At 47.6% G+C, this 144,179-nt stretch overlaps 1 protein-coding gene and 1 long non-coding RNA gene across 4 annotated transcripts; one reads left to right on the top strand and one right to left on the bottom strand.

Annotated features, from left to right (window-relative positions):
* Window positions 1-21,716: 21,716 nt before the first annotated feature.
* LOC134162783 (uncharacterized) lies at window positions 21,717-57,825 on the bottom strand. 3 transcript variants are annotated; one of them, XR_009964447.1, is made up of 6 exons: window positions 57,625-57,825; window positions 52,789-52,888; window positions 52,112-52,215; window positions 48,428-48,553; window positions 23,709-23,812; window positions 21,717-23,287 (listed from the first exon to the last, which is right to left on the bottom strand). It is a non-coding gene; the product is annotated as an uncharacterized LOC134162783 (long non-coding RNA). The 3 variants fall into 3 exon arrangements; XR_009964446.1 differs by lacking the exons at window positions 48,428-48,553; window positions 52,112-52,215; window positions 52,789-52,888; window positions 57,625-57,825 and adding an exon at window positions 24,419-24,540 and having other exon boundaries at window positions 21,717-22,301; XR_009964445.1 differs by lacking the exons at window positions 48,428-48,553; window positions 52,112-52,215; window positions 52,789-52,888; window positions 57,625-57,825 and adding an exon at window positions 24,419-24,540.
* Window positions 57,826-57,908: 83 nt separating this feature from the next.
* Window positions 57,909-77,741, top strand: LOC134162781 (zinc metalloproteinase-disintegrin-like NaMP). Its single transcript, XM_062617011.1, has 24 exons — window positions 57,909-58,085; window positions 60,593-60,693; window positions 61,068-61,144; window positions 62,615-62,693; window positions 63,667-63,743; window positions 64,731-64,926; window positions 65,203-65,265; window positions 65,484-65,555; window positions 66,057-66,226; window positions 66,873-66,957; window positions 68,180-68,310; window positions 69,106-69,283; window positions 69,915-70,004; window positions 70,422-70,617; window positions 71,311-71,413; window positions 72,086-72,242; window positions 72,887-72,967; window positions 73,522-73,600; window positions 73,723-73,813; window positions 74,150-74,249; window positions 74,904-74,969; window positions 75,285-75,362; window positions 76,312-76,380; window positions 76,472-77,741. Exons 1-24 carry the CDS (start codon window positions 58,034-58,036, stop codon window positions 76,502-76,504), a joined length of 2,424 nt encoding a protein of 807 aa, XP_062472995.1. The 5' UTR covers window positions 57,909-58,033; the 3' UTR covers window positions 76,505-77,741.
* The last annotated feature ends 66,438 nt before the right edge of the window (window positions 77,742-144,179 follow it).

A 144,179-nucleotide genomic window follows, 5' to 3' on the forward strand; every position in this document is an offset into this window, starting at 1 on the left:
TTGGAAAAAGATGGAAAGGGTTGGGAGATGCCTGCGGCTCTGACACCGTTATTTATGGGCCTTCAATGAGGAAACGTAACCAGGAGTGGGAAGTGGGGGGAAGAACAAGACAAGGAAGCTCAATAGGCTTCTTCTTGCTGATAGAGATCCCTACAAAATAAAGGGGGGGGGGTTGAAAACCTGTAGGTGCCCACAGGACTTGCTTGGGAGAGGCTTAAATGAGAACCAAGAGTTTTCTCATGGCTCCATGACCAACTGTCATTATCCACAGCTCATCCCCGGGTGGAGCCGAGGTTTCTCCTCCCCCCCGCAACATGCTGCAAGGAGTGAAAAGGTTGCACATTTGTCTCATTTCCCCGTCTCCCAGGACTTGCCTTCACTTTTCCCCTATTTCCTTAATGCAGGGGGAGAGAGGGAGCAAAAGGAAACACAAACGCTCCCCGTGGGGAACTCAATTCAGCAGGATTACACCGCTCCTACGTCCGCTCCGAGGCTCTCTCCCACGCACAGCCTGTGGCTTCCAGCACAATATCTGCACAGCCCCAGCACTGTGTCAGCTTTGATAAGAGCCCCTGTGTAATCAGTGCAGTACCAGTTATCCGGCTACAATACTGGATGATTTCCTCTTGTGGCTTCTTCATTCCTGTTTATAATTAAAGAAGGACTTCTCGCCATGCCAAAGGCTATATAAAAATAAGTAATAAGTAATAAAGTGATGGCGTCGAGCCAGGAGCTTGCTGCTGCCACTCTCAGTCTTGCAACGCAGTAAATATCCAGCAGTGGTTTAACAGCATTAAGGTTTTGGTGTTTGAGTCAACTCTATGCATTCTGCAGTTGGAGGAGGATGCAGCCAGCCCAGGTGAAGGAAAAGGCTAATGGGGTTTGGGATTAGTGGATGTTGAGCCTTTCTCTTTAGCAAAGCTTTCCATCATCTGCTGGGTTTTCTTCACAGCATTGTGCTCGCTCTGCTGCAATCAAATTGGCCCCAAGTCGTAAGGAGGGCAGGTGGTTTGAAGCTCAACCCTGGAGCCAGAACTTGTTCCATCCATTAATTATTTGTGTTGGATAATTAGCATGAGCACTATGGAAATCATGGCCCCATTGTGTAAATACATATGGTGCCCCCAAGAGCTTCGGATTTAAATAGACGGGAGAGACAATGGGCAAATTAGCCAGTGCTACACAACAGGTCATCAAGAGCCAGCAGTCCCACCCCGACTTCCCATTTTCCAGGACAAACTGTTCTCTTCATTAGCCCATGCAACATCAAAGTGCTCCAAATCGCAGCCCCATGCTTAAAAAGTCTTCCTCTCCTTCCAAGTGCCGTCGGTCCCTGTCCTTCAGTCAAAGGGATGTAGGGATAAGGAGGAGGTCTGTGTCCCTGTCTATTCCCTGCTCATGGAGAAGCTGTGTCATCCAATCTGCTGCACAAACCAACCTCCCTCTGGTGCACGTGGGAGAGAAATTCCCTTCCTAACCACGTACATTTGTGGGGCTTAACTATTGAGCAACGAGCTGTGATTGATTCTTGGCTCTGCAGTAACTTATAAGCACAAGGACTGCAGATACCCCGACAAGTCCCTGCCCTGGGGACACTGCAGGTGTTGCCAGTTGACAAAGGAGGGTCTCAGATGGAAGGACTCGAGTCAAGCAGGATGCCTGAGGAAAAGGCTCCTGGATCAGCCACCATGGTACCACAGAGCCATTTGATTGTGTTGAGCATCCTCTTGCTGGTAAGAGGAGCAAGCTGAGAGCAGACACAGCAGAGGACTAATCCCAGCAGTACTAAAGAAGTGTTTAAAAGCACAAGTGTTAAAAGGTCAGGGTGATTTCTTCACCTGTCTCTGATATGTTTTTATCCACTGACCTCACTGGGATGAACTCACTGAGGGAGTTGCAAAGGTTCCCAAACAAAGGCTCCTACCCATTCCGGATTACACATCAAAACACTGCTCCCTGTCACTCTGAGTCACTCCCCAGCTGCTGAGCCAAGCCTAACCAAACCCAACCGGCCCAGCAGCTTGGGGAGGGGGCTCCCTGCCTTTGATGTCTTTGGCTAGGAACAGTCTTACCCTTCCTTACACCTGAGAAAACATTCTGCTAAGAGCCTCCTTTCCTTTCGCTTTGCTCCTGCCGTTCACTCTCTTTTCTTCCTTCGCCTCATCTCCTTTCCTTAAGGAGGATGTAAATCAGGTAACTGAGGATCCCAGCGCAATTCAGGAGTTAAACGCAATCCTGGGCGAGACAGAGGAGCATGAAGGGCTCCTTGCAGTCACCTCCTATTGCTCTGGAACAGAGCCACTTCTCAGGCGCTGTAGGTTTTATGTGGGTTACAGAGAGCCCATCTCAGGGGTACCTCAGTGCCCTTCTCACATGAGGACTCCTTTTACTTGAGCAGCTCACCTAGAACCTGGGGTACAAGACACTGAGAGAAGTCTCACCGTCCTCCACAAACACTCCACATGGTCACCACATAAAAGGTACTTTCTAGGTACATTCCCTTTTTAAAGGGAACTGCAGTCATTCAGGGTGAAGAGCAGGCAGAGAGGACTGGATGAAACTGGTCACAGCCTGGATCATGCCTTTAGGATGGCTCCTATTTCATTACCATCATTATCCCTCTACTTCTGTGTTTAGGAGGCTCTGGAGTATCAGGTTGCTCAGAAAAGTTTCCATCATTAGGCCTGATTTTGTGCTCATTTAGGAGGACACAATGCTGAAATTGCTGGAGCTGCCCTTCTGCAAACCCCTCTGGAAATGCAGTTCAAAGCCCATTGTGGTCAAGGCCTCATCCACCGAAACCCACAGACTTCAGCTGCTCTTGCATTCGACCAGAGGTGTGAGGAGAACCTGCCCTGGCTTTCCTTTAGAAGACTTTGGAGCCCCATTTGGCACCTTGTTTCCTGTCCTTGATTCATCCTGATGCTCCAGTGCATTAAAGTGCTCAGCACTGGAAACAGCACAGGCTGGTTCCAGTTTCTGCACTCAGAGCAGGACTTTCTACTCCAGCTTGGGCTGGGGAGACCGATGTTAGCTGCAGACCCTCCTTTGTGTGGTTTCCCAGATGCCTTCCTTTCAGACTCTTTTTCCTCCTTCCCGCATCCATGGATGCAATTTTACTCTGGAGATACGGGAATGTGCAGTGCAAGCTTGTTAAAAACCAGATGTTTTCTGCTGGCGGTGGTGGCAGAGCAGAACAGACACTTACAGGCTTGGCTGAAGCCTTCCCATCTAAAGCCTCCTACAAACCTGCAATTGCCTTCCTGTGAGAGCCACCTAAACAAGACTGGACGTGTGGATCCGGCCACTGAGTGCCCTGGTCAGAGGCCTTATTCACTGCTCAGTCACATACTTGGTTGCCCATTGCTCATACGTGTCTGCCCCCCACTTCTCCCCCAGCCATAGGGGATGTCCAGGTCAAAACCTCACCAAAATGAAGAGGAGCTGCTCCCCAGCTCCCACTGGCCTTTGGGGTAGGACACAGCAGGGGTTTAAGCAGCTGCTTCATTCTGTTTCCCACCTGCACCTTAGGAATCCAGTACATCATTGAAAGAGATCTGCACAGGTCCCCATGTCCTGCTTGTGGTGAGGAGTATTTGAAGTGAGCGTGCCACATCTCCTCCTGCAGACGTGCTCAGTTCAGCTCCTCCTAAACGTATAAAGGACACACAGAGACAGAGTTATGGCAAGACACACGGTCAGCAAAGACAGACAACTCCAGCTTTCTGTTGCCATTAACGTCTCAATACAACCAGAGTCTTGGCAGGCAAAGCAGGAGGCCAGTGACACAGCACTGTTGCAATGGGGAGTAGTAACGCTGCGGAACCATGAGAGCATCTCTAACCAGACAAGCTCTGCAAGGCAGCATGATGAAAGCTGTATCAGGTGAAGCTGCAGTCTGGCCTCAGGCACTTTGACTCAGGCAAAGGTGAAGACGTGTACTTGTCTTTTTGACCCGCTTCCTTCAAGTCCCATCCAGCTGTGCAAATAAAGATGATTTATGGAACATTTCATTACTCACATCTCTTACACTCCCAGAGACGATGCCGTGTTATCCTAAGGCTTTTTTCACACCTGATCACTAAATCTTTCAAACAGATGAACTAATGAGGAGGTTGAGCTGATGGATATGGGCAGTGGGTACCGCTGACTCAGGGAAGGATGGAAAAAGCCATAAATACCAGGGCACAGGCTGCAGTTTCATAGTGTGATTCAAAGGGAGATGCATCGTATAAAAACACAGGAATTGCTTGGAACAAGAAGAGCAATGGGTTTGTCACCATTGGAGCTTGGAAAGGTCAGAGGCTTCATTCTCTTTATCACGAAATGCATCCACCTACCTCTGGTTTCAACAGTGTTCTCACAGTGATGAGGAAACCAAGTGTTACCGACCAGAAGCAAACAGTGATTGCGGAGCAGGACCATCTCCTGCGGGGTTTGCACAAGTACCAGTAAGATCTGAACATCTGCTGCGTTCATGCTGACCACTATGTGGGCACTGAGAATGAGACAGACACCAGTGCTCTAGCACTGCAATACCTCTGATAAACTGAGAGCAGCATGGAAGAGAGAAGACAAATCTGGCTCTTCAATGCAAGAAAGGAGCACCAGAAAGGCCTGGTTTAATCCTTCATTATTAAACATGAAGCAAAGTGCCACTTCTCTATCACACTGACAGCAATTAATTACAGCTTCCTCCAGCATGCTCATAAAGCAATCTAAATCACAAGGTCCCGTCTTACAAAGAGACTTTATGCTTCACGTGTGATATCACAAATTACTTCAAGTGATAGGCTGTCAAAGTGGTGATTAACTTCTGCCTTTCAATTACACTTTATAGAGGCAGAACCCATGTTCTTACACATCAGATATTTTTATATACTAGTTCCTATGGGAAAAGGCTGCTATAAAAAGCAACCTACTTGTGTCTGCCTTTCATTATTTATTGAACAATGCTCCATTGATTCACAGACCTTCTCCAGACAGCTCACAGACAAGGCCTGTAGTGCAAAGTTGAGGCAAGGACAAAGACTTCTGAACTCTGATGCATAACCCAAAGCTCTGTGATTGCCCACACCAAAAGGAACGGATGGGGCTGGGCTTTCTAAGAGAGAAACGCAAGAAATGCAGGTACTCTGGTGAAGGAAGAAGTCAGATTTCTATGAAAACTGCCATTTCAGGGCTGTTTCCCCCCATAGTGAGCTTTGGGGTACACTTGTTCCAACAGTGCTTCTACCGAACTCATTCACTACTAGTTCCTCCAGCATCTTTCACCCCAAGGAGCACCCAGCAGGCTCACTTTGGGCAGGCACACATTCTTCTCAGGCCTTTAGTTGAAAGCTCTACCCACTTACAATGCATAATCACAAGGAGGGTTTCATGCAGATGGGGATGTACTAGTTGATATGAAGAAGGCCATGGTTAGGGCAAAAGATGACCCAGATCACTGTCCAGCTTCACTGGGGTGCTACAGGACGTTTTAAACGGAGTTTCTGCCCCAAAAGTCTCCCCAGCAGGTTAAATGAAACCAAAGTGTGACTATGACAAAGCCAGTGCCATTGATGGCAGCTCCAAATGAGCCCCCCACCTCCCATGGTGCACGGTGGGGCTGGCTGGACCTCCCGCTCTCAGGGGGGCCTGGAGAAGGTAACGGTCCCAAAGCGGTGCTCTGGGGTTCCCACAACCACCATAAATCATCCCTTTAATTAGCTCCGTTGCTTGGAAGCCAGGCCAGCCCCTAACCCCAATGGAACAACTTGAGGGGCAGTCTCATCTCCTTCTACCCAGCTGTTAAATCACTTAAAGGCAGCTAAAGCTACACTCCATTCTCTCCCATTACCGTCACTTCCCACGTAAGCAGCGGCTGAAGCTCTCTCTCTTTCCAGTGCAAGGAGAGGTGGGGTCCGTGGGATCATGCTCTCAGCAGAGGATCTCAGCATTAAAACATCATCCACCCAACGCAAAGGGTTGAGAAGCCCTTGGCCTCGGTGACCCCTGAGGGAGCGCTTCCAGCTCTGCCAGAGGGGCTCCCTCTGTTATTGCAGGCAGCCCCGTCCTACCCTGGCTCCCGTTCTTGTTGATGATGGTCGTTTCTAATCTCTTGGCAACACGCACGGGCCAGAAAAGAACAAAAATACCCCCAACAAAAAGAAGTTCCTCGCAGTTGGCTGCATCTCAGCTTCCTGGCTTGAGGGATGAACTGCTCTGCCCCAGATCCAGCCCTCCTTAACATCCAAACTGTGCTGCAGGAAAGGTCATTGGAAGGGAGGGGGCTAATTCAAGGCACAACTGTATCCCGCTTCAAAAACCCTGAGCTCCAGGAACTAATTCTCCACCTGACGGGCAGCACCCTGAGTTTGTGCTGCTCCAGTCCCACTGGGGACTCGTAACGCGTCGCCTTCACAACATGGAATTCACCTCTCAGACCTCATATTGCACTGATCTTCCTGCCTTGTTTTCCAGTCCAGCCTTGGGGTTTCACCCTCTGGTGTCACCCAGCCACGTCCTCACCTGGCGTGAGCCAACACAAACCCGTTGCCTCTCATGGTGTTACCCACCATGAGACCCCGGGTGGTTAAATGGAAGCTGCTGCCATGAGGCGCGCAGGGACTGGTTGGAATTTGGTTTAATTGCTCTGTTGCACAAGTTTCCTGCTTTTGGTCTGGGCTTCTCATTAGAAATAAATACGTTCCCTTTGAAACCCCAGCAGTTTCTGTGGAATCCAGGAGGTCGCTCCTTTGTACAACATGGAGTAGCCTGGTGTCATCTTCATTTTCAGACCCTTATACCCTCACATGCTGGGCTATGAACGATACACTCAGAATCAGCAGGAACTTCATTTCATGCCCTGACAAATCCAGAAGAGACTTCTGTAAAGCCTTCAGGGCCAAAAAGATCTCTTTCACATCAAGTATGTGATGACATTTGAACCCCGAGCATCTATCTTGTTTCCTTCCAAATACAAAATGGACTGCGGTTGCATCTGTAATTGATGCAATTATACAAACTTCCTAGTTACCCACTCCTGCAGCACTATTGTGCCTCCCTTTGGAAATGGTTTCGGTTACATTCCCATCACTGGGCTCAGAACGTTCTGGTTTCTCAGCTAAAATCTGCAATACCGAATCCTAGCAGGGTCTCTAGAATTCACATTCGCATCTGGGTTGTGTTTGGGTTTTGGCGTTCCTTAATAGCAGAGCAAACAGCAGCTGGGAGGAGAAGGAAAACCTTGGGGATTCATCCTTGCTTCCAGACAATGAAGTTACATAATAAACCAGGAGAAACCCGTGTGCTTGAGCAGGCAAGTCGAGAGCAGGAGCTGGTGCAGGGCCTGGAGCACAGGGTGATGGGGAAGGGCTGAGGGACCTGGGGGGTTCAGATGGAGAAGGCTCAGGGGGGACCTGATGGCTGCCTACAACTGCCTGACAGGATGGAGCCAGGAGGGGCTGGGCCCTGCTCCCAAGGGATGGGACAAGAGGAAACGGCCTCAAGCTGCACCAGGGCAGGTTTAGATGGAGCTCAGGAGATTCCTTCCCCAAAGGGTGCTCAGGCATTGGAACAGGCTGCCCAGGGCAGGGCTGCAGTCACTGCCCTCGTTCTTCCTACTCATGACATCCAAGGGGCTGTGTCCAAGCCCCTTTTCCCCTCACTATGGACAGCCTCCCTTCATCTTTCCTGTCCCAGTGAGGCTCAGTGAGAGCCCCAGCAAAGGAATCAACACCAAAGGGAAGAGGAGGGATGTATTTCCCTGCTGTAGCAAGAAGATACTTCCTCGCTTGGGAAACACTCTGTTTTCTGGAGCAAACTCATGGCCAATAGTGCAAAGGCACTTGCAAATCCCAGATTCAACCATGGGGCTATTATGCTTGAGACGCTGTGGATGGTTGCTGCCTAACTCTGATCCCTAGGAGGATCATCTCCCATTGTGCAGGATTAAACCTGGAGCAATAGCCTGTAGCAGAATAAACACCTGGGATGTAACTGGAAAGAGCAAATGTTTTCTATTCTCACATCTATTTGTTTCTCTTAGTAGGAACCAGCTTCCACCGCGAGTGGAAACCCAACGTATGGGTGGTTTAAGATTTGGGTCCTTTTAAAGAGTAAAAGCAGATGACAGAAACCACAGTGTTTAAGAGGCAGGCAGTCAGGTGGACAGTGTGAGCAGCACAATCCTGCCCTGGTAGCCGAGCCAGGCACTCAGCACACTGCATTTCACAGTTCAAACACCAACCCTGGGAGGACAGTTTGTCCCAGCAGCTCCTAACGAGTGCAGAAAGCTGGCAAAGAGCTTTCCTTGGACAATAACCTGAGGAGGGACACGGGGATTCCTGCATTGTCACCACCAGGAGAAATACAAGCCACAATCTGTTACTGGCATAAGACAGTTACTGTAGGTGGGACATGCTGCCTAAACCTATCCTGCTAACCACATGCCTGGGAATAGCTCCTATGAGCATATTCCCATGGGAAGTGTTCAAGGCCAGGTTGGACACAGCGCTTGGAGCAAGCTGCTCCAGTGGGAGGTGTCCCTGCCCGTGGCAGGGGTTGGAGCTGGAGGAGCCTTAAGCTCCCTTCTAACCCAAAGCATTCCAGGATTCTATGACTGGAGCCCGTGTGTCAGTACGAGTGAGTGCGCGTGGTCTCCGCTCCTCATCCGGAGGTGACCACGACACCTCCAAACAGAAACGTTGCTTTCCCAACAAGGGGAATTTGCCAGCTCCCAGCCCTTGTTTTCTGTTCCTCTTCTAAGCATTTGTTGCTGCCTTGCAGAGTTTCAAGCACACAGTTTCTCATTGCCCAGCTCTGCTGATGCCCAGAGGTGTAATCCGGCTCCGCGTGGTACCCGTGGCAGAACTCCAGCTGCATTAGGTGAAATACATCTTTATGCAGGGAGCTTAAATGGCTTGTTTAAAGCTACAAGAAAAGGAGTTAATTAGGACATAGAGGGCTTGTGTTGACTAGCTGCTTTTAATCCCTCCAGTGTAGAAAGGATAATATGTAATGGGAATTTTTCATTTAGCTTTTTAAGGCTTTGAGAACTGTTGGGCTCACGATGCTGTTAATGCTGGTCCCCGGGCCAAGAAAGTGTCATCTCCATTTCTACTGCTAAACTCAGACAATGTGCTGCTGAAACACAGCTATATTTAGGGGCATAATCTGGTCTAAGGACCAAAGCTAGCATCTAACAAGGGAATCTGGGAAGGAAATTCCCTGAAGGTGGGTTATTTCAGAGCTGCTTGCTGCAGAACACACTTTTAGCTGGTACCAGCCATTAGAGGGGAGAGCCCTGGAGAGCAATGGACCACTGAACCCTATCTCTGTTCTATACATCTGCCTTGGATGCATGACTTCTCTCCTGTGTATCACTGTATGATGAAGGTTCTTCTAGCCCCACGTGAACCTGCTCCATGACTTTGCCACTATTCGTTATCAAGCCTCTATCATGCTCCATGTCCTGCAGTAACCAAACTTTCCATGGAACGCCTTTGTTGCCGAACCTTTCTCATGCATGAACCCAACACCCTCCCTAAAAGAATGGCTTTTCTGGGCACTGCTCCTTTCACCTTCAGGAGATAGAGCAAGTTAAGAATTTCCTTATTGCATATTAATGCCCTTAATGTGCCTTGAACCTTTCCATTTTAATTGCCTCAGTTGCCATTCTATTTAAAGTTCCTACAGTCTGGTTACTCTTATTCAAATCAGGTTTCCGATTCTCCACACTTAGCTGCTGTTTTTCCGCTTTGCTAAATGTGGAGCTCTTTTGCCTGCGACCTTAAAATCAGCATTAGCACCTTGCAAAGGGCAAACGGGAAGAGACAACCTCCCTTCCCTGCAGCCATGGCACCTGGGCTTACCCCTACTCGAGCAAAGCAGGTGAGGCAATGGGTTTTGCCTCATGTGTTCCTTAGTTTTCATTTCCTTGCCATAGAACCCCCTTTCTGGATGCTTGACACTGAGGCAAGGAGAAGGCAATGAGCTGCTGGGAGCCTGCACTGTCATCGCTCTTTGCCTCAGCTTCCCAAGGCTGAGATTACAGCTCACCGGAGTTTTATCCTGCTGCTCTGTGACACTGGTAGAAGAAAATACAAAGGCAGAAGATCAGCTGCAATTAAGCAGGATCTAAATAGGTCCCCTCCCATTTAAACAAGCAAATTAAGGCACGGGTTTTTTTTTGCCTGTGCCCATTTATCATCTGTCTCTATGGAAACACTTGTTTTTCTTAATACTGTGCCTCGTTTGTATCATGGTAACACCCTCTAATCCTGGTCCCATTGTCCTGGCTTCAGTGGAAACGTGCAAAGAGACAGTCCTTTAGTCAAGGTCTTGCTGCCTGCTTCAGACTTTCACACTGCTTAACCTAAACCGATAGCACTGGTTGCCTTACACTGATGCTAGCGCGAGGCAGTCACTGTTAGTTTGGTTGCAGAGGTTTATCCCAGCATAGGCTCAATATTCCCCTTCCTGGCTTGAACTGAACTGAAACAAATTTGATTGCAGTTGAGGAATCGATGTTTACTCAGCAATTTGCAACCCTTTAACTTAACTGGTTTCAGATCCCAACTCCAATAAACCACTTGAGCTGCCTTGAGCGAGGCTGCTCCTCACTGCCACAAGCTCTGTGGGGGTTTCTTGGGTCCTTGTGTAAGATTGACTCTCTTGGCTCTCTTGTCTAGTAAGAAACAGAGAAAACAGGGTTTTGCACAAGGAAAAGTTTCTGCTGAGCAGATATTCCTGTTTCTCTCTCAAAGGCAATAGGATCTCAAAGCGCCCCTGCAGAACTCATCTAAACCGGGGTGTCTTTGGAAACACAGATCCTATTGACTTACCCATCCAGCCTATAAATCAAAGCACAACCGCTACCACCAAGAACACCCTTCCTTGGAAACCTCTCACTCTTTGAAACACACAGGGAGCACTGGGTATGTCCTAAGGACACATCTCTAATGCTTAAAGGTGTCTACACTGCTGCATGCTTCCTGAACACTAACGGAGGATTGAAGGCCACGAACACTGATGCTTCCTGTTAGCATCTCTCGGTGAAATTAATACCACAACAAAGATTACACGGATGTTTTCAAATGACAATTAATCATATTCAGAAGCCAGGAATAGCTGCGTGCTGTTCCTATTGTGGCTGCCTTTGATCTGCTCTGGTGAATGCATTAAAGTTTGAGGAGGCTCTGATGAGCAACCTGCACCTACAAACTTCTTCTCACGCGAGGGGTTGAGCATCTCCTATCGAAGGCCAGAGCCCAGGTCTGCAGCCTGAGCCTGCCTGTATTGGGTAAAGACTTGCAGAACCAGGCCCTTGGTGGCCTCTGCTCCCTGCTTAATTTGCTGTTATTTGTTTAGCTCCTTGCAACAGAGGTTTCCTTAGCAACTGCTGTATCCTTTTACAAGTCATTGTTAATGACACACATTGACGTCGGCTGTGGACGAGGATGCTAAAAAGGATGGCACCCAATAAAAATAACCGTGGTGATTACCCCGTTTCCTTAAGTAAACACCACTATTATCCATCAGGAACTTGCTAGAGGGACTTCTCTTTTGAACAATAATGTATGTTGCCTTTAGCATTACCAATGGGAGCCTTTCTAAGGCCTGCAAAGGTCAATAGGAAAAGCTCCTGTCCTTTTCTCTTTGTGCCTAATGCCAACACTTACTGGCATACGTCTGGCCAGGAGAGAGGCAATTGCTCTCTAGACTGTCTTGCTTCTGAAGCCTAAGATCCAATTTCCTGCACAGAGAAAATACCACTTTGTTGTTAAGTGATGGGAGGTGGAGGAGCTCTGGGCCCTGCTCTCAGCTTTCCTCACACACTTCCTGCCCGGTGGTCTCCAAATCAGTGGGGTTCAGGTTCCCCAAAACAGGGGCACTGCTGCTCCTCATTGCAAACCAAGCAAAACCAGTGGCTCCTGCCTCCTGCAGACTCCCTGCACTGAAGAAGCTGCAGAGAAAAGCTCACTGGAAGCAGAATACAGCTTCCCAACAGGGTGAAAGCCATCAGTTTTCTTCACTGGCACCATTCCCCCTCCAGCTCCGTACGACATCTGGTCCTGAAGGCAGAATGGGAGGTGATCAACTGAACTGCTGAGTTCATCAAAGTGTTCCTGCAGATACTGGCCAGAGGCAAAGGAAAAGCTGGCTCAGAGCCACTGTCCAACAGGGTATCAACGGGAGCTTCTGCATGTGCCCGATAGCTGCTGAAGGAGCAGGTAGGGCGGCCTAGGTGGGTTCATACTGCCAGTCCCACACTCTTACTGGTACCAGAGCGAGCTAGTTTAAAGCTCGCCTGTATCTGTTTTATTCATCTAGAATGTTGACATGCCCTGAGATGGAATTTGGAGGTTTTCCCATGGCAAATTATGACTTTCGCATCAAAACCTGATTATTTTCCAGTTTGTGATTATTATTTTTTGACAAAAAGTTGACGCTATTTGTTTGCAGATAAAACTGCATTCGCTCTTTTTTTTTTTTTCTGGTGAAAAGATGAAAAAACATTGAGGCAAACATGCTTTCCATGAGTGTTTTCAATTTAGTTGGAAAACTCAAGTTTACACAAGAAAATGAGAGAAGAAGGTTTCAAAAGCATTCTCTACCAGTCCCAAGGCCTGGACATCTCTGGTTTAGGCCATTCCATGGGTGGGGTACAGCTTGATTCCAAACCAGATCCAGGTCAGGAGACCAGGCTGAGCCTCTCTTCACTTCCCCCTCTACACTTAGGGGTGCACCGATCTGGGGTTTGATGCAGGCTTATCTCAGTAGGGATTCCATCCTAATTGCATTCAATATCCTCTTGCTTTCCCCTCCAAACACAATAGACTTGTGGGTTCAGGGAGAAGAAGGTTTTAGTTGTTCTCTCAATGAATTCCTGAGAAGCTGCACACTAACATCAGGCTTGGATACATAAAGGAGGTAATGGAGCGATGGTCTCTTAAGTTACCTGAGCTGAAGATCTCACCAGCATCCCTGGGATAACCAGCTCAAACCCAGCTCTAAACCGGCAGCATTTGTCTTCATTTCAAGTTCTTCAATACCAAATGATGCTAAAGCTGGAGGACAGTGACTGTAACCTCAAAATGAGAGCCCAAATTTGACCAGAACTTGCCATTGCAGTCTGTTTTCATCTTGGGCTGCAACTCTTTCCGAGTGAGTGGTAACCAAGGACCAATATTCCCTTCTAATTCTTCACAGCTCCGTCTATAGACTTCACATTTTCAATCACTCTCTGTAACTGACCGAGAGAATAAACCAGATTTCATTGGCTTGGCAAAAACTGGGCTCAAAGAATCTCTTAGGTGTAGGCAGCTCCTCTCTGCCATCCCAGTGCAAAGTGCCTCAAGCTGCTGTGGCCTCGTACAGCACAAGTGCTGCACATTCCCCATCAAGCAAGCACAGGTGAAATGGCCCAGAACAAGCATTCCTCTGGGTGTTCTGCCCCACACCAGGAGATTTGGAAGGGCTGGGAAAGCTGGTCTGCTCTTGAACTGAAGATAAAGATCCCTTTTACGTATGGCTGAAGAAACCAGGGAAGCCTGGAAGTGAGAGGCAGGAGAAGCCTGGAGCGAATCCCTTATTCACTTTTCTTGTGGTGTTGTTTTCCCTCTTTTTCACTTGCCCCCACAGAGAAGAGACCGAAGTTCTACTTCCAGTTTTGCTTCATGACGTTGGATATGGCCTTCTGGTCTTCTCTGCCTTCGTTTCCCATGTATAAAGTGGGGATATTGATAGAAGCAGAGTCAGAAGGGGACTCCAGGTCACCACCCAGTACCCTCTTCCAAGATGGGAGCAGTTTCACCCCTGTCATTTCTGAAAGCCTGCTCCTGAGAGCTGGAAATTGCTCTTGAAAAGCAGTAAATTCTGGGTGAACTTGTGCAAAGCTGTTTTGAGAACTTTGTTTCTGTATTGCGGGGATGTTTCTCCTAGGATTCATCCCAGGTCATGCCTCTTCTCGTGTGTGCATCACGGCCCTGAAGAGCAAAGCTCTGTCTACAGCAGGGATTTAGTTAAAGACTTTAACTGTAAAATCAAACACTTGGGAAAGTACCTGTAGGAAACAGTATCTATAATACAGATATTATAGCATTATTTATATGGTATTATCTATATTATAGTATCTATACCTAGTATATCTGTACTATAGTATCTCTAATAGTATTATCATTACTATTACTACTCCTTCATCAAAAGGCAGCTTCCTACACAAGCACTCAGAGGACACACAAACAACGACATCCCTGATCTAAGGGATTTGAGTGCCCAGCTCCCAGAACTGGAAACCAAACCCCGGTTAGTGTCAGAGCAGGATGTGATTAGAGACCGATGGCATCTCTATGACCGCAAATGTAACTGGGCCTCCAGTTCTCACTGTGGAGCACAGCTGCCCCTGAGGATGCATTCTGATTTCTTCCACCTTACACTGTAAGTGCAAGGTTTGAGCAGGTAGGTCAGGGCCTTGCTGTTAACCTCTGGCAGGAAATACGCCTTCAGGCTTGTGAATGCTGAGTGTGGGCAATTTCTGCCCTGATTATGAGGCAGCAGTGTTCACCAGTACTTCACCCTGTCCAGGGTGAAGCAATAGCGAAGCATGTTCCTTTGGAGATAAGTCAGTGCTAAAGCTTCCGTGAGTTACTGCTCTGTATGGTCATGCTTTAAGGCCCCAGATGTTCAGACCTCTTCCCCAAGGCTCTAAAAGCAAACACTTTCCATTGTCTACAAGTTATAAGGCAATAAAAACCAGGGTGCTATTTCAGTCCCGATACATAAACACGCACATAAAGTTGATGGCAACCAAGCTCAGCAGCTGAGTGTCTCGTGAAACCTCTGCTCGTGGCTTTCTAGCCCTGCCTTAGCTGGTGGTGACCATATTCTGCAAAACACAGCAGTGGGAACGTGCCTGCCTAATCTGCCCGAGCAATCTCACCCCTCTCTTGCCAACGGGGAGTTTGTGACAGTTCCCTTTGCATCACTGGAGGAGCCGTTTCAAAGGAGGTCTAAAAAGGCTGTTGGAGAAGTCACCGTGTAGTTGTGACAACAAACACGGCTTTAGGGGTGGGGGGGCACCCATTACAGTGCTGAGCCACAATAATGACTGACAATGTGTGCGCAGGGGGGGAAGCAGGGGTAAACGTCCCCTGTGGGGTTTGCTCTGTGGAGGGATGTCAGCTGGACCAGCTTCAGACTGCAATGCCTGCAAGAGCCAGATTCCTTCGAGGCAGGATGTTTATAACCACTCTGGGGCTGACGCTTGCGTCCACTGCCCGTATACACCCATGCTGTGTTTCTGTCACCACCACTGCGTCATCCTCCTGCTCCTTTGCTGCATCATCCCCTTACTCTTTTTCCTCCCTGTCTTGAGCATTCTCTGCTTAGAATCCTGCTGCTTGCACAGTGCACACAGGGAGAGGGTCCCTCAAGTCCCCGCCACAGCTATTTGTTGGCATGAACCCTGTGCCATTCAGACCTTCCCCAACACCTTGAAGTCTCTCTCTTCTCCTCTTTCTTCCCTTCCTCCTGTTTTAGCTCTTCCATTACCCCATTCATCTCCGACGTCTCTCCACCTCCCCCATCATTTTCTACCCTCTCCTCTTCCAGACTCCTCACGAGCTCCATGCTGCAGCCCCTGCCTGTCCCAGCATCTGCACTCTTCTTCACCTCAGCCCTTTTACCCCTCTGCTTCCCGTTCCACGACTGGATATGAAAACACCGGTGCCTGTATCCAAAGCAGATCAACGCGGAGGGACACAAATCCCACCCGGACGCACTAACCCGAGCGGGCTTCCCGGCTGCCTGCTGAGAGAGCATCCGAGCTCTTGCCTCAGCCCTCACCCCCGCCTTGCTCCTTCCGGGGCGCCTGGGAGCCGGCGCAGGGGTGGCTGCTGGCCCCCGGCCATGCCACCGACTTGTTCGAGTTAAAGCCTCCTGCATTTACTCGGGTCCCTCTGTTCCTGACTCCCAGGGAAGGGGGGGATGCACACAAAAGGGCAGCAGTGCTTTGCTTCCCTTGCCTTTGCTTTCCCAATTTTCCCCCTTTTCTTCTTTCCTTTCTTTGTCCCTTTAAAGTCTTGCCCTACACAAAGGCTTCCCGCTGTCGCTAGGGACCTGGCAGGGCTCCTGAACAGGGGGGCAGGATGGGAAGAAGGCAGCACTGGGAAGGAAGAAAAGGGCTCTGATTCAGCAGAGCAGGTCTGTGACTCAAAGGGCTCCTGCTCTTTCAAAGGGCAAGATCCTACAATGTTATCGTTATTACAAATGAGGCGAGCGGAGGAAATCACTGGTGTGATAAATACGGGAATGCAAACAGAGGGAAGAACACAGGCAGCAGAGAAACCTCCCTGCACCACCTCTAGCAAAAGCCCTTGACCCCCTTCTGCATATGTCTGTGATCCCACAAAGTCAGGATATGAACCACCCCTGTAGTCCCTCCCAGCCTGGCTCCCACTGCTGCCACCATCGGACAAAAGGACCAACCTGGGCCATTTGCTGACCTGACGCAAGGGCACAGAGAGTGTTTTGCCTCTAAGGAATGGCCCAGCAACTCCTTCAGCCCTCTGCCTAGGGACCTGGTGATGTGGGAGCCTGCTAAACCTGAGTGTGTTACCAGGGCATTAAACCAAGCCGCGAGGCTGAATCACGGTGGAGAGGGTGATCTGAACAATGCGCTGGGTGATTAATGCCCTGATGAAGTGGGGAGATGGGAAAGGACTTTCCTGGCATGGACCAAGTGGCAACAAGCAGAAGTTCTATGCACTCTTCAGCCCTCAACAGTGAGGAGAGGCCCAGCAGCACCGTGCTCAGGACAACATCTGTAGACCTTTTGGCTCTTCTCTGTGAGCCTACAGAGATGCAAGTGCAAACCTTTCCCCCTACATGAGTTAATCTCTGCCTCAGTTCTACCTGTTTGATGCTGAAGGGAATAGATTCATCTGCTCAGAGGTTGTAGGCTTCTTTTGTCACTGTCTACATTAGGTCAAGTGTATGCTACCAAGCGCTAGCTTGGCTGTTGGAAACTCAACACTGCATGTAGAAAGAGCCTCCTATCAGGTTGACTTTCACCCCAAGTATTCTTAGCAAAAGCGAATGCAAAGATCATACCCTAAAACTACAAAGTGCTTCACCCAAGGCAGCTTGCGTACAGACCAACAGTCAGTTCAACAAGTTGGTGTATCAGAGTTTGCTTTGAAAACAAGTCCTTGAGATCCATTAGGAACCGGAGTCTGAAAGTACCGTGCAAAGAAACCAGAAGGGTTTTTTCTCCTCTAAACCTGTACCTTGAATTTCCCCTTGTGTAGCTCAGCGATGTTATTTCGTTTACTTCTGTTTAAATGAGCTTTTAATGTATTTCTTCAGGAAGTGCATTATCCTGCTCCGAAAGGTCTGTAATTGGTTTGCAGAAAAATGCTTGAGATTTCTCATCACTTATGCATATAATTACCGGCCTTAGAGCAAATTGGGAGTTTAGTTCCTTTGTAAGACAGTAACATGCGAAAGGGGGGGAAAGAAAGGAAAGCAGGAATCATTTGGAATTCATTAGAGTCTGGCACAAGGCAGAATATTCCATAAAATTAACCTGGGAACTGAAAACAGCAACTACTGATTGGCAATGTTACTGAACCTGAAAATCGAGTTTGCTTGTGAACCACTGTAAAATTCCACTGTCTTCATCATCAGATGTTATTTACATGGAAAAAAGGGATATGATGGTGGGTTGGTCGGCCAGGTCCATGTCAGGAGTTCTGGGCTCTGCCTCTCGAGTCACTTCCAGTTACTTCTCCCCCCTGTTCCCCAACATCCCTCTACAACAAACTGTGTCTACTGCAGTGTTTGCTTGAACTTCCGTATGGAACCTGAAATGCCTCCGTGCAGAGCAATGGCCAACCTGACTTCACCCAGCTCGCCCTCCCGGTGCTGTGCTCAGGCTCTCTCCAGGCTGAATTTAATACAGCTTCTGAGATGCCCAACTGGGCTCATCAAAAGCATAAGGAGAGAAATGTTGAGTGACCGAGGAACTGCACCCATACCTAGCACCACGAGGAGCCGGGATCCTGCTTCTCTCTCCTGATAGCGCCCTTGGGGCATTTTTCCTTTATATTTGTAGAGTATTTAATGAACATCTTTGTGCCCCTTCCAGTGTTCTGTTTCACCTTGCTGGCAGACGGACTGCTCTGAGCTGCACCAGGGAGCTCTTCGTTTCTGGGAGCCACAGGAAGCTTTAGATCAGAGACACTTCTTCCCTGTTGCTTTGCTGACCTTCTGAGCCTCCTTTCCATTGGAAGGAAAGAGAGCTGGCTTTCAAGCCAAGGCAGTGCCTATTGCCCTCTCATTACCTTCCTGAAGATAACAGCTACTAGTAGAAAGACTAATACTGAGAACTTCCAATATTTAACAACTTAACACGGCCTGAGTGTGTCTGAAAGCCTACTGTGTCTCCAAGAAGGTGGTATCAAAATGAGCTCCTCTATAGAGAAGCCTTGAAAGAAACAAGTGTGAGGATTTGCTTGAAGACCACATCCAAGTTTTCTGCCTGAATCTACGGAATTTCACTCTGTTAAAGTGGAGTTTGCCACTCCTGCTGAGGATCTGCAAGAGGACCCGCACTGAGGTCCAACCCAACCTAAACCGTGCTATAAGCATTGCACCCCTCTATTTCTTCGTCAGAGTTATCTAACTGTCTTAATAGGGTTAGGATTCAGGCACAGACCTCTGACTCTGTTTGCCTAGTGCTGTCCCACTGCAGTATCAGCCCTTGCTGGCATCGCTGCAATAAAACTAATTAGTAAAGCCTGCAATAATGGAAAAGCATCATTCAAACCAGCCTCTAAACAAGACAGTGGTTGAACAATTTAGACTCCCCAGTCGCCTTGGATATACCACAGAGTCTGGTGACTGGAGCCAGATTTATTAGTCTCTGAATGACAGTCCGTAAGTGAATGCGGTTGAAAAGCCAGAAACCATCGGGCTCACCCCAGCAGCTCAGGGGGGATGACCTATGAATCACTCTGTAGGAAGTCCATATTGGCTCCCTAATAAAAATGTACATTGAAGCAGCTAAACAGAAGGTTGGTTGTCCAGGCTGGTTGGATTCCAAGGGCTTCCTAATGAATTCAAGGCCGAGGTTCCCCTGTTACGTGTTAACATGAACGATAGCTTTGACGGGAAGGACAGATTGAGGCAGGGAAGCAGGTCGAATGCCGGGCGGCAGCGTGGCTTCCATGGACCACTTTGCAATGGCCTGTGGAGACAGTGGGTTTAGAGTCCTGCGGTCTTCAGTCAGGCAACACTCAACAACGATGCTGCCATTAATAACACCTGGTCATCTTTTATCCAACAGGCCGATAAAACCTGACTGCTTCTACAGCCCTCACATTCTGTTCTCACTCAAATTCCACTGCTCTCCAGGCCCATAACTCCAAACTTGTACTTTATAGAGGTATATGCACCCATTCCCCCTGATCTGTTCTAAAGCACTGGGTTGAGACTCGGCAGATCTGCGGTGTCACCCTGGCTACACATGATTTTTGGCAAGCCACTTCCTCATCCTCTGCCTGGTTTTCTATTTGGGGAAAGGAACTAATAACTCTGCCTCTGTCAAACCTCTTCTCTGGTCTATTTAGGCTCCTTGGAGAAGAGTCAGGCCCCTGCAAATGGTTTATGCAGTGTCTAACGTGAGGGAGCCAAGATCTAGGACCTATAGAACGTACCACAAGTCTATACAACAAGCTTACTCCAACTCTATGGTACATCTGCTCTTTAAGCCTTCCTCTTCAGCACAAGTTTTATTCTGGTAGCCACAAGCACAAAGCAACGTACACAAATAAACTTGTTCTTTCCAATGGAATCTGACATCCTCAAACATCCTACAGCCATCATGTGCACTGTACTGACAGACAGCTGCTATTTGTTCAGCTTCTTTTCCTCATCCTTGAGGAAAAGGCATATTGACTCTATCTATGGCTTCTGAAAAGAATGCTCCCACCAGTTCACAAGCTGCGAGAGAAGAAAAAGGGAGCTTTTACCTAACCAATACTTGAGCTGTGTGGCAGCTCCAGCGGATGAAAATGCAGTCTACAAGCAAATCTACCTACAGGAATAAATACACCTTCAGGTAAAAGGTTTTGATGTCTGATTGTGACACAGATCTACACCTACATCTATAGCAACTCAGACAGACAATCATACGCATGTGGCTGTGGTTGTATCTGTCAAGCCTACATACCTGTAGGTATCCTTATATGAAATGTGCAGCCTCCTTCCAAGCCTTAAGGTATGCACACAGTAGGAAGCGGGTCACTCTTCCGTTTGGGAAGGGGGGGTTAAACACAAAAGGACATGTTTCCTTGCATGTTCCTCACGCCACATGAGTGGCCAACAATGCCAGTGAACAACGTGTCCAAGCTGTTAGCTGAGCTATTTTCTCGACCACAAAATAAGTGGATTACTAACCAGAAAATCACTGCTCCTGCCAAGGCACAGTCTGAAAAAACACAAAATGAAAAAGGAGAAAAAATCAAAGAGATTTAACCCATGGAAAAAAAAAAAACAGGGAAAAATGAGGAGAACCCACACAAGTGTCGAGCAACAGGGGAGGCTCCTCTGGTGGTGAGCTAAGGTGTCAGGAAGAATACGGCTCCTTTCCTGCTCTGCCCGAGAACTCACAAACTGAGTCAATTCAGCTCTCCAGGGCTTCCTCCTTAGCATCTCTGCAACAGGGGCACGAGACCGTCGCAGCCACACAGGGCTGCTTTAGGTCTTGATCTGCTTGAAGCTACTTGAATTTCACAGTCTAGGTTGTACTTGATCGACGCTCAGGAAGATAAAGATATAGATGTATTCTTGGTTTGTAATAGCAAGGAAAGAGGAGTAGCAGTTATTCTGGGTTAGGTATCAGTATTAAAGAAACACTGATTGTATTCTCAGCTGGTAGAAATGGATGTTGTATGGCTGCCAACAGAGCTGTGCTGGTTAGTACCTAACACAGTCCTTTCCTTCCTGAGCAGTAGCATCGATCTTAAAGCTATTTTCAGTGCAGGAACTAACTAGTGTAAGTGAATCAGAGTACAGCTGGTTGTACTACAATAGCTATTGGGAAATATTTTATATCCAGGTTCCGGTTCATTGCCTATACTTGAAATAATTGTGATTAGCTTGGCCTCCAAAGCTCCTTCATGATCATTCCTAACATATTTCATCTTACTTTAACCGTGAAATACAAAGTATGGCCATATGTGTTTTGCAGTCAAATTCTTCAGTGAATACCTCATGCCATGTGCCCCTCCATCACTTGGGTTCGGTTGGGATGTCAGTCAGAAGTGCTAACGCACCGTAACTCCGATGGGATAATGCTGATGCTCACACAATGCTACTCTGGCCCCATGACTTCCATGCTATGATGCAGATTTGATGATCTAAAAGGCCGTTTCTCGTCTCTGACATCCCTGATCCTCTGACATTTAAACAAAAGGCAATCATCCCACGGCTGCAGTTATGAAGAACTGGAAGCTCGCCACTCACAATATTACCCTCATCTTTCCACTGACGCCGTGAAGCTGCCTGCGTGCTTCAAAGGAGCATCCAGGCAGGATAACTCCATAGCGTTGATCAGCAAATACTGAGCTACAGCTTCAGTTTAAGGCTAAAACAAGAATGGCAGTTGCTTAAGCTAAAGCTTGTGGCTGATAATCATTAGAGCTGACTGCAGAGTGTTAGGAAATACTCTCTTCTGCTTTTGCCATTACTGCCCGGATGCCCACTGAGTTCCCAGTGGTACCGAGGGTGAGATGGTGGAGATGGACTCCATAGATCCAGTTCCTCATGCAGTGCATGGGGATTCATGTGCAGAACATCCAGTAATGAGCTCTGAGCCTGTCTGTGCTGCTTAGGGACAGGGTTTAGAGGTGAGGTCGGCAGTGCTGGGTTAATGGTTGGACTCAATGACCTTAAAGGTGTTTTCTAACCAAAACAACCCTATGACTCTGTGATTCCATAACTGTTCTCTCTCCCTGGAGTACTCCCCTCCCTTATCCCAAGAGAGCTGCTATGCCAGTGATGACTTCTGTTCTGGATTTTAACTTGTTAAAAAGGAGAACAAAAGACATCACAGGTCACTTACACAAAGGAAGGAATATATTGTCTTCATCAAGCAATCAAGAACAATGAGAAAGGTCATAAAAACATAGAGAAGGCCAACACTTCAGCTGGTGGAAGTAACCGAGCTCCACTGGTGACACTGCTTCATAAACTTTAACAGCACGATGCAGCTCTACCCCATCTGAAGCTGCAATTTCCCAGTGAACAATTTGTGACTACAAAAAAGACAGAAAACAAATCCCAAAGTCCAGCCAGATCCTGCAGATACATTACTTTCAATGCATGCTTCTCTCTGATTTATTCCCCAGCCTCCAGCTGATGAAATACTCCTTTACAATATGTTCTTATTTTCCCCTTTATTGCACACCGGTTGCAAAGCACTGCAAAGCTCCAAGGACTAATGAGGCTGCCGGCTAGATTTCTGTATTAAACTGTTCCCTGAGTCCTACATCATTAAACTGACAACCCCAGACGGCACAGACCAAATGCCATTCACCTCACCCCCTACAGGGAGGTCCTATACAACCTGCATATGGATTGCAAAAGGCAAATGACTGGTGTTCTGTTGGCACCCGAGCCAGCATGAAGATGTTGATGGCCCCTCTTCCCTGCCCTGATCTTTCTATATGGGATCCCTTGGGCTCAGCACTGGAGCACACAGCAAAGGGTGCCATCAATGTCCTCACTGCTGGTTATCAAGGCTTGGCATGCCTGTTCACTGAAAGCCAGCTCTTGAGGCATTTAGTGCTACAAAGCCTTCCCACTCCCTTTCTCCACCTCCTCTGCTGAGGGCTTTCCATGTGTAAGAGCTAAGATACGAAGACTTGAGAAGTTGGCTCTGGATGCGTGGAGAATTCTTGTCTCCAGGACTGTCAGCAGTAACATGCACTCATTATTATTTTGATGTTGGCTATTTTTCCAAGGCAAATTACTGCTTTCAAAGCTGAACTAAAAGAGTTCTTCCCTGGGATGAATTTGTCCCCTTTTATTTATTGCATAACCAGCCCTCGAAAAAGGCTCAGAAGGGTTGAGTGTGAGGCAGCCTTGTGCCGCTTACACGCATGGGATATTCTCTTTCTATTAGTCACTGAACAGATGTGCCTTGTCATATGATGCATGAAGTAGCACTGGGAAGAAACAATTAACTCATCCTTCTGAACTGAAGAAGTTCCATGAGCAGTTGCTCACCCAGGCATCAGATCTACCTTCAGCATGAAGAACACAAAGGAAAGAGAGAACCAATGAACCCGACGTCCCTCCCAAGCAAGGCACCAGTTGGGTATCACTTGGAAACCCTTGGAAAGCAGGCTAGAGCATTTCTTGTCCTGATAAGGTTATTCTGGTGGTAGTTATTGCAGTCCCTTTTTCCAGTCTTGGCAATCATTTTAGGAGATAAGAAGTTAAATTTAGGTGTTTCTTTCCCCTGGGTGGTGACAACACAGAGGAAAGTTGAAAGAGAAGGAGTAAAAGCAGAGCACTGCAGTTTTACAGCACTTAACTTGCTATTGTCTAGCTTAGTAGAGTGATAGAAGCATCAAACCCCATGTTTTGTAGACCTGATGAAAGCTGTACATTGCAAAAGCCATTTGCTGACAGTGCTTTAAGCTGCATCTTCACATTACCTTTCAGAGCATGCATGATGGATATCGTCCTGGTGGTTTAGTTCACAATGTGGGATCCCTCCAGCTTCCTTCAGGCTGAACGTTCACAGAGATGGTTGTGATTCCTGGCAGAAATGAAAATGAGAAACAGTTCCAGTTTGTCTGGTGAGGCTGTTCAACTCCACAATGCAAACCAAGGCAAAACTGTCTATTCACACATAGCACCATTGAATGGGAACACCAGGGTCTTGCCCTGGTGGAAAAGCATTGGTGCTACTGTTAAAAGCTGAACAGTTGAAAAGCCAAGTCCATCTCCACTGCTGGAAAAACACAGGAGCTTCAGTAAATGCAATACAAGCCTGAAGAGGTCTACAGAGCGCTGGTTCTGACACCAGCATCTAGAGCATTGGTGGAAGCCACAGTTTTAGTTATTACTTAGAATTACAAGGGTGGAGGTGTTTGGGAGCAGCAACAAGCACATGTGGCAACTTATTCACAGCTACCTGGCGCTCGGATAACACTGGCACAGGGTGCCCAGAGAAGCTGTGGCTGCCCCATCCCTGGCAGTGCTCAAGGCCAGGTTGGACACAGGGGCTTGGAGCAAGCTGCTCCAGTGGAAGGGGTTGGGGTTGGAGCTGGAGGAGCTTTAAGCTCCCTTCATCCCAACCCATTCCAGATTCTATTATTTATCAGATGCAGGTTAACTGGAAAACAGGAAGGGAGCAGCACACCTTCCAAGAGGAGCTTGGCGTTGACTCCGCAGGTCACAATGTCCATAAGATTGGAGGAATCCTCTCTCCATGTCTCACTTAAATGTGCCTCCTCACAAACCCAAAGGCCTTTCTCATTAAGCCACAACTTGTTAAAAAACGTGCAATGGTTCCTATTATGTGTAAAATCCTAGTAAGTGTCTTTTGCTGGAGGTCTTTCAGTTATCTGCTTCTCTCCAATGGACAACCATGCCCTGCTTGCGAGGCAGCATCCTTTCCTTTTGCAGAATCCAGGCTACTGTGGATTTCCATTTGATAATTACAGATTCATATAACAGCCTGCCTGGGACAGTCTGCGTTTACCAAGTCCCCTTCAGGTTTAAAACTTAGGCAGTTTGGCTTTCAGCACATATGCAAACCTAATGGAGAACATTTTCAATACATTTCTGGTTTCAAATCTGAATTTTAATTCTTTGTCTGAAAAAAAAACGCAATTTCTGAATTTTCTCTTTTCAGTTTTCCAAACTGAACATAAATTTCCCTTTTTCTCCCTCCCCAGAACTGCAGTACTGAAGAAATGTTAATTTTCACTACATTTCCTTTAAAATCAAAGCAAGATACTTTAAAATGCCCCAAACACAATGTTCCGAGTGCCCCGGTGTCGGTCCTATCACATGTAACTCCAGATTCATGAAAGCTCATCTATTTATTCCAAACAAGCGCTTCAGTCAGGACAATTATAGTCAGAGCAGCCATCTCCTTATCAGCTGGAGGTGAAAATACACCTTTAATAGATTTTAACTTAATAACCCCCAAATCATAGCTGAGCTTTTCTGCTGGCCTAAGTCACCATCACATCATCAGTCCTATGGGGAGAATTCATTCCAGATTCCCTTAATTACCTTTTTCTGCCTTCTTGCTCGTCCAGTAATGATGCCCCAGTCCCATCTGTCTGGTGCAGTAGCACGACAGAACCACGGCTGTTCTGTATCACTGCAGACATTACACTCCATCCTTTGCACAGGACACAGATAACGCACTGGTCTTGTTTCTCATTGGAAGGCGGATGGTTGGTGTAATTTAAGACTGCATTTATACACGAGACATTAAACCCCACTGCAGATAGCCGGATGCTGCTGTTGAGAATTACCAGGTGTATAAGGACTGCAGAGCCACGGAGTTGCCTGGAGCAAGAACCACTGATGAGGAACTCGTGTGGGGACCGTCTGCTCGCAAGAGGCGCAGAGGCGTAAGCCGGGATGCATAAAGCAGTCGGCCCCATTGAAATGACCCTCACAGCACAGTAAACCCGAGGTTATTCAGTGTTCAGAGGCAATGCAACCCCCTCAAAGTTCTGGGAACAGTCCCACCCCTGTCCCTCAAGGGGAGATATCAAAGCACACAGCCTAATTCTTCTCCTTGACCTCTCGAGGACCGCTGGCTCAGCAAAACCATCGCCTTTACTAAGTGATGGAAGCCAAGAGGCTGAAGCTTGAAGGCTGCCCGTGCCTGTAAATGCAGCCACAAGAAGAATTTCTCAATGGCAAGACACTAATGGGAATGAGCTGCGTTAATGAGTCTGCAGCTGATTAAGCGTGTGACTTGGTTTCATACTCTCTCCTCTCCCATGTTATACCTATCTCCCGAAGCAGAGTACTCCCTCTATGTAGTTCCATGATCCCTGCTGGGCTGGGCTTTTCGCTTGCCTGGGAACTCGAGGAGGTATTTATAAACAAGAATAAAGTGGAAGAAATGTGTTTTGAATAGCTTGGTGTTCCCTTCCATCGCCATTCCGGAGGTGGTAAATAATGATGTATATATGTTTGTTTATACAGCCCGACTTCAAAGCAGCTCCCACTGCACTTGGCTAAACGTTCCAACAACTGATTTATACTCCCTGGCTTCCCTTGCATTTCTTTGGGAAAGCTCAACCTATTCCTGTGCTTCAGTGGGCACTGAAGCTTTCTTTCCATTGGCACTAATGAGGACCCTGGTTGGTTGTTGTAGATGAGACCCAGAGCAAAATAGATGAAGCCTGAGGACTTGATTCACCGTTAGCACAGCCCATGTTTGTGGTGTCAGGAGTCTTGCCTCTCTGTCTACCATCTTGTGCAGCTCAGAAATAGGGTTCCACAGCCCTCAAGTGACCGGTTGGTGCAGGATTCCTTGGAAAACGAGACGGGAATTTGGGCTGCATCAGAGCAACGTATGGAGGAATCAGGTTCTAAGTTTCCAAGCCTAAAGGTCACCCCTGGGGTGGGCTGTTAGGCCACGACAGCAAATCATTCCCCTTCTTCTTTGTAGGAGCAGATAACTCTGCTCACATGGCTGCACTCATGACTACAAGAGTTGCCTTCATCTCCTCCTTCATTTCTGTTACTCTCTAACCCATCATAGAAAAGGACTCTTTGCATTTCCTAGCCTTGCCCCTATAACTGAACCCCTCAGGCTTGGGATGATCTAGGACCAGACCGGGAGCTTTAGGCTGAGCTGGTGCAAAGCAATTCCCCACTGGGAAAAAGATGGAGAGCAGCCCAGTCCCTTCCCAGCACAGTCTGGCCGGAGAGGGCAGCACAATGCTGCAAGCCTGGCCAAGCTCTGCACCATTAGTCCCTAGGATCCCAGCTCCAAGGCTATTTTAACTGTACACACAAAACCTGGGAGAGCTAACAGAGGGAACGAGGTGACGTTGGGCTGAGTGAAACCCATCCCGCTCGCTTTGCGGATGCTATTCCTTTTAAAAATAGAAAGAGGTCAGAAAACAACAGTCACAGAAGCCTCTTTTCCTCCCATCCCCACTTCTGGTATGAATAAGCGTGCGGCAAGATAAGTGGGCGAAGTATTACAAGATGACGTTTCTGTCGGCCCTGATTATAAACAACAACAGCCATGGAAGAGCTCTTGGTTAATTCTTCCCATTATAAAACCACTTGGTATTTCAAAGGGTTCTGCCAGGGAAATGATTGGCTTAAAGTTCCACTGATGCAGCTACAAATCATCCCGTCTGGAAGCGCTGGTGGGAAGGGGATGCAGGGGAGGGAGAGGAGGATTGTTTACTGGATGTGCTGCACATCCAGCCTGGCCGAGGGCTCCGGCACAGCCGTTTCCATGCTGACACACTGGCCCCTTACATCAGCTGTGAGACACACACTGGGGCAGGGTCCCAGTGGGAGAGAGGATGCAGAACCCAGGCTGTGTTACACCCCTGATCCTCAAGCACTGGTATGTGCAAGCCTGCAGTGGGATCTGGGTGAGTTTGCCGTTCACTGAGGCTGCTGTTTGAGAGAGGAAAACGTGCATTAGCACCAGTAACACCCTGGGAACAGTGAATCCTAAGAGAGGTGAAGGGGTAGGGCCACGTGTGTATTTGCTTTAGGCTTTTATAAAATGCTTATGGTAAAAACCAGCTGGATTGTTGGCTAGAGAGCGGCAGGGACTGAAATGGGCTGGAGATGCCAGCCATTCTCACAACCCACACAGAAACAGGCAAACGGAAAGCAACAGACAATTAACAAAGGATGTAGGTTAAAATGACCCAGAACTGGCTGACCTGCTTTGGAAGACACATGCCTGGTGCTCCACGGCACTCATCCTACTCTTTAATACACTGGGGCCTGTGGAGTCATTAAAATGGACACCAATTTTCTTATCCTGTATCCAGTAATACAAAAGAAGCTTGGCAGAATTCAGGTAACTCCTTGTATCCCTAAAACTTTGGCCCAACAATTCCTCTGTCTGCAATGGAATAGCCCTTTTGATGTGGCCAAGATGGAATTCTTTGTATATTGAATTCAAACCTGCAATGAAGCATTTCGGGACGGAGAAGAGGATGCTCTGCTTGGGAATGCAGGAACTTGAAGCTCGCCAGAAATAAGCTGCCATTTATTTGCATTGGAGGTTCTGAGTCAAAACGGAGCTTTTCCAAGCTCCATGTTTAAACAACAGACAGGCTCTTTGGTCCAGACAGCACAGTGGTTTCTTTTCCTTCCTCCTATTGATAACATATTCTGCATCAAGACTGGGGAATTTAACCAACACTGTCCCATCATCCTAGATGATGCTGTTCTCTGTTGAGCAAGCAATGGGGAAAGTCAGAAAGAACTTGAAGTCTCAGACCAGACTCAGAGACTGAACAAGGATTAAACCCAAGGCTAGCTATAGAAATGGCCCAAGCCTCATCCATTAACTACCATTAGAGCAAATTATGCTCTATGGATGCAATCATTATCTTTGCAGAGGTCCAGAAATGGCTGAAAACACATCCAACTCCTAACACGCAGCCCTTACATCTCCTTCAGTTGCAGAGGGACGGGTGAAGGGCAGAAGAAGTGTAAATAGAAGTTTCAGAGGATTAAATAGGTTCTGCAGGCTTGGAGCCCTGGGAGCTTTCTGCTGGGGTGTCTGGTTTTCATATTCAGGCCAGCTTGGGTTGCATGCCTATAGCTCATTAGCTGTCTTGTGGATCAAGTTAAAAAGCACATTGCTTTCAGAGCAAACTATAAAGTCAGTGATACTGCATGAAAGGAAATAGCTCAAACCGGACCTCTGTCCACGACGTCCTATCTGTAAAGAGAACGGTGCCTTTTGCAGAGCTGAAGCTGAGCAGGGAGGAAGGTCCCTTTAATCCTCAGGCCAGGCGAGTGGGCAAATCATCCGAGAGCACTGTCTGAAGGATGTGAAGGCTCAGCCCTTTCCTGGCCTCAGTCACTGTCCGTTTGAAGCGGTGAGCTCTGCAGGACTGATGAATGCCACGATGTTCCCCTTGGGCTGACCGTGCTTGTGAAGGGCTCACACACTGTCCCGAGCACAAACCACAGACACACACACACGAGGGACCCTGCTGGCCAGAAAAGCTGGCTTTCGCTTAGAACCCTTCTCTGCACTTCAAAGGGAGCTCAGGCCATGAGGTGAGCAGTCAAGGGTCATTGGTTATCCTGGATGACCTCATGCCCACTACTGCATCCTGCTGCACACTCTTGCCCTGAGCAATAAGGAAGAGTTCACCTATAATCAGACTGGATGGGAAAGCAGAAGTACAAGATTCTGTGCCCAAAGGATACCTGTAAGCTTCCACATTCTTCTCCTGCAGCAGGACCCACTGGTTTGCCTTAGGTACATCCATAACATCCATACTTAGGCAGCCCTAAGCACAGAACAACTCTTCATTTTAAATGGTACTGGATTACAGGAGGTTGGTGGCAGGACATGCGTCAAAGCACAGGACTCAGAGGCAAAGCATGGCCATTGTTTGAACATTCAAGGTGGATGCTCCAGCCGGACATTGGATAATCTCCCCCATTTCAGCAGGAACCTTTCAACTACAGTTAATCCATGGTGACTGCAAAGATCAGCAGCTGACAAGTGACACACTACGGACATTCCTTCATTGCTACAGATCAAGAAGGCTCAAGGCAAGAGGGTGACCGGTGGGTTATGCAGGTGAGGAGTCTGAGTTTTCAACTCACATGCACAGAGTAGGTTCAGGCTCCTCGTGTATCCCAGGCAAAAGCGGGCTGTGGGATTTCTACATCCCAGGTGATCTCGTCCCTGAGCTATTATTTCATCTGGAATCCCTCTCAGTTTTTTCCATGAAATATTTCAAAATGCCTCAGTTTCATCCTGTTGTGAAAGAGAAAAAGGTTGAAATCTCCATTCTGCAGAACAGGAAAGCTATTTCCTCCCCAGCTCTATTTCCTGATGCGCCCTGTCTATGCAGATAAGAATCTGGAAGGAGGATCTCAGCACAACAGCTCCAGGTCTGGTTATATTCAGCCAAGTGGCAGGGTTCAGGGGCATTCATACTTCTTCTTCTTCCGTAATTCCAGCTCTCCTAGGGTTAGTTTACAAATCAGGCAGCAATTTCATCACATCCTCCCCGTCAGAGCAAGCGTTGCCCAAGCAGAGCGGCATCTTTCCATCTCTATTGTTACTAAATGAGAGCCTGCGATGGTGGAACTTTGCTGACGCTCTTTGTCAGGGAGGCATGGACCAGAACGGCCTTGAGGGGTCCTCTCTCAAGTGGAGTTGGCTTTGCAGGGCTGGTGGGAGTGAAAGCTTCCCTTGAGAAGGCAGCCCTTGATCTTGCGGGTACAGAAGCACGCAAGTAGCTCTTCCCCTAGAGCCAGCCAGGCAGCGGTTGGGCTGAGACCACTGGCCATGAGACCGAGCACCATGCACAATTGTTTCCTTGTGGTTTTCTGTCTGCTTGCATCCATCTGCCACCCATTGTTGCAGTTAATCTCCCTGGCGTGGAGGCCGCTGCCTTGATTTATGCTCATGAAGTACACAGCGCATTGAATTCACGCTCTGCACTGGAAGCCTGGTCCCAAGGACGATCCCGAACACTTACAGGCCTTACATGACTGAGCCCAAGGTACCCCCAAAAAAGATGCTCAGGGAAAGGCAGGGAGGTATTTGCCACCTATGAGATCCCAAGCCTCCGCTGTTACCATCAGTGTATGTTAGGAATCGCCCCGTTGCTCCGTGTTAATGTCACACAAGTGGTGTGTGCACTTTTGGTTTGGGAGTATTTTTAGCCCCTTGGGCTTTTTTTAGGTCTCAATTAAATGTCACTAAGTAATTAGCTAAGAGATAGAGTCAGCTGTTGGGGCCAGCAAATGAAAAAGCATATGCTGAAGCCTGCACGAATGGAAAGCTTTTTCCTTGGCAGATGCTTTTGAGGGGCCTTTTGTTAACACTCCACTTTTCATTACAGGAGAAGAGCTTTGAAAACATGAATTCATTTTATGATGGATCTTCGCCACCCCTCATTCCACCCTCCTAAGGAAGAAGCACCCGAGTGCATGCAAAAGCAATCACAATAGCGCTCCACTGGAACTGAGATTAACCTTAAGGAAAGGTTTAAAAAGCTCCCGAGCTGAACAACTCCAAACTCGTATTTACAACTTCCCCTCCTCAAAGCCAAAGGAAGTGGGGAATTCTTTAAAAGCCCTCTGACGGAGCAGGGTATTTCAGCTCGCCCTAGGACACACTGCAGGAGGTGATGCTGACCGCGCACTCTTTCAGCCGTGTTTTAATAGCACAGTTGCGTGCAGAAGTGCTTTGCAAAAGGACAACGACTGAAGATGAACCCACTAAAGACAGCGACGTGCATCACACGCTAAGAACACGTCCCTTGAAGATGTTATTAATGACACACACACATTGCTGCAGGTCTCGCCAGTAGGCTGAGGTGATTAATTGCCTTCCAGCACTAACAGTAGTTGGTCAGCTGTTAGCGTGCCTTTAAATCTGTAAGCCCTGTGTAGGTATAACCTCAATATTCAGCTTTACCAAGATGATGATGAATATGCACTGTAAGCATCCAGACTACAGAGGTACCACATGGATTATTGCTTTTTGGTAACTCTGAATAGCATAGCTGTGATACCACCGCTAATGACTGTGGCTGGGGAAGACACAAAGGAGATGCAGCACAGGGGATGCAATCAGGTACCATCAGAGTACCCAATGGTACCACCATCAAGCACCACCCTAAAGCAACAAGTGCCACTGGTCAGTCAGAGCAGACAAAGGACACACCACCAGCCAACCCAGGACCAATTACAGAAGGAAGGAGAAGCCACCGATCCCCAGAGAAGGTCAGGCAGTTCTGGAGAGATTAGGATAGGGATTTAAGATACTGCAGTCTGTGGCGCATTCAGGATTAAGAAATCAGTTCACAGATATACACATGGCCCCATTACAGTGGGAAAAATCTAAATACTCGCATCCTTTTGCAAGTGGGAGTAAATATACTCCACCACCTACAGTGAAGAAAGCAAAGACTGCTAAAATAAACAAGGCAGAGAACATCTCCCAGACTGTCTGCTCCAGCTACATGTCTCTATCCGAAATATCCGCTGTTATTAGCCAAAGCCATTGCAAGCAAGATTGATGTTTTATAGCCACAGTAATAAATGATGACCAAATTTTACTGTCTTTAAGGTCTGTGGTAACTTTTAGTGAGTAGAGGCTACAACTGGGAGTGAGAACAGTGATTTTTCTCAGGTACATGGTGACTCACCCATCTGTACCAGTAGCTGCAGCAACACTGCATTCTCATAGCTTGGGAAGAACATACCTGATGTATCTTCAGTTGCTGCATCCATTAATGATGGAGAAGACGTGGACTGACACTCAGGTAGTAATCCAGCCACAGGAGCAGTGATGGTCAAACGGTGGTGCTTCCTTCACATGGCTCCAATTAAAGAACTGCTCGAGCTGAAGGCTGGTTACAGATGTGCTTCCAGTACAGCTCGGGTGCTCAGCTGGTTTATGAGCAAGGAGCAAAGGGGGGGAGAAGGAGCACTGCCCTTGTGCCAAGCTGGCCATTCAGTAGCAGCAATGCAGGGAGTTGACACATCCATATGTGAAGTAGGAATACTCATGGACAGGCAGAGGAAAGACCCACACCACTGCTCCAAGGCAAGCTGTTGCTGCTCATAAATCACAGCCTCGAGCTACTGCTTGGAGCAAGCAGGACTTCTGAATCTTGGACCATGAAAAACTCTTTTAATTTAAGATACTAAGCCAAAACACTCCAGCATCAATGATGCTCTATCCCACTCAAGCCTGAAGAGTCAACATCTGTTCACAGGCTGATTTATCCCCTGAGTATACTGCTAGTTTTAGGGAAATCAATGCTGTGGCTGTCTGGAGAGCAGAACATACACAGTGTGTCACGGGAATATTGCTTAATTCAAGCTAATGCATGGAGCTGGTGGTTTTGAGTGTTAACACGGTGTTAAACGGTGGGGTCATGCTGCCCAAAATACATCTCAGTAGAGCACCAAGATCCTACATAGATCCACTTCACTCTATGCCATTACAACAGAAGGAGTGTGTTCAAGTTACAGCTATCAAGACGACCACAACGTGGTCAGTGGATAAACTGAGGAGGAAAAGGCAATTCTGACTTCATTGTGATCTCACTCAACCCTTTCAAATGACAGGGAAAGCAAGGCACGGATTTGATCTCGGCCACAGCGATCAAAACTGATCTCACACTTTGGACCTTGAGCCCTTTTGAAGGCACAACAGAAACAGATTACTTCCCACAGACTTCAGCCTTCCGGGGCAATAGGGCTTTGAAGGAGAATCCGATTCCATCATTAGAGCTGGTTCTAATGACAGCGTGGGACCACGCATTGTAACACCTTCCTTGAAACCTCTGCTTTTTGGAAGAGGGAGGACGAACACTTCCTTACATGGCCTCCTGTGCAAACACATCAGCCAGGCTTTTAACCCCCCAGATCTGGCATAACTGTAAGACTGCGTTAGGTAACTGCTGTTCACAGCCAGAGACAGACACCTTGTGAGCACAAAGCGGTTTGGTAAGTGCTGATTTGAAGGGTGCTGGGATTCAGCTGCTTTCCCCAGAATACTTCCAACGGGAACGGTGCAAGCTTCCACACCCCCTCCGTTTCAGGAGAGGAAATCTATGTATCCTCATCTCGCATGAAGGAAGGTGGATGCACACAGATATTAACAGCAGTTACCACTTGGCCATCAACACGAACTTCAGTTTATGTTAAGGAACATTAATCTATTTCCTCAGATGCCTGCATGTAGTGATTTCCTGGCACCTTACATACACATTTACCGTAAATCTGTGCCTGCTCTAGCCCTAATCTAAACCTGATGGGCAGCGTTATTTTGAGTTTAACCTTGGTATTTTGCTAACAGGAATCCAAATGAAAGGGGGAAAAGAGGGAGAGGCCAAAAGAACAGCCTGGTGGCAAATCAAAGCACAGAGCTCACTATGACCCCTGCAATGGGACATACACACAGGTAATGGATCTTTAGTTGCCTGGGTTCTAATGCCAGAGCAGTGACGTTTTTTGACCCTCCCACATGGCAGATAGGGATCACCAAGGTAGGTATTTAAAGCTAACTGCATTTGCTTTATCTAGATGTTAAATCTGCTTCTAGAGTACTATTATTCCATGTATTTCCTTCCACCCAGACACTTCATTTGCTGCTTTGCTTCCAGTTCCAGCACAGCAGTGTCCGAGTTCATCGTGCTTCCACGGGAGAAGCCGCCAGCAGCAAATCCATACCCTAGGAATAACAACACTAATTCCAGTATCAGGCCAGGATATACATGCAGTCATAACCTCATGGGATCATTACTCTTTTTCCCCTTGTCTTGCTCCGCATGGGACTAATGGATTTCCACCCCCCTATTGCTTTCTGTCTTCTGGGCTCATTCACCCCAGTGTAACAGGATTCAAATGCACTTCCCCATTATTCACTTGGTGCTGGTTTATAGAGCCAGGCACATCCTTGCACATTCTCTCCTAGCCTCCCTTTTTAAACACCTGCAAACAACCACAAGAATGCTCTGCTGTGCAATAGGGCTTTAAACAGACATGGGTACGTTAACTAGGTGATAGTGACCCCGCTATGAGTCAAAGCTACAGCACAAATCACACCAGTCACACCCAAACCCAAGGGAAATGCAAAGTTTGAACCTCCACCTGCCTAACTGCAGCTGGTCCTTCTCTGTGCACAGTGTGGGACTAGAGACCTGCCCGGGGCCCTTCTCACCTGAGCTACTCGGTGATGCTCAGCTGAGGATGCCCTGGACCACTTGATAACCTGTGAATGGTAAAATAACTCAGTTTGGTCTCGCATGAGCATCCCCTGCTCACCAGCATCCCACCCCCAAACTTCACCAAAAACCCCAAAACAAACATTTTTTCCCTTCATTTAAAATGTCTCTCTTTTTTTTTTCCAAGGGAAATCTAATAAAAACCATGTTTTGTTGACTGATCTGAGTAAACAATGGAGATTCTTGTGTGAAAGTCAATTTTGTCTGGCTTCTAGGAATTCCACAGGGATAAAATTAGAAAGACCTATATGCAGCCTAGGACTCGTACATAGTGAAGCCGGTAACAGCCTTCATAGAACTGGAACCACAGCAATCCCCTAGGGCTTTTCTTCCTCCAGGACCCACAGGTTGCATCACAGATCTCATTTCTGAAGCTGGAAACACTTAGATGGTTGTAAGAGCAATACCTGAGTGGCAGCCCCAGTGCTGATGGAGCCTGCGTGGCCACGGCTGTGTGCATAATTCACTCCGCTGTAAGAACAGCTTTGGCTGTACAAACACAGTGAACAGCTTACCCAGCCACTGCTCCTGATTGTGACTGACATTAACACTGTGCAGTCAGAAGCTGGGCAAACTACTTTACTCTGCTTTTTCAGGGCATCAGCTCCACTGAAAGAGTGGAGGACTGCTGCAATGAAGGACAGTTATAACACTATGAAGCCAGAGTCATACTCTGAGCATTTCCCAGCCTTTTCCCCCTTTTACTTTGGATTCTGCCTGTTTCCTTTGTTCTTTTTCCCCCTTTCCTACTGTCTGTACAGGATATCCCTTTCCATCTTCCTCTCTGTCACTTCCTTAACAAACCTCCATCACCTGCATTTTCCAGACTGTTGGTTTACATGAGACCCAATGGCCTGGTTTTCAGCTGGTGTAAATCTGGCTTTGCTGGTTTTGCTGCAGTGAGGATGACTTACACGAGCTGATGACCTGTCTGTATATATTTAAATGTATATTTATCCAGCCAACCTGGCCAGGGTGCTTTCAACCTTCCTTATTCATTTGAACCCAGCTGGCTCCTTCAGGTTGGGAATAGCGCTCGTCTCCCTTCTGTGCTGTGCCTCTTGCAGATGAGCCAGTTGGAAAGTGCATCATCCTCTGGGCAGAGAGATTACACTCCAAGGTTATATACTGCAGGATGGGTGAGTTGCTGAAGGCTTCAGAGTGCAGGATCGGACCAGTTAACAACATAAAGTATCACAGAGGCTTGGTTGTTAAAGCACAGCAAGAATATCTGCCTGTGAGAGCAGTGCTGGACAGAGACACAGGAATAAGCTTTTGCATCTGTTTCAGCTCCACAGATAGGGGCAGGGATGAGGTAGCCACATGCAGAAGTTTCTAACGAATGCTTTGAAGCTCCAGCTCTGAATTCTCTTCTCCTTCCTTAATTCTCCACCTGGGAAATCACTGCAGCTCACTGCAAATCTCGGCAAAGGATTTGTCCCGGATCTAGATCTGATGGTTTTGGCCCTTCTTTGACAAGTAGGAAGAGGGCCCCCTTCCCAGACACGGGACCGCCGCATCCACAAGCCATCAACTCTCTCTTCCCCCGTTAATGTACATCCTCCATCCGCATGCAGGAAGTTTACTGAACACATTCGACCAAAGGAATAACCACAGGAGGTCCCACAACCATCTCCACTCCACTTGTGCCCACTCCCACCTTCAGCAGGACATCTTCCCAGCTCATGGAGTCAGGATTGCCTCTTAACCTCTAAACTGTGTGAATCTAATTAGCCAAGGGATTGCTCCCTCGAATCCCGGAGTCCAGACCACCTCTTTCCAGTCCTTTCCTATCTGATGGAAGTGAATACCACATTACCCTCTGGAGCTCCACAAGTACTCTTCCTTCATGCATTCTGACTGACAGCTCCCTGTGTAACCTACGTTTGAGCTACATCCACATTTTGTTTCCCTATGCCATTTTGCTCCCCCGGTCCATTTCTTCATGCTGAATCCCAATCCCTCCCCATCCTCTGGGAAGAATGCATTTTTTGCAATACCTATGTTGTAACCTTCTAGAGCACATGCTTCCAATTTGAGCATTATTTTCCACAGCTCCTAGCACTTAACCACAGAAGTTCTTCATTTATTTCCCTTTTTTTTCGTCCATTTAATCCATCCTCTTATTTTATGCTCTGGATCATCTCTGTATCTTACATTATGGCCTCTAGTATAAAAGCTTTTTGTTTAACTACGCACTTCAAACCCATAGAGGAGTATAAAAACTATAGTGGGGGATTTAGATTCCTCTCCTCATTTACTTCCCATTTTTCACTCCTTCCCAATCCCAACTTCTAAAGCAGAAGAGAAACTTCTTAAGAGCTCTACCAGTTTCAAACCAGCATCTGAAGGGGAAAAAACATCCCAGTGACTTTGGCTAATCTTCCCTGCGCTCCAAGGCGTTGGGAATGGGAACGCTTTGTCCTTGTCAGTCGCCTCTATTAGCAGGTGTAGCTTAGGAGTGGGCAGCATATGATGGGATGCATTACCCTGACCCTAGCAAATGACAGCGCATCTTGAGACACAAGAGAGAGAACCCGTGAACAGCTGAGCTTCCCAAGAGCATCCTACCCCTCTCCACACATGAAAGCATCCCCAGGTCTGAAGCGTGTTTGCAGCAGCTCTGCCAGCCCCATGAATGCTGCCACTGAGATTCAGCCACTTGCTTTCCTGTTGCAACTGAAACCCAAATCTCTTCTTCAGCTGCGACCGGTTTAGGGCCAATTCTTGAGCTAGTGAAGACTACGGGCAGTCTGCCATTGAGCAAAAGTTGGCTTCAACGTTCTCTACCATCCATACAGCTTCCACTGGGGATATTAAATGAGGAATTAGCAGTTTATGTGAAAGGTGAGCCAGGTGCTCTCCCTGTGCGGCATTAAAGGGGATGGGGCAGCTTAGAAGCAAGCACAGGGTTTTACTTCAGCTGTCCCAAAGCTATCTCTACCTGTAGCAAACAATGGAGCAATTCCTACCCCCTTCGTGCAAGGGTTTACGATGAGGGCCAAAGCAGGGAAGCAGCTTTGGCTGGGGAATGCTTCACGTGGTGCTGTGTGGTGCCCGGGAAGCACAGAGCAGCCGTATGAGAGCGCACAAGACCCCAGTTCACTGCACTAAAGTACCTAAAGGAAGCTGGGGCTGCCCCATCCCTGGCAGCGTTCAAGGCCAGGCTGGACACAGGGGCTTGGAGCTGGATGAGCTTTAAGCTCCCTTCCAACACAACCCAGTCTGTGACTGTATGATCCTATGATCCGTGCCTGGACCACTCCTACAGCTCATCCACTGGGAGAGTACCCAGTCCCAAAGCAAAGAGGGGACTGAGCCCATGCACTGCTCCAGCCCATGGAAGATTGCAGTTTCAGAGCTGCAACAGAGCAGTTATTTCAGGCTGGGCCACACCTTGGCTAAACAGCCTGTGTGTCTACAGCGTGCCTCCCAACCCGACATGTCTTGTGGGACCGTGGCTCTACAGAGTTAGAACACAATGAATCTTGGTCATATTTATGCCTGCGGGGGACAGGACGTTCTCGTTTCCATACCCAGCAGTGCAAGTGTTGGCTTTTTCTTGGGGAGGGGTAACAAAAATAAGGCAAAGCAACCCCAGAACAATAAAGCAAATGAACTGGAGCATACTTCAGCCAGCTTCAAACAACAAACATGACCCCATTCGGATGAACACGATTCCCTCTCCAAGTTTGCAAGTATTTCCCTGCTATGTAAATCATAACAAGATGGAGACTCCTGGACCTGTAGACGTGCAATGAGACCCGCATCCAGCTACGCCATCACTGAAGATAAGAGCTCGGCACTGGCCCTTGCTGAGGGAGCTGTACATAACCAGCCTGCTATAAGGGGCATGGGCCTGAAGGCACCATTTGCCTGCTACAAAAGAGCTGCCTGGACAAATCAATGAGCAGCCTGGCCAAAAGGTTCCCAGATCCCTCCTCCTCTTACACAAGCTCTTTCTTTTCAAGCTTGTCCCTTTATCTGTTGTCATAGTAAAGACCCAAAGTTACCAGCTGAGTCAGACAGCTTATTAATAACAAGTGAAGGACAGCACAGCACAGATTTCATTAGGCAGACTCCACTGAGCAAACAGGGGAAAATGCCAGCGTCCCCGAGGGCTTATTCAGACCATGCTGGAGAATGCAGCATCCCCCTCCACCGCCACAGGCAAGCTCGGCTCAAACCAGAGCAACGTTTGCCTGCAGTGAGCACCGGAATGGACCCTGGTGTAGATGTCCCCAGGCTAGAAAGTACCTGGGGACCAACCCTAACCGGTCCTTTTGTGGCATCAAACACAGCACAGAAGAGCTTTGTATAGGGAGATGCTACCTGAGAGCAAAATAAATGCTTACACTGACTTAGGATAAGAAAGATGTCCAACCAAACCATGCAGAAGTCTTCCTCACAGGCAGAGGGGAGGGTGTCAAGTCAGCCACAAGAGATTTACTAAACAGTTACTCCAGGTTAAGGTTGCAAACAGTATAAAGTGTACCCAGTGGGACCTGAGCATGTTGGAATGTCAGTCCCTCCTTGAGATGCTCCAAAGGACCTGCATTATATCCTAAACCCCACTGTCTTAACCCCAGAGGGACTGTTACAAAGACCAGTGGAAGAGTGCTGGTGTCAGACTGGCATATGAACAGTGGAGAAGCAGCTCCAAGGCAAAGCCACCACTGACATGACCCTGACAAGAGCTCCTGGCTGATGATGCTCTGTGGGGTTGCGATGGCTGCGGACAGGACGGGGCCTTGCAGACTGAAGGTACATCATCTACAGCAGGTCAGCACGGGGAAAGAGAGCCAGCATGGGCCACCACTGAAGTGGTACCACGTAGTTCATGGCCTTTCCTATGAAGCCACCTACTGCCACCAGAGAGAACTGTGGTTGAGGCAGCTGCAGCTACAGGGTCCTGCTTGGAAGCTTCAGCTTCCAGCTTGGGGCTGCTGTGCGGGTCTCTGCTATCTTGTCAAAGATGGCCCATCGGCAACCAAGAGCTAAGCCAACACTTCTGTGCCCTGCAGCTCTCACAATCAACCACTGTGAACAGTGAAGTGACTTCATCCCGTCTTGGCCCTGTTGCCACCAGAATCCATCCTGCCACTGGCACAGAACTTGGGGGTGGAGGAGAATCGTGCCCTGTCCAACCTGGCCTTGAACACTGCCAGGGATGGGGCAGCCCCAGCTCCCCATGGCACCCTGTGCAGTGTCTCCAGGACTGATCTGGCACTGTTCTGTCAGGGATTTGATCTTTGGATACAGTGCATTAGATGGATTAGAGCAACGACGCAAGCCATCCATATTTTGAAAGTCCAATGACCTTTAACAATGAGAAATAAGAGGAAAAACGTGAACCCTGACAAATTCATAACTACAGCACAGGGGAAAGGAATGTATTCTTTTAACATATGAAAAAACATTGCTCATGACATGTCTATTTTCCCTTCAGTCCCGGAGCTGTTATGAATTACATACAGCCGATTTAGCCATTGTTTGTTCTGGTGCCTTTTTGTGTGTGGGTATATTCGGCTGCTCTGAATTCTTCCCTTATCGCTGATCATGTAACTGTATGAACCACCATTTGTTTTGTCTCTCCAGGATCCCATGGTAGCGTTGTGTTCCTGTCCTACTGCTACCCCATCAGCGAGAGCTCAGCGATAGGGTTCTGCTGTTAACCAGCATCATCCACCCAATAGCCACAGACACATTTCTCATTCAACTGAAGGGGAAATGGCACGTTGCATTAGCTCCTACCAGCGTGGCACAGGCAGCAGAGACATTATAAACCCTCATCGCCCTCCAGATGACTCCGGAAGGGAAGAACCAGGTTTGCCAACATCCAGTGCCCAACTCCAACCACCTCTGTTAGGGTGACAACAAACAGCAACAGCTCGGTGCTTGTATGCCTGTTGTGGGTTGGCTTCTCCGTTGGTGTTAGCCTTTCGGGATGCAGATGAAAGGAAGCAGGCTGCAGCCCTCAGTGAGCTGCAGAAGGTCACTCCATCCCAAAGCAAAAGCAAATGTGTGTGCTACCTCATCTCCAAGAGCAATCACAAAACAATGTCAGATGTCAGCAAAGAGCTCAAACACTCCCGGAATCCAGCAAATCCCCTCCCAAAACCCAATAACAATTTATTCCTTTTAATATGGAAAAGTTACCCCCAGTGTCTCTAACGCAGCTGAAGATTAAGAAATCCCATCCTTCAGAGAAATTGGCCAGCAGAGCCATAAAAACACTGTCTATTTTTAGGAAGCCCAAAGCTTTTCCCTCTATTTTCCTCATTCAGCAGCAGGTCACATACCGAGGCTGAAGTTTTGTTTAGAGGAAAACCAAAACCATGCCACAGGATGCTCATGGATCTCAGGCCAAGGGCACTGCCTCCAGCACAGCCACCCTTAAGGAGGGTTTTCTTTGCTCCTCAGCATCCCAGCTGCCTCCCCAGTGCCCAGGCTCTGGGATAAGGGGTGCAGGGAACAGGCCCACCCCAGCTGCACACAGGCACAGGGGCTCAGCCCTTCCCACCACAGTGAGAGCACAGCAGATGTGCAGTGGAGGTTTCTTTCCATCCTGATACTGCTGCTTAGGGCAGAGAGAAGCCTTCTCCTGGGCGCGCTCCACCACGAGGAGTGGGTACCACAGCTTTGGGCTGTACCCCAGCACGATGCTTTTACCCCTGAACACCTTCAGCACCCTCCCAGAGAAGCCTGAGCTCCCTTTTAGGTGGTTTATGAAGCTGCACTGGTGCATTTGGGGGTGGCCGTTGCCCTTTCTGCCTTTTCCCATCTGATGAGCACAAAGACAAAGGTGCGGTTTGTCTTCCCCGAGAGCAATGTATTTGGCTCCCTCCTGTGGGCACCGGCGTTGCTCATCTCCCAGAGCATCCGATCGCAGCAAGGCGATCTCAGCAGCTCATGCTCTGCTCAATCCCCTCGCACAGCCCTGGGCTGACCTGGCCAACAGCAATTTTCCTAAGCTTGAGCATTCCCAGCAATGCCACAGGGATGCGCAAAATGGATCAGGGCGCTTCCAAACCAAGAGAACTGTGCAGGGGTGAACCCAAGCACGTAGATCCCTCTGGTCTCAATAGCAGTGTATGCCACGTTGCCTGCGTGGAAGCAGCTCACTGGTGTCCAGTGTTACCATGTCCTTTTCTATCCCCTCTCCGTGGGAGTTCAACCTGGTACCTTCCAGGATTATTTCCTGTTCAGGATCCAACCACCAAGTGGAATCAGCTGGGGAAGTTCTACCTCTCTTTGGTTGCTGCCCTTACTAAATCCTCAAACCCCAGGAATATCTGCAAGTTCTTCAGCTCTCAGCCTGGATATTCCCAGTGTGGGTCCAAACCAACCCCAGCTCCTCTCCCCACACCTAGAAACTGCTGTTTCCTGTTCTGCCTCCAACATCATCCCACAAAGCAGAAGCTCCAGGCCACTGCAAGGCTGAACCCTCATTCAGACCATCAAAACCACCACCTTAATACAGTCTCTGTACTGCTTAATCCTCAAAAACGTTCATTTTCCCCAGGATTAGCTGCTTGAGCCGGTTCAGCTGCCAGCCAGCACAGAACTGATGAGTGTGCAGGTGAGCAGCACTCTCCATAGCTCTCCCTCAGGCTTCTCTGGAGAGTTTCCTCCAACCCTCATCCCTTTTCTTCTGTCAGTAAGTTTTTATAGGAGAACAAGTGTGTCCAGCTCCGGATTCATGGATGCATCTCCGAGATGTGGGGAAAGACCAAGTGCAGGTGAACAGCACGGCTGAGGGGTCCTGGTACCCCGCAAGCTGGGCAGGCTGGGGATGGGGACCTCGGTCCAGGATACTGATATTGCTGCTGCCCTCTCCCATTCCTTCACTGCAAAACAAGCCCGAGTGCATCTGGTTCAGCCTCTGGGGTTATCAATGCCATCACCCACACCTGCATCACCCCAGTTCTAACACAACAGCCTTGTCTGATCCCTGTCACTTTATGAGGGTGGAAGGGTGACCTGCTTCTGCCTTACACCTTCACAGATGGGAAGGAAGCAGGTCCTTTGAACCTCTGATCTTGCCTAACAGTAAAGCTTTGTGTCTCCATGGCTGACCTACCACATTGAAGTGTCCATGTGCTGCTCCACACAGCTCTACATCCCTCTTTGAACTCATGGGCAACTCAGGGAGTAAGATGTGGAGTGAACCCGAATCTCCCAGACAAGGTGGGATCTGCCTGCTCCTTATGACACCCAGTCAGTTCCTCCTATTGCATCCCCTCGAACTGAAATGGAAATGAGATGAGACAGTCCTGATCCGTACAGAAGTGCAAGTGAAGCAGAAAACCAGATCACCTCCAGTTACATCACCTCAGTTGGCAAAGCTCTGCCGATTCATCAGCCCCTTGAGCTGTGAGTGATGGACCTGTCCGTCCAAAGGCACCTCCTGCACAGCTACAACACAGCCAGCGACCTTCTGGCTCTTCCCAGACTACCTGAAGGCCAAGGCTTCCCACACAGTTCCCTTGTGTCCAAGTGGAGTCCGGCTCCAGCCTGGGCGAGGGGGTTAACAAACACTTCAGACAAGGGAGCCTGGCACGACTTGGCCGGACACATGACGGGTGAGTAATGCACGAGTTCACACAGGTAGTGATCTGCAGTCTGGATGTGAGCTGGAACATCGCTCCAGGGGCAGCGTGGAGCTTTCAAGTAAAGAGCCATGACTCACTGGCTTGGTATTTGTTTGCCTCTGCTCCCCATTCCCCACGCACGCTCTCACCACCCAGTCCTGCTCTCTGCTAATGCAGCTGAGCTTTCTCTTGCTCTGAAGCAGGAGCTTTAAGATTAACCAGCAAGTGGGCCACAAGTGCCTCTTTGTGCGGGTAGAACCTGGTAATGCCACAGCAAACACTCCAGGCAATACCCTTGGGTCACTGGCACTGATTTCAACAGACTTGTGCTGCCCGATGCCAGCCAAGGATGTGCCCCTTCTCCCATGGGGATGGGGTGGGGAGGAGCAGCAGAGCAGAACATGACTGGTCAGGGCACGGCCTCCCCTCGCTTGACTTAAAACCAGCACTTGAAATATAAGCAGGAAAGAAAACACCTCCTGAGCACCCACTGCTGACAAGAAGCTGGTTCATTCCAAAGCTGGAGCTCACAAAGATGCCCCACGGCACAAGCAGTTCACCTACCCCAAACCTTCCTGGGATGCTTTCCCTTGGCCTCTTTCCTTGCTGTGTCTTGACAACACAGCCGTGTCTCAGATAACTGCTGATGTCTGAAATGAGGGCCACAGTGCTACACCCTTAGTTCCAAGCACCCATGTCTAACCCCACAGCAATCCCCAGGGATATAGCTCCAATCATCTCAGTCCTCCTCGAAACAAGGCTTCATGTAATAATGGCAGACCTGTGCTTGTCCTCACGTGTGAGGTAGATCACTGTAACAGCCAGAGCCAGAATGACACCTCCTTTTACAGAACTATCAAGAGTCATTTAAGACTAACTGAATGAGCTTACAGAAACGCTGACCTATGAACAACAGTGTCCTGCAGGTTCTTTTGAAGAGACCCTGCTCTCGTTGAAGCCCATGTCTAGGGAAGAGTGAACGTGAAATGAAAACAGGTTTGTTCCAGATGTAGCTTGCGGTTCTCGCTGGAAACTGAAGCTATTTTGGAGCATCATTCTTAATTCATGGCATTTATTATTTATTGCCTTCACCTTCCGTGTGTGGAAGCATCTTCTTCAAATGCACCTCACCCCAGTGGGCTCTGGATGGCAGCAGCACACAACACAGAAGCATTGGACCCAGTGCTGAGGAGGACCAAGGAGGACCAAGACAGGACCCCAGCATGAGCCCAACTGAAGGCAACAGCTTCACCTTGCCTCTGCAATCCCTGATGGGCTTGAAACTTCCTGAACCACCCTGCTAGCATCGGGCTGGTCCAGCCTGGAGAAAAGAAGGCCCCTTAAGGGGAGACCTTAGAGCAGCTCCAGTGCCTGAAGGGGCTGCAGGAAACCTGGAGAGGGGCTTGGGACAAGGGATGTAGGGACAAGGGATGTAGGGACAGGACACTCTAACAGCACAAGCTCCAAGTTCCATCTTCCAACCACATCGCCTGTCCTCAACCTACCAAACAGAACTAACGTGCTTGCACTACAATCACACAGCTACTTGCTCTGCTTTACTGCCCTCTGGTCCTCAAGGCAGTTGAGCCAAGTGTGACTAATCTATAATTTGACTTTTAAATGTGCTTTCCACACACGGTTTTCAAGCACAGTTCAACAGCTGGTTCTGGGACGGCTCCTATGAGCCATCAGCAGATTTCCATCTAGCTCTGGTCACCACCGCCAGCCAATAAAGCCTGAGTAAGGAATGGAACAACAGGAACGGCTCCAATAAGGATAAACTCTGTTACCCTGGGATAAAGTTTATATCAAATCGCTCTGATACGCCCAGGCTGCTTGAAGGCGAAACTCACGCTCCACAAAGCTATTTCAGTTCTGCTTTTATGCAGTGGTCAAAGGTTTGCCCTTAGCAAATGACTCCAGCTCTCCTTGCCTGAACTATCTGAATGAGAACTGACCTTTTAGGAGCGCTTTAAATCTTCCTCAGTAACGTGAAACCCAGAAGCACTCCGAGAAGTTGAGAAGAAACTTATCTAACATCAGTTGGACTTGCTGGGTTCCCAAAGGCAGCTGGTTCCAAGCTGTCGCACTGAGTAGGGCCCAGGGTATTTGTGTTGTGGGGTTTTTTAGCAGCACTGATTCACTTGTCCCTAAAGCTGAGGGCACAGAGTGACTCACACTGGAACACACGGAAATGATGCTGCAGACCTGAGTAGGTGCTCTCATCTCTTGCTTTTAATGCTCATAAGTCCAACAAAAAGCTCCAAGAGGCTCTCTTGCATCTTCCCTCTCCTCCCACATCCTTCCTCTCTTCCGACTAGTCTATTTTTAGGAGTTCCAAAGCATTTCCTGGTGCTCCCTTTTCACCCTTGCAGCCTTGCAATAGGTACCACGCCGCAGGTGACAGAGAGGTGGGAATGTAGATGTGGTTCTGTGAAAGCACCACAAGAAGCCATAAGCAACCGTTTAACAACTGGCACCCAAGGATAGAGCTGAGTGCAGTTACGCTGGCCAACACCAAGGACAGTATTCGCTGCATCAATGGCACAGCACAGATGAAGACCTGTGCTTCAGGAGGATGGGCAAAGAGAACTGTATAAATCACACCTCGTTTCTCCTATCTCTTTCCTAGCAGGAAAACAGGCGGCTGCTGTAAGATAGCCAAAATGAGCAAATAAATGCCTATGATGGAGGGAAGGTGAAGTAAACAAGCTTCTCCTTGCCATAATAACTGCTGGCTTCAAAAGGGTAATAAAAGACCTATTAAAACCCCAGTTCCCTGTCACCATTCAAGAGGAACACAGCAGACGTAATGGGAATGCAGTAGATGGCATCTCTTTTTCTCCGTGTCAGTGCAAGTAATCCTGCCCAGACTACTTGGATATTGGTGGGTTTGCCTCTGCAGGTAAGAGAATGGGAATAGCCAGATTCCACTTGGAAAAGTTAAGGAAAAGGAAAGGCTTTCCCTTCCATAAGCCTTCCTGCTGAATCCTTCACACCTGAATTCCTACACACTGCTTCGGGCTTTGATGACGCAAATCTGCAGTCACTGGCTTGTTCAGTCAGTGATGTGAAACCTGGCAAGGCACAGCCGAGAGGCTGTTCAGCAATAAATCCTTATCTTAAGTACTTCTTTACAACGTTTAATGCTTTGGAGAGCAGGGACTGCCTTTGTTCACACTCCTTAATCACTTCTGCATCTTACCCTCCGCTTCCCCTGCTTTACTCTGTCATGGGATATACTGAACAAAACCCTGTCTATAAAGGGAAATCGCAGCCTGGAGCACCTTTGGAAAGGCTCCCAGTGTTTGAGAGGGTAAACTTCAGTTTTGCACAGCTGGTCTTCTCTGACCTGCTCAAGTATCACTGACATTCCCGAATAACAGCAGTTTCTGAGGGTAACGTTTCTAATAGTGCGCTATGATGAGAAGCCTAAAATCCTACTTTCACTATGGGGAAAGAGAAGGATGAGGTGGCCTCTAAATCACTCCTAACTGTCCCTCCTCTCTTCTCCCCAGTCATTACAGCTTAGCTTGCACTTCCTTGGCATTCAGGCATTGTATTCGCATGGACTCTTTGAAAAGCCTGAGCCTAAAAGCCTTACTGAGGTGGTTGAGCAGTTAAAAGACCTCAATGCTACCTGGTCCCATGAGTGAGAAGTTCAGAAAATTATCATAGGACAAGGGATAAAACATACATTCCTAAAGGTAAGAAAAGCCCTATTCAGTCTTTTTTGTCCCAGAAATCAGAACTTCCTCTGTCAAGATACTGAACACCTCCTCTGTGTATACATGCAGCCCAGAAACCACCCATGCCCTTGGGCTGCATCACCAGCAGCGTGAGCAGGGGGCTGGAACTAGAAGAGCTTGAAGGTCCCTTCCAACCCATGATTCTATGCACAGAAACCTCCTTGTCTCTGGGTACCTACATGTGGCTTTCCCCGCTGGCTCCTCAGCTCACTTACACTGCATCTCCTACAACCCAGGCGAGCAGTGCCTGTTTGCAATGCAGAGCTAAGGAAGAGGTGACTCCAATCCATGGCCACTTACAGAGCGGTGCAGAAAGGCTCAGCCTGCCCAAGAAGTGGAGCACTGCAGGGATGGGTGAGGGACCATGTGCTCATGTATGCCTGCGCTGTGTCGGAGCAAGAAGCTGGAAGAAAACGCTCAGGAAATGCATCCCAGCCCAAAATGGATTCCAAAGGGCAAAGGTGCCTTGTTTGCAGAGGAGCTGCTGCTGCCATACAGGCAGGTGGGTCTCTGGGCAGTATTTAGGAAGGCAAGTCAGCAAGACCAGGCTACCAAGCTCTAACAAAAAGCTCTTCTATGGCTTCACCCTGTACCCTTATTCCCCCTGTTATCCAAGTTTGGGACTATCCGAAGCTTTGGAAGTATAAAGTGACCGGGTTCGCTTTAAACAGGGCACAGCACTGGGGATTCAAGTTTAAGAGTTTAATAGAAAGAATGACAGATTCATTGTGTTGACCTCTATGGCAAGACTTCAGTTCATACCAGAACCTTTTGAAGACTATGTGAATCTAATGAGATGCTAATGAATGCAAATAGCAGTGATGCAGCAGAGATTTCCTGGCCTAAATCTTTGGCAAATGCTGATATTATAGAAATTTGCTTTCGTGGCATTGATCAATAAGGCAGATTTCAACAATAATACCTTCTAAGGATGAGGTTTGCTCTCATTCAAATAGGGAGATGCATGGAAGCTGCGCACATACTGTAAACTATGTTCAGTGCCCGGAATAACTTCCCATCAAATTCCATTTAGACAGGGCCATTTACTGAACAAATTGCAGGATAAACAGACCTGTTTGGATAAGCTGTTATCTTGGCAGATGTCTTTGGGACCTGGCTCTCGCCTTCTTCCTCCCATCAGAAGCTGGCTGCTGGTCCAAGGGCTTTGTCTCAATGAGAATTGACAGCAAAACCTACCCTGCATGGAAAGAGAGGTCCCCAGAAGAGCTTCAGGCCTGGGGAGCTCCATGTCCACTGCCCACTGCCACCTTCAGACAGCTCCTGAGGGATGTGTAACTGTGCCTGCCGACACACGGCGTGCCCGGGGGCCTTGCGGGTCAGAGAGGCTGTGCTGCAGCATCCCCTGGGATGCCAGTTCCAGCTCCACAGATGGAAAACGGGTGATAACCCACTAGTCTGCCATGGGATATACTGAACAAAACGTAATGGGGACGGGAGTGAAAACCAAGCCATGATCTGCAGGTATTTCTGCCCTAACCAACGTAAAAAGTACAAGGAGCAGAGAACCTCACTGCAGGGATGTTCCTGCTTCATTTAGGGGGTAAACTGCCATATGTTTCTTATCCAAAAGTCACCACAAGCACCACGTTTTCTCACACACATCACAGAAAAGCTTTTGTTTCACAGCTTGCAGCTATCAATGGGTGTATTTAACACAGGCAGCGTTTTGCTTTGTTCATTACTACCCATTCTTCTCAGAAGAGCACTATCCTTTCCTCAGGATAAAGGTGGGCTGCCAGAGTACAAGATTATATAGAATTAGACAGTGGCACCAACAAAAAGCATATTATGTGAGCTTAGAAGTAGGCGCCTAGCCTTAGGCTCTTCCCCTCTGCCCTGTATGCTCTTGCATGGTCAAAGAACAAAGGCATAGAACAACTCTTAATTCAACCTGGAAAGACTGCCATGGAGCAGCAATGAGCTGTGAGCTCCGGTCTGAACCAGACAGACATTGGGTGCTGCAGGAGCTGTCAACCACACCGCACTGCTCTTAGCAACAAGCAGAAAACCTCCATGAGGTACAAACCAGAGACCTACAGAGAGCCACATGGGAACTGCGTACCTGGCTTTCACATAAAGAAGTAGGAGGTTGGGGACTTTAAAAAGTATGGATATAAACTACCTGGGGAAGACCCTGTCCCTTCCATGAGCCCCTCCAGCTCCTCTGGATCCAGTGGTAACTGGACTGCAATGGGGCTAAGAGCTCTTGAAACAGCCCCGACACAAGAGGCATGCTGCTAGAGCAAGTCCCGAGGAGGCCATGAGGATGATCACAGGGATGGAGCAGCTTTCCTATGGAGCCAGGCTGAGAGAGCTGGGCTTGTTCAGCCTGGAGCAGACACGGTTCCAGGAAGACCTTAGAGCAGCTTTGTTTCCACTTTTACTCATCTCCCTGTAGGGCTCATCCTAAAATCTCCCATCAATTTTGTGACTTTAGCATGACTATAAAGGGTTTTTATTCAGTTATGTGCTCTGTTCTATAGCTGACAACCCCCCTTAAACATGACAGAGTTCATTTAGTAGAATACTGGGCAATTGTAGCCCCAAACATATTATTCCTCCAGTCTTGTAACATTTCTCTCTCTGTTTTACTACGCATGGCACCGGTGAGCTTGGAAATGCTGCAAAATCCACCTTTCCTGGGGCATTCTGGCACTTTTTGCACTGAGCTCACCCAGGCCAGGATGCTCAGAAGAAACCACTTTATTTTTGGTCAATATTTCCCCAAAGTTGAATGAAACTTCAAAAACACACCCCAAAACCCTGGCTCCCCATTATTATTTTAGCCGGAATCCAAGGTTATCCTGGCCCTTCCCAAGCTTTCATGATTGAAAACAAAAAGAGAGAGGAGGGAAAAAGCCACCTTCGTTTTCCCAAGCATCAGATCAGGACTCAAAAATCCACAGCAGACTTATGTGAAGGAAGGAGCTTGGGAACGTCCAACTAAACCCACTGGAGACATTGCCCCCCACACAAAAGCACTGATTTCATGGGGTATTTACCCAAAGGCTTTGTAATCTCAGTGCCCATGCGTGTTCTCCTCCTCCCTTACCTACAGGCAGACCACAAACCAAGCCTCTAAATGCCGAATAAATGAAGACCCAGGTGAGGGGCCACACGTTCAAATCCACAGCAGAATTTGGGGTTGGTTTAATGTTTCTTCCTGTACATGAGCTACAAGAAACCTGGAGAGGGGCTTTGGAACGGGGTAACTTTAAGGTCCCTTCACCCAAACCACTCTGTGATTCCACGACACAGCTCAGTTTAGGGACACAGGGAACAGGTAAAACTGTACAAAATGCACGAGTCGCTCTGCCATGGCTTGTTTAAAGTGGCACAGATTTAAAGCCATCACCCACCACCCTACGGAACGGAGTTGAGGCAGTAGCAAAGGAGTCACTGAGGTCTTACCTCTCATTTATACTAATGCTTTTCTGCCTGTGTTTGAACGGTATTAGCAAGCACTTCAGTATCTCCGCCACTATTTACTAAGCTAAGTAATTGCTCCCAGCACATTAATACAGCGCAGGGATCCAGGGAATCTTTACTGATACTATCAGGGCTGTCAGGACCTCAACTAAATGAGGTGAGCAGGAGTGGTGGCTTGGAAAAGTCACCCGAAGCCAAGAGCTGCAATACTACAAGGGAAGATCACAACGACCAGAGTCACTCCACGAGGAGCTGCCTGTCAGCATCAACCTTGGGACTCCTGCCATTGTGCAGACCTAAGCTGGAGTGCTGAACTGGAGTGCCATCTTCTTTGCTATCTAAGATATAGATCTTAGAATATATCTATATATATTTCATATAGAATATATATATTAAAATCCATATCTTAGAATTATCTAAGATAATTCTTTGCTATCTAAGTGTTGCTCTTTGCTGTCTTCTCTATGGCATATGCTACTAAGCCTACTCTTTAAAACAGGTTTTCATTGCTTTCTCAGGATCAAACCAGCAATAATAGAGGAAAGTGTGGATTAGCAGCTCGGGTAATAAACACAGAGTATTCTGTAATGCTGATTTTCAATTAAATGCCTTTGGAATTTTGTGTTTTATGTGACTTCCTTTTACGTTCTGCAGGTAATCGTTTGAAAGGGCCTTTTCTATGGACCGGCCCTGTGTGCGTTTGGCTTGGCACTCAGCAGATGTGCTCTTCAAACAGGACGGTTCCAAACATCCCCCATACAAGTGTAATTTCGAAGCACGTCTTTACTTTGCCTCCAATTAAAATACCCCAGCAGGCCAAAAGTCACAGGGCAAGCAGGAAGAGGTGGTAAATCAGTTTTGGCTGGGTTACATCAATTAAAGCCTGGCTTCGCTCCAGCTTAGAAAGGCAAATAAATGCAAGTCGGTACATTCCGAATCAGCTGAGGTTTACACACTGAGCGAGGACAGGGCAGGCCGATGGACTAAGCTGGTGCTCCTGTCTGAAGATGCAGTTATGGGGAGCGAACACAAGGGTTTGCCAACCTGCCCGTCCCCATGTCATCCACATGGTTGGTTCCTGTCTCTTACAGCCCTCCTGTGTCTTATGTCTTAAGCAACAACCTACCTACTATACACCACTTACTCCTGACAGCAGATCCCTTCATTCCCCCGATGTCCTTACTCAGTGGGTAAAAGCCACCTGCAGCACGAGGCACGCCTTGGAGCAGGATGGAACTAGAAGGCTCTCTCTGCATGGGAATCCCAGCCAGCTCCCTATCATATGACTCGAGGGGCAGGTACGTACCTGGGGCAGATGAAACCCAAGCAGTTGGAGTTTGTCCCACAGCCTCGCATTGCTTCTGCCTGGCTTGGATCTGGGAATATTCCACCTCGCGGCCACAGCCTTATCTGATGAAAGACAACAGCGCATGGCGTGAGCAAACAGCCCCGCTGGGCCTTGCCTTTGTTCCTTCTCTCCTAGGCTCAGCGCCTGTCCTCCTCCCAGGGCATGTGCAGGGTGGCAGGAGGAGCACGCTCCACACCACATGAGCTCCTGATCCCAGGAGGAGCGGGCACTTCTCAAACAAAGGTATTTTGGGTCCAGGAATGATGCTTTTAGAACTGACACCTCCATGAACAAATCACTGCAGCTCTCATTTATACCCATATGTCTACTATATATATCCATTATACACCTTATAGTCCTTCAAATATAGATATAAAATATATATATAATATACATCTAACCCTAATATACATATTTCTGTGTTTTATATATATATATATATAAACATTAGAAATAGCTTTCTCTGAGCTGCTCAGAAGCAACGCAGCATCATCAGTGGAGGCTCTAGGTTACTTTGCTTAGAGGATCTGAAATTTTTTCTTTATGTCACCAGAGACCTCCTGTGAGACCTTGAATCCTTAATCCCAAACTCTCCCCCATCTGCAAAGCAGGATTAAATCGATGCTTTAATTCACCTTTTGTCTTGGGGCAGCTTGCAGCTTCTTGGTGAAAGGGAAAGGCTCAGGTGAGGACTCACGACTGCCAACCCCAAGCATTCAAAACCATCAGCCAGGCCTAAACAAATAGCAAAGAGAGCAGGAGATTAACAGCAATAAATGATGCGTTTGAGTCCTTTTTATTTGCTCTCTCAGTCTGCAGTGCTCAGGTTTGGATTTTCAAGATCCCCAAGACCTAGGAAACTGCTTTTTTTTGCAGTACAATAACAAGAATAACGACTGAAAGCTGAGACTGCCAACTGCTCACATGATTCCCGGGGTCAAGGCTGCAGGGAAGGCAATAAAGGGACTGAGACTCCTCATAAAACCATGTGAGTTGGCAAGCCCTCTGTGCCTCCTGTCTACCAGGACGAGGTCCCAGTAAACAGAGCTGTTTAGAAGTTCCTTGGAATCATCCCATCAGGAACGGCATTGAAAGACACACTGGACCCTTCAGTACCAGCACTGGAAGCAACACCCTCCAGGCAGCCCACTAGGAAAGCAAAAGAACCCCAAATCCTTACCTCAGCCCAGCATTTCGAATACATCACGTACATGTTGGCACCCAAGAAAAGGCTCAGGGACTGCCTGAGAGCAGCTGGAGCATGCACAGCAGCTTGGACAAGTAAAATGAGATGATTCCAATCAGAGATGCCCATCTTTCAGGAAACAGTGCAGTTCAACCCCTTGATCCATCCTATTACACTGACCAGGGGTTGCCTGTTGTCAAACAAGCACTTTCAAGGCCTATTTAATGAAGATAACACTAGAGGCAATGAAACACATTCAAGTGCTGCAATCCCCTATAGCCAAAGGATCCACAAATGCTCCAGCTCATCAGTGGTTGTTGGGTTTTTTCCCTTTTCCACTTTCATTACACTTGCTCACATCACAACAGCATGAAAAACCACCCTTTACAGGCTTGGGCAACAGACAGAGAAGCTGCATTTGATGTAAAAGCCCAGCATATTTACAGTGTGTGCTGGGTACCACATAAGGATGTGGTAGACATGGCATCCTGACACAGGCACAACCACACCTGGACCCATCGGGCTTGTTTAGGGGAGGAAGGCGACTTCACCCCGCTGGTCCAAAGCACAGCTTGGCTGGTGGGTAGCCCTGTCCACACTGGGAGCTCTTTGTCAGTAACCACATCAAGTTCCCTCTGCCAGGAAAAACCTCCTGCTGCAGAGGGAGCTCAGGCTGGACAGTTGCTCCTTTGTTCGTGTTCCTGCCTCAAGCACAGAGCAAGATGACTCAATGAAACGTTCTCTCTGTGTGCGGGGAGCAGCCGGAGTCCCTCAGACTGGAGGCACTAGGACAGGTCATCCAGGTTAAACAGTCCTGCTTCTCGCCTGGATGCTGGAGGCCTCGCCAGCTCTCTCCAAAGGGAAAGGATTTGAGCTGAAGGCCGGGCAGCAGCAGAGCAGGCAGTGCAGGGCCTTCCATGGACAATGCAGGGGTGAAGGAGGGAGAGGATGGGCAGAGCCGGGGTTCAGTTCAGGGAGGTCTGAGGTGTGGATCCACTGCGCACACACTGCCTTGCACAGCTCTAAGTGGGTGTCCCCACAGCCTTCTCCCTCCCAGAGCCCTGCTTTAAGAACTGAGCCACTCTTTGCCCTCATCCACAGCAAGCAGAGCCCCGGATGGATGCCAGCCAGCAGAGAATCGTGCCAGACACCACGCCACAGCACTCAGGATGCCCTGGTCCCTTGGGAAAAGCAAGCCAGACCTCACATGCCACAAGTGCAAACAATACACGAAGCAACACTTCGAAAGGGGAACTAAGCCCACGGTCCTCAATTCACAATGATGTGCATTGTCAGCCCTGCTGTGCAGATGGAGAACATCAAACAGCCCCTACGTGTGCACACAATTGCACAACGCATGGCACAGCCAGAAACGTGGTTTCCGAGAAGCGTGAACCCTCAAAAATCCACCTTCATCACGTTGGGAAATGATGAGAAGTTGTTAAGAAATATGTCAAAGGTCTGTGCCTTCAGTACCTACAAGCACCCACAGGACCTTCCAGCACCTGCAGCCTGCATGGCATTGCTACTCTATGTACTGCAGGACATTGGTGCAGGAGAACGGAGCAAAATGCAGCTAACAAAGGCTGATACAGAAAGAGGATGAAGCAACCATTTCTTGTGTTACATTTGGAAGAAAAGGGAAGGAAGAACACGCTTGTAACAACCCATACATGTCTACAATGCTCTCGGAGGCCAGAAAGGGCGACAGACATGCGAAGTTTGTGATGATTTCATTAGTCAAACTCAGATGACTGTCGGTGAGCTGCCTAGAACCACACCAAAAATAACTTGGCTGGTGCTTGCTGAGTGAGTTTCAACCACAGCTGAGGTGAAAGCATTTCACTTTGCATCAAACCCTGTATTAAGTGTAGCCAAGGGCTGCTGAGGAGCAGGCAAGTAATAGGTAGAAGGGAAATAACTTTTCCAAGTGCTCCAAATAGGTCTAAAGCAGTGATCTGATGATAGCCTTCAACAGGAACCCAGAAAATAAGGACAAACCACAGGAGATTGGTAGCTGAGGAAAAGCAGGAGCATTAACTTTGGGAATGGGTGAGACAACAGAGGCAAGCACAAGAAAAAGCTTTATGCAAGGAGGAGGTTTTAAAGAGGAATTGCAGAGCTGGTCCAAGGGCCCTGGAAGGCAATAGAAGGTCTTCTGTTGACTTCAATGGGGCTTGGATCAGCAATGGAGATGGAGGGGAAGGGCTGGGGCTGGCACGGAGGGGCAGGTTGTGGGGAGACTGGAACGCAGCCGCGAAGAGATGGAGGAAGCAAGGAGGAGCACAGGGCTGGAGGTGCCAAAGCCCCATGGTTCTGTTTGTGCATCAGAGAAAAACAACCTGGAGGTTGGCTTGGGTGGAAGCTTGGGAGAAGCAAACGAAGGAGGGCGGAGGGCAGGTTACTGTGGGAGCTGAACCAAGAGCCCCACGCTTGGCCTGGTGGGAGCCCCTGAGCCTGCTCCCAGGAGGAAGAGGATGTGGATGCTGAGCTAAGAGGCAGAGCTGCTGAGCTGTTTGTCCCAGGGTCAGATGGGGGGAATGCAGCAGGGAACAAGCAGAGATAGACGGAAGGACTGAGTTATCTCTCTCAGCTGCTTATCTCTGTCTGTAATGGTTCTATGGGTGTCCTTGCATGTACCTAATGAAGCAGGAGGGGAAACCCATGTGGTGTTTACCACTCCCGAAAATCCCTCTTGAGTGCACTAATACCTTTGTAAACCCGGTTCAAAGTGAACCTTAGGACAAGGCAGAAGCAGAGAAGGGCTTCAAATCCTGAGCTCAGCCTACTGCCTAGCACACAACTACCGTTTCACTTCTAACACTCAGCTTAACCTAAGCGTTTGGTCAGAACCTCAGTGTAGGGGTGAATTCCACCCCTTACTGCTTCCTCCTTTCCATTGAGCAGACCCCACTCGAGTCAAACCCGCTGATATCCCAGTTACTGAATGCTGAGGCAATCTTGCCACCCAGTTTTACCCTGCAGCGAGCATCCAAACTGCTCAGGTGAGACAAGGCACAATGGTAAAGGGGTTTCAAGGAGCCAGAAGCAGTTTTCCTGTCAGGTACCCCCCTCTCCACCTCTGCGGGAAGAAGCCACCATTGGATTGTTATGGAATCAAGGGCAGGAACACCAAACACCGCTCAAGTCTCAGATGGGAATTACACCCAATTCCCTTCTGGGTCTACCCAAGACCTTCACCACATCCCATCCTCTTCTTACTGCCAGCTCTCTGTTGGCACGCGGTATCTATTCATAAAGTAACTCTCCTTTCTACACCGTATGAAAGCACAGCTTCATAAGAACATTAGTTTAGGAGATTGGTAGGGTCGGCACACGGCTTTCCAGTGCATCATGCAGAGAGAATGAGCTGAGCTGGATGCCTGGGGAGCAGCCACTCATTTCCAAAGATCAGTTATCTTAATTATCTTTCTCAGATTTAGTCCAAGGCTGCACTGCTCATTTCCATCCATGGAATGTTTCTAATACCAAATCGTCGACCTTTAGACTCAGCTTCATCACATCAGAACTAAAAAGACACAGACAGAGATGACCCAGCTCCTCTCTGATGAAACAAACACCTTGGCGGGGCGATGTCCAACCTCTTCACAAGGATGCTTCATGAGTTCTGTGCCTGAAGTGCTCTTTCCTAACCCGGGATGCATCACGGGTTCCTATGGTATGTGACTTTTCTTACAGAATGCAAGCTCGCTCTGTCTCCAAGCTAAAGTGTCCCAATGGAGCTGCTACCAAAGCCACATTCCAGTCCCAGGAGGGTTAGGCTGCAGCTCTGTCCCGGGAAGGCTCACTTCAAGAGTTACTTATTTAGACATGACTATAATAAATGAATATATAAAGCTGGCATGTGTGTTGCCAAAACAGATTTATATTCACATACTGAAGTATACAGCATGATCCGTTCTAGTGCCATGTACTCTGTAATACCTGCTCTAACATCTAAGAAGTTAAACTATAAAACGGCTCTGCACTGAAAGCTGTGCCCTAAGAAGCACACTGCTATTTCATTACAACAGGCTACGTCCATGAGGTAAGTTTCTAACACAGATTTTCAGAGCATTATTTGACAGATACCACCTTGATTGCTCACTTGTCTGCATCCCCTTTTAGTGAGATGTTATCACATGGACCTCGAGCAAACATTACTAATATAGAAAAGGCAGAGAAGCACCTACTCAGTGTTTACACTGCAAGTATGACTCACAGACACAGATTAAAGGGTCAACAGCAAGAACTGAAACACATCTTGAACACAAACCCTAGGTACCTGTTTTACCCCGAACCTCTTGAAAACCTTCCCATTCCTCGCTTGGCACCCACTGTTTCCACCATAGCTTTTTACCAGGCAGGGTAGAAAAAGGGAACTTTAGGACCCCTCCAACTCCCTCTTTATTTATTGTGCTGGAGACTTTCAGGGAACCTATTTGAAAGGAGTAATCAATCCATCACCACTCGTGTGACATGCACTAACCAGCAGGAACTTCCGCTTGCTGTAACAGTCTGTGACTTGAAAGTTGTGCAACACCTTCAGTAAACACTTCCTCATATAGGAACAAGAATCAAGCTGAACAACTCGCTCCCTCTGCTCTCATTCAGGGCACAAGGGAGGACTGCTCACAGCCTGGGGACCCGGCGCTGCCCTCCACCGCGACCATCGCTGGCCAAGCACACCTGAGATGACTCTCACACCATTTCTTGCTGCTCTTTTGCTACCTTTGCTCCAACAAGGTATGGATTCGATGGTTTGAAACCCTTTACCGGTGGTTGCTATGGATCTTTGCACAGCTTTTATGAATTCATAATGATTAACACATAGATAACGCAGAACAACAGTGGATTAAAGCCATGGGAAGAGCGGTCTGGTCCTGCTGCAGGTCGGGATGGTTGCTTTTTTCTCTCTTTCTATTCAAAGCAATTACCTAGAATTCTTTAGTTAGGGAAGTATTTACTAGGGGAAAAACTGGCCACGGGTTGCCTAAAGACCCAGAACCGGTTAGTTTTGTGAGCCAGTTAGGAAATAACCTCCTCTGTGAGCGAGTGGACAATTTATCCAATTGGAACAACTTACTACACTGGCAGCACTTAGTATTTGTATAGACATTTGCATTGTATATACATTACAGAGGCAAAAGACTTCTGTTTGAATTTGGTTAATGACATTCCCTGAATCCAAACACTTAGTACCCTTATCAGCTCTGTGGTACTTCAGGTTGTGTGTATTCACCTGCCTTACCCTTAACAGCCCGCGCTGTTGTTTCCACGTGCATTGTTCCTTCCAGCTCCTGTCAACAGGGAACAGAGCTTTGCAGAGCCTGGCACGCACGGGTTCCATAGCTATAGGGAGCCCTGGCATTCCTGTACCTTTAGGATCTCATTAGATGCACAGAACATCTGAAGATGGGCACAGGAGGAAAGCTTGGGGTGTTACAGAGCTTGTTTCTTGACAAAACCAAACCTTCATTATCAGGGAAATCCTCACTGATTTTTCTTCCCGGTTGAGGCTCTTGGAAAAGGCCAAACTGATTTGTTCCTTGTGAGCATTTTCCCACCTGTTGTACAAAGCCCAAGGGATTTCTCTCCTCTTTAAAGCCACTGACTCAAGACAATGCCTGAAGCTGGACAAAGACAATAAAGAGTTGGGATCGCTACATAAGGATGTGCTTTAAGCTCATGGAAAGGCTAAGTCTGCAAAGCAAAAGAGGCTTTTATAAGTAAAAATAAATGCTTAAATTATAAAATATACCATTGTAAATCACAGTAACAAACTTGCACTTGGGGCTTGCTAACACTGTTAACAGCAGTGCACTGAGCACTGTACATGTATAGTCATCACTAAGTACTGTGTACTGTACATGTATAGCCACTGTGCACTGAGCACTGTACATGTATAGTCATCACTAAGCACTGTGTACTGTACATGTATAGTCACTGTGCACTGAGCACTGCACATGTATAGTCATCACTAAGCACTGTGTACTGTACATGTATAGTTACTGTGTACTGAGCACTGTACATGTATAGTCATCACTAAGCACTGTGTACTGTACATGTATAGCCACTGTGCACTGAGCACTGTACATGTATAGTCATCACTAAGTACTGTGTACTGTACATGTATAGCCACTGTGCACTGAGCACTGTACATGTATAGTCATCACTAAGCACTGAGCACTGTACGTGTATAGCCACTGTGCACTGAGCACTGTACATGTATAGTTACTGTGTACTGAGCACTGCACATGTATAGTCATCACTAAGCACTGTACATGTATAGTCACTGTGCACTGAGCACTGCACATGTATAGTCACTGTGCACTGAGCACTGTACATGTATAGTCACTGTGCACTGAGCACTGTACATGTATAGTCATCACTAAGCACTGAGCACTGTACATGTATAGTCATCACTAAGCACTGAGTACTGTACATGTATAGCCACTGTGCACTGTGCTCAGCTGATACAAGACAACTTCTTGGGACTTACTCCCATTATACTATCACGCCAACTATCATACTCCAGCACTCAGCTCTGTCAGCATGCAACCAACTTAATTCTGCAATTACTTTTGGAAAGGGCTTAGCAAATAAACCAGTTTGAAGAATTAATCTGTTCATTTCCATGGCACAATTTGCATGAGGATGTGCCCTATTGTTCCAGATACAGGAAATCACAGCAATTGGATGCCCCAGCCCTGTGAAAACCTGACCTTGAGGCAGACAATTAAAACAGGAGGTGCACTCTCCCGTTGTCCTTAGTGCTTTCTTTGGGGTTTTTATAACTACCGGCTCTTGTGCTTAGTGCCAAGTGCTCCAGAATTTGCTAGCTCAGATGAAATGCCCTTTTGTAGGACATTAAAGAGCTTAGGAGGCAGATAGAACTGCTGCTGCCTTGTCAGAGACTAACACATCCCTGTTTTCCCAACTGCTGTACACCAGCTATTACTGATGCTGGGGAAAGAAACCCAAGTGCATTGCATAAAGTGCTTTGAAGCATGGAAACAGCCGGGTATGTCAACATCTGAAACCCACACTGCAACAAACCTCCTTAAGGCCATGTCATTACATGGTGACTGCTCAGCAGAGCAGGCGAGCACGTGCAGAGGACGCATGAGAAACAAGTGGTGCAACAGATGAATGACCATAGAGCCCAAAAGGATCAGTGCTGGCAGACATGGGACACAGTGTTTAAGAAGTTAATCCTGTGCTTGCCTAAATATGCATTTCTTTCTCCCTAGGGAGCACGAGCAAGAAGCTACCTGAAGTTGAGCAATATGAAATAGTTTATCCACGGAAACTGCATACAGTGCACAGAAGAGACGTAGAGAGGAACAAAGAGGTATTCAAAGAGACATCATTTTTCTTGCTGGGAGATGGGGAAGGTTTTCTGCAGTCACAGTGCCCTTGGTTTTCAAGGGTAAGAGGATTTGGAGCCGGACACTTGGTCTTGCAAAAGGAAACGAAAGGGAAGAGCTGGAAGAGTGATCTCATGTTGGGTAAAGCTGGGTCTGTGCTCATGACGTAGAAATGCATTTGCAAAGCTGAGTTTGTTCCTCTAATTAAAGAACACGAAGCCCAGTGACCTCCTGCTTGCTCTGGAACTGCCAGAATACTTATTTTTGGTGGGAAGAGGAGGGAAAGGAGGCAGTTGGCGACTCGGTAACAGCCAGAACTCATAGCAGCCCATATTCTAACCCTTCAATCTGTTTACAGACCAAGTACGATGACACAGTGGAGTATGGAATCAAAGCCAATGGAGAGGAAGTCATACTGCATCTACAAAAGAACAAGTAGGTTCAGTTCAGTGTTTTCCCCAAGCATTATTCCTCACTATCAATGGCTCTGTAGGGCACTGGGGACATAAAGAAACAGCACTTTGGCTCCTGTAAGGCAGAGCTATTTTGGTCAAGGCACCTTTTCAACCCCAAAGTAAGAAGCAGGGGGAGAAAGCATCACATCACTGCTTCGATAACGTGAACAACTACACATGCACGTGATGTTAACCATGATGGAATGACCTGTCTGTATTGCTAACTGTGCTCTCTCATTTATTTCCTAAGTGGCTAAATCCACTGAATGTTTAATGCTCCAATACTATTTCACATGTTTTCCTTGTCTATGGGTTATATTTATTTGCTCTCTGCTGGGAGAAGCTCCAGAGAAGCACAAGATATCCATGCCATGGGGCTGTGCTGGCTCTGTATGCTCAGCAAAAATGGGAAATAGTAATAATAAATTAAAATCCTTAATAGCTCAGCTTCCAGCACTGCCTACATTAACACTAATGATGCTGCTGCTGGAGTAGCCAGATGTACACTGGCATTGACAGAATGCACAGCCATGATTTTCTGCTTGCTGGCTCCACCGTAATACTTAACATGGGATCAAACAAACCTGCTCTAATAGGTGCTTTTCAAATGGCTGTGTAAATACAATAGGACTATAATCAGTTCGTGTTAAATAGACTATAATTAACTGTTTAGCCCTGGTTTAATCTAATCTAAATATTTGGGGTGGGGAGGGAGGGGAATTATATTGTGCTAAATCCCACTCTAAAAAGAAACAGGACTGGGGCAATGTGTGGTAGGTGCCCAAACCAAAGTGAATGGAGACTTGCTTAGCTGGTAGGTTTAGTAGGACTACAGACCTGGCTTAAAGTTAAGCATCTGCTTAGTGCTGTCCTGCACAGGAGCCTGAAAGCCATGGCAAATCACAAAGGGGTCTGCTAACAAGAACCCCAAAGCACCTCTCCCAGTAGAAATAGAGTCATTTATTCTGCAGTCACGTTTCAATTTGATGGTTCAGCAGCACGTATGGGTACAAACAGAGCTTTCTTCAGACAGAGCATCCTTCACTTGGACCTTTGCTATCTGAAATCAGTAGGGGTGAACTGAGCAGCACCACTTCACACGTGGAGCGCTGGAAAAGCCTACAGAAATCCGAGGCCAAAAAAGGATCAATACTGCCTATGTAATTATACATTTACTTTCAGATCTACAAGGAGATAAGTTTATAGCAATGGAGTAAGTAGGCTTTAATTACCTTCTTATTTTAGAGCAGTCCCTTTGTTTGAGTAGGGATCAGGAGCCAGCAGAATTCCCCACCCAGCAGCTTTGCTTCCCTAGTTTTCAATCTAATACTATTAATAATACTCTGAGTAATCATTTGCATTCCCTCCATACTTTGTGTGCTATGTAATTGCCTCATTTCTAGACGACTCCAATTCCTCTTGGGTAATAATGGCACTTGACTCTTTGCAGGCACCTATTGGCTAGAGACTATACTGAAACAGTTTATTCTGATGACGGGCGACAAATAACCACAAGCCCTCAGATGAAGGTAATAATAAAGGTTTCCTTCCCTCATATTTGCAAGTCTTGAGGAGGTCAAGGTGAGATCCATGGGTCCACAATAACGGGTCAGTAACAGCAGATACGAGACAAGATTTTAAAGCAAGGTTTAAGCACTGCAGTTCAGGCTGCCTCTGAAGGGACAGGGGAGAGGCAGCGTGTGACCGGCAGAGCTACACTGACTTATACCTGTTGCCAACCAGACACGCAGTCTGCCTTTCGAAAGTGAACCACCGTTTACTTAACGGCCGATGAACACGTTTGTTGAGCCAAATCTCTCTCTTTTGTCTGAAAAGGGAGTGGAGCCAAGGTCATTCCACTGCTTCCCACCTCCTGCCTGCTTACTCTGCACAGCTCCGTGACTTGCTTCCCCCCCCAACCTCAGTGAGAGCATCGATCCCGATTAAGACATCTCCTCATGGTTCCTGTTGGCACCCACGCTCCCCACAAACGCGCTGCAGGTCACCCCAGGTGCTTTCTCTGAGCCATGACAAATGAGGCATTCAGATGCAGACACAAAGGAAGCCACTGTACTCGTTCTGTCTCAACCTACCGTGCACTCGTGGGGCTGATCTTCAACAAAGCTCTCACCCGAAGCTCTTTGTCCAATGATGTCCAACGTGTTTCAACACATGATTTGGAATACAAAGCCCACTATTCTTTGTCACGGAGTGATCAGCAGGAACAGGAGGATCCTGAGTGAAATAAATGTGCATAAAGAACGGTGGTCGGGGGGGGTTTGGTGGGAAAAAGATGCCATATCTGATCGCTCCAATTACTTTCACCCCCCGAATGGATCCTGTGAAAAGCAAACAGCACCTATTCTGCATGGACCTCAATTCATAGTTGTTGTAGCTTGTAGCTAGTGTGGTTTGGCATCTGTCAAAGTGGGCTGTGTCTCATTGACTGCAATGAACTGGCCCAAAACAAATCACTTCAATCTATCTTTTCCTTCTAAACAGGATCACTGTTATTATGAAGGTTACATTCAGAATGATGCTGAGTCCATAGCGAGCATCAGTGCTTGCAAGGGCCTAAGGTAAGACGGAGGTTTAATTCCCAATAATGGCAGAACGTGCATTCTCTAGGAAGATAATTTTCCAATATAAAAAGGATGAGGATGTCTGGAAGAAAAGGGTGCCTATAAGGAGAAAAGGGTGAAAAATTTGCCTTTCTCAACTTCCAGAGTTTCTAGATTTGAAGCTGAAGAAACATCTATAACAATACATTTAGATAACAAATTCCACATTAGATCAGGATGCACAGCACTCGGTGATGCTCACGCTTAACACTTGGGTTGATGCTTCTGAGCTGTAGACGCTCCACTGACACCTCAAGAGAAGGCTACATCATTTTCAGTGCCACAGCAGTTACAGGGTGAGGAAGCTCAGGCTTTTGTATGAAAAGCTCAGTTAGAAGAATCCGCTCCGTTCTAATCCCTGAAGACGCAGCCGTGCAATACAAAAAGGGAAGAGGAAGGCTCTCGAGTCTGAGAAGCCGCAGCAGAACGTTTCCCCCGTGGTTAGTGGCACGTGGCCAAACCCCAGACTGTCTCTGACCAATTCTTGCCTATCTTGTGGCATTTACGTGTGAACACAGAGCACTCATTTTGACATCTGTTCCTCAAAATGATTCAGAACTCTTAATACCTTTCAATACTGCAGCTTTTCCTTTTGGTTTGAGATTGAAATTCACCTTTGAATGCCCCACTCAAGTGAAATTCACTTGTCGGTCACATCTGCTAAGCACAAAAGCCCCAGACATAATGGAATTAATTGCTAAACCGGTTTATTTTTGACTGATGGTCTCAGAGATTCACTGAGCAGCCAAATCTTCCAATTGACTCAGCAGCTTTGATTTCTGCTTTTAAACTGCTGTACGCTCTGTCTGCACGCTGCCAAACCATTCCAGTGTGGCAGTGTGGGCAGTGGTGCCTATGCCTGGGCTAAATGCTGCTAGGGATAACGTTGCTGTCTTGATTCAGCCCTATGGATTCAAAAGGTGACGCTTTAACTCCTTTTCTTAGTGGCTATTTTGAGACCCGCGGTCAGAAGTACCTCATTGAACCCTTGGGAGCCTCAGACAGCGATGAACACGCAGTCTACAAGTATGAGAAACTCAAACAGGAGTCCATCAAAACCTGTGGTCTGGTCAATAATACCTGGGAAGAAGACTCAAATGACCCCACTGGTGACATCTTCAAATCCAGCAACAGCCCAGAAGTAAGTCCTTAGAGTCGAGCAACAGTCCCATAAGTACAGGCCTATCTTTTTAGCCTATCTTTCCTAATCTCAAACATTTTAATACCCAGCCTACCTTTCATCATTTCCAAACAAAGCAGTCCCATTCTAAATGGCCTGGCTAAAGAAATACCCTCATAACGAGGTGATGTGTAAGGTCCCTTCCAACCCAGACCGTTCTATGATTCAAGGCTTGAAATGGCAAAGGTTGAGACTGCAACAGGTCTCAGAAGCCATCAAAATGTCTCTTTTCCCTAGATGAAAGCATACCTGAAAGCAAAAAAGTATCTGGAAGTCTACATAGTTGCAGACAACAGTTTGGTGAGTACTGAAACAAGTTGTCCTCTTCTGCATCCTACTCATAGGCACACATTCGAAAAGGGCCTGATCTCAAACCACGTTGCCTGATAGAACCCTGCATTGGAAAGATGGCAGCAAGCAGAGCAGCCATGGGGGGGTTGCAAGGCAATCTTCAGTGGGCTATTCTGAGTCATCATTTTTTACCTCTCCTTTCCTAACACACTCCCATTTCTTTTCAGTATGAGAAGTATGAGAAAAACGTGAAAACTATAAGGCAAAGGATCTTTGGAATGGTCAATTACATCAACACGGTAAGAGCAAGATGAGACTAAAACCCAAGTCACTGAAGAGCTCCTTTGCTTTTGCCTCCTGAATTTCCATTGTTACAAGAAAGAAAACTGAACTGAAAATTATCATTTCTGAAACAAATTTAAAACACATTCACATCATCCTGCCCTTTGCCTTCACATACGAGATTTTGATAGAGATTTATACCGTATTTTCTTTACCCTTGTGTAGAAGGATTGAAATCCATCAAGAATTAAGTGATTCCTGATTTCTTCCAAAATATTGCTGGAATTCCCAAGTATTTTAAAGCCACTTTTGTAGTTGCTTTAAAGGGGGGGGGGAGGGAATAAGTTTTCATGCTCTGTTTCTTGAGGGTTTTTTTGCAACTTTAAAGCATGGAAAAGCTGAAACCGGGCCTGGAGTGGACTCTGTTTCAAGTGAGAAATGGAACCAACTACCAGGGTCAGTGTTTGTTTCAGAGGTCTTTGTAACATCCTTCATCCTTCGCTGTTCCTTGGCGGCAGGTTTATAAGGCCATTAACATCTACGTGGCTTTAATCGGCCTGGAAATCTGGACAGACGCTGACAAATGCCTCCTGAGCCACGCTGCAGGGTTCACCCTGGACAGTTTCTCCAAGTGGAGGCTCTCAGACTTGCTGAAGAGGAAAAGGAACGACAACGCTCAGCTGATCACGTGCGTTTCGGTCCGCTTCCCATTCGCATTCCCAATCCATAGAGTACCAGGCTGTACTAATCCCAAGGCAAAAGAAAGAAATGCACGCTCCCTTTCCTTACCTTTATTTACCTCCCGGAGCACAGTCACCAGCTAGGACACAGAATCCCCCTTTTCTATGTGAATCCCTTGTGCTCCACCTCAGTCTCTCCTTCTCCCTGCTCTGGCACAGCCAAGTGCCCTGAAGACTGCAGCGTGGTCTAACACCTCCAGAGCTATGACATGGAGTTTAGCAGTGGGGAAACGCACATGGGCAAACTAAACCAGCACTCACTTGGCTCTCCTGGCTCACGTTCAGTGGCCCTGCTTCATCCGAGCACTTTGCTGCATCTAGAGCACTTCATCAAGCTCTTTACACTCAAAGAGATGCCTGAAGTCCGATAACTGTGACATACTTCAAGAACTAAAATGAAAGGAGTATTCCATTCTGTTCGATTTGCAGTGATTTTAAACACATCCTCAACTATTGTGTTAAATCAGGACGCAAACCAGAGCTGGAAATGAGAGTATGCTTAAAGCCTTCAGCCTGGTTGCAGTAAAGCCAGCTTGACTTCAGAGCTGCTCCCTGCTCACAGCGTTGCATTTCACTCTTTCTTCTTCCTTACAGAGGCTATGACTTTGAGGGGACAACGATTGGATTAGCCTTTCTCAAATCCATCTGCAGTGATACATATTCTGCAGGTATTATTCAGGTCTGATTTCTTTTTGTTTATATTATCCTTAAAGGTTTTCCTGCTCAACCAGCAAAGAATGCTCACGGGCAGCGGGGTGCGCAGCACCTCCAGCCTGTGCCATCGTTTTAGTAGACTGTAGAAATTCACAGTCAGATTTGAGCTGAAATTAGGTGGATTTTGGAGGAAATCGTTTATCCAAAAGAGGATAAAGGAAGCACACACAAAGCACAGCGTGGGTGTGTTATCTAAATGCCAACATCTATCTTACACACTTGTATTTGGAGTACCCGGCTCCATTAGAGTTAGAAGACAGAAATAAGCGGATTTGTGACTCTACCTTAAGGTTCCCTGTTTCAAATGGGAAATCAGTTCTGTCGTATTTAATACCATCAGTTTAGCCACTGAATTTCAGCTGATGGAACTGCTGCATGTGAACTTCAGCCTGAACAGGAACACAGATCCCAGACTTTACCAACAGCACTGGGAGCTCAACTGCTGTACCCAGCTTCAGAGGCTGGGCCTGGTGCTAAGAGGAATTACCCACAAGAAATCCCAGCTTTCCCTCACCATTAGGAAACCATAGGATGAACATAAAACCAGAACACTTCTCAGGGTGCAGGGATGCATCTGAGAGCAGAATGATTTGCAGTGCTACGCTGGAAAGGTATGGCCAGGATAACGTCATGTGCTTTATGCATTTCCACCGTCACCTGGGTTTATATGCCTGGATTTCACTCAAAAGAGGAGGACTTTTCCTTTCCTCCTTCCAAGTGGCACAAAATGCCAAGCTAAGAGCAAAGATGAAGCATGGCATCTGCCTTTCCTTACCTTGCATGCACAGCACTGTACACCATAGTTACCTTGGTGTAATGAGTAATAATTATATCGCACCCACATAATTACCCTAAGCACAGGGGCATCTATCCAGAAAGATGAAGGGTTTCAGATGTTCACTTCCCCTTAACACTGTTACTTGGCAGCTTAACTTCCTCCTGTTAATTTAAACACTAATTACACCAATTTACTCATGCTTGTTAGTGGTATCATCTCAGTGCTATTACAACATAGTAGAGCATAAAGCGTGGAGTAGAGGCATTCACGGGTTGAACACATCAATCCTTACGTAGCAGCGAGTATAGCCGCACTCGAATTGCCCTCTTTCTTAGCCACACGGCTGCTCAGATGCTCCTACTTGCTCTACAACGCCCACAGAAACAATGCTTTGCTCTTTTCCCTCCAGGACCACAACAGAAATGAAATCGCAGTTGCAGCTACCATGGCCCACGAGATGGGCCACAACCTCGGCATGAGCCACGACACCAAAGCCTGCACGTGCAGCGCCGAAGTTTGCATCATGACAGACACTGTCAGGTAGGAGGCAGGATGGAAAGGTGAAGGGGCCAACACATGGGGCGGTCCATGGCGGGCTCTGGACAAGCTGCCAGGTTCCAAATGGACTGGTAATTATTGATTGTTAATGGATGATTCCATTCAAATTATACGGAGAGAAAAATGAAGACATTCCAGGCCCTTGTAAGGTATTGCAGGCAGATACAGGCCCTCCAAAAAACCCCAAACCCAACCCAAACCCAACTTCAGTCACTTTTGGGTGACATTAGCTTTGCACATGAGGTGGAGGCCTTCACCTCAAACCATACACCCTTCCTCCCTTACAATGAGGGCAGCACATACCAACAGTGGGATCTCGGGACAGAGCTTCCCCAGGATTAACCTACAGTATGTTTTACATTCTCAACCCTGATGACTCTTAGGAAAACCACATCAGGTGTTTGTACCTGCAATAAACACCCATTAGAGAGGAATTCAGCTCAATTTTCACCTCTGGTTGAACATCCCGAGCCGCTGCTGGGTGTCCGAATGGAAAACTCCTAATGCACGAAGCATCCACGCACAGTCTGTATAGACCAGGCTTAAATCTTTACACTTATAACATGCAGTCTTTACATGCAGTACATTAACTACTTCTGATCTGCTTGTTCCCACTTTTCTTTCCGCATAGAAGGTAGCCATTGTACTTATCAATATATATATATAAATGGTTGCACTCAAAGGGGATGGTCACTTGTTGAACTTCTCTTGTAAGGAGTATTGCTTGCCCTTGCCTACAGCCACCCTAACATAAACCCTTCTGCCTTCTCAATACAGTTCCATCATCCCCAAGAAATTCAGCTCTTGCAGCCTCCAAAGTTTTGAGAAATACATGCTGAGTGACATGCCCAAATGCTTAACTGACATCCCGGATAAAAACAGCATCATAGCACCTCCATCCTGTGGGAATGGCTTTGTGGAGAAGGGAGAGGAATGCGACTGTGGCACTCCTGAGGTATCTGCCTAAACGGGAACAAAACAATACTTGGAAGGGGCAAAGAGCTTTATTCAGGCTGTTTAGGAGCTGGTTTCTGGTACTCTCTTGCTAGGCGAGAGCATAGTTTGTTGTGCTGCATTGGGTAAATGGCCTCAAGTTGCACCATGGGAAGTTTAGCATGGATATTAGAGAAAGCTTCTTCACCCAAAGGGGTCAGGCATTGGAACAGGCTGCCCAGGGCAGTGATGGAGTCACCATCCCTAAGACCTGGGGATGTGGTGCCTGGCAGTGCTGGGTTAACGGTTGGACTCGAGGATCTTAAAGGTCTTTTCCAACCTACATGATTCTATAAGAGAGGAACTGAGAGTGAGGAAAAGCCACACATACGAAACTGTCTGGGTGGAAATAAGCAAGTTCCCTGCACGGCTTCCATCTGCACTTGCACAACCCAGCGCACTCGGTATCCTTTATGTGCTCGCCCACAGCGACTGGCTTGGCTTCCAGTGAACATGGTTCCCAGGAAAGCCAAGGGCAAGCCCAATGCATCCCTCCCTCCCTCCCTCAGTAACCAAGCACAGGGTGGGCCATTGGGAAAGCAGTGTGGAGAGAACCCAGAAGCGCAGAGCTCTGACTGCTGATTCTGCCGCAGGAGTGCACCAATGAGTGCTGCGAGCCCGAGTCATGCAAACTGACTGCAGGTTCCACGTGTGCACATGGAGAGTGCTGTGAAAACTGCCAGGTAAGGCTCCTCCCCAGCTCCACCTTCCCACGGTTTCAAGGGTACAGCGCTTTTCCCCCCTGGGAAAGCAGTAATGCACCTCTTAAAAGAGCCAATCCCCTTTAATTGTGATTACTGACCCAGCCCTGTAATCAAAGAGCACTTTGTCCATCCCACACCACACCACAGCTACCAACTCACCCCATCTCCCGGCACCCTGGAGAAAGGAGCGGTTTCATTACCCAATTACTCCTGGAAAGAAAAGCCGGGGCACAACCAGGCAAAAACCTTGTCTTTAAATTAGACCCAGCTCCTCATGCACCTTGCGCAGCGAGGCTGAGCTTTGTCTCCCCTAATTTAACCTCTGGTTCAGTGGGCTCTTTAAACAGCACACAGGAGCATGTGTTCAAGTGAGGCACTGCTTCCCCCTCCTTGCAGTACAAGCAGTCGGGAGCTGTGTGCAGAGCAGTTAAGCACGACTGTGACCTGGCCGAGATGTGCACTGGCTTCTCTGAGCACTGCCCAGCGGATCGATTCCGCGTGAACGGGCATCCCTGCAACTACGGCGAGGGCTACTGCTACATGGGACACTGTCCCACCCGGGAGAACCAGTGCAAAGCTGCTTTTGGAGCACGTGAGTACAACCCGGGACTGGGAAAATCCGTCTGCATCGGTCAAAGGAGGGATAAAGGGAAAGGCTTTGTCTGCAGGCAAACCAAAGGCCTTTTGCAAAGCATCTTTATGCTTTAGATAGAGCATATACGTTACTTATGCTTTATATTGTGTGTATGATTTCTAGGTTGTAGCATCTACTCAGTTGTTATTTTTATATGCAATCCTAAGTGGTTATAACCACTGAGCAGGAGCGCAGAGCATACAATGCCAACTGTTTCTAGAGAAATGGGAAGTGGGAAGTGTATTCCTCTTTCACACAATGCTTTTAAGGGAACTTCGGAGTGGAGCTGGCTCTTGCTTGTTAGGAAGAGGAAACGCCTGTATTTTAAAGTCCAAATTCGGCATGCCTTGATGCTTCTGAAGGTGTGTGGTGGCTTATCCCCTTCCCAGTCCTAAACCGCCTCCAGTCCTCGCTACGTCCCCTCTCTTAGGAGAGGTCTGTTGGTCCATAGGGAGAACACACAGGGCAGGTTCTGCTTGGTGCATACAGCAACACTGCAGAATTAATGCATGAAGGGCCAGAGGGTCATTAGGCCCATGGGTACCGTCACTGGGAAAGGCTATTTCCTACCCAGGTAAAGGAAGCTGACTGCTGTGAGGTCTCACAGGCAGAGAACCCAAACTAACCCCACTGAACTCTCCTCTATCACAGAGGCCACGGAAGGCGCAGCCTCCTGTTACCGGATGAACGAGAAAGGGGTATATTATGGATACTGCAGGAAAGAAAAAGGCAGTCACGTCCCGTGTGAAAAAAGGTAAGCACTGTGTTATGGAATCTGCTGGGATCCGGGAGGAGACCGTTCCCATTGCGGTTAAGAGACGGAAGCAGAGCGCGCTGCTTTAGGCAGCACCGATGTGTCCCCTCTGGGTCAGTCTGAATGACGTGGTAAAGCCAGTCCTATGAAAATTGGTTTCCAAATCATGAGATCAGCCTGAGAAAGAGCTAGAGCTCTTATGTATGTGTATCCTATAGCAATATATCTCATATGTATGTGTATCCTCTAGGGATGTATCCTACATGTATGTGTATCCTATAGGGATGTATCCTACATGTACGTGTATCCTATAGGGATGTATCCTACATGTATGAGTACATACAGATGTGCAAGCCTGCGTGCGTGTGCATGCATGTGCAGTTAAGTACAGGGAAGGGATTTCTGGACAGGGAACCTGGACCTCAGGTGAACCTCTGAAGTTGAGGACCGTTAAATACTCATTTCTGCAACCCATTTGGGCTCCCTCATAAGCTCCAGAGGAAGCAGGAACCTGCCACCTTCTGCTCACAAACCAACCTGGGAACACCCGAAACCAAAACCCCTTTCTCAGGAGTTCCAGCACACAACAAATTCCGGCTGGGGGAGAGCCCAGCTCCAATAGTCCTGCGGTGCCGTGCCGCTGTTCCATAGCAGCTCTTGATCTCCTTCCAGAGATATAATGTGTGGGAAGCTGTTCTGCACTGGGGGGAACGAGATGCCCCAGGATGGGAGCCTGGTGACTTTTGAGTCCTGCAAAGCAAGTTTCCCTCGAAATGGAGGAGCAGACCCAGGGATGGTTCTCAATGGAACCAAGTGCGGGAACGGGATGGTCAGTAGAAACCAGCTTTCCTCCTTACTGTGTCCCCTCTTTCAATGCTGCTTACATCCTCAGCCCTCTTAGCAGACAAGGGAGATTTTAACCTGGGAAGACTGAAGTGGACCCTAAAGTTCTGCTGATCCGATTTGCCAGATCTTCTGCCTTACATCTCTCACAAACCAGCAGCAAAGCAAACAGCCTCTTCCCCATTGCCTTACGCTTGACTGCCGTCTTACCTTATTACTGACAAAAACACACATGGCAACAGGAACAAACCCTTTTACGAAGGTTAAAAGATCATACTTGTATTATGCTTTTCATTCTTTCCATAATAGATGTCCTAGGCATCACCGAGGGCTATTCTAATTTCCTTTGCTATATATTTCTACTGGGAGGGGAGGGCAGGGTGAAGGATGGAAGAGGAGTGGAAAGCAGCGATATCTGGACATCTTTGTCACTCCCCTTTGCTATAAAAGGCCCAAAGGTCAAGTGAAAAATCACATCCACGTCTCAAACTCCTAATGTAGGTTTTAGTGACTCGCAGACCTGCTTCTATGCTTCCTTTTACTCCCCATCACTCTACGCAATGAAGTGCAAGCCCTGCCTGTTCTGAAAGCCATAAATCACTTTGTTACCATTTGCTCTGTGCATTTCAGGTGTGCAGCAATGGAGAATGTGTCTACATTGAAGATGTCTTTAGATCAACCAACTGCTCTGCCAAGTGTACCGGACATGCTGTAAGATACCAGTGTTTGTTGCTATTAACTTAGAATACCCAAGAAAATCAAGCATATCAGCTACAGAACTTACTGATGACTGTATTTAGATCACTGGGATAGGGATTTGCAAAGGTTGTGGAGTCAGAAGCTTTCTGTATCCTTATGAAAGCAAATCTAATCCGATAGAGCATCAATGCTTTTGCTAAGTTGATAACAAGAGATGGACACAGATTCTGTGCCTGGCCCTCCCTCTGAGCCACAGAATCACAGCTATTCTCTTGCAGGTCATCTTCTGGTTTAGGAAGAAAACTGTGCTCATCCCATTTGAACATACAGAGACCTACAGGTGCAACTGCTGCTTTGTGCCTTGCACTGCAGCTTTTACTGCAGAAACACCTGCAAAAGGCACAAGGTAGCAGACAGCCAGGCCTGCCCTTTACTGCACAAACCCACTGTTCTCTATGCTAAATCTTAGTGCAAGTAAAACGAGAGAGTTGCCAGACTTAGCTTCAACAACCCTACCAGGAGCCACTGAGAGCTTCACTCATATGAAGTGATCTGTGCTCCCCCAGGTGTGTGACCACGAGCTGCAATGCCAGTGCGAGGAGGGATGGGCACCACCAACCTGCGGCAGCTCCTCAGCTGTTACCAGTAAGTGAAGTGGGACCCAGACCTGGTGACGAACATCACTCTGCCACCCAATGCGATGGGAAAACTCTTAGCAATAGCGGATCCTTTAAGGAACAGCAACCTGTGTTTTCTCTCCCTGGCAGGCTTCGCTATAGTCGCTGGTGTGCTGGCTGTCCTCGCTGTCACAGCAGCAGCGGCAGTGCTCCTTATCCGCTCCCGAGTGCTCAAGAAGAGGTAAAAAGCTAACCCCTATTGAGTCAAACCCCCCCACACACACAGCCAAAACCTAAAGCCAAGCAACTCCTGGACAGGTTTTAAGCAAAGCTTTCCAAAGGGAGTAGAGGGAATTGGGCACTGGAAAGCCAAGGAAGTTGGTCCATGACAGAAATCCCATTGCTGGGAGAGAACTGAAGCCTTGAAACTGTAGCTCTCAAGATTAATCCTAAATAATCAAAGTAAGGGGAAGAAAGGACGTGGCTCCATAACACACCACTGGGAATAAGGCAGGCATTCAAGTTCTTTTCGCTTCAGTCAGGTGAAGATTCACAGTTATATGGAATCTTTGTCTAGCTGCCAGACCAGAAGGGGACCTGGAGCCACGAACCAAGTCTTTGTGGATCAAGAACAAAGACACAGAGAACACCCTGTCCTGCCAGTACCTGCCCAGAAGGTAAGGGCTGGGTCAGCTCTGGTCCCTATGGATTGTAATGGAGGGGTTGGAACATCAGAAATCATCGATCAAAGCGTGCTACACTTCAAGCAGGGTTTCAAACCCCTTGTCTGGGGCTGAGAGGGCAGTGCTGTGAATCCCAGCATGGGGAAAGCACATGGCCCTAGGTCCCAGAGTAATCTGTGTGCAGTAAAGCAAAGATAATCATAGAATCACAGAATAGTTCGGGTTGGAAGGGACCTGAAGATCATCCAGTTCCAACCCCCTGCCATGGGCACGGACACCTCACACTGAACCATCTCACCCAAGGCTTCGTCCAACCTGGCCTTGAACACTGCCAGGGATGGAGCATTCACAACCTCCCTGGGCAACCCATTCCAGTGCCTCACCACCCTAACAGGAAAGAATTTCCTCCTTATATCCAATCTAAACTTCCCCTGTTTCAGTTTGAACCCGTTACCCCTTGTCCTATCACTGCAGTCCCCAATGAAGAGTCCCTCCCCAGCATCCCTATAGGCCCCCTTCAGATACTGGAAGCTGCTCTGAGGTCTCCACGCAGCTTCTCTTCTCCAGGCTGAACAGCCCCAACTTTCTCAGCCTGTCTTCTTGAACCAGACAAAGGCTCCATCAGGTGTAACTGTTCCCTGTTTTCAGATGAACGACAAGAAACTTCTCCTCCCTGTACCTCCGCTGCAGGAGAACAAACCACAGCTCCACAGTGTAAGTCCTTCCCAGCCATGCCTTTGCTTCCACACCGTGGTTGGGGAAGGCAGCACCCACCGGGTCGTGCCATGGTGGAGAACCCCAGCCTCAAAGGCTAAAGAAATCCCTGCACTGCCAGTAAGGCCCTGAGTGCTTTCCCAGGGCCAGATAGCAGAAAGTATCCCTGCTTCCGAAAAGAATGCATCCTTTTATCCCTATTAATGCTCTTTTCACACAGAACACAAGCCTGCACGTTCCCATGGGAACATGCAGATGCATACCTTCACAGTATGTATATAGGGTCAATATATCCTGTATTCTCTGTCTTCACAGCCTGCCATAAGGCCAAGAGGGCCCCCACCTCCTGTTCCTTCTACCAAGCCAGCCCCTTCTCACACAGAAGCGACCTTTGTGAGTATAACCCTGTAACTTCACACACCTTCCACCAAGCTGCAAAGGGCCATCAGGTGTCAATTGGGATTTTCAGTTTCTGACTCTCATTAAACCCCCATAACTCACAGACATCCAAACCACACAGCCTTTAGGGTAGGAGCCCCCTTTTGTGCCACGTAATCCTAAACTGCACAAGAGGCTCTTAATCCGTGCCAGGGGGTCCTGTAACCCAGCCCCAGAACATCTCACAAGCAATAGTGCATGGAGTCCAAACCAACAGGGATCTCAGGTGGAAACACGATGCAAATGATGAGCATCTTTGCTACTGCAGATGTCTGCAACGGCCCCTGTCTTGCAGTTGTTCTCTAAAGGTGCCACCTGTGAGGGGATCTCCATCAATGTACATATATATATATTGAATTCTCACAAATACTTGGAATACAAACATTTGCCATTAATAAACCCAAAGCATCCTATTTAAATGAAAACTCCTCCCTCGAATATCTACCATCTTGTAATTTAAGCCCCATGCCCATCTGACACAAGGGTACAGAAACCATCTTCAGACCAGAAATGTAACTGCAGGCTGCTGCCTGCCTAAAGAACGATGGATCAGGACTAAACATCACATATCAGCTGCATTCTGAAGACATTTCAATCCCCCTGTCTTCGGAGATGCTCTCCCCAGCACGCACCTTGACCACGTAACCAGCTTTAACTTCCCATGCAGATGACTCTAAACACTGAGAACAGCTCCGTGGTCTTCTGAAACAGGAGCCCCATACCCATTGTGCATTATGGGTGACATCTTGCACGTGGACGGATTAACCTAATCCACCCATAGCTTTTCCACTAGGAAAATGCTGTAGGAAATACATGAGAAGAGTAGGAGCAGCTGAAGTCTGGGGAGGTTCTGCAGCTGCTCAGGCAGGGAGCCTAATGACATTAAAACTTCATTTCTGTTCAGGCACCAGAGAGAAAGCCAGCTCATCTTCCAGTCCCCAAAGGCAAACCTCCACCTCCACCTCCACCAAAGGTAACCTGAGCTCAAATGCGACCATTCGGGATGTAATTCATTGAAAGAGCACCAAGCACGCTGTGATTTAACTCCTTCCTTTCCCATGTAGGCTTTAAAACCTCCAATGAACCCCAGGGTATGAAGCTTCTGAAGCTGGGCTGATCGAGATACCTGAAATCCTCAGGGACAAGTTGTTTGCCCCTTGATTCCTCCACTTCTGCAAAGACAACCAAGAATGCCTTCCTGTGCTCTTTAACACAAGAACAGCTTGGAAAGAACAGGCCTGGTGTGCAAAGGGCAAGGAACTCTTTGGTGATGACACCAAACTACTGTCCAAAAGCAAACAGAAGCAGAATCGCTGCTTGCACTGAGGGGTAGACTGGGAGTAAGCTGTGAAAGCTGCTCAGCACATCCTAACTCCTAGGCCACCGCTGCAAGAGGTGGCTGCACTGGGATGCTCTGCAGCCACACAGCTTTCCTGGGTACAGACCTGAGATCCTCAGGGAAGCAGAGATTCAGGCTTGTGAACTCCATTTCTGGATCTCTGCAGCCCCCTCTTCAACATCAGCCAGGCCTTGTCCTTCGAGTGCAAGTTCTGGGAACAGGAAAATCCTTCTTGCTCTCACTGGAGAACAGTTTGTGTCCTCAAACCTGAACCTGCCTCGCAATAATGAGATTATGCACTGGAAACGCACTGAGTCTGGAAAGATCCTTTTGGACAGAATTCTCTCACTAATCCCATAGGTTTCCTGTGACAGAAGACTCCCCTGTGGAGCAGGGAGAGCCGGAGACGTGCTCCAAAGCAAAGCATGCAGGAGCCAAACCACTTGTTGCTTGCAAGTGCTCCCAGCTGTGCTGGGTGAAGAAGAGCTCCAGCTGCCACCACCACACTTGGACAGGAGGGTTTAGAAAGGCAGAGTCAACAAACTCCATCACGGAGTTCATTTGCCCCATGGCTCCAGAGACATCCAAGTATTTCTCCCTTCCAGGATACACACACCTTGGTGTTCTCATCTAACTGCTCTTGCGCCAGCAGGTGTTATTGTAAAGACACTAATGAGAACCAGGCTGGGCACGGGGGGTGTTATTATGGGACAGCATCACAGCATGAGGCGTTGCGTGATGGTTTATGTCTGAGGGGTTCTTCACTCCTTCACGCCTCTTGGCATCAGCACTGTTGACACTATTGGTCTGCTGGCGTAGATGTGCATGATACTGTTGGCATTGATGCTAATGATGCTGCGAGGGTGCTGGCACTGATGCTGTTGTTACCCTTGGCACTGATGATATTCATCAGTGGTTGGCATCAAGAGTTTCAAGTTTAAGCACACAGAAGTGTGTTTCAAGGAATAAAAATTTTACCAGAAAATAAAGAAAAAGAAATAAAAGAGGGAAACAAAACTGCCCTGGACCAAAAGCACTCCAGATTTTACAGACAGTCCAGTTTGAACTGGATTTGAGTTTGGATCAGGATCAAAATCCAAACACGGATCCAAACCAATTACAGGGTGGCTCAGGAAGGCAGTTTCCAGCCCTTGGGCACAGGGGCTTTGCTGGAGAAGATCACTTTGGCTTCCAAACCAGCGCTGGGGCCCTGGGCCAGCACTGTGCACACCAACCCCAACCTCTGCCTGGTTCTCACCAGGGTCTACCAGAGCCCAGTCCATGGAGGACCTGACACCTTCTACAGGTTCACAACCCAGCTCTCACCTGCTGAAACCCTGATCCACATCACCTTGCACAGTTACGTGTCCAATGCAGAGCCCTGCCCTGTACAGTGACCCTCCTGCAGCCACACGCTGCAGATCCATCGTCTCCGATACCAAAATGCATATTAAAACCCCCAATTTCTTCTTCTGGGCTTGCTTTGGGGTTGCCAATCAAGTACTTTATGTGCTGCAAAACACTGATGCGATGAAATTACAGCTTGAAGAGTGAGGTGGGTCTCTGTGGTTTAGGATAGATTGCATTGGAAGAGTATAGCTTTCTTCCCCATTAGAGAAACGCTTCTTTACTTGAGTCAGAAATGGATTTTAGTCTATCGGTATGGGTGTGAAGATTCAGGACTTGTTGTTTATGGACTGTAATGAATGTATTTACAAAGATTTCCATATTAAAAGTACTGTATCTACACTGGAGGTAGGTGGCTTGGTTTCTCCGAGATCATCATTTTGCACATGGAACACATGAGAACAGTGTAAAGTGGGATCATTCAGAATGTTGCCAAATCCCTACAACACCAAATTCGGACCGAAAGGGTTATTCACAGGTATCGACAATCCCTGCCATGTTAGCCAGGAAACCTGACTTACATTTATAAGGGTCACAGAACCATGGAATGGTTCGGGCTGGAAAGAACCTTAAGATCATCCAGCTCCTGAACACTTCCAGCAGGCAAAACCTGCACCCCAGCACCCAAGCAGAGCGGGAGTGCTGCTCTGAGCAGTGACCTGCGGTACCAACCTCGGAGAAATACACAGGAACACGCACCTATAGTTTACGATTTACAGCTTCTCTTGGCTCCAGCATCCCTAGGGCAGGCGACAGCATGCTCTGGAGCAGGTCCTGCGGCTGCCAGGCCACAGGAGGGGGGACAATCTCTTGTTCCCTTGTGCAAACGTGACATCTACTGTTAAAAAGCCTCTACTGCAAGAGAAACGTGAACCCAGGAACACTGGAACCAGGCTGAGCGCTCCAACTGCCAGGAGCCGGCAGCGCACAGCCCCAGAGGGTGAGTACATCACCACATGCATCTCCCTCTGTAGTCTCACACAACGGCAACCGTTTGATGTGGGGCCAGCTACTCCCTTATTCCTGGTTCAGGTTTCCTTGCTCAGCAGGGTTTGCCAGGCACATGGTGCAGCAGAGCAGCGAACCCCCTCTCAGCATCCCATAGTAAGAATCAGAAGGGACCAAATTTGGATCTGCTATACAGGAGCGACACGGACCCTTCTGTAGCTCCCAACCCAAAAGCAAAGCAGTTTACCACTGCTGGTGGGGTGCTTGTTTTAGGATGAGTGAGCACTGCTCCATCTCCCCTTACTCACAGGAACCCAAAAATGCCTTTTTTTCCTGTTTCTTTCCAACCTCTGAATTTACCACCCTCTTTCATCCCTCTTTTCCCTCCCTCCATCTCCAAGGGATGGTGCTACCAAGAAGGAGCAAACCTTTTGCCCTTTGCACCCCAAACCAGTCTTTGCTGGTAACAGTTTCAGGGGGGTTATTGGAAATAAGGCACCACCAGTACACACCAGTTTCCCCAGTCGTTCCCTATCTGGCGCTCCGAATCGTCCACTTCGCTGTGCAAATTCAACACTGGCCATTAGAGGGCAATGGGGTATGGGAAAGAAATTCCTCTTGCTTGCTATGGGATGCCTGCTATCGCCTCAAACGAATCAATTCTGCATTTACTGCATCCTCTGACCTTGGGCTATAGATCCAGAAGACATTAACAAGGATGCCATCAGCCAGGAAGAGTGGGGACATGAGAGCACACTCAGCTTCTCAGACACAAAGGCACCAGACAACTAATAAAGAGGCTAAATCCAACCCTTCAAACGTGACACCAGCAGGCAGGGCACGCTTGAAGTCCTGCAGCAAGAAGCAGCCCTCCTTGATCCAGGTTTTAGTGAGCACAAAACAAACTCTTGTCCCACCAGCCCTTAGCAAAAGGAGTATTTATCACTTGTAAATTGATATTAAGAGTTTTCTTCCCTCTTTGCTTCCTTCCTGGACCTAGACGATCCTGAATTCCAACCCTAACTATTCTATGATTCTAGGATCTCTACAGCCTCCTCCTACTACACAAGTCATCACTGTCTTAAATAAGTGAATAAAAGGCTGCAGGCTGAATCCACTTCTATGCAAACCAGTGAAATCTCATGGCAATGCTGCAGATTTCCTGGCTGACAGGCACTAAGGGTTTAGACACGTCTGTCTATCGCCCGACTGGGCCTAATGGCTCTCCAGTGTCAGGAGACAAATGGCTCTTCCTTTGCCACCGTCTGATAGCATCAGGAAATGCGAACCCAGCCATCAGCTACTCCCTGGTTTGCACTGAGAAGTGCCAGGCTTTAGCCACCAGTTCATTTATAACCTATGGAGCACAGCATTGCTGGAGCCCTGGGAAAGGGACAGGGGCGGTGCGCAGGGTGCCAGCATCTACCCTGGGTCTCTCATCACTTGAAAGCAGTCTTCAGAGAGGTGGCACAGACATTAAGAGGCTGTTAGTGACATTAGAGCCACAAATAACCCCACCTAATGCGGGGCTCCGGCCTTCAGAAGGTCCAGGGGAAAAAAAGAGGCTGAAATATTGATAGATGTGTCTGCAAGAGCTATCAGAAAAGGGAAGGCAATGCCCATGGGATTGGCCTAAGCCACTGCACCCAGGACCAGAGCATCACAAGCCCGACAAAGCAGATGTGAGCGCGCAGCACCAGGCAACAGGATGAATGCAAAGAATAGCACAACTGAGGCAGGACTTTGGAAGGGGAGGCATCCCCCTTCTGAAGTCAAAATCCATTGTGAAAGGCTGGATGGCTTCCCCAGCGAGCCTCAGTACAGGTAAGGACAGACCTCAAGCGCACTCTGCGCTGCAGATACAGATCTCTCATCATCTGTTCATGCATGGACAATGAGATGAGCAGCTCTCTGCCATACACTAAACCTACTTCTCCATGCCCTGAAGCGCACTGGAGTAATGTATTTTCCATGTTACTTACTGCAGCTATCACTGAGAGACACGGCCCTGAGTCCCATCAGTGGCTGCCTCCCGTCAAAGTGCTGCAGTGAATTTCTAGGCATGTTTTATAAATAAGCTCATCCACAAACCCCTGCTCCCCAGCCCCAGCCTGTGAGGAGGCTTCGTAACAGGAGAAAACCCACGAGAGGAGCTGAACAGAGGAGAAAACAAAGAAAATGCAGCCTAGCCTCCTAGTCAAGGGACAGGACTCCCACAGCAGTGGTCAGGTCCCATAACACACAGCAACCAAGGGCTGGCTTTTCAGGAGAGTTTAGCATCTTCCACACCCCCAGCACATTGAGCTCACTCAATGGAAACTCAATTCCAGCCTTAAGTTCCTTGTGCTACAGCTTTGTATGCTCAAAACAAGGACACCGGCTCCTTTTGCCTCTCCCCATCTCCCCAAAACCCATAGGCTCTCAGTCACCTCCACTGCAGAGGGGATGCTCAACCACAGTTTGGGGCTGAGCCCATTGGGACCAGTTATCCAGCCTCCACACTGCAGGTACCTCTCTGGGTCCCCACTCTTGTGCAGTGATGGTAGCCCACACAAAGGGGCCTGTGTTGGCCTTTTTTAGGCTATAACAGCAAGAATGACTCGCAGTAACAACACTAAAGCCAGTACTAAGAACCTTGGATGCCACCACCAGTGTGGCACACTGTTACTGGCACACCGCTCTGCTGGGATTGATCTCTACATGACAAGCCCTGTGCTGAAAGCAGACCCTGCCCAGGTCCAAGTACCCAGCACCCAAACAAGGGGAGAAGAAGAGGCAGAAGCAGCAGTGGGAGCCGGGCCCTGTAACTCGCTGGGAATTTTTCATGCTGGAATGGGCTGCAGGCACGGAGCGGGATGGGAAAAATCAACCTGAAATATTCATGAGGCACTGCAGGAAGGGTCTGCCAATGAGGGCAGGGAACCTCAGCCCCACGGAGCTGCTCCCTCTTTGTCCAGCACCCAGGCGAGTTACCTGGAGCCATGGCTTGGCCTGGATGAGCACCCCAAGGAGTCTCCTTCCCAACCATGGGGCTGAGCAGTGCAAGCCACAAAGCCCACAGAGTAGGGGAAGGAGCTCTCATTGTGTGCTGATGGAGATAACTCAGCGGCTGTCTAGACATTATAAACAGCAGGCAGACTTCCCTCTCCCAGTGATAAAACCCGACCCAAAACTCTGCACATTTACCCAGAGTGGAAACACAAAACCTCCATCCGAAAGGAGAGCTCCAATTCATGCCAGCAGCACAGGTTTTGTTTCCCTGGAAGGATCACCTTACTGATTTCACACCTATTCCTTAGTCATGGCACCATTTCCTTGCCTTAAAAGCCATCCTGACATGGGGTTAGAGACATTTACTTCATCACTGCCATCATTAGGAATGCTGCAATCAGAAGAATGGTGGCATCTCATTACTTATTTAAAACGTGCCAAGCAGCACAGATGTGTGTGAAATATATGTCTGTTTAATATACAGATATATATGTTTGTGAAATAAATATATTATGCCTAAAGGAAAGGGGAGAAAAAAACCCATATGCATCTCCTGAGCATCTGCAGAGCACCCCACAGCATGTGGGAGTAGCACAGAAGCTTCAATATTAGCTTAAATAATTCATGGGCCAGCAGTTGCTTCTCTACACCAGAAATAAACCTGTTAGTAAGCGTTACTCAGAATGCAGAGAGGTGCTAATATTTGGCCTGCTGAGCTTGTGCATCATGCCTTGCTAGGCAAGGCACATCACCCTGGGCAGAGGGAACTGTCTCCAAGCTGCACGGCACTGTTCATTCGGAGGGATTCTGACGGGCTCAGCAAACTGTATTTATGCAAAGTGCATCTCAGGAGCTGCAGTAGAAGGCAGGGAGTGGGAGGCTTCGCAAAAGCTGGGGATCTGGACCACCCCGGCTCCATAAAGTGAGAGCTGCTGGTGCCTGACCCTGCTGGGAGCTGTGGGTGGTGCAGTCCTGCCACCGCCAGGCTCAGCAGAAACCAGCCCAGGCGGCAGCGCTGCCATTGCTCATTTTCCAGCGAGCTGGGGCTGGCACTAAGGGCACATCCCGTCCCATCCCATCCCATCCCGTCCCGTCCCGTCCCCTCCAGCCAGGCTTTGCATTGCAAATCCACCCAGTTTTGGAGCAGGTCTAATCCAAGACGTTGGTTTGACTCATCTTCCTGCCACGAAGCCATAAAAGCATCTCCTCGCCCTCCCGGGTACCACCAGGGACTCTCATCCCTCCCGCAGCCAGTGGTACCCGAGCCAGACACCAGCTCAGCTCACCCAAGGGCAAGAACGCACTGAGAGGTGCTCGCTGCTACCTCTGCTCATGGAATAAAGCAAGAAGCACTGCTCTTCTTATTTATAAGCATTACTCTGTTCTGCAAAAGTGCTGTGTATCCCCAGGGCGTGAAAGATTCAAAGGTGCTTTGTGCATTCATGGGAAATACGCGTTCAGATTTATGTATGAGTATGTGTAGACCACGCTGTGCTCACTCCTAGAATATTTTGGCACATGAAGGTAAAGGCTGCTGCACGTGGTAACTATAACATACTCATCTATAGCTGCTGCATCCAATATAAACCATGTGGAAGGTACAGCCCACTGGGTATTTAATGCCACCTCTACATATAGAAGATGATAATTTAGAAAACACTTAATTTAACATGGAAATCTTCAGTACAGAATGTGTTTATAGTGCTACAGTTTTGGGTCAACCTCATTTCTTTCTATCCCATGTATTATTCAAGCTGTTAATTCCTCCTTTATGGCCAGCTACTATTTCTTCCAGCCAGCTCTTTGAAATCTGACCAGTGGGACCGGGGTTGGTAAATGACATTTACAAAAAGCCTTCCACAGGGTTTATTTTAAATGACTCTGTATTTGATTCCTCTGCAAACCAGAAGCTCTCATCACTTCTGAACCCGAGGAGCTGAGTAATTGCTACACTTCAAAGAGAACCTCCTGACCATTTTTCTTGTCTCATTTTCCCCATGCAGATGCTTTGGCTCCCTATGCTCAGCTGGACAAAACTTACTTCATCTTGTGGTAGTTTTGAAATACTCCTTTTTAGCAGTGGAACAAACGGTCCCCTTTTATAACATGATTGTTGAGGCGTTTTCAAACTGCTGCAGACTTTCTCTAGTTTGAAGGGAAAAAGCAGAGCAGTTCAATTCCCCATCTCCCAGGCTCCTCCATTTCCCTTCCCTTGGTGTGCACCTATAGTGCCCTTTCATTACTTTGGTTACACAAAGAAGAAAAGGAGGAGGAAGGACAAAGAGCACATACACAAAGAAGAAAAGGAGGAGGAAGGACAAAGAGCACATCAGACCTGTTCCCTCCTCCCCAAAATGATCCAGCTCCAATCCCCTGCCACAGGAAGGGACACCTTCCACTAGACCAAGCTGCTCCAAGCCCCTGTGTCCAACCTGGCCTTGGTTTAAGCACATGCTTCGAACCTACAAGTCCTTCTCATTCTCTGTAGCACCATTGCTTGCACTTCTCTGCCTTTATTTGCTTGTCTTACACCAGTATATCCAGAACTAGCCACCAGAAAAGGTAATGACCACAAGGGAAAACATAAGGCTCTGGTTACACAGCAAACACACGACTTCAACCAGGACCAACAATACTGCAGGGTTACCCTTGTTTAGAACCAGCAATACTGCAGGGTTATCCCTGTTTAGAACCAGCAATACTGCAGGGTTATCCCTGTTTAGAACCAGCAATACTGCAGGGTTATCCCTGTTTAGAACCAGCAATACTGCAGGGTTATCCCTGTTTAGAACCAGCAATACTGCAGGGTTACCCTTGTTTAGAACCAGCAATACTGCAGGGTTATCCCTGTTTAGAGGGTTATCCCTGTTTAGAACCAGCAATACTGCAGGGTTATCCTTGTTTAGAACCAGCAATACTGCAGGGTTATCCTTGTTTAGAACCAGCAATACTGCAGGGTTATCCCTGTTTAGAACCAGCAACACTGCAGGGTTACCCTTGTTTAGGACCAGCAATACTGCAGGGTTATCCTTGTTTAGAACCAGCAATACTGCAGGGTTATCCCTGTTTAGAACCAGCAATACTGCAGGGTTATCCCTGTTTAGAACCAGCAATACTGCAGGGTTATCCTTGTTTAGAACCAGCAACACTGCAGGGTTACCCTTGTTTAGAACCAGCAACACTGCAGGGTTATCCCTGTTTAGAACCAGCAACACTGCAGGGTTACTCATGTTTAGAACCAGCAATACTGCAGGGTTATCCCTGTTTAGAACCAGCAACACTGCAGGGTTACTCATGTTTAGAACCAGCAATACTGCAGGGTTATCCTTGTTTAGAACCAGCAATACTGCAGGGTTATCCCTGTTTAGAACCAGCAATACTGCAGGGTTATCCCTGTTTAGAACCAGCAATACTGCAGGGTTATCCCTGTTTAGAACCAGCAACACTGCAGGGTTATCCTTGTTTAGAACCAGCAACACTGCAGGGTTACCCTTGTTTAGAACCAGCAACACTGCAGGGTTATCCCTGTTTAGAACCAGCAACACTGCAGGGTTATCCTTGTTTAGAACCAGCAACACTGCAGGGTTACCCTTGTTTAGAACCAGCAACACTGCAGGGTTATCCCTGTTTAGAACCAGCAACACTGCAGGGTTACCCTTGTTTAGAACCAGCAACACTGCAGGGTTATCCCTGTTTAGAACCAGCAACACTGCAGGGTTATCCTTGTTTAGAACCAGCAACACTGCAGGGTTATCCCTGTTTAGAACCAGCAACACTGCAGGGTTACTCTTGTTTAGAACCAGCAATACTGCAGGGTTATCCTTGTTTAGAACCAGCAACACTGCAGGGTTACTCTTGTTTAGAACCAGCAACACTGCAGGGTTATCCTTGTTTAGAACCAGCAACACTGCAGGGTTACCCTTGTTTAGAACCAGCAATACTGCAGGGTTATCCTTGTTTAGAACCAGCAACACTGCAGGGTTATCCTTGTTTAGAACCAGCAATACTGCAGGGTTATCCTTGTTTAGAACCAGCAACACTGCAGGGTTACCCTTGTTTAGAACCAGCAATACTGCAGGGTTACCCTTGTTTAGGACCAGCAATACTGCAGGGTTATCCTTGTTTAGGACCAGCAATACTGCAGGGTTATCCCTGTTTAGAACCAGCAATACTGCAGGGTTATCCTTGTTTCTTCTCTAGTAATATTTACAACCCAGTGCGATCCCTGCTGAAATCAGTGGCAGCATCCCTATGGATCTAATGTGACTTTCACACCCCCCCAGCCAGCGCATGGATCCCGTTTCCATTTTTACTGCATCACTAAGATTCCATTTGGTGACTGAGCTCGTGTCGGAGCTGCCCGACGCACAATAAATATAATCACACTTACGCTAATGGGCAGGACACCAAACCCCAAAAGCTTTTATTTTCATTAAACATCATTAGATGTGGCATGTCTTTTATCAAATCTGCCTCCCATACTCGCTTTATTAAGAAGTCCATCAACCCCAGACTGCATAACGTAATCTGCAAGGGCACACACAGGGAATTTGGATTCAACATGCTAGAAGGTAGGGGCACAGACTCCTGAAAACAAGGAATACATTCCAAAACCCTCTTCAGAAGGGGTCTCAAAAGGACGGTCAAAATGAAGACACATTGGTTTAGGCTGTATTCATGTTGGGAGCATCTAATTTCAGGCCATACAGGGGGACAATTGTAAAGGCTGCAGGGATGCTGCTGATGTGAAACCCTCTGGCTGGGGTTAAGGCCGTTCAGGCAATAGGAACTCCTCCCCACATTGTGAAGCTCATTTTCTACACCCCTTGGTGACTCCAAAAGCTGACTTCTTGCAGCTTCAAATGGCCCGGGTCTGCATAACTGCTAATGTGTGCACAGGGGGAAAGACAGGAGAGAGCTCAGGAGAAATGTGACCCCCTCCCAACTGCCCTAGGCACGGGCTGACTCTCAGCTCTAAGATGTTACGTTTAGATGCTCAGTTTTCCCTGTGCAGCTTTAAACCCTGCGCCTTCTGTTCAGTTGTGAAGCCACGGGTACAGACAAGGTAACAGCTCTTTGAAAGCACCCGATCTAACCCCAGCCTGGAAGAAAACACAAGCTCCAAGATCCCCAGGACAGCTTCTTGCTCTGCACAAGTCCGCTTGTCACGCTGATGGGACCACGGGCCAGGAGGCAGCACTGCCTCACACGGGAGCCTCGGGAGACCTCAGTCCATCATGCTGGTGCCATGAATCAGTGGAGTGCATCATTCCCATAGCCAGGGAAATGAGGCTGAACTGCAGAGAGCCCTTGAGGCATCAGCACGCAGGAAGCACTCATGTGGATGGTGCCTAAGTAAGACTGAACATTAAGCAAGCCACCATTCCAAATAGCCTTCCACTGGAGCAGCTTGCTCCAAGCCCCTGTGTCCAACCTGGCCTTGAGCACTGCCAGGAATGGGGCAGCCACAGCTTCTCTGGGCACCCTGTGCCAGCGCCTCAGCACCCTCCCAGAGAAGAGCTTCTGCCTCAGAGCTCATCACAGTCTCCCTTCTGGCAGGTTAAAGCCATTCCCCTTGGCCTGTCCCTACAGGCCCTTGGCCAAAGCCCCTCTCCAGGTTTCTTGTAGGCCCCCTTCACTGGAAGATGCTCTCAAAGATCAGCAGCAGCTCACGCGGATGCAGCCGGCATCCTTCCTGAATGCTGCCGACCAAATACAATTCCTGGTGTTATTCAAACCCAGGGCTGCACACGCCAACTTTATTTAGCATAACAGGACTCACTTGACTACAGAATCTATTTCCCAGCTGGCATAACCTTACTGCATAATTTGCTATAACTTCCTTCCACCTTTTCACTGATGATATTGTCAGAAAGAGTTTGAGCAGCTGAACAAGCCTGCGATAAGTGGGCTGCTCCAGCAAAAAGCACTTAGACACTTATTATGAGGGACACCTGAAAATAGAGGTTTCACAGGCAGCCTCACACCTCTCTCTTGGCAGATGTTTCCACTTGGACAGAAATAACACATCAGTCACAGCAGGAAGGAAAAGGCTCCAACCAGATGCTGTAGAAATAGAAGGTCAGTGTAGACCGAGGCTCAGTCCTCGAAGGAGGCTGTAGCCAAAAATACTCCAAAGATCAGGTCATGCAGAGAGAAAGACTAAACCCAGTAAATTAGAAACCTGTGCGGAGCTGTGCATGGGGACAGCGAGGGACCACTTCACTGCAGAGAATTCCTTAACTTCCTGAAGCGGTCCGTTATCACACATAGCATGATGGGTCACACTGGGAAAACACATTCCACTTCATAAGGCACTGAATCCCACAGCTTCCCTCCCCAGAACCTAATGCACAGAGCTTTGTCCGACACCGTGTTCGGTGGGAGCCGCTATCTCCATCACCTTATCCAGCCTGGATTTGCCACGTGCAGTGGGCACATCCTGCGTCTCCTGGGGCAGGAAGGAATCCAAGGCAGCAGCACGACAGTGACAAGGGAAAAACCAATTCCCAGCCAACACACACGGGTTGGAACCCCAAGCAGCATTCCAGATCTTCCTCGCTTTAATTCCAGGCACGTTCACTATTCAGAATAAACGGCCATTCTCCAAGCAGCGCTTGCGCTCCGCAACACCTTGCTGCAAATCTCAGTGGAAGGAAAAGTGATGTCTAAATAAATCCTGCACACCAAGTTTAGCTTAGGCAAAGCAGGCGATGCTGAAGGGGACAGAGAACGGAGCTAATCCTCAGTTCTTCAGTGGAAAGAGGAGAAGGAATAATTGCTGTTATCTTACAAGTCACAAATGGGCTGTGTTCTATATTATAATCTCAATCAGGTTTGCCTTTAATGAGATCCCTGCTGCAGCAGGGGCAAGCGTACCCCTCAGACTGCTCCAGGCTGAGATGAAACGTCCCCTGCTTCAATCCAATACCTTAAACCTCTTTATTAATGTCTCAAACTACCGTGATGGATGAGATCCCTTCCACAGGAGGTGCTGGAAACCACTGACAACGGCAGCTGCCTCATTCCACAGAATTAATCTTCCTGCCATTTACCACGTAACGTGTCGGAGCTGAAGAGGTTTGTGCTGCTGAGGGGTTACGTGATTCACCCTCCAACTCCCTCTTAAACACAGTTTCACCTTTTGGACAGGATTAAAGAGGGACAGGCCACAAATATGACAGGAGTGTTTCTTCTTGTCATATAACTGAGGATTGAGGGTGAAATCTGGGATTATTTCACATAAATGTTATAACTCAAGACACAAAGCAGGTGCCAGGTACCCAAGCAGCCCTTTAACACCATCCAAGATCATTTTCTTTTCAAGGCACCCAGGGAGAGACAAGATTTCAAGGCAATCTCGTCCTTCCCATACGCAGCAAAACCCAACAAGGTGACAATGTGACCTCCTCTGCTGTGAGCCTCGGGATCTGCTTTGTCTGCAGAAAGGCTGACTCAGCAGAAACCGTTGTTGAACCATTCCCAGCGGGATTGGGACTGACACCGGGACGGCTGAAATGTGCTGCTGCCAAGACAAGCAATTAAGAAAAGCTAACAGAGGAAGGGGGGAAAAGCAGCAGCAAGGAACTTTGTGTCAAGGGTAAAAGTGATGGATGGCTTAAACGGAACCACCCTCGCGCAGCTTCATCCAGAGCACTCGTGGTACTTGATCCCACAGCGACAGGGGCAGAATCGCACAGACAAAAACATGAGGATGATTTCCCAATAGGATTTGCTGTGTTTTCTGCACTGTGGGCACTCAGCTGACAAAGGGAAACGTGACCCAGCATTCCCAGTTTAAAGACCCGCTTCACTGGAAGCGATTTTCCTGCCAAGCTCTTTCAACCGAGCCACAGTTTAAAAGCCAATTACTACATAAAGACAACCTGTAGCATATGACTGGTCAGGAATTGCTCCCTCCACCCTGTAACTGCCTCCTGGCATCTTGTTAGATAGCAGGATCTTCTTTCCCCACTAAATGGGTACCTGTGTGCCACGAGCAGTGCATCCAAGCAGAGAACACACAGGCTCATCATTCAGCCTGGGTCCTGAAACAACAGAGCCTGGATGCAGGAACTCGTGTTACTCTACCACAAACAGCGTGTGTGACTGGAAACAAGCCACTCTCTGAATTATATGTGCTTTTCCTTGCCTAAGAGTTGGGAAATACCCGCCTATCCTCACCCTCTGACACAGCTGGTAAGGGCATTATGTAGGTCGAGCTGTAAATCAAGGCACATTGCAAATGTTGTCCCAGTTCTCTGACCTGCTGGACAGTACAATTCGGTTTTCATCCTTTCCCATGGACCCTTTTCCTTGGGCTCACTGGTTCTCTCTGTCCCACCATGTCCTAACCTTGAAAGCAGATTGAGGTCACTTCAATTCTAAATGGAATCTCCTCAAGTCACTGCAGTATCTTCACATGGATTCAGCTTTTAATTAAGCCATATCTTATCTCGCTCTTCCTCAGACACTCCTCATCTTAGCGCACTTCTCCCAGCCCATCTCAGCAATGCACCAGCTAAACGATGGCATCAGCCTTTGTCCCTCACAACAAGAGGACAAATGACATCATGTTGTCACAGTCTGACCTTCCTAAACTACTTGCTATTCTCAAACCCCTAGAACAGCAGCTCCTCCTCCCAGAAGAGGGGGGAATAAGAAACCCACCAGTGCTAAACCATCAATTGACGTCAAATACTCTGCTCTATAGACAAAGGCAGATACAGATGTAAATTAACTCTGAATGATATCTCCTAAATCCTGGATTTCACACACACACTGCATGTTCTTTCTCCTACATTGCAGTTGAATCTCTGCTGTAACTCATTGCATTGCTGTCTGCAACCCCAGGCAGCTGCTCATTTAATTAATAATATTCTTAATGGGATTTACAAGCCATATTTTAATTAGAGCTTAATTATGAACAACCATTAGCTCTGCAAACACACAAAAACCCTGATGTCCATGTACTAGATACACTCCAGAAAGCTTAAGAGCAGACAGTGAGGTCTACAAGACAGAAATCAACGTTTACCATCTAAATACTTCCCTCTGAGCAGGGACTGAGCATCATTATCCCTCTGTGCAAGGCCTGGGGTCCTACCAAAGTGCTCTACATCACCCATACAGTCTGATCCCACTCACTGTGAAAGGCACAATCCCAAAGTGAGTCTCTGTGTGTTCATTAAACCTTTACACATTGACTCTCTTCCTCCTAGATTAACTTCTTTCCCGTCTCCTCTGTCATGTGCCCATCATAGTTACATCAATAGTTACTACCCTGAAAATAAACACTTGTAAGGATTATATTAAAAGCTGTAATAGTGAAGACACTGAAAGGCATGGAAATATATGGGGGAGAAGACCTAACATGGGATGCCCCTTCTGACAATAGCCAAGACTGTATATGAAGTGGTACTGATTTAAAATATATAGTTTGAAATTTATTTTGAAGACAATTTCACTATTCATTTTCACTGTGGATCTGCATATATTATGAAAGTATTCTTTCATATATACACACACAATCCTCTCATTACTATAAAGATACTATATACAATTATCACTATCACCTATTCTCCCAGTGAAGCAGGAAATCAGTGACTCCCCATTACACATCTGCCCCTGCCTTTTACCAGCTCCATGTGGCCCAGCTCTCAGCACCCTTGGCACCCAAAGAGGATGGCCACCTTCACCTTCTCTGCAACACACTGGGTGAGAAATGCTATGGACAGTTTAACCTCCCTCTCAGGCACTTCCAGACAGGAGAAACACAAAGCGGGGTGAAGCGCTGGTACCGGACCCTGCCGCATCTTCCCTGCATGCACATGAGATGTGGAGCCAAGGAGCCCTCGGGTGCCAAGTTCCTGACCAGGGTAAAGTGAACAGAGAAGCCTCTGCCTTCTGTCTCCTTCACCATTTACACTGGCTTCGTGCCTAGAGGCAACCTGGCACGGGACTGCTGCACAAAGCAGTTCTGTGGATGGCTGCTGCCATACGCAAGTCACAAGCTGATGAGAGAGCTGGGAAATGACCTTTCTGCTCCCCATTCAAGGGGCAAAAAGCTGAGATGAACTTCAATTAGCCCAGAGCAATACCTGTGCTGCTGACAAGAGCAATGCAGCTGTACACTGAGCTTAGCAAGAGCAAGAACACACCGGTCCCCTTCTTCCCTGGGTCACAGATCTGCTCTGGCAGCCAGGAAACGTTCAAGACTGAGACATGCGGATATCAAGATCCCAACTGCCTGTCTCCTGCAGCCACTTGCAGCTGCCCTTTGCCTTCCTCTGCTTTAAAAGGATGTTTGCTATCAGGCAAGCTGATGGTTAATGCTGGGGTCACACACTGCTGCCTCCCTGTCAAGCTGCTTATGAGCCATGTCACCACCACCTCAAGCGGATACATGGGAGCAGTGCTGTGTTCAGTGTTACATCAACAGCCATTGATCCTCTGGGTGAGTTCCTGATTTTCCTCTTGATACCTGCCAAAAGGGGCTGTCACAGATGCTGGTATCTTCAGCATGAACACCTGCAGTAAAGGACGAGGGCACTGAGCTAGGGCTTGGGTTACCAATTGAGCCCTGGGGTTTCAGTCCATGCATATGCATTACCAGGCACTTTGACCTGCACTAATACAGATAAAGGACAGACTCCCATTAAGGTTAATGAGAAGAGTCCAGTGTCATGGTTTAACCAGCACAGAATTAAGGGGACAACTTATCCCCTTTCAAAGCAGATTTTGGCAAGCAGCTCTCAGGAGCAGAGCTTTACAAGGCAAAGCAGACTGGAAGCCAGTAAGCCTCATTTTGCCTTACTGATTTTCTGCTATAGGGAGATACAGGTGGGGAAGGACAAGATGTACTTGTCTCCTTCACAAAGCATAATCACAAATTACCCTTCTAATGTTGTGTCTGAGACTGAGATAGTAATTTACTGCTATATTGGGAGACTTAAAAACCCTGTTCTGAAGAGCTAGAACCACTTCCACCAATTCATTAGGCTGTGTCTGAACTGGGATCCAGCTTTGGAAATCCTACCTGGGTCTCAGGTTTCCTTTCAGGACAATGGACTGAAATAACTGACATACCAGGTTCTGATTTCCATGGTGATTTGCTTTAACCAATTCCAGATCATGTTCTATGAGCAAGGCAAGAGAACTGGTTTTTCCTATGTGATTAAATGGCTCTAAATGTATTAATGCTGTCAAACTCTATCACACCAGACGCATCTGTGAAGTAGGGGAACATCACCCGCAGGGCAACTGCAGTCAATGTGCTCTATGGGCCACATCGAGCAACTTCCAATTTGCCATTTCCCAAACAAAGACCAGCAGGATTCACAAGTAATAAACTTCCCTGATTGAGCTAGAACTATCTGAGCTTACGAAGACATCTCACTCTATAAATGACAAGCCAGCAAGGTCGAAGCCACATACAGCCCAAGTGACATCTATTTTCTCTCTGGGACACAGGAACTTTAAGTCTTTAAGCCAAAACAAAGAGAGATACGACTCAGCAATGAGTTGTACTCCAAAGTCTCTTGTCGCTGCCTACTCTATGTGCAGGAAGTTAAAGGATGGCTCTCTGCTACTATGACTGCAGAGATGTTTATGCATTGAGCTACGATTTCGACTGGCAGGCGACCGAAACCAAATGTTGCCGCGCATTAGTAGGACAGCACACAGCTTTGTCCTACTTTGGTGTACTCTTGACGAGCTCTTGAAGGTTGAAGAGATCTGCGTTAGACAGAAGGTCCAGCCTTATGTACATGAAGAGCTGGATAATGAGTATTGGCACCGTGGCAAGAGAAGATCTCAGTTGCAGGGACGAAACAGTTGCGTGTCTCAATGTTGTCAAATACATTTCAGTCATTCTGTAGAAGTTCTCTCACTCACAAGCAATCTGGAGACTGGTTACAGCTCCCACACAAAGCTGACCCGACACGTGTTCAGAGTGTGAAATCACATATACTCCCCCTCTCATTAAATCCTTATAAACCCATTTCTCTAGACATTCATTTAAACTCATTGACTGTGCTTCAATCTGCAGGTCCCCATGGCACAAACACAGGAGTATTTCACCAGGCAAGATGTTCAGGTGGTAATAGTTCTGAGAACATCTTCATTACAGTGCTAAGTAGAAAGAACCAATCAATATCTAACACAGTTACAGCGGATACCACAAAGCATTATCATGGAATCCTGGAATGGTTTGGATTGAGAAAGCACCTTAAAGCTCATCCGGTCCCAACCCCTTGCCATGGGCACAGATATCTTCCACTAGAGCAGGATGCTCCAAGCCCCCTCTCCCTATAGCACAGCAGAGGGGGAGAATCCCCTCCCTCAACCTGCTCTGGGGATGCAGCCCAGCACACGGCAGGGGGGTTCTGGGTTGCATTATCCTCTGGAGAAGCTACATGCACCTAACAAGTGAGGTTTTCAGTGCTAGCTCCCCTGTCCTTCCTTGGCATTCCGTTGTGCTGCATAGACAATACCCCTTGGTCTGCAGAGCAGCAGGAAGAACAATCACCCCTGCTAGGAAGGGAAACAGAGCCTGAGCCTCAGAGATGAACTGAGCCGCTGGGATAAAGAGATGGGACTCTGCTGAAGACAACGGCAGCGAGCCCACAAATATCAATGGTGGATTTTGTGCTCTGTTGGCTGTTTTCTTCCTTTCTTTTTGAGTTTTAAGGGATTGAGCAGCTTCCCTGCTAAGGGCAAAAGTACATCAGAAACAGGCCGTCTCTGCAGCAACTAACAGCGCATCTTGAAGATGTGGATGGAGTCAACGAGTTCCCTGAGCATTTTTCATTACAGAAGCGCTTGAAAGACGCAACAAATTCTCTGCAGTGGAGAATACTGAAACCGAGTGGGTGATGAGACACCCACTGCTGCAACCGAGCCACCCGAACGAAGGTTACTCAGCTAAAACATCAGTTGAATTCAGGGCTATGGCTTGCAGTGGCTACACACAGCTCTACTTTGTGGAGTCAGCGCAGCAAAACACCAGGTATAGACATCAATAGATGAATGCTCTGCTTCTAAAGCTAGTTTTAGCACCTGGTAAATGGTGGTAAATGCATCAGGGATATGAATGAAACAGCACATTACAAACAAAGGCTCTGTGTAGGTACAGGGTAAACAGGCCGTGGTATGGGGAAGCCAACGAGAGGCAATTAAGAGCAAAGAAGTTGCTCAACAGCAATGCTGAAAATCAAGTTACAGCCAGAAACTGAAGCAAATCACCCTCCCAGCTGAACCTGCAGCATCCCTGTGCTCCGGTATTTACATCTGAAACCCGCTTTCTTTACGTTTCATTCCAGTATCCCCTTGGCCACCCCAAAAGCCATCTCCCATTCTCACCCAGCCCAGGAGCTGCTCGGCTCATGACTTCAAGACCACAGGTCTGGGTACTTGTGTTATTAGAAAGCGCTGTCTTGAGTTCAAACTCTTCTCCCCGATGCTTGCTCCTAATGCTTGGATTTCATTACACACACATCAAACACTAACCCTAAAGTGTATTTCCTGTTTCCCAGCAGTTCTGGGATAACGAACTCACACAGGATCATTTTTCCCCTCTACCCTTTTCAATTTGCACACATTTAATAACAGGATAACAATCCATTAGGGATGGAGTTAAAACGATTGCCATTAGTTATTTATTGATTTACTATACAGAGTAGCAGGGTATGAGAAATAGACTTTTTGCTTCTCAGTGGCCCATAAAATTGCTGTAATAATCTAACCCAACGTGGCTTGAAGCTTTTACATGTTCCTCAGCTATTCTCAAGCAAGGAATCTTCCCCATCTCATTTTGTCAATGAGCAGTTTAAAAGATGTTGTATCTATTTGTCACTCGCTTAGCAGCTGCCAATGGTAAGTAAGCATATACATGAATATATATATCCTAAAATGACCAGAGCAATCATTCCTGGCACAACTGAAGAGAGAACCAGGACCACTTGCTCCGATTGAATTAGGTTTTCCATTACTCACAACTAAATCACTCTTCACTTTTTAATTTAACATTAACACAAGGAAACCCAGTCACTACCTGGACTTCGATGCTGGTTCAAGGCAGTGCCACTGACACTAAACAGAAGTTCAATACCATCCACCTTTATTGCACCAAGATCTGTCTTGAAGCTCTGTTTCCTCACCTATCCTGTCAAGGAAAGTTTATTCACTGCTGGTTTTCATCTGTTTTAACCCCAGGGAGTTTCACAATCACGCCCTAGTGAAAGCATCATTCTTAACCATCCCCAGTACTTAACATGCATTTTATGGGGCATGAAAGTTGCATAAAGCACTACAAGCAAAATTAATGCTGAACATGTTGATAACTTGGCTATGAAGAACATCAAACACTTAATCATGCGACTAATAATTACACCAAGGTAGCACAGCATTTATAATAGCTCCCTGAACTGAAGGCAGATCTCCCCTGTGCTTGCCCCTTTTATCTTCCAAAGCTTTTGGGGAAAACCCTTCCACGTTCAGAGGGTTCATGCAATGCCTGCGGGCCCCTTACCCTCCCTTTTTCATCTGCATTCATGGGGGTCCTCATTCTAGGAGCTGGTTTTAGCACCAGTTCCTCCCCTTCCCAACCCCACGGAAGTCAAAGCTTTGCAGGCAGACCAAGGAGCTGGTCCAGCTGAGCCAGCTGCAGTCACCAAGTGCCATCTCATGGCCTTCCACACGGCTTACCCCAAAGTAATCCAATAGAGGTAAGGATACAAGATCATGTCTCAGTGGAAGTGCCATGCTTTTAAGCCTCCTCTGCATGAGAAGCCCATCCAGACGTGCAGCACCACCTCCTCCCCAGGGTTAGAGCCTAAACTGATGCTGTCGACCAGAACAGCTCCATGGGTTTACAAAACACCCATCACTGCCTTGCACCACGAGTTGCCTACACTGCCTTTGTGTCCTGAACAGCTTCTGCTGGCAGACCCCATTTGGAAGCACAGAGTTAACCGGACAGAAGCAGCAGGTCACCCACGCTCATGCAGTCACTGGAGCAAGGCAATGTTCATTCAGTACATTAGCACAGCGCTCCAAAGATAAACTTGCTCAGGACACGAAGGAATTGGACAGATTCAGAGGAAGCCAATTAATTAAGGATTTCTGGAGGTTTTCCAAGCTTAGCAGGCTAAAAAAGAGTCAGGACTGAAAACCTCCTTCAAAGACAAACCCCAGCTGAAGCTTTAAGATGTTATCCTCATTTACTTCCCTAATGAGACAATATTTGTCTGGAAAGAACACAAAGTTCCAGCCTGAATTGCTCTGTGAGTGGCTTTTAAATCAGGCCCTGTGACAAGAGGCTGAATGTCAGCACTGAGCAACCCCTCTGCTAATAAATGCAGATTTATACCCCTGGAATATCAGTTCCATGGCCTCGGCTCTCCACTACATCCAAGTCCTGCCTGCTAAGCCCAACTGATGTGAGAGCAGCTAAACCCATCCTCACTAACAGAAGTCTGGAGGGGAAAAAAGCAGGAGAGGGAGGGGGGAATCCTAATCCTGAAGTACCCATATCCCTTTACATCACCTTTTTCTGAACTACTTCTTTTTGACACACCAGGTTTCCTATCCATGTCTGATTTTGACTGGATTCAATTTAAGCCCTCAGGCTGCAAGCTAAAAGACAGCACTAAGACAAAGGTATTTGTGTGCAGAGGCTGAGCTCAGGGATGGGGAACCATGTAATCTTGTTTCACTAACTTTATGATAGCAAGGGCTGATGAGCATTAAACAAAGGACCAGAGCAGACAACCCCAGATCTATCCCCACCCATGTCTCAGACTTCAGCTCGGGCTTTTAAGCAGAAAATACATCAGGTTTAGTGCTGAATAAGGCTCGCATCAGTTTGCCTTCAACGCGACAACCAAAGCAACTGAAGCAGCAGTGCTGTTTTAAGATGATTTGCTATTGCCCTTGAACCTACACTGCAGAGGCCAAGCTCTCCACCAGCCCTTCCAGGGGAACGCGCCGCTTGCAGACACTGCGGCGATGAAACCGGTGCGATGGCTTGGAAGTGACGTTAATTTATGGTTACAGGCTGCCACCCCGAGACACAGCTGTCGTGTGGCCAAGACTGGCCCAGGGGAAGGGGATGCTGCCCATGGCAGTGGGTTGGAACTGGATGAGCTTTAAGGTCCTTTCCAACCCAAACCAGGCTGAGGTTCTATGACTGTACGACTTTAGAACTGAAGGAACAGGGCCTGGCCTCCCTCCCTGCATGCTCAGGGCTTGAACCTTTCCCTTTCAACCCTCCATCTGCTCAGCTCAGGAGCTGTCTGGGGCAGTCACCGTGTTTGCTCAGTAGCTGGGTGTTTATCATTGTACGAGCATCAGCTCTGCTAGAGTTAACGGAGTCCAGAGGGAAAAGCTTGCTTCCAAATGGAGTTATTCTCAGCTCTAAAAGTGCAAATAAAGCACGTGCTTGAAGTCTTCTAGCTTGCAATAAGATACCTAAAAAACCCCAAGCTCTTCTAGTGAGTGACTGAAGCAATAGCAGCCCCAGCTGGATGCTGTCATTCAGCATCAGTCCCCTCTTCCCACTGCAGAGCATCACCAGTGGGAGGGATATGGCAGGGATGGCCACATCACCTCCTGGGCTGCTGCTCCGCACCACCTTCCAGGCTCCCATCCTCAGCATCCAGGGCACCTTCTTGTCCTTCAGATTGGATCCCAGCACATCCCAGCTGCCTCCTGTGGTGCTGTGAGGAGGATGGGAGGGTCAACTGCATTCTGTCAGCAGCAGTGACCTCTGAGCCAAACAAAGAGCAGTCTCCTGGATTCCTGGCTCACTCGCTGATATGAAACCGTTCTTGTTGCTATTAAACAGCTCCTGAAGCAAAGGGGTTAAACCCCAGAGCACAGCACTGAGGGAGGGCACCAAACTCACACAGAAGCTGGGAATCGGGTGGCATAACCTGCAGTGCTGTGCTCTGTGGTCCCCTTCACACACACACGGTGAACAGGACTGGGGGTCAGCCCCACTGCACCTCTGGGTCCAAGCTGTGCTCTTCTCTCTGCCAGCTCACTCCGCTCTAGGTTTAGTTATAATCCTGATAGGAACTTAAGAGGGATGCTGCACATAAAGCCCCTCAGGATCCCAGGGTGAGACAGGATTTAATGCCCCTCTGTACCGTGAATGCTCAGAACACACCTGCAGACCAAGGGCACCGCTTTCAAACCATTTGGAAACGTCAGCCTTCAGCTCCTGCTGTGCCTCGGCTTTGTCCAGTGCAACCCACAGGGGCCAAAGGGACCAAACTGATGTGTTATTGTCAGGAGAGCATCGACCGACCTGCCAGCGCTTGGAAAGGGCTGGCAGGAGCAGTCCTCTGCCTTGGAACACCGGAGCCCCTTCCTGAAGGGTGTAACTGCAGCTGCAGCACAGTAATTGGGAGAAAATAACTCATTACCTGTTAATAACCTAATCAGGTCCTTGCTGCTGCATCTATCACTATAGGATGTTCTTGAGGCTTATTCAACCCAATGGCCTTTAATACAGCATTGCCTCCATAAGAGAAAGGTGCTTTAATTAATGACATTTCAGATTATGAAATGAAAAAGGAATTAATAGTCATGCAGCAATAAATGCCAACCCAAACATTTCCCAGCATGGCCCAGAGCTCCAGGTGAGCCCCAGCACTTCAATCTAATTGCATCTATTAAACAGATGCTGCAAAATTAGATCATCTGTATTCACTGTAGGTCAAATTCACCCAAAGCCTGCCAGCCCCAGGACTCCTATTTAAGTCTCAGTGTGAAGCCCTGAAGGAGAAAATGGAAGGTACAGACTGGGGCCAAGTTTACCTCCTTTTCCCAGCAGAAGAACTCACTCCCCTGTGCATGGATTTAGTGGCCCTACACAGCTCTTTGTGCTTCTCACACCCAGGATTAGTCAGGGGGCACAGAACCACAACGTTGGTGGTGCTCTACAGTTGTCCTGTGACTGACGCAGCCTTCTCCGGCTGCTCACTCACATTCCTCTCTCATCTTCATCCCAAAACTCTTTCACCCTTCCATTACCCAGATCCAAACCAGCAACACTTCCATTCGGAAGGCAACCTTACGTTGAAGTCCTTGCTCTTGCGCCAGCTTTTTGGACCACTTATTGCTATAAAATCATGGAGCTAACCCTTACGTGTAGGAACCCAAGAGTTGTGCTGAAGGACTCACAGTCATTAAAGACAGATGTCCTGTTTGGTCTAGGCATACAGAAGCTACATCAAGGTACCAACTTTTGCCCTCCTGCATTTCCATTACTGGTATGTAACACCTAAAGCATTGCAAGCAAAATATGCCAGGGAAAGCCTTTTACAATCACACTCAAAGCTTTTACTTCCCCTCCCCAAACCATAATCAGAAGGAAAAGGGTAGCAGTACCACCATAATTTGCTGTCTGGTCTTTAGCTGCCATCTTTTTGATGTCCTACTTTCCAGAAGAGGAGAAACAGCAAGAATAGAGTTAGTGAATTGCATTTGTAAAAGCAGAGGAACTTAAAAATATTTGTCTTCTCACAGGACAGAAAGGTTATTGCATTTAGAGGGAGAATAATAATGTCTTACTCTGTCCTTCCATGGAGCTTTCTATTCCAATATACTTTAGAACTCAGAATTATGTCACAATTTGCTCTCTAAATGTCATTTCTGCTGCATTCCAGCACTGGAAGGTGTTCAAGTCAGGAAAATAATAAGACAAAGTACTTATAGCCATGTCAAGCAGAAGACAGAGTCTGCAACCGAGTCCTCAAAGACAGACCCGCTTGCCTACGGGAAGTTAATGGGGCTCTGCAGGGGAACAAAGGGGCTCCTCAGGACAGTAATCCAAGCATGTCACCACTCCAGAGACACAAAGGCACCGTCCAGTCCTGCCCTTTGCTTAAGAAACAGCCATCCCACCTGGCTTGCATTTATTACTTCTCCCACTACCAGCATAGCGGCATCAATCTCTGCAGCTTCAATCTGGTGCTGCTATTCTGCATCCAGAATAGGAGGAAAAGACACCAGGATTCCTCACTAGCTCATCAGCACTGCAGCAATGAGCCATATGAAGCCAGGCTTGTTTCAAACCTGACACGAAGTCACCCAGGTTTTCCTGGGCTGTCTCTGCACGGGCATGGTTAAGTTCATTGTGCAGATTTATTGGCCCATCACCAGACTGAAGGGCACTGGAAGCGCTGACATCTCTTGCAGCTTGCTGAAAGGACCCAGACATGGATATTCACCGGGTGAGAGGGGTGGCGAGACACAATCCAGACCTTGTGAACTGGAAACGACTGGGTTGTGATTAGAAGGGAAGTGCTGCCTACACTGTGCAAAACCTCCCGGTGGATAAACGGGGTTTATTCTAACAGGGAGTGTGAGCTGATGTGAGCTCCAGTTCCAGACCCTATTCCGTTTTCAGACGGCCCATAGCGAAGATATAACACACGTTCACATTCTATAGGAAATAAGGAAATCTTTAAGGTTTCTACCTCACTTCAAAGCCAAGTTGTGAGAGGACGTGACGATTCCCAGCCGCTTTAACAACATCTGGAGGGATAAATTTGGTCCCAAGGCACAACGTGGTAAAATTAAGGTTAATTCCAGCGATTTACACCAACGTATAATTGGGCTTAGAGGTGGGGAGCTCGAGTTTAGTTTTACCCTAGGACACATCAGGCTTAATTCCACCGAGGCCAGCATAATTAGAATAGTGTAAAAATAGGATGCAAGAGACAGCCCCTGAGGCTGGGAAAAGCACAGGGAAGTGGAGAGTTCAGAACTGTATCTTAATGTATGGATCTGAGGGGGGAATTAGAACACAGGCAGGGCCTATGTTTTGGTGTAGATTTGCCAGTTCAGGGCAAATTCACTTGCAGAGCAGCCAGAGCAGTTCTGTGGAGCTGGTGGAGCAGCTCTGGTTCGACACAGTGCAGCTGAGCTCTGAACCTGGCCACTGCTCCTGCTGCTGAAAGCTTTGCTTAGCACGTAACACAGGTTCACTTCTCCTCCCTGCAGCATCAGCAGCTCTCAGTTTTGGCCCTCTGACATCTGCTGGGCTTCCGAATTCCAGTCAGCGCTGCATTAGCAGATATACATTATTGGGTTATATACATTATTGGGCTATATACATTATCAGGTTATATAAATTATCAGATTATATGCATTATTGGGCTATATAAGTTATCAGGTTATATGCATTATTTGGCTATATAAATTATCAGGTTATATGCATTATTGGGCTATATAAATTATCAGGTTATATACATTATTGGGCTATATAAATTATCAGGTTATATGCATTATTTGGCTATATAAATTATCAGGTTATATGCATTATCAGGTTATATGCATTGTTAGGGTTATATGCATTATTGGGTTATATCCATTACTGGGCTACATACATTATTAGGGTTATACACATTATTGGGTTATATCCATTCTCCACACAGGAGGCAACGGGAGGTTTTCCTGATGAGAGGATGGCACTTTGGCAGGGCTGCCCGTGAAGGCATTTTAGCATTTCTCAGCATTGCCATTGGAGACTCATTTTCCCCTAGTACAAAGAAGGGAGGGGGAAGAGGAACAACTGCAGCACTGTTGATCGTGGGCATAATCTGCAGGCTGATGTCAGATCTGCTCATGCTGACCTAGATGTCCCAGTGGACTTCCTAATGCCTGCTGCAGATACTGCAGAGATATGGGTGGGGTTTTCTACATGGGGGAAAAAAAACACCCTTCTACTGGAGAAGAAGGAGATTTAAAGATGTAACCACACGGCACCCATGGGTCTGCTGTGCCTTTGGAGAAACCTGCTTAAATCCTGCCTGCATTGTGCAGATTCGGCTTTAAACTCCTTCTAGAGGCTTTTTTTACTTCTGTTTTGTAGGGTTCAAACTAAATGGGGAGCATCCAGCAACATGATGGAGCTGCAACAGAGCATGCAAACATGGGATAAGCACCCCACACACTGACCTCCTGCTGCAAGCAGAAGGAACAGAATCCAAACCTTTCCATTTTGATGCATTTTTAGCAGGGTTGCTTTAAAACAAATGAGGTTTATGCAGCCATGCTGTGTGTGAGCATAACCCTACAGCAGGAAGCTCTGCCTGCCACACACTGGAGTATAGGCTCTAAAACAGCCTCACCCAGGGCTGGCAACTTCAGAGAAGGATAAACTTGCTTATTTTGCCATATTATTGGCTTAAAAACTGTGCTCTGGGGTATGGAAAAGCCCGGAACACTCCATGTCCTGGGTGCAAAGCATCCCTGCTTCCTCCAGCTTGTGCGAGCATCGCTCTTTGGCCACCTCAGCTGGGTTCTCAGCTGCCACACTTCAAACCCACACCGTCCACGTCAAACCTACTCGAGTCCATTACATCTATGGGCCTGTTGGCAGATGGCACTGATCTGCACCAGAGGAATACAGCTCTGCCTTTGGAACAGCAGCATCCAGCAATGAGCTTGGCTTTCCTTTTAGCAGACAGACAGAAAACCACTCACTGATGCTCAGGACTGATCCGAGCCCAAGAAAACCTCTTGGCAGGACTATGCAATGTTAATAACTGTACAGGGCTAATTATAACAACTAATAAGCTGCCTTTGTGTTCCAGTTAAATTCCACCACCACTTTGGGGTTTAGCACCTAGAAACACACGCTGCATTTTGGGGTTTGAGAAGGAAACGCAAGCAGAGAAACAGGTCCACACTAAGATACAGGGAGGGAAAGAACAGTGGAAATACCACTAGTAAATCCCTGGTATCATCAAATGGAAACATTAAAGTGACAGAATAACCTCACAAGCAATGCAGAAGCACTGCTGCTTGTTGTCATTTATTGCAATAGAAGCTGTCCCTTGTTCCACTGCAGGAAAAGAGATCTTCCTGGAGCGATGCAGCAGGTACAGAACATGGTCGGAACCAACCAAGCTGCCTCTCAGATAAGGCATTTAAAGAAGTAGAGCCTAATGATTACTGCAATTAAGGCAGCTGCAGTGATTGCTCACTACCTCCAGGACTGAAGTGGGTTGTGTGCGATGTCTGCATACCCAGAGCCTTATGGAGTGTTGTTTTCATCCTTCATAGCTAAGGAGGGGTAATTAAAACCTGCCTCCTGTTGATTTTAACGTAGCTGATCACTGATTTTGTGTGTGTGAACACATAGATAGAGGAAAACCAGCACGTCTGGGGTTTGGGTTGGGCTCTTTTTTAGGTGCAGCTGAATCCCACTCTGCAATGCGATGTCCCAGTCGTCCCCATGTTCTAATCCAGGGGGCAAATTGCCACCAGAAACATATGGCAGGAACAGATGGGAGGGAACCTCCCATAAGCCACAGGGGAGAAGGAAGAGGGGGAAAAAACCCTGAAGATAGAAAACTAAACACTTATTGACAATTTACACGTGTGAACCGGCTCCAGAAATAGATGGATAACAGCAAGGAGGTGAGAAGACATCCGCACAGGGATGCGCAAGTAGAAAATACAGCTGTGCACAGCAGGACAGGGGGGACATATCGAGTGAACAGGGCAGTGAAACCCAGTCAGGCAGCCTGGAGTTTGCCTGCACAATGCAGAACACTTCTGGCTTTCCCCATGCTCACTATAGGCAGAGAGCTCTCAGACCTGCAGCATTAACCTCTGCTAAAGCACCCGACACACTGCTGGCACTGACATCACCAGCTGCCTCCCACCTTTGTATTTTCCACCTTAGGTTGCTTTTTCTGGTCCTAAACTTGAGTTGCATAAAAGATTTAAGGCAGAAGCATCATCCTTTCCATGGGCTAATACTGTAAAACCTAAAGCTTCAGCCTGCAGATGCACTGGTCCAATGCTGGTCACAGACCAAACTACACTGTACAAGACCTCAGGCATGGCCCTCCACACCCTGGGTAAGCACCAGATCCCAAGGACACAGTTTAGGACCCACTGCTACAATGATCTCAGTGAGAGGCAAAGCGAACACTGATGCAGTGAGAAAGAAGGCGACTTACCCAAGGGCTAGAGCTGGGAATGGACACAAGATTTCCCCATGTCTGAAGCCACTGCTCTGATCTGCCTTTGATTCATTTACTCATGCAATCAAATTAGCAAATATGGGTGTATGACTGGATCCAATACAATAAGCACATCTTCCTGTAGGTATTATAGAGATAGGGACATGACAGACTTCCTCCATCAATCTTACCACAAAAGAAACTAAGGTTTAAGATCTACCCAGGAGGCTTTCCATGCATTGCCTCTTCATTTTGGCAACTCAGACAGCATTACATCACCTATGATGGGGCCAGATCCTTTAGCCATCAGTATGGGAACAAGCACCCCACAGACCCGAAAGCCTGCAATACCCCTTCAGAGTGCCTCTGAATATGCAGCCTGTTCCCTCAGACTAAAATTAATAGCCTTATTGGCAGGATGACTCAGGGAGCTGTAGGCTTGTCTCCTCTCCCTGCATTTGCAATGAGATTTCCCTGATTTATTTTATCTGCAGTAATTAAGGCAGCTTCTCCCTCACTACCACTACGCTGGCAAGACCGAAGAATAACACAAGGAACAGCAGCAGGCCAGACAAAAGGATCAGCAAGAAAATTGCTCTGGGCAGTTAAAGTTTCACCTTAATATACATAGAGCACTTTGTGCTGCTCCTCACCTGCAAGTCAGCTGGAGCAAAGAGCCCAGCCCTGCAAGTGGAACTGGTCTGGAGCATCACTGCTGGTATTCTGGGGTACCAGTCCTCAGCATCCTATTAGACAAAGCTGCCTGTGCCCGGTAACACCAGACCAAGGCCTCTATGCAACAATTGCAGCATCAAGAAGAAAACTTCAAGGTGTCTCCTAAAAAGAGACACTCCTGGGTTGTGGTTTCTGCAGTGCTACGAGGGGTTTGTCCTTGTAAAGAGTCACTCCCTCCCTCCGAGGCAGCTCGATGCTGGGAAACCAGAGCTGCTGCTGCAGCAGCCACGGATCTGCTTTGTGCCTTAGGGAAAATCCCTTTCTCATCTTTGCAGCCCTTTTGGGAGCACCAAAGGCAGCAGGAACAGGACCAAGCTGCCTGCCCCGTGCAGAACAAAGGTGGTCCTGGCAGGAGCATCCTTAGCACAAACCTGCTTCAGCTTCCACCAGCCCTGGGCGCTGAGCTCCCTTCTGCAGGCTTCTCAGAAGCAATGCAAGACCCCCAACCACAGAGTACTGCAGTGACACCCTGCTTAGGCCCAGCAGTAATTTTAACCCTTCACATGCTTCCTGGGCCACGGAGCCATACGGATTCAGTGATGGGCTCAGAGCCCCAAAGCTGCCCGTTACAGACACTCCTATAGCACCAAAGCCTTGCTAAAGCTCTGCAGGGCTGGATCCCACAGGGATGAACAGGCACGTTCCTACCTATTTTGCCTTGGAGCTCAGGATTTGTTTCTCCCATAGCCCTTTTTCCCCATTAGTTCTTGCTTTCTGCCACTCTCTTCACTCCATAAAAGCTATTTCAGGCACTTAACAACTCAGCTAATTATGGGAAGGAACCACACTGCAAGCTCCTGGGCTAATGAAGGGTACTGTGATTTTCTGGAGCTCTGTGTGAATGCTGCAGTACCCGCTCCCTGTCTGATATAATAGATATCCATATTCCTGTATCAGTACTGACTGAAGCACACACTGACTTCGTGCTGCTAGTCAAGGTCAGGAAGCTGAAATGCAAACATTATCACCAGGCACAGAACAATAAGTACAAAGTGGAACGCTGCAGCCTCGCAAATAACATCGCCTCTCTACACGCTGCCCCGGCTGACTGACATTTCACATCCCAGAATAAACCTCATTCAGTTCCCCAAGGGAAAACGGCACTTAGAGACTGCCTGCCTTCATTTCCACACTGACTCCACAGATAAATCCAAAGTGTCTCCAGGAAAGAAGCGATTTAAGGTTCACTACAAACCCCTGCACTTTGGGGAGCTGATTCTTCCCTGCTCCGCAGCTTGTTGGCATTTACACCCAAGCAACGCCTTCAGTTCCGCTTTACTCCCTCCCTACACAGGCTGAGCAACCCTGTGGAGTGGAAGCACAGCAGCAGTGATGCCTCCAGCCTCAGCTTCACCTGTGCAGCCAATGATTTCTACCACCTTTTGACTCCCCATGGTCCCTCACAAGATGCGCATCCTATTTATGTGACAGATGTGGCTGGAAGCCTGCATGCAGCAACGCACAGGGAAGGAGACAACCTCGCACCATTCCAGCTTGTACTGACTCAGCACCAAGCACTTTTTGCTCCATTTATTGTCCATTGCACTGAAGTGCAAATTTAAGCCATGTATCAGCTGCATGGGCCATCAATCAGTTCTCTTGCTTCAAGGCAGAGCTGTCAGGAAGGAAATGCCCACCTTAATAGAATAACATACAAAATTACCTTCAATGCCTGAAGGTCTGTTTGTCTCCAAACCAGAAGCAGTAAATCCAGTGCACAAGGGGAGTTTGACCCCGGCTCCATCACTGCTCCAGGGCCAGAATGGTGATTTCTGTTTGTTTGTGAAGCCCCATCACAAGTCAGAGCCCTTGCTTTCACTCGAAACACTCGGTGCAGCCATACCCCAGAAAGCAATTGGGAACTAAAATAGGAACTGGATAATAAATAGCTCCCTAAGTTATCTCAATAAAAGGGCTCATAACAAAGAGCTCTGGGTTGTATTTCATTAGTCATCAACTAAATATGGATTAAAGTAGTGGCAAACTAAACGATGTTCAATATGTCATCAAGCGATCTCAGGGGCTGCTAGAGGATTATTATTATACTTTCATTACTGTAATTAGATTGATACATAGAATCATTCAATATCTGCATGAGCATCACAATTGTGGAGGCTAAGTGCCTGCCTTTCCCCTTTCCCGTCTTCCCCCCATCCCTCAGGTACTTTTGCTTGTTAATGTATAGATTAAAAAGTCCAAACTCATCATGATGCACGGAAGCGTTTTGTTCAGGGGACTGTTGGATGTGCATGTCTCAGATTTGCCAGCTTTCAGAACCCAGCTACAACATTCCCTGCCCATTAAAGCTGCTGCCTCTGGCAGTTTCCCCATCACTACCACATCTGCAGAGCCCAGATAGCACCAAGAATTCGGTACCCAGGGCCACGGGAACTGATGCCAGCAGAGATGGAGAAGGGAAGCAGGGGATGCAGGTGCTTGAAGACCCAGACTGCATGTTTTCAGTGAGACAACACAAAGATACCTTGGTCATTTCTAGTTTATTACTTTCCATCACAAATAACCCTGTGCCGGTACAAACTGATGAAGGCCCCTTGTGCTCAGCAGAGCTGTACTATCGACGCCAGTCAAAGAAACACTTGTCTATATTTAGCCACTACACGATGCAAAAGCAATAGGTGGGCAGCTCGGAGATTTATACCCAGCCATCTGCAAAGCATCATACAACTTTAATAGCATCGATCCAAGGCTCCGAGTCCCCTTTTCATTCCCTTCCCCCGAGCTCACCGAACTCATTCGGGCTTTCCAGTGCTTTTACTTTGTACACTACAAAAGCACAAAGGCTTTCCATGAAAGCTGTAGCACGGGGATTAACATTTCCCCACTAATGAGGAAGTGAAGCGTGGCCCCAGCCTCAAGGGAGCAGCAGCCTGGAGTCTTGACTTCCAATTCCCATTGCAAACCTTCAATTAGCTTCCTGGAATCTTTCTCTTCCTCCCAACCCTGATGAATAGCAGGAGTTAGCCCACTTACTGCAGCATATGTCACTGGGGCTTATGCAAGTCTCAAGCCTCTGATGGCACCATTAATCATTGTGTGCACAGCAGACCGAGATCTAACGATGAACTAACCTGCTGCAGAGGGAAGTGGACCCACTGGGCTGCAAAAAGGTCCCCTAAATCAAAGGAATCATGGGGCCAGACCTTGAGATCTAGGGATACCTTTTGAATGCCACTGACTTACAGGGCATTTGAAGGCACTCTGCACTAAGAATAGCTTTATGAAAGGTTGGTGGGTAATAAACAGGTAACTCCCTACTGCTGCTGTTGTGTTCACATACAAACTAAGCAGTAGCCAGAAGTTAATGGGTGGTGTGAGGAGCTTAGGACCATGCCTGCATTATTCTATCCAAATAAAATGTTAGTGCATCCACGCTGACTTTAATTGCTCAGTGCCTATTAATTCTAGCCTGATGTTCTGGCACCCGCATGCTGGGATCCAAGCAGATGAAAGAAATAAGAATGAGGGCTGTTTGATCTGCACTTGAAAATACACCTTTTGGATTAAGGCTTTAGGCATAGAAAACGGAGGCTCATGGGACAAAGTGGCACTGAAGTCATTAAAAGGCAAGATTTGCATCTCCAATTTAGACTCAAAGCCAGCCGCATTCATACTTGGGACTAAAGTAAATCAAGGGATATGGGTATCCATGGCACTTTGGTGTGTTTCTTTTCCCCAGCCAAAGGAAATTAAAAGTCACATTTATTTACAGTATACACTTATCTGCAACATCTATTTATTATAACAATTACATCGGGGCTTACAGCGCAACAAACCCAGTGCATCATTAAAGCAGGTTTGCAGTTTCCCTAAGTGAATACCATACCAACACCTCCTGCAGGGACATTGGTTTGGGTTGGCATTAGACTTTGAAGCCTCAAACCATCAACCATAGATTAAAACCCTATTTGGCAGTACACGCTTACATCCAAAAACAACCAGAGGGAAGAGAAGGTATCGCTATGCTGGGGATACAGAGGAGGAAACGGAACGCATGAGGCAAAGAGGTAAGAAAGGATTTAAATACTGAAAGCTCACTGAATTTCCTTTGGGATACTTTGGAAAACTCTATACTAGTGATTTATAGTCCAGCAAGAATCCTTCCAGCAGCCCTTTGCTTGCTCTGCTCCACAGCACCCCCAAGAACCCACGATTCTAATCCCCTAATGTAACTGCCTGACACATCTTACCAGTGGATTTGATTGATTGCGTTTGCTTTGTTCCATGAGCTCTCAGATGTGATAAAGGGATCTTAAACCAGGTGAACATTTACAATCCATTCCTAGCATACACACACCCCCAGGACCCGCAGAGCTATGCGGGTTCATAAATGCAGGGAGACGAACAGCATTAAGATCCACAACACACGGAGCCCTTCACATCTGCTCACAATGCATCAATAATACATCCCAGCACCGAGCGGGCATCAAACGCAGCGGCTTCTCGAGTGGCCGGGCTGCCCATCCACACACAGATTTGCTGCCTAAAGGGAAGAGAAGCCCAGAGGAGCATGTGCTACCTGAGCAATTCCCCTCCATCCCTGCAAACACGCCCTGCTGCTCTACAGCATAAATGTTTTACTGCATCAGTGAATTGGAGCTCTAGAAAGAGGCAGTCACGCAACATGTCGGAGCCACTCAATCCAGACGGGCCTGCCTTGACCCCAGGAAACTGCTTGCTTTTGAAGTGTCAGAGTTTGGGTTTTCAAGGCATCTGCATCTTTGCCCAAGTTTGATTCGTGTAACCTGAGAGTTTAAAGCAAACCTTAAGGGACAAACCCCATCAGGTTGTACCCATCTACAGCCCTCATTGCCAGCCAACTGGGATACCTGAAAGCAGCAAGAGGCTATCATGGAATGGTTTGGGCTGAAGGGACCTTAAAGCTCATCCAGTTCCAAGCCCCTGCCATGGGCAGGGACACCTTCCACTAGAGCAGGGTGCTCCAAGCCCCATTCAAGTGGCCTTGAACACTGCCAGGGGCATCACATTCTGAGTTTAGGGAAGAGCTACTTGGCTTCTACAGACAAGCAACTGGCACAAGGAAATGATGTAGGGAAAAGCAAGGCCCAGAACAAGCCAAAGTCATCACTGATTCAGCAACAGCGCCAAGAACATAGACTTGGCAAGAAGAACCAGATCTATATGAGGAGGAGACCTTCCAAGTCAGATTGCCATTTGCGTTATTAATAAAAAACCTCTTAGCAAACAACTTAGAAGAAAATTGATCCCATCCTCAAGCAGAGTAAAATCTAATCAAGTTACACAAGGTGACATCTCCAAAAGCCAAGGATTTGATTATGAGGATGGGTGTTTAATTAAGAGGGCTGTGTGCTGCATCTCTAGGAAGATCTCCTTCTGATTACATCCCAGTGGTCAGAATAACCTCTGCTGACACCTCTTCCAGGACAAGCACAAACTGGTTCATCATGGAAATGATGGGAAAGAATAAACGGTGCGTTTTAGTAAACTCTTGACTTTGGTTCCCCTTTTAAAGCCTTGGAGATCTCCTCTCATCAACCAAGTTAAGGGGCATTATCTGGGTTTGATTCTGGTTTAAGTCAGAGCAACAGACTGTCCTACAGCTATGCCAGTAATGAAAACAGCCAGCCTTCAAACGAGATTAACTGCTTTACTGCACCCTGAGCAAGTGCGCATCTTCCAGTGCTCCTTCCCAAAGGACTATCCCTTGAGCACTGTGCTGATCCCACACCCGTTAGGCAAATGACCACTGTGCTGTTACACCAGCAGTTACAAGCCCAGCCCAGCTGGGTCTTCTGAACAGGCCTGGGTACCACAGCGATGCATCAGAAGCTTGTACTCAGAGCTCCCCAGATAGTGTGATGTTTAGAAAGCTCGACCAAGCTTATTGCAAAGGCAAGAGTTTTAGTGTCACTGCCCTTGGGAATGATCCAGTGGAGTAACAGCCACAGGTCAGGGGATGACATGATGGAGGGAAGCAAACACTAAACTAAACAGCAGCAAGCAATGAAGCCATTAGAAAGCACAAGTTGATGCTGCTGCTTCTCACCACCCCGCATCCAATGCTCTGAGCAAAAAATCACTGCGGTTTTATAACATAAAGAGCAATTATGGCAAAGGCATCTTACCGTTTCCAACTTGGAAGAAGAACCAGACCTATTTTATACTCCCACCCACAGCAAGCTCCTTGTCTGAGCAGTGGAAGATGACAAATTCAGCAGGATTCTGAGTTAGCCCCCACTTGGGACGCAAAGTACTTTTGCCATGGCCCCTGCAGTGCCTTCCAGTATAAAAGGAGGCAGAAAAGATGATAAAGCAAAGGATGGGAGGCATCTCACAGCACCAAGAGCAGCATTAGGATAAGGTCTGCTCTCTGCCTGCTGAGAATGGGTATTTGATCCCTCAGGATAAGAAATCAAAGGCAGCCAAACATGGCACCAACCATAACCCTGTCAGCTATAGCGAGTCTTACGCTCTAATGAGACTTCCCACAAGATTACTTTCCCATTGGAAAACTGCAAACCTTTTGATCAAGAAAAGCAGAAAGAGTCCTAAGGAAAAAGCCAGGAGCTAACTCAGCTGTGCATCAGCTCTGACATCCAGACCGAAATAAGCCATCCCCTGCGGACCTAACAAGGATATCATTTTATCATGGCTAGAGACACAAAAGGGAGCCTTTTAGAGATCCAGTGATGCCTGGCCCCAGGCTAGGGCGATGCTAATGCAGGAAGCATTCCTTATTGTGTGGCTTAATTTAGATAACACCGAGTTCCTCCCATGATCACCCCCAAATGTTAAGGCCACAGGCAGCATTTCCTCTGGAACTGGAGCACCAGAACAGCTTTCAATTAGAAAGAGTTAACCAGGACAGCAGAATGCATCCTTCATCCCTAGCCACATCCATCCTTTAGGGATGGACAAAGAGGTGGTTTCTGCCTGCCCTGAAGGGCATCCTTTTGTTGGTGCTACAGCACAGCCCTGACACCGAGTTGGCACCCAAAGGTGCATGAGACATTCAGCAAGCTCCCAGCTTCGCCATACACACTCCTCTGATCTCAGCCAAGCGCTAGACCTATGAAGTGGAAGTAATAATCCTGCCTTGGTAAGCAATTTAGAACCTTCTCATCTTGGCTGAGGCAGCAGTCCCTCTGGTTCAATGCGAGAACTACTTTCTTCTTGTGCTTTTATTCCAAATAACAAAGAGGCACTATTTTCTTCAAAATGTTCCCATTCTAAACCATCCTGCTCCTTAACACACGATGTTCTGTGGTACTTCAAAAGAGAAACTGAAACAAAATGAGACATTATGAGAAATGAGTGATGGAAGAAACTTTGATTTAAAAACCCCTTTGAAATGAACTTTGTATTCAACTCCAGCTTTCATATTCTAAAGCTACTGAAGCAACAAACCCCAAAGCAGTGATGACAGGGGCAGCAAAGCAGACAACTCCCAGAGCAGTTCCTATTCTCCATTTCATGATCTCCACTGAAGGTCTTGCCCCAGGACATCAGGAGCTGGTACTTCCACATCACATTTTACAGGATTAAACAATAAGATTAACAGGCATCTCTTTGTCTAGGAGGATGCAATCTGCAGCCCTCGCTGAAACAAGCAGTAACAGCCCTTCTGCAACCATGCAAAGGAAAATGAAATGAGAAAGTAATAGGCTGCAGTTCTAAATGAATACTTGTTTGAATGAACACAATGTAAATATAATGCATAATCAAAACCAAACAATGTTATTTAGCATGGAAAGGAACTACAGAAGCATCTGAAAGCATTAATCTTTTGCAGCAGCCTGACTCAGGCGATGACGCTAATCTTCCTCTCTAAATCCTCTATCTGATTTGATTACAATGGGGGGGTATGGAGGGTTTAGTGGGGGTTTAAGATAATTAAATTGCTTTGGGCTCCTCATTTCCACCCAAGTGGAAATCATCGGAATTTTGATAACAACCATTCTAAACCAACATTTTCTTCCATTACAGCTCAGGATCAGAACATTTACAAAGGTATAAGCATCCACATGGAGTTACCGAGCTAGGAGTATGCTATGTATTAGCGTAGAGGAGGTAGAGTTGTACAACACAACCTAGCTTAAGGCACAGTGAACTCGAGTTGAAGCCTCACCGGATGTCACCAAACCTTTAGAGTAGGTTTTTGTCATGGTTTAAACCCAGGCCGTAAATCAGAATCGTGCAGTCTACTCCCCCCCTCTTCTTGCCCCCGCTCCCGGAAGGATGGGAAGGAGAATGGAAAGAATGCAACTCCCACGGGCTGAGATAAGAACAGTTCAGTAACTAAGGTATAACCCAAACCAGTACTGCCACCACCAATAACAATAATGATAAGGGAAATAACAAGGGAAGAGAACACAATACCACCCGCCGATACCCAGCCCGACCGAGCAGTGATCTAGCCCTTCTGGGTTACATCCCAGGCATGACATGCTGTGCTATGGAATACCTCTTTGGTCAGTCTGGGTCAGGTGTCCTGTCTCTGCTTCCTCCCGGCTTCCCCTCCTCCCTGGCAGAGCATGAGGCTCCCAAAGTCCTTGGTCAGACCAAGGACTTTGAGCAGTAACTAAAACCACCGGTGTTATCAGCACTGTTCCCAGGCTGCAAGTCAAAACCACAGCACTGCGCCAGCCACTAAGAAGGAGGAAAATGACTGCTACTGCTGAACCCAGGGCAGCTGTCAAAGATGAAAGAGAGAGCTTAAACATTTCCTGCTGCAAGCCAGTGAAGTCAGGGACAGAGAGGGGGGAGAAAGGAAAGTGGAGTTCTTACAGGTACAAACACCTACCAAGGGAGAACAGAGCACCAAAACGTTACCCGAGGCAAACGTGCCTTTGAAAACTCCCTTTTGTACCTCCAAGACGTGGGGAACTTGAAAGTGAAACAACTCATGAAAACTTCATCCCTCGGCTGATGCAAAGGCCTGTTCTTATTGAAGAGAACAGAACACTTACAAGGAAAGCAAGAGGCAGCCTTATCTGTAACCCTGCTTTTCATGTCAGGCTGCTTGCCTTGGCTACGGGGATACTCAGCACAATGCAAAGAGCCCATATGCAGCAGAGGCACTGGAATGCATTCGATCACAATGCTCAAGCCAAAGCAGCTATTGTACATTTTTAAGCCATTTGGTTGCATCAGGTTTTGCTCGCAGTGCAGCACTGAATCAGCAAGAAGAGGTTTGCATTATATCTCCGAGCACCACAGAACCTGGGTGCTCTCCCTCACTGCTCCCCCCCCATCCCACACAGGACAGGGTCTGGACAGGAGTTTTACAGAACCCACTTTGTTTTGCAGAAAACAAGGCTGTTTGTGAGAGTTCACAGCTATTGTTGTGTCAGCTGTCAAACGCATGCGAGGCTTAGCTAGGCAAAACGCCAAGCACCGATGCTTCCAGGCACAGCCAGCTCTTAGCACAGTGGTGGAGAACTTACTGATGCTCCCCAACTTAGCATCATCTCCTTTTCATTATTACATTTGCATGGGGGGTTTAAACATCCATCTCTCGAGCCTGTCTCTCTGTGTTCTTCCTCCAGATTCACGGCAGAGAACTGAACTCTCTTCTCGCTGTCTAAAACTAGTCTGACAGATTGGAGGAGCAGAACAGTGGAATTGCCATTTGGAGCTGTAAAGTCACATTTATTTTCAGCTGCCTCCGACCTTTCTGCAATCAAGCCTCCCTTCTCCTGTTTGCAATACGCAGAGCTGAGCTTTTCTTAATCAGTAATGCAAAAGGTACGAGTAAAGCAGATGCTGGCCAAGAATGGCCAGAAGCTGCTTAAGTAAATCTGCAGATACCCTACACCTCTGGTGCTCACACATCCCCTTTTACAACCATTTCAGGGTAGTAGGCTAAAAATACATACTATCAAGTACAGTTCAGTGAGATGATGCACAGAAGGTGGACAAAGCAAGCCCTAGTTGAGAGTCATTAATATAAGCAGAAAAGAGGAAGGGGAGAGCATTGGAGTTTCACTCAAGATCATTTCCAAATCTGTTCCTTAAGATGATGGAAATGATTTGGAGGAGCAGTTTGCATCTCCCATATGTCCTTGTCAGCATTCAACAGCGATGCTGTTACAAGAGCAAGAGCTTACATTCATTAATACCACCACTAAGAGGGATTATTATGAGCATCTAGTTATTAAGACCCCATCTTTCAACCTGCATAGAGACCAAAGCTTCCATTCCAGTTCAGAAATAACCCTTTTGTTGGGCTCACATCTTAGCTAGCCCCAGGTTAACTTCTTTACAAGCTCTTGGAACATCTAATCAGCAAAAAAGCATGTGCTTTTCATGCAAATATGGTGAATCAGGGTTTATTCTTACAACACAAGTAAAATCCTCCCCCCATATGAAGAGGATTCAAGATGTGTGGGATGCACAGGATGACAGCGCTGGGCAGTGGGTACACAAAGCAGTTTTTAATCAGGGCTATGTATATGCAGCAGCCCCTCCTCTTCTAAAGCTCCAGAAGTCCCCCATTTCCCCATCAGGAGGCAGCTGAACCTTCATTAAGGCAGAACTGTGCTGTCTCGTGTCCCCTGAGGCACACAATGAACAACAAATGTGGATGATGGGGAAGAAGGTTAAAATATTGCAATTAACTACATTATTTCACAAAAAACTCTTGCCTGAATGAAGAAACCTGAGCCCTGGCCCAATGCTGCCAGCACAGCAGATTCCTGCAGCCCTCACCCCTACAATCCATTACCCTATTGCAATGCCCTTGGCTTGACCACTGCTTACTCTCGGACACTCACTGAGCTCCTCAGCCAGTGCTAAGCAGCCCCTCATTGATGATGTGCATATTACTATTCCCTGCGGCCATGGCCTGATGTACAGTCACCACAGAGCCTGGATGCTCGCCCTAGAGACTCGAACAGCCATCCTCAAACAAGACAATAGCAAAGGTGAAACTGATAAAAAGAACAACTGTGATAAGTCAGCAGGATCCTGAAGATGTAGCTGTGTATATATATAGCAAGGCCACTCAGATTTATATCAGTTACACATGTTTTAGAGGGGATATAACCCCTACCTGCCTTCCAAATAGAATAGATAAGTGTAAGGGAGCAGCTTTTCCTGAGAGAAGTCATTGTACAGCTATGTCTCAAAGGACTTGCTCCACTTCTTGCTGAAGCAGCAGAGAGTGACCACAGTCAGAGCAAGGGTATTGGGCTAACTGAAGCACCGCTTGGATCAATATGGTAATTCCTATCTGGCTCCTCACTTTACCCAAGGTGAGTGCTAATGGGCCCACACAGCAGTTTTTGATATCCTGAAGTGACAGATATTGTGGCTCATCAAATCCGTAACTGCACCGGGAGCGCCAGTGAAACAAATGCTTTCAGGAATAAGCAGCCATCTGCTGTCTGTCAAGAAGTGATCTACATGTAAGACAGGAATCCAACTAAATACTCAAAGAAACCCTCCCTTAAATTCATCCTTCTCTCTCTTTGCATCATGCCCTAAATATGCAGCATAAAGATTTAGAAAGATGCATAAGCATCACACGAATTGCCCTATATATCCAGTGTTTATATATAGCGAGATATATCCTATATATCCTAGTATATCCGGTGAGTTATTACTAATGCAAAATGGGGGTTGTAGTTGGACACTGTATGACATTTACATACAGCAGATGCAGGCCTTGATCCTGAATCAGGACACAAAAAACCCTAATTGACACAGGATTTCGGTGGAACCAGAAGGTTTTAAGGAATATTCATAGCATTAAGGAGCTGCTGGTTTTGGCTCAGAGTGTAAAGCACTGATTGACAGCTGATGAAAGTCAATAGACATATTTCATATGGCTTCGGTGGAGTTCAAATGGATGGTCAAAGCAGCCTCCTTGACTGATAGCTCATATTCCCCCTAATTTTGTCATTTCAATAGACTAGCGAGGGATGATGCTGAAAAGGAACCAATATTCCTCTTGCCACTTTGAACCCCAGCTACTGAGAGTCAAATGAACAGGTTTCTGCAGGGTTTATACCTGGGTGCAGAGCAGGAAAAGGAACAATGCAGTACATGCATCTTTGTTAAAAATGGTCCTGACTTCAGCAGTTTTGCATTGAAGTTGTTCATCCATGTCTATGGAATGTTAACAGTATATATGTATATGAAAGGATACCAGATCATTAGAACTATTAGTACTGAGTAATCATCTTTACACATGCATATTTTGTATGTGCACACATACTGACATGCTATACTGAAGCTGCAGCACCAGAGTCAGCACACTATACAACATAAAAAGCATATCTGGACACTACTGGAAAACACTTAAGGGATGGGAGGTGATGGAACATGATGTGGGAATAAGGACTTGGGAAGCCTGCATTGATTTAGCTTGGCTATCTCAGGAAGCTATCCACATAATCTTATTATTGCATTAAGGGCTACATGATTTTCTGCAGTGGGATTAAGTCTACATTCACTATGGAAGTCATGTGAGACACAGAGAAAGTCTATGGCCCATTACGATGTGCTCAGACCATAATGCTCCAGAAGATTATTAGCTGCAGCCACTCATTAACAAGGAAACTCAGGACAGCATCATCTTTGAATCATGCCGCACTTCCCTCATCTCCCTCAGCTGTGCCATTATCATTTTATGGCCCTTCCCATGGCATTTTAGATTTCAATTGATGAAGCAGAACAGAAAGGAGCTTAAGATCATGCTTTACTGGAGCAGAGGAAATGACAACAGAGGAAAGTCACACAACAGGAAGGAAAAGGGTTATACAGAGTGAAAAACAAGTGCATTTTTGGGGCTGCTACCTAAAACCAAATGGGAAATCATTAACAATGGGCTGAAAGGGCAGGATCCATTGCACAGAGGATGAAGGTGGATTGCATTCTGTGAGCACAACATAAAGAACATATGGTTCGGTTTGAAAGGCTTGATTTATTCTTGGGGAAGGAAAAAGAGAAGAAAACAACAAAAACAAGGAGCCAGAGCCAGACTCCTCTTGAAAGAGCACACCATAAATCTTGGGATGTGCTGCATCACTTCTGCCTCGCGCCAGCTCCTCCATTCCTGGAGGAATGAGCTTGTTTGGAAGTGCTGTGGAAAGCCACAGCACCTGGTAATACAAAGCACACCCAGCTAACATGAGCTGACCACGCTGCTGAGGGCTTTTAAACTCCCTGCCCTGCCCAGACGAGCAGGCAGAGCACAAAGATGCACTACCCTGAAAGCAGAGGGCTATTTTGAGCATGAGGGTATTGATCCCTACTACTGGTACGCTTCCAAAGCGGACCTAGCTCGTCATCCCGGTGATGACAGAGACAGCAGAGCCCCACAGCCTCCTAGCACCCCTTTCCTAGCATCTAAAAACCACATTTCTACTTCGAGCCCTTTCTACGATGTGCTGTGAGAAGGATTGATAGAGTGCCATCTACTGATACAGCTTAAACTTGTCCTTAGGTTATAGGCATCAAACTGAGAAATACAACTGCAATCAGGAAGAGTCCCCCAAAGCAAGAGTCAGCTTGGGGCAGCTCCAGGATGCAGGAAACCGGCTACTGCATCCTTTAATGAACTCCAGTGCAGACGAGCTAACAGTGCAGTAAGGCTATTATATGTGGCAGGGACTAAGAAACAGAAATACCTGGTGTGCTGGTCTGTGGTAGGAGAAGGAATCTCCCAAATGCAGCCTATTTAGGCTTCAGCTTGAAGTGTCCCAGGCCTGGGACTGGCCCATCTGATAAATACTTTCCTTACCCAGGTAAAGGACAAAGCTTGTGTTAGGTGGGACTAGCACAGATGGCTCAAAATCAGAGACACATTCAGAAGCCAGACCAGGAAGGGGTCTCAGGGCTGCCCAAATCACTTCAACTACACAACTCGGTCCATCGCTTCACTGCACATGATCCTTCAGCAAGAACAGACCCATTCTCTAATGTATATCAAGGCATCAGTACATCCCCAAACCCCTAAGTATGATGCAGATGGTTGATGTGGTTTTCATACACACAGGGACAAATTTCCAGTGGCTTAAACAGTGCATTATTCTAGAGGGATGCTACATCACAAAGAACAGCAGTCCCTAACCAGATATCATGCAAACAGCCCAAGACAGAGCACTTGTACCCCAGCTGCGCATGGCATCGCGGCGCATTGAGGCTAGGCAAAGCTTGCATAACTGCCATCCAGTCTGGTTGCTCGCTTTACCTCCTTTGCTCCCACTTAGGGACAAGACAGAGGAGCAGTTTAGTCATAAACAGTTAAGAACTTAGAGCAATGACGAGCTCTCATGGCCAAAAATGGACATGCTGGCCCAACATGAACTGCTTTCAGCAGAAGAGGGGATTAGAAGCCACGCGTGAAGATGCTGCTCTCCACCATTATTAAAGCTGCTCCACATCTTGCTCGGATGTGCTCCAGTCAATCAGATGAGAGCTAAAGGATATCAATGTGAATATTGTTTGCCCAGCAAGACACAGAGTTAAGGCCCTGAATACAGGAGTACCACTTCCACTGCCATGATGTGTGCTGACACAATGCTTGCTTCCTCACTGATTTGCTTGCAATGACAGAATCCACACCAGCAGGACATTCAACAGCCTCCTTCCACCAGGCCTTACTCTTTCTCCGAAGAGAGAAAGAACAGGGTTAAGGTTCCCAGAGCTTTGAGAAGCCTGACTGGGGGTTTGGCTTTAAGTCTGGATATTGATTTGCGCATTAATATGCCATTATCTCACAATATATGAGAGCTGAAACCCAGACAACGTTCAGATTTATTGCTGCCACCTCTTTGTTTTTAATCTTGTTAAATCACTCTTGCTCTCTCTTCCATCTCCAGAGATACCCAATGAACAACCTTCAAATCAGTCGTTCAGTCTTCCAGACAGAAAAAAAAACATTAACTCTGCAAAAAGCACCCTTTTTTCCATCTCATAACGCTACAAATCTTAATAGCCTCAAACGCTTTTGATCTTCAGGGTCCTTGGCCCTTCGTTTCAGCCTGGCTTTGAAATGCTGAAGATCAACGAGCTGGAGTTGTAAGGAAACAATGGGATGCTGTCATGGGAGGGCTGGAAGTGGATGGACTGCCAACTCTTAAAGTCCCATTTTGGACATGCCACCATCACGAGTGACCAGCAACGCATATTCAGCCTTAAAATCCCAAAAGGAAGTTTCAAAGGCTTCATGGTATGAAGCAGAGAAGTATCTACATCAGGCATGACTCACACCATCTTGGGATATGCCACCTAGTATGTTAGGTATGGATCATACTGATTGTTTCCAAGTCACCCTAGACACTGGACAGAGCACTTAGATGCTGTACTTCCTGCAGGTTCATTAAAGGAGGCTAATGCATTACACATCCATCTGACTGCAAATAACTCAGCCTTCAGCAGAAGGAACCAGCACTGGTTAGGGCCCTTCTTTGGTATGAGTCTTTCCCACCTCTGCAGCCCCCTGGGTGACTGTGTTGTTTCCAAGCATCTCAGGGATGCCAGGCCACGGCTTTAGGAACTGCTGTGACTTCCTCACATCGCACCCAGCGCTGCTCTGAAACTCTCGGCTTTCTGTCTCCTCATTAAACACCTTGCTGGGGTGGGAAGCAGCAGGTCGGCTGCTCAAACACACTCCAACACCTTCCAGGCTCTTCACAGCACTAAAGGCGCTCGGACCAAGCAGAGAGAGCCACATTGTTTGGTGTTACAGTGACTGAAAGCCCAGAGTTCAGCTCCTTTTCTACTTCCTCCTCAGTGGGGAGCAGCTGAACACACTCTTGCTTTCTGGTTTGTGCAAAACGCTGTCATTAGACATTAATATCTATTACCTGATGGGCAAAAAGCCTTCCTGATTTTACCTCAGCTTCAGCATCAAGTTCTCTAATCTGTTTTTCCTTATCACTGTAACTGAAATAAAGCTTAGGCCTCTTGTATCTGATGGACACCCGAAAACAGTCTCCATGAAGCCCCTGGCATCTGCACTGAGCTCTGCCTGGTCCCCACCACAAGCTATGGAGACCTATACACAGAGCCTTTTTCTTTATTGCCCCTTTATTTATCACACAGTTTTAGTATCAGTGCAATAGAACACAGCCAGGTCTGTGTCTGCAGCAGCATGAATATAAACCAAGACACAGTATACCAGACAAGCCTGCCTCATCAGCTTCATCAATCCCCAGAGCCAGCCTCCCCTAAAATCCCTGGCTCCACACACTGCTGCAGCCCCCCCTCTCAGCAGCAATGCAGATGTGTATAATGCAAAAGAGATGAGAGCAAAGCAGTCAAAGAGCAGCACACTTGGGTGCACACAGGTTTACATTTATCCCTGCAAACACCACCACTGCTCTGAGGGAGCAATGGAACTTCTCAATGCATTGCCATTCATTTTCCCCTTTCTGTGCTGTATCTTACACACACTTTCACAGAGGAACAGGCTCCTCAGAGCTATTGTAATCTGCAGATAACCTCAACATGAAAAGCTTTCCGTCAGGTCAAGATGCCTCTGCTGTCTCTAGAACAAGCCATTTCAGCGCAGGAAAGCATCAGTTGGGTACCAGGAACCCAAGAGTTACAGATGAATGCAGCATCCTGTTGGGGCGGGCTGGGGAGGCTGCATCTCTGCACAGGCGACCAGAAGAGTGCCAAACAGAAAGGGCTGCAAGAACTATTGATGCATTGCAGATAAAATGTGGATCAGCCGAGCTGCTTTGGCAGCAAGCCTGTTGGAGCCGAGAGCAGGAATTCTGTCTCTGGGCTGGAAACACATATGTTCCTGCTTCTCCTCCCTTCCTTGGCCAGGGAGGGGGCCAATATCTTTTTAATACCAAAGATTGGCTTTAGGAAGTACAAATGCACTATAGTCATTTTACAGAGCTTAGGCTTTTTGGGTATTCAATCCAGCTTTCCTTTCATATTAATGTAAATACTGGCTTTTGAAGAGACATAATCATTTAATTAGGCAACACTCCTATATAATTATATTAATTGTCCATTTTACCATTTATATAGCAGCTAATTGTATATTTCAGGAGATGGCATAAAAGTAGCTTTAGCCCTATTGCACACACAGGGAAAGCCAAAGGAATACAACTGACACTACAATTCCCTCCAGGGTCCCAGGTCAAATACAGCCTGATCCTGCTGCCACTGAATCCAGAGGCAAAACGTACTGGTATTAATAGGAAGAAGCTCACAGGAAACAGGCAAAGAGAACATGACTCACACCAGCTTCTCCATACAGCCTCTGGATCATGTTGCCTCCCTAGCTAAGGCAATGCTCTTTCAGTAAGAAAGAGGATATAAGATTTAGCTTCTCCAGTGATGCTTGACTTGAGATGAAGACAACTTCTAGCATCTCTTCTAGCCCTGTTGGCCCTGGAGAATATGGCTGCAGCTCCACAGCCAAGAAGTCAGGTTCCACATATGCTGTTACAAACCCCACTGACGCTCACTCACACTTCCTTGGATCAGGGTAATTTCTTCCCCAACACACTTTGCTTTCCTAACACGTAGGCCTTTGAAAATTTAATTTCAAGGGCTACTCTGCATCATTTACACTCCATTTCTGCAACCCTCAAAGGATCCAAACCTTCAAAACACAAAGGAGAGGGATGGACATCACGCCTCTGGATTCAGATCTGAGTGCAGAGAAGAGATTTTAGGGCTGCTGAAAGGCTTCATAGGTCTATTTTACTCTCAGCTTTGGGGGTTTTATTGACTACTTATGCTTCCCATGCGACTTTTACTACTTTTCTGGATCAGGAAACCACCTGAAGCCTCCATAGTCCTGCAAGACTTCCAGAAAACTGCTTTTCCCTGGAAAACATCAGTGTTCCCTACTGCTCCTGCGACTTCAGCGAACCCAGACCCACTCCGAATCATCACAGAATCGTTACGAAACAAACCGGGCAATCTAGAAAGAATGCCTTTAATTTCATGAAACAAAATGCGTTCTCAGAGAGAAAACTTATCCTTCATTTCCCTCCCTGCCTCAACCTCCCGAGTCCGGGTTTGGGGTGGTTTTTGCCTAGCGCTTCGATCTGCAGCACGCGTTAACAACGGCAGCAGCCCCAGCACCTCTCCTGCCTCCATTGGTTCAAGTCCTGAGCTCATTTTGCACGCAGAGGGTTTCTGGCAACCGACCCCTCCTGCCATCGCACCCGCAGGAGCCCAGCGGGGGCCTGGACTCCTTGGAAGCTTCAGGATTCAGCTCCTGCTCCGCTCCATGCACTGGATTCCCTTCGTGTGATGCTCCAACCCAAGCTCGCTTTGAAAGCGTCAGAACTGCAATGTCAGCCCTTCTGGCTGCCTTTTCCAGCAGTCTATGCACTACCTTGGGCCAGATTGCTTTCTCAAGTGTCAGAAAGAAAGTTCCTAGCGTTATTTATGCGATTCCTTGACACCAGCCAACTCGGTAGGGAGGTTTCTTGCAGCATTCAAGCTCTGCATGGAGCGCACCAGACCCAGACCAGACTGAAGGCAACAGAAAAACCCCACTCATCAGCAAAACGAGCTCTCTTTGAAATCGCTTTCAAGTGGCTGAGCATCAGCTTGCTGGAAGAGCGATCAATAAAACCCTGGATAATAAACGTTGTACCCAGCAGAGAGATGCAACAGAACTGTAAAGTCACGGCGCTGCAACACAAAGTTGCCTAATACCCACAGAGCACAGCCCCGCACTTAAAAATCCCTTTTCCCCACAGATTGCTTCTACCCACGGCACGGAAAACTCACCTCCTGTTTGCAGTGCTCTGAGAAGCTTTTCCCCGTGGGGACAGTGATTCGCCAAGCCTCCGGATGCCCCCGTTACACCACCAGGCCAGGCAGCATCTGCACCGCGTGGCAGCGGGAGGAACTAAAGACCCAATTCCGGCCACAATGGCGCCTTTTTCACTCCTAAAGTGCTGAGAAAGGGCCCTCCCATCAACAGGAACAATTGCCCTCCCAACGGAAGGCCGGGCTAACCAGGCCTGGGGATTGCAGGTGTGATGGGTGGGAGATAACGAGGTCCGCTTTACAGACAAAGGGAGCAGCGGGAGGCTGAAGCCTGCAGCTATAGCATCACTCGGGCTCTGAACGGCCATTGATCTCCTGGGTTTGGTAACCCAAGAGTTCACCCTCCAGGGTGCAGAGCCCTGTAGGCTCCAGGATATCACTGAAAGCCGTGGAAGACCGAACTCTCTCTGGGGCAGTTTTATAAGCGTGGGTTTAAATGGCTCAGGATCATAAGGGAAGCTTCCAGCAGAGCTGATACCGGATGCTCAATCCCAGTGCTGCCTGTCTGGGAGATTTGATGTGCCCCAACCATTTGTACCATTTATCCCTTGTGGAACAGTGACATGAACACCTCCGAATGCTCAAATGAACCTCCTGCCCGGAGGTGATGAGCAGGGTGAAGGGCAGTGCAGCTCCGAACCGAATGCCTGTGCTGAGGGCTGGTTTGTGACAAGGAGTAGGTGCAAAAGGGGCGAGGCACAGAGACCTTTGTATCTCGACCAGTATTTGCTGGCCAGTGTGAAACTCAGCATATACAAGAGAGCAGCGGTCTATTGCTGGTGTTAATCAGTATTGGATTTCTACTGTGCTGCAGGAGCAGGGACAAGCTGAGAGGACACTGATTACAGCAGACAGATACACCCCATGCTTGAGGATGGTGCAGAAACAGCTTCCTCCCCTATAAGCTATGGAAAACCAGCACTGGTTCCTTGGGGGTTACTTTGCATCAGCTGTGATTGGATTTTCCCCAAAGACACACACTGGCTGGCAGCAGCTGTTTTATACCTGTGCCCATTAACTCTGCTGGAAATCAGTCTTTAAGCTGTGCCTGATCAATAGCACTGGGTTTGGTTTGAGTCAGACTCTTCCTTCTGAACAAAGCCCTGATTCTGTGTTATAAGTACACTGCTTCCAGCTCTGAAAGAACGTCTTTCCTCCTCAGATTCTCCCCCACCACACCAAAACTCACACCCTTTCTGTAACCTTGTTTGAGACTTTCTTAGTCTCAAACTCTTGAGCCTTCTGGTTGCATCTGATGAGACATTGAGTCAAGCAGCTCTGGAAGGAAGTCCTGTGCTCAGCAGGGACCAGTGAGTCACAAGTGTAGGCTGTGCTGCAGCAGCAAACCCGAGCTCTAAGCAGAACAACAATGGGCTTTCACTCATCTTCCTTCCTGCACCTAATGACAGCACCAGAGCAAACCTCCTGTGCCCGCATCCCTGCCCTTCTCCCGGTACCCCTCAGGCCAGACACTGCTCAGCGCTGCTCTGCGCAAGATGCCACCTGCAGAACTGTGTCATTACTTTCTTAGACAACCCATACACATCCCTGCAGGAACAGAGACTCCTAACAAGTGAATACCTCAAAAGCCCCCTCCAGGGGTTAGCTGTAGCAGTGAGAGTAAATAAACGCTATAGACAAAGAGAAATAGTGCCTTTGTAGCGCAAGGGCTCCGAAGACATCACTGTGTTGCAGCTCCCAACAGGCAGGGAAGGAGCAGACACATTCCAGCTGCAGGCAGGCAGTGGGAAGGCTGGAAGTGTTTTTCCCCATTTCACCTTTATCTGCTCACAGGTCAGCACTGGCCCTGGGGAACAAAAGGAAACCCAATGAGGTTGGAGTTATGCTGGGCCCTTGAGGAGATTAAGCTTATTCTGCCTCTAGGCAACCAGTAATGTAATGAAAGTAATTACATCAAAGCAGCGAGGAGAGGGGCTGCTATTCATCTTCAAGCCATTTGTGTCCATACAAAAAGGAACACTTATGGAAAGGGTTGCTTCTCCAATGCTGACGCCAGGTATGACTGAAAGGAGCCGGGTCAAATGCAGTAGGACAATACTCCTCCCATATCTCATTTCCTTGGAGATGGAAGAGCAATTAAAGCCTTAAATAGCTCTTTATTAATCCCGGGGGATGGGATGTGCTGCTGAAATCACTGGGCCCCGATGCAGATAAGTTAATTCACAGCAGCTGAGGTTCTGGCCCTGAGTTACTGCAGTTCCTAAACCGCACACAACAGATAAGCCAGCCCCATTGTAACCTGCCTTCAAACTCACAAACCTGCTTCCCCTGCCAAATGAAATCCCTGCAGGGTGATCCGGAGCAGCCTTGCCAGGGTGGGCAGCACAGCCCCAGGGGCCTCGTGAAGAGGTTTTAACTCTCATCTCACCTGAGAGAACACTATTTCATTGCAAAACCCACAGAGGTGCTGGGGGGCAAGAGGCAGAGGAGGGGAGCAGTGCCAGACAAGGCAGCTCACCGCTGTGGAGCCTGAGCAGTGGGGGTTTGTCTTTGCTTCTCACCACCTAAATCTGTTCTCATAGGCAATAAAGCACGCTGGTTTTCCTGCCTGTTTTGCCCATGGTCAGTGACCTCCCTTTCTTGATCTTAATCTGTGATTTTTCCTCACTTTATTTTCTCCCCATCCTGTTGCTGATGCGCAGTGAGCAGCAGTAGGACCACACTGACCCCACCTCACGCCTTGCCTTCCTCCCTGTTTGCTCTCTGGCACAAGTTGAGATCTCAAGGAAAACCTTTCATGTCATTGCTGGATCGCAAAGCCCTTTGGACAAGAGCACTGCGGCTGAGCTGATCAGTTTAACACCCATCTCATCTTCAGAGCTAATTGAAAAGCACATTAATCCTCTTGTAGCGTGGAGCTGCCAGCTCCCATACCTTGTTTATATGAGGCTTCTGCTAATTTATCCCAGCTATAAACAAAGCCCAATTAGTAGGTGGTAAAATACTCATCAATCTGTTTTACTTCTGTTATCATTGAAAGAAACCTCTTAGGCATTTCAGCATCCCAGGAACTGGATAAACTATCTCTTTATGGCCTCATATTTTTAGAATCAACACTGGGCATGCACATGAGGGATGCTTTAAAATATTTATTTCTAAGAATAGTTGTATCTAATGGTCTTGAAAACAATCACAAACAAATTCTATCATTAGCTGCACTGGGTTTTTGGATCCTATGCCCATCTCACCCCGTTCTCCCAGCTCTCCGACACTGCAAGTCCTGCTATGATCTTCAATTAGAAATAGAAATAACCCCTGAAATGCTATTACTATTCTTCCCAAAGCATTTATCAACCCTCATTACAATAGTCTAGATATTCATTATTGATTTAATCTCATTTCCTCTGGTGCAGCACATCCCTTCTTTGAATCTCTGTGGCAAACAACAGTCCAGTCCCATCTCCACATCCCCATTGACTCTTTGGATGCTCCTCTATCTCTAAGGGCAAATGTATTGATTTGAAATGCTCCACACCAGTGACATACGCCTTTAAATCATCTGCTCCTGGTAAAGCTGATCCTCACAGAAGGATTTTAATCTCCTCCCATCACTTCTTAAAACATTTAAGTTGAATATTCCTGATGCAAGGAATACCTGGGAAAGTCACATCCCATTTTGGTGCCTGATGCAGCTCAAATGTGGCCCTGGTGATGAAAGCTTGCAAACAAATTCGGTTCTTTATGCATGATGTCCACTGCATCATTCACCTCCCTGAAACCAAGACCTGGCCCAAGGTGGAGGAGTTAACAGATCCCTCCTGTGGATGCATGGAACGTCTGTCACACAAAGTGTTCTCCCCTTGTATTCTTTTTTTGCCTATATATTTGTCTTTATATTTAGTCCCTGACTGCTTCATGCCTGACTTGCTCTGATATTTATAGATGCTCTCACACAGATAATCTGGGAGAGAGAAAAACAGAGGAAGATGTTAAAAGAAAAATAGGAGGGATTTCCATTTGCTCTTCAAATCCTTGCATTCTACCCAGAATAGAAAGAGGGAGGAAGAAATAAGATCAGGGCATTGGAGCATGGCTGGGGGGGGATTCCACCCTGCCTTTTCTAACAAAATGTTACAATAAAAGCATAATATTGGGAAATAATTTGTCTTAAGGATCGTGTATTTCAACGGCTTCAATAAGCAATAGAGTTTTGGTAGGTGAAGTTTTATGGCTCTAATAAGAAAGGTTGGTTTTCCGGCGCTGCTGGGCCCTGGAGACTTACAACAGCTTTTCATAAAGAACAGAAAGATCGGGACAAATCCTTGCACCAAATTCTACACAGGAAAGGAAAGAAAACTTTTCAATACGTGTGCTTTAAAGTGGTCTGATTATGGGATTTTGGTATCATTTCTTTCCATTTTGGTTATTCTTTCAGAGGAGGAGTAACAGAAGAATCTATAGACCTCCTACGAAAACCTAGCACATTATTTTTCTGGATATCTTTCCTGTATTTCCACACCTTTTATCCTCATAAATCCCCATATAGTGATGGGATCCTCAGTCAGATCAGGATTCCATTAGGACAGAGTCATTTGTGCAGATACTTCATTATACTGGTGTGATTAAATGAGCAGTATGCAGAAAAGAGCATGAGAGCAACTAAAGAGAGGAGACAGAGACAGTCACAGTAAAGCGATTTTGGTTAGCGTGTAGGGATTTCTTACACAAGTCAGTCACACAGATCTGCAGAACACCACCAGAAAGCCCAGTTCTGAAGAGAAGGGAAAAACCTGCAGATCCCAAACTGGTATAAATCACTGTGGCACTCATTTCAGTGCTGCTTTATTTCCAACAGCAGCAGGCAACATAAATCAGTGCCCCTCAGTAGAGCTTCCCCAGTCTGTGGCCGCCGAACATCAGTCCCTCAATGCCCAATTTCTTTCCTTGGAGAACACCAAAATAGATGTTAGGACATGGGAGTTACCAGCATGAACATGTCTGGAGAAACTGCCTGGAACAGCGAGGAGAAAAGTCATTTATCACTCATTTCCCTTTTGCAGGCATTAATAATGCCGGTAGGATTCATGGCTTTCTGCCTGTCCACTAGCAGCTAAGTGGAGAGGTATGAAAGAAGAATCTAGGTCACACATAACCTTTATTTCAGTCTTTTAAGGCTATTTGATCCGGACATACAGGTGTGCTCCTTTATGTGGGGAGCTGTACCTGTGAAACACAGGGTCCTTGTCGAGTCTCGTGAATAGCAGCTTCGCTTCTTTGCGAAACGAGGACACCTGATTCTTCTCACTTTCTTTTCTGGTTAAAAGGACACCAGTTTTTATGAAGCCTGCACAAGCTGGGACAGGATTGGCTGGAAAACAGCCGAGGATTTGAAATTCCAGTGTTTTCTGAAGAACAATTCAACAGCGCGCAAATCCCACACAGTCCTTTCAAGTGTTGAGTAACGCCGGTTGTTTCATCTGGCTTCAATGGCTCTGTAGTCACTGTAAGAAGAAAGAGCCAGAATTCGTGTTTCTGCTTTAGTAGGACTTTGAAAACTCCTAATGGTTTTCAATCCCCTCTCTTTCAGCAGCAATTATGTTTCCAGATCCAGTAAAACTCATTTGGCACGTAGCTGGCCTCTCAGCACGATTGCCCATTCAATGTCCATAAACCACATCTCAGTTTTCAAGAAAATAATGGGATTTCTAGCACTAAATCTTCCAGATGCACAGAACTCAAACTCTGAATCCTTCTGTCACTGAGCAACATGGGTTCAACTTTTATTCCTTTTAAAATGTCAGCCTCAACGCGTGTTAGCAATAAGTGTCCTTCTTGTTTGGGCTTGGGTTTGTTCTATTTGCTGTGTCTATGTCATGGCAAATACTTGGCTTTCTGTGTGCATTTAGAAGTTACAGAGGTTGCTGTGAAAACAAAGACAGGAAGCAGGATTTAGTCCTGTCTGTGCCACACTACAGCACTCCATGCCACCTATAAAGTGCTCCGTATTGTAAGGGCATCAACCTGGTTTCTACATTCATCCTCCTTTTCACCTCCGCATCCCATATGCACACTGCTGACTCCTACCTGGGTACTCTGTATCGTCTGGCACTTTCCGACCTCAGTGAATCTCTACAGAGGAAGCTTTGCTTGCAGAACCAGAGCTAAGTTTATCACCAGCCCCAGGGTTATTCTTCACCTCATGGTTCAAAAGGTTTATTTTGCCTTCCTGTGTGCTGGGGCTGAGGATTGATCGGGCCTGAGTCACCCATAACACACTTATCACACCGCTGTGCTCGCTGCAAAGACACTGAGGGCAATAGCACTCCAGCCCATGCACAGCTTTGGTAATAACTCTTCAAGAAGCAGAATATTAGTGCCTGAGTTGACATCCGCTGAAAAACAATTGCTGAATCACTCCTGACTTCATAGGATACAGAAAGGGATCGTTCACTCCTCTTCCTTGGTCAGGACCAGGCTGCTTCTCAACTGTTTAGCTAATGGCCTTTGCTGTGATTTAGAATGAGCATTTCTTTAGAGAGCACCCACTGCCTCTATCACTACATGTATAATTTTTCTCTGCTCCTCACTGATCCTTTCAAGGGCTTTTATTTCCTCTGCATCAGACAGATCAACCCAGTGGCAGCGAATGTCTGCTCCTAGGGAAATGGGAAAGCCTTGAAATGACTTGTAAGAGACACCCTGTACTTTCTCTTCAGTTTCTTGCCCACCAGCACTCAACCTCCCACTGCAAAGGATAGCTCCACGTTGGTTTTCTCCTATTGCAAAGGGTTCATTTCAGTTCCTACCCTACTCCTTGTGCAGCAGCAATGGGTTTGTTCTGCTGTAGCTGGTCAAGCTGTGTCTGCTGTAGCTTTGACAGAAGCAGCAGTACTCAGAAGCTTAGTTAAGTTGGGACCGCACTCCATACTAGTAACCTACATCTTTACACTGATCAATAGTTTTACTACACTAAACGGAGGTCGTTTGCCCCCAGTTGCTTCCATCTCTGAAGTTTGCTCTGCTGACCTCCCCCTCCTGCTCAATCAGCAACCGCTTCCTTTGCAGAGCAAGCACATATCTCATGTGACAAGGTTTATCGTCTCAAAACCCCTCTTTTCACTGCTGCTTTGATTGGAAATAGTTGCATTCTATTACCCCTTCCATCTGTCAGAGGCCATTAGCTGGAAATCTCATCATAATTCCTTGCAGAGTCCACAAAATGAATTCCTTTTCATGGCTCTGCAGCCTCAATGTTTCTATTGTAGTTATGTGAGACAAAGGAAAAGCGTCTTTAACAAGCTTTTTCCTTCCTTGCTGCAGGGAATGCAGCTCAGCTGCATCCGTTCCTTTTGCCTCCTGAGCGCTCCCAGTTCACACAAGCGATAGGTGAAGACTGCAGCCAGGTCTCTGGATTTCAGGGCTTTGCTGCAGCTGGAAGAGCAGCAGAGACCAATTCCAAGCAGCAAGTCCCCATAGCTTGTGACTGGAATGATGTGCCAGCCCTTTCACAGGGGTATGGACCACACTATCACAGCCCTTCGGTCCTATAGGATTTGCCTTACCAGTCAGTACCCCACATCCTCAGGTTAAGAGGGCTTGGATGATCGATTCCACCATTCCCTCAAAGCCAGATTTCTGGAGAACACCAAGCAGTGCTCCTAAAAACCTTGTGATTTCCATCCTTCACCAAGAAGCCCATTGAACACCACCTTCCTCCTGCTCATTCCCAACGGGATCTCATTTAGACACATCAGAAAATGACAGGGCCCCTTCAATATCACTTCAGCTCCCAGATATTCTGTTATCCCTGGAAGTGGACATTCCTAAGCCCCTGAGAAAGAATTCTAAGTGGTTACACGGAACTCTCAGCTACAGCAAATGCTGGGGTTGAGTCTCTGAAGGAAAATCCTTATTAAGCTATTCAAGAGGTAAAAAAATCAATATCACTTCCTGTCTTGGTTTGTTATCTCATTTATTCTGCTATAATTTTTCTTGAGCACCACCAGCCCTGTTACTTCTAATCACATCCCTAGGCTGAAGCACTGCAGGAGTTTCACTTGGCAGCCAAGGTTATCTTAAACCACGTCCACAGCGCTGCGGCTGCTTCAGCATCACTCAGTGCCTACCCCAGTGACTCCCATCATTTGCTGTACACAGCTGGTTTGTCAAAGGCCACCTTGCCAGACCCTGTGAAGGTGTTTCCAGGCTCTGAGAATCCCTATGTGTTACACACTTGAGATACCTCACACGTTAGGTGATGAGACAGCACGCAAGTAAACGTGTAATGAGGCAGAACATGAAGATTTTGCGCTGGTTGAACTGGTTCTTTAGGATGAGAAGGCAGAAAGATCACCCTTGCTGTGCTCTTCACAGGCTGAATTCCACACATCATCAGGTTCCTTCAAGAACAATCTGCACAAGTAGTGAAAATACAATCTCCAATTGTGTTGCAGTTTGTTTTCCACCTGAGGGCTATGAGAGACTCATTGCTCCTGCTTTTAGGGAAGTGTTTGGAGTCGTATGCAGGGTTTCATGGCTTTCAGTGCTACTGCTGTTCTGTTCTGCAGCTGTTACAGCAGCCAGAGAACAAACAAGGCAGTCTGTTACAGATATGGGCTGTGCCAATCCCCATATGGGATTGTTAACAAACCACTCCCTTGGCTGGTTTAAATCACAGCTGAGCTCACATGGCCTCTGATTGGACTGATGTGGAGAAGGAAGTGAAAGAAGAAATCAAAAGAGGCTCTAATTCAACCCAACAATTCAACCCAACCCTCGTCCAGAAGCTGTAATGATGTCCAAGTGAGTAATCTGCAACAGATCTGCTTTACCTGCACAGGAGATGTCAGACTCCACACTGCCTTGTTGGCACCTCTGGGTGACAGCAACATAAACTCCCTTGAAGAGCTCCTGCCTGCCATTTCCTGATGGATTAGCTAATTAGCAAGGGGCAAGGCTAATTGCCGCGCAGGGTTTATTTCTGTTTCATCGTTGACATGTCATCTGCTTGCCATGGGGAAGCATCGTTCAGGACGGCGCTTGAAATACATGAGTTGCCTTCTCTTTCCTAGGAGAATTATCTCGTGTTCCTCTGCTGCTTCTGCATGTCAGTCAACTCTTGCAGAAGGGAAGATTGACTCCATCCAGAAACAAAACAAACCCATATTGCGTTCTGGCAGGGTGGGTTTGTTCCATCAAATACTCATTGCTGTGTCAACACTCAAACCCACACGAGGCCCTGCTGCAGTCTGAGGTGCCCAGTTGGCCGTATTTGAAGTTTCTGATGGACAAGATCAGGCTGTTCACTAGAGATCTGAGTGCCCATAATGCGTGGAAGCATGAAGCAGTCACTGTCTGGATTAGAGTCTGCGACTTTGAGGACTTTGCTTTCGCCTTAGCATAAGCTAAGGGCAATGTGCCTTAACTACACTTTGCAGGCAGAAATACACCACGGCTCAAACACAACTGCTGTGATGGGCTGTATCACATTGCTGCCCTGCCTGCAGTGTTAACTGGTGTTTCTAGAAGAGCAGGCATTGCTGAGATCAAGGACTATGCATCTCCTGAAGTTATGCCTGAAGAAGTTGCGTGCTCTGAGACTCCAGAACGCTTGAACCAGTGTAGTGCTTCCTATTTTGACAAGGAGAAAGCTTCAGTTGCACAAATAACCCTTGAAAAGCGGTCCAATAATGAATTAGCCTGGATTTACTCCCATACACTGTGTCTGACCTCAGTTTGCAGGGAGAGGACAGGAGGAGATCACTAAATCACAGCAGCATCCAGACACACGGCACTTCTTGGGATAAACATCACAACAGAATGCTTCCTGTTTGCCTCAGGAAACTTAATGAATCCTTTAGCTAATAAGCCAGGGATCAGCCCTGTCTCACGACTCGCCCTTTGGACTGCTGACTGAAGAGTTTCTGTAACTCCACATATCGTTAACCTGAGTACATCAAGCCCTTTCCTGGGGGAAGCAGCATTTATTTGCTAAGTAGCAGCAGCAACAGCCAGGAAAGATCAATTTTACACTTCAAGATTTAGAAATGAATTAAAGAAATCCTTCCTGAAGGCCATGTCATATAAAGACATCAACTCAGTCAGCTGAAGCAAGCCACAGCCTAAAAATAGTCTGCTTTATGAATTGGTGTATTTATCTGAGCGTTCAACTGTTACTGCAGGTGCCAAATAGGGCATATATTCATGAGGAAAAAAAATCAAGGTCTATTCAGTGTTTTGAGCCATTCTGCAGCAGTCTATTTTAGGCCTAATACATATTTTATTGGCTAGCGAAAGAGCTCAAATCACTGTGTAAGAGTAGGTGCCTTAAGTACCTAATTCTAGCACCGGTGCCCAAGCTGGGGCAGATCAGTGTTCAAACACCCAGAACATCTACACCTAGACCTGCGCTGAGCTCCTTGGCAGATCCATGAAGGCGGGTGCCCAAACATGAGCAGATTGGTAGTGTTAACATACTAGCTCTTCCTTAGGCTGGAGGCTCATTGAGAACCAAGACCAGCATCTACACAGGGAGGTTTTGCATACGGTGAGTCAAGGAGAGAAATGCCTCATCCATCCTTTGCATCAGTATGGTCAGGAAAAACTGATGGATGATACAGAAATAAAACCCCATCCTTCATCAGCTTGTTTCAAGCCTGAGAATTTCAGCTTTTTTCCATAGCTACTAATCTAGCCTGACAAGAAGGTTTTGATCAACTGCTTAGACAACAGGAAGCCCAAGTTTGCAGTGCCAGCAGTAAAGCTGTCTGTGGTGGAGGGCCAACACTCCCAAATGCTCCTGTGTGATGCTGAGATGGTGACAAAGGGATGGCTGGCTTGTGAACCCACTCAACTAACAGCCCATATCCATCACTTCCGATCACAGCTGTGGCCTTTTACTTTGAACTGGAGAGTGTTAAGCACGTTTAAAGGTTGAAATCAATGCACATTATTAATGCTAGCACAAAATAAAGCAAGCTACTTTTAAGCAAGAACCCTTAAAACAATAGCATGCATGAACAGAGCAGGGGCAGGAACTATTTGCATCCTGTAAACAACATATTATTTACCACCAGATCCTCAGCTGGTACCTACTGATAAGACACCACCTTGGACCACCCTGCCAAGCTGAAGTGCAGAAGAGAATTGTCATTGCAGCAAGGCAATCCTTGAGCTCTTGCCTTCCAGGAGAAAAATCCCCCTTTTCCTCCCTCCCAGGAAGAATTTGAAGCAGATTTATGGAACAGACTCCTTAAACTGAAGAGATGGGCTAAATCTCTGCATAGACAGGTTTCTTGTGCATGTCAAGCATCTGTTTAGGGACCATTTATTTTTAGATGACTGCTAGTCACAGGCAGGACCCATTTCAGATCACACCGTGGATACCCATCCCTTATCTCCTACCGCTTCCTCTTAATATCTCTCCAGGATATTGAGCAGGAAGCCACGCCAATCCCTTCTGCAGTGAGTTACTGTAAGGAGATTCAGAGCAGGTAAAAAGGAAGCATTATCGGATAAATTGAAGCGGTTTTATTCCACCTTCGGGATGTCTCACCTGAAGTGAGCACCAGGGGCTGAAAACAAAGGCATCTTCACAAAGGGATCAGCAGTCTTAAACTGATGATGTCGGGATAACAGCAAGCCAAAGCTCTGGGAAAGTTGGGATTCAGTCTCAAATGCAGTGATTTTATGCTTACTCAGGCCTTGCTTTGTCACCCCTCATTTACTGAAGCTTGAGCAGACACCACAGCCGTTACATTAGCACAGTTCAGAGGCTTGCAGCTCCCACCACCGCTCACAGCAAGGCTCCATTGAGCAGTGCAGATGGGTGAAAGCCAGCCCCCTTCTTAACAGCATGGACCGTGCACCCGGGGAAGCCACCGAGGCTCAGCCAGAAACTCACTAACATGTGCTGACAAGGTCTTCTCGCCTCACCTGTCATCACAGGATCTTACCTAGCAAGGAAGGAGCTCCCCTTAGAGGCAGCTCCTGCCTGGGAAAGGGTTTGATTGATTCATTCTGTCTTTCTTCCACTGCCTTTTCACTTCTTAACGTTTGGTTTCTGTCTCAATGAAGAGAGAAAAAGCCAAGTGAAAGCAGACTGAAAGTATTTCCCCAGCGACCTGGGGATGGGCTGCAGCTCACAGCTGCCCTCAATGCCCACTTGGGAAAGCGTTGTTATGGGTGGAATGAGTGGTACTGTGTCTGGTGATGAGAGCATCCCAGTATCCCTCTAGTCAAGCTAGCATTGCCAGCACAATTCCTGAGGAAGTCTTGGGCTGGGAAAGCAAGATAAAAACAGAGTTTTCTGGGTTCTGTTGTGAGATGAGAAGTGATATTGATCCACTTCTTGGCCTTTAAGGAGCCCGTACCCCCAGGATTTGCAGGATGATTTAGTCATCAGGATCATAAGCCCACAGCTCCGTTATCCCCTCTTCTGCTCCAAAGGTCAGAGAGGCCCATGAGCCACAGCCTGGGCACTGCTGAAGTGGTGGCTGCTGCTTGTTTCCAAGCTTTTCCTTTGGTGCCAACCCACAGGGTTGTGAATGTCACCAAGACAGAGATCAGGCCAAGCATTTTAAATCAGACTTCACGTTTACACTATAAAATACAGCCACAAATTGCCTGTGAGACATCAGCTCACCCAAACACCCAAAGGCAGCAAAACCCTCAGGGATTCTTCACAATCAGCTGCCTCCTGGATTGCACAGCAGCACCTAAAACCCAGGCTGCTTTAAGACATCATCACAAACACCAAGAACCACCTTAGAAAAGCTCGACTACACTCACTGGTGGTGCAGCATCCCCTTGAAAACCTCAGGACCCCCAAGACCACAGAAACAAATGAGCTCCTATGCATGCAGGGGGATTAAATACCCCCAGAGCAAGGTGTGGCTGAGGGAGGTTGGTGGGAAGGGGAGGGCAGGAACAAATGCAGGTGGTGATGGAGCACAGGTCAGAAGTACCCATCCTGGTGCTGGGCTGCAGCTAAACCCTCAGCTGCGAACAACGGGTAGGGTTTGCTTGAAGAGGGTATTGCAGTTTTGATACTGAAAAGGTGGTGGGAAGTAAACCATAAAGAACATCCAGCACTTTATATGAGCACTTTGAAATTGCTTCAAAATACAAATGTCTTCCATGAAGTGACAACTTCTATTGTTACCCTGGAGCAGGGTTTCTTTCAAGGTCAGAAGCCCCCTTATGATCTGAACCTCCTCAGAAGTGGGATTTGTTTCCTTCTCCATCTCTAATCACCTTTCTTTAAGCCTTCAGGGCTCAGTCAGAACACATTGCTTCTTAAGCCAACCAAACAAGAGAGGGGATAGAAAAAGCGACGTTCAGGCAGCAGCATTCACACAAACAGGAGATTGCAGCTGATTTTGCTTTATTTCTGATTAGGTTAGAAAACAAAATGATTCGTAGGATGTACAAAACAACCCAGGCTTTGTCAATCTGCCAGTGGTGGAGGAAAGTGGGGCCCCTTTTCCTTTCTTATGCGGCTTCCTCAGGGACTTAAAACTTGGATACAATAAACAAATGCACTCAGAACTGCGAGCTGCATCTTGGCACACAGAAGAGGTTGGTTTAATGTTGGAAGAAAGGATTTGGGTTTGAGGATGGAATGGGAGCGAGCGTGCCTTGAGCCTGGTGTGCTCAAATGGAATGTCGTCAAAGTTGCATTGTCCAGATGATAAATACAGGGTTAATTCACCACAGGGTGAAGGCTTCTGGGTAGAATCTGAGTCTTCAAAGGCACTGAAACTCAACTGAAGGTCCCTTGGAATAGTAAGTTAAGTACAAGATACGCTTGAGGCTTCCTGGCAAGCATCACATTACTGTTCACTGGGAGGCTGATCTGGCCTTATGCTGACCCAACAGTGCATTAAAAGCCCACCAAGGATGAGACTTGTGCTTTTTAGTCCCAAACAGGCAAAGAAATGCCCCCGATCCTCTGCATCTCTTCTGGTTTCATGTCCTGTTCTTTGCTCCTTTTCATCTCCAGAGCAAGGTTATGATCCTCGTCCCCCCTTGTTGGTGGCAACTTTGCTATGGCCTCAAATTGCCAGGGATAAATGCCTTTCTGAGGAAGTCCCTGGGCTCTCATTGCCCCTTTCCAGCTGGATCGGTGTGGGTTGGAAGCCGGTTCTTCAGATTATCCTAGTTCCTGGCCTTTCTCCACCCGTGACTTGCAGATTTGCCCATCACGAAAACGGAAGTGGGGCAATGAACGGCATTAACAGAAGAAAAGGGTTTTACAAGCTTCGAAAAGTACCTCAAATCCCACCCTTAGAGCTCCATTTCCACAGCAGCCAGGGTGCACTCGCAGCCAGCAGAGCGGCTGTAACAGTGAACCCTTCCTCCTCAATAGGTTTGCTGATGGAGGGTGAACTTAGTGCCTCCAGACCAGTATCTCTCAACAGAGCTTGAGGGAGGTTTTGTGATGTGTGGTCCTGGCTCCTGACCACCCCGTTGTTACTGGGCTCATGGGTGGGTTCGTGCCCTGCAAGCACAGACCAACCTGTGGCCGAACTCATCTCCCCGTGTGCCAATCCGCGCGGGTTTTCTTACCCCCCAGGGCTTTGTACCAAAAGAGAAGCAATTTTCTTCTCTTTTATGGTATAATCCCCCAAGGCACCATCAGGACAAAGCCCACCACGGCAGATGCAGTCCCTGTATGCAAGGTAAGACCCCACCAGGCTCAAAGAAAGGGTCAGTGTGCGCATCACCCTAACACAGCACAGAGATTATGCTGCAGATGCTTTAGCAAGAAAGAGCAGCCTGAATCTTTGTCTCCCAAACAGGATTGAGACGCGGGTGTCTACCCTGTGATGCTTCCACTTACAACTCAATTTTCAGAACACCTTGGGTGTACCAAAATCCTTCTGCTGTGATTTATTTGCCTCCTGAATTCAACACATCAGACAAGAGCTGCGAAATGAATTGCTGGAACATCCTTGCACCTTGAAAACCGTGACACTTTTACCCTCAGCTTCATTTCACGTTGACAATAAATACCTTCCCGTTCCCATCAAGCCGCTGTCGAAAAGCAAGGCTGATGCTCTGTTAATCACTGCAATGGGTAGTCCTCAGGAAAGCCAACATTTCTCTCCCTTTTGTAATCATGAAACATCAAGGGACCAATGGTTAATTGGGAGGGTTTTACCACGTAGAAACCCCTAAGTGGCTGGCTGTCAATGAAAACTCTAATTCCATCTGAAAGCGATGCTTTAATGAAGCTGCGTTGGAATAGCAAAGAATCTGAACTAACCCATTAAGAACCAGACAGGAAGAGACTGACTGGGTGAGGAGCCGGTCTGGAAATCACAGCCCCCAGCAGCCTGGCTCCTGCTTCCAGCAGGTGAACACCGCTGACTGGAGCTTTCTCAGCTCCTGATCCCACAATGCCTTACGGAGATGATGGAGTGCTTGCGGACAGGAGAGCTGGTGCACAAGAAGGGGATCTGCCTTCCCCAAGGTCACATAATGAGCAGACAACATCCAAGCACCAGCAGCAGCCAAGTACTGCCAGGAATTCACACGGCTTCAAGGCGGGTGCTGAATTACTCCAGCTGCCGGTGCTGAGTAAGTGATGTCCTTCTGCTCCTGCACGGCTGGCAGGATGCGTGCGAGCAAGCAGGGATGCTGGGAGGGTGCAGGGAGAGGCGCAGTGATGCTGTCACCTTGTTCAAGAGTGGCTCTGAGTGGGGTTTTGGCTGGTTGAAAGTCAAAATCACAGTGGTTTGGGTTGAAGGGACCTGAAAGCTCCTCTGGCGCCAACCCACAGTGGACCCCTTCCACTGGAGCAGCTTGCTCCAAGCCCCTGTGTCCAACCTGGCCTTGAACACTGCCAGGGATGGGGCAGCCACAGCTTCTCTGGGCACCCTGTGCCAGCGCCTCAGCACCCTCACAGGGAAGAGCTTCTGCCTAAGAGCTCATCTCATCTCCCCTCTGGCAGGTTAAAGCCATTCCCCTTGGCCTGTCCCTCCAGGCCCTTGTCCCAAGCCCCTCTCCAGGTTTCCTGCAGCCCCTTCAGGCACTGGAGCTGCTCTGAGGTCTCCCCTTCAGGAGCCTTCTCTTCTCCAGGCTGACCACGCCTGACAATACAGTCTATGGGGTCAGATCACCTTGATGGCTTTTGCTCTTTGCCCCTTGTTTTAGTTACTCTGCACCTGAGCAGTTTTCTATCAACCAGCAGTGATTCTGATGCTCCCGGCTCTGTACCCATCAGTCTGGGGTTTGAGACCTTTGGAACCCCCCCTCCACTCCGTGGAGGAAGCTCTGTTTCCCTGCTCTGCCATATGCTGACATTTCTCATGCTCCCGATTTTCAGCCTGGAGCCCGTATTCCAGCGGCGCTGAATGCGGGTGCGTGGTGAAGCTTTGGGATCAGGAGAGCAGGGAAACAGCCCAGGACACCCTGCTGCCGGCTCATGGAGCAACAGGGGACAAGTGTTGGCTTCAGAAGCATCCCATTCCGTGTCATCTGCTCCCCAGCTCCAGGGACTCGTGGCTCCACGGGGATCAGCTTGATTTCTGCCTTTACACCAGGAGAGCAGCACAGCAAGCTGCTGTTTGACCTTCAGCATCTTACTTACCATGCTTAGGACCAAGGCAAAGAGCTGCTGTGATTGAGTATTACTCTTTCCCATTAGTGAGGGACATGCGGGCTGAGCAATGCTTCTCTCTGGAGTTCAAGGTGCCTCTGAGCCTGCCTTTTCCCTAGGAAAGCAGAGATGTTTCTGCACACAAAGGGAAATCAAGGAGCACAAAGCCTGATGCGAACACTTTCTAAGCCCTTATTTTCTATACCCATTGGTATAGAACAAACAGAGCAGCGAGAGGCTCGTTGCTGGGGAAGCCTGGGACACAAAGCTGCAGATGAGCCGGTTTTATACGTTTCCTCCTTTATTTCTATGCGCGAGATGGAAAAAAAACAGATGCAGGCTCCAAAGAAGCCCCATGCGTTGTGACAGGGACAAACTCTGCTCCCATTTTGTTCCTGACACCAATCCCTGCATTGTCAACACGCAGAGCCAAAATTAGGCTGTCTCTTCAGCAAGCACACTTGTTTTGGTGTGCTTTAAATGCTGATGGCTGAACCCAACGGGCATCAGTATTTATGAGACAGCTCTTCCTGATGTCAGAGGACCTGGCCCCAGCACAGGGTTTCCTGACAAAAGAGGTCTGTGGTTTTGTGTTGCCCATTGGAAATAGGTGTCCTAAATAATCTAAAGTGCATTATAGTGTTTACACCACATCATACACTGATAGAAACACAGGATTCCTGCGGGCAACTGCATGCACATGAGCCTATGTAATGGAAAGGAATACTAAAATGTATTATAAGGAATTTTATATTATGTATATATCATGCATTACGTATATATAATGTATCATAAGGAATATTAAATGTATTATCAGTATTAAAACATCAATTCTGGTGATTAACATTTAGTATCAAAGAAGAACTTTGATTACCAAAGGACATGGAATCTAATGTGGAAAGCTAATGTTAATTTAACTTGGCAAGTAACTGCGTGAGGACTGGAACTGCTCTTTGCAAACCCTCTTTCACCTTGACTTTTTTCCTTCAGATTCTCACCAGGCATCAATTTGGTAGGCAGAATTTTAAAGCAGAAAAGCCATTTTGGAGCAAGTTTAATGCTTTATTTTAAACAGGGCTTATAAGAAGAAAGAAAATGCAATTTGGGCAGAAAAAGTGGAATATTTCGCTCTTACTCATTTCTATCTCTGTGGGCTTTCAGAGCCGCTGAGGTTTCCTGGCTCCACATTGTACCTATGGGCTGTGGAGATGATGTCTAAGGGAAAAACATCCCCTAAACCCCCTCAGTGACGTTTTAAAGCATGTTTTAAGCAGGAGCAGTGAGGTTTAAGTCCAACCGGACTCTTTCAGAAGTCAACGGATGAAGCCAGCCCCAGTGAATGGCCCTGGGCTCAGCGCTGCATCCACTGCAGTGCTTGGGAGCAGCAGGAAAACCTCCCTGGGGGGAAGACAGGAGCGGGGAGCGAAGTTCACAGCTCACAGCACCCCCCTGCAGCACCCAGCACGTACCCCAGCACATGAGGGACCCACTCCCGGCTCCCCAGGGCAATCCCTGCACCTCATCCTGCCGGGAGTCAGTGGCAATTCCCAAATGCCCATGGAAGTAAAGGTGGGAGCAGGCTCGAGTGCCTGCTCAATATTCCCAGTCACAGCCGGGTGATTGAATTGCCTGGGGATGGGCTTGTTTTAAACCAGGTTTTCCAAGCCAGGCTATTGAAAAGCTTTTCCTATAAATATATCCAGCCCCAGGGGAAGGGCCCTGCACTTCCCTCATCCCATTTGTGGGAGTGGGAGTTCAGCAAAGAACCGCATCTGAGCAGGAAGCTTTCCAGCCCCTTACGCTCAAAAGCCTCCCTTTAGCCCCAGCCTGCAGAGAAGGTGCCTCCGGTGAGCCGGGAGAGCGGTGATCCATCTCCCTTTGGGAACGCGGCCCCCAGCGCCGGGCTGCCTGGAAGGCTGTCAAGAGCCACTTTGGCTAATTGCGATCCTGGCTTAAGAGCACAAAGCAGCAGCAGCCTAATGCAGGCGCAAAGGTTAATGCACAGTTACACGAAAGCATTTAATCTCGCAGAAAAGGGAAGGCGCGGCGGCTCAGTTGTTTGGTTGCTTGGGTTTGTCCCTTTAAAAGGAAAACTCTGTCCTACAGCCACCCAAAGGTGCATTAAAAAGGGAACAGCCCCTTTCCCCCCAGCCCTTGCAGGTGCTCTGCTCTCGCTGCAGTGCCCTGCAGCCGCATGGCAGCCTTGAGCGCGCACTGCAGCACCAGGCTCTGCCCCAGGCTCCCCTGATGGAGCCCAGGGCTCCAGTGAGGCTCTGCCTGCGGACAGCACACACAGAAATCCAACTGCCATCTCCTGCCAGGCTGCAGCACGGAGGAGGCTGAAGTGTTCTGAGTGATGAGAGCTGGGGCGCATCCAAGCCCCACTTTCTCACCGGGGGATGCGCAGTAAAGGAAACTCCCTGCCAGTGACACGCCAGGGCAGGAGGGGGAATGAGGATAATACATCAGGGCTCGGGAGGGGCAGCACACCCAGAGAGCCAGCAAGACCTTTAATAACAGCAACGTTTTCCTGTGCGGGAGGCTTTTGTGACAGGAAGGCAGCAGGGAGCCCGGGGAGGGCTGTTCCTGGGTGAGGTGTGATGGATGAGGAACGCTGCTGGCTGCAGCCATTCTGGGGACCGGGCAGTGATGTCCGAGCTGCAGTGAAGTGGCAGCTTGGCTGCTGCTCTCTATGAGGAGTTTACGTGCCAAACCTCAGCCTCACCAAGGCCGGCAGCTCACAAAGGGACTTGATCTTCCCCTGCCATAACACTGGGAAGTCACTGGAACTACATACAATAGATGTGCAAGCGAAAGCTGATTCGCACCAGCTGAGCATCTGCTCCCTTCTGCAGACCGGACTTCAGAGGAACCAGGCAGATTTGTGCGTCCAGGGAATCCGACCCTAGACACGTGGTGGGTTCCGAGGTGACAGTATCAGGGCACCCTGCATGCATCTTAAAGCCTTACCTGCTGTGCCCATCTGGTGCAGACATCACGATCAATATTGTCAGTAATAGCACCGAGGTCTGCACACA

This window comes from Pezoporus occidentalis, unplaced genomic scaffold (assembly GCF_034315485.1).
Source record: "Pezoporus occidentalis ecotype Australia unplaced genomic scaffold, CSIRO_AGI_Poc_V1 ctg191, whole genome shotgun sequence".
In the NCBI taxonomy this organism is placed as follows: Eukaryota; Metazoa; Chordata; class Aves; order Psittaciformes; family Psittacidae; genus Pezoporus; species Pezoporus occidentalis.

Coding starts and splice junctions, on each gene's coding strand:
- LOC134162781 (XM_062617011.1), top strand. CDS start 58,034: ATGACTCTCACACCATTTCTTGCTGCTCTTTTGCTACCTTTGCTCCAA. Junction 69,284..69,914: donor GCGACTGTGGCACTCCTGAG/GTATCTGCCTAA, acceptor ATTCTGCCGCAG/GAGTGCACCAATGAGTGCTG. Junction 72,968..73,521: donor CCAAGTGTACCGGACATGCT/GTAAGATACCAG, acceptor GTGCTCCCCCAG/GTGTGTGACCACGAGCTGCA.